Source organism: Cibotium barometz, chromosome 2 (assembly GCF_041138505.1).
Source record: "Cibotium barometz isolate CiBa-2024 chromosome 2, ASM4113850v1, whole genome shotgun sequence".
NCBI classification, from domain to species: domain Eukaryota; kingdom Viridiplantae; phylum Streptophyta; class Polypodiopsida; order Cyatheales; family Cibotiaceae; genus Cibotium; species Cibotium barometz.
The window spans coordinates 47184306-47320236 of record NC_141047.1 but is presented as its reverse complement, the minus strand read 5'-3'; the positions used below and the strand labels follow the sequence as shown (position 1 = coordinate 47320236).

At 44.3% G+C, this 135931-nt stretch overlaps 2 protein-coding genes across 2 annotated transcripts; both read right to left on the bottom strand.

Annotated features, from left to right (window-relative positions):
• Nucleotides 1-20071: 20071 nt before the first annotated feature.
• On the bottom strand, nucleotides 20072-116622 carry MSRB1 (methionine sulfoxide reductase B 1). Its single transcript, XM_086818794.1, has 5 exons — nucleotides 116366-116622; nucleotides 73078-73165; nucleotides 72919-72984; nucleotides 64263-64460; nucleotides 20072-20271 (listed from the first exon to the last, which is right to left on the bottom strand). Exons 1-5 carry the CDS (start codon nucleotides 116523-116525, stop codon nucleotides 20244-20246), a joined length of 540 nt encoding a protein of 179 aa, XP_086674920.1. The 5' UTR covers nucleotides 116526-116622; the 3' UTR covers nucleotides 20072-20243.
• Nucleotides 36083-38120, bottom strand: LOC147641161 (uncharacterized). Its single transcript, XM_086809887.1, has one exon. It carries the CDS (start codon nucleotides 37704-37706, stop codon nucleotides 36108-36110), a length of 1599 nt encoding a protein of 532 aa, XP_086666013.1. The 5' UTR covers nucleotides 37707-38120; the 3' UTR covers nucleotides 36083-36107.
• Nucleotides 116623-135931: the final 19309 nt, after the last annotated feature.

The following is a 135931-nucleotide window of genomic DNA, read 5'->3' as shown; positions in this document are numbered from 1 at the left end:
AGATAAAAGCTTACAAAAAAACTCATTTGGTGGATCAATATTTAAGGCGAACGGCGTTTGAATAGGTTTGTGTGAATAGCAAATCGAAAAATTCTGTATTGTCCGGTGCCATGCACCAAAAATCTAACTTATCAGGCTTTTTATAATCCACAAACATTAAACATACATGAAGCTGATCTGCAACCTTCCACAATCATAGATTGTAAATTCCTAAGAGCCCAAAGCTCTCGTCGTAACTGTCTCGACCATACAAACCCAACAATAATCTGGGTTCTAAAAAGTGAAGATATTTCCTGTTGCAAATGAACGTTTCAATAAAAATATAAATTAATCAAACAAAACACAAAAGCTACATAAAAAGAAAGTTTGTATATATACCGTAAAACACTAGTGCTCTCTAACAATTCGATAATTAGAGAAGCTGTTGCTTGGCCTTCCCAAAATGGAGGGTCTACAATTCAGCCATGAATATTAAATAAATCTTGGAAAATAATAATACCTAAATTATAGCAAACGTTTAAAACATTTACCTTCAATATCTTGTCCATCACCATAAACGAACGAAAATGATCTCCTTGCCACATCCATCCTAAGCAATATATCCCTGATCTATCAAATATAACTCTCTCTCTCTCTCTCTCTCTCTCTCTCTCTCTCTCTCTCTCTCTCTCTATATATATATATATATATATATATATATATATATATATATATATATATATATATATATATATATATAGATACTTGTCAAACTTCATCGCAGAAGTTGCAATTGAGATGCTGTGTCACTTCTTAGATCCTTATAAACACCTTGTGACTATAATATAAAAACCTATAGTAAAACAATTATTAATGATCTTGAATATAAAAAAACAAGTGAAAATACCACAAAAGTTTATTAATGCTTTAGCATAAAAAATATTTGTTGAAGTCTAATGACCTCTCGTCCAATGAAATCTCAAGAGTGTTTATCCCTTACAAAGAAGGAAATCAATAGTGATATCCACCTTGCATGCTCTACCCTTCAACACAACATTTGTAAGAGTAGATATAACAAGTGTGTATCTCCCCTTTAAAGAATGCCATGGGTGCAAATTCATGTCCTTTAAAAGGTCCAACATCCTGTTCTACCCTTCAACACAACATTTGTAAGAGTAGATAACAAGTGTTTATCCCTTTTAAAGAATGCCATGGGTGCAAATTCATGCTCTTTATTAAAAGGTCCAACATCCCAACCTTATGTGCTCTCTACCCTTTAACACAACATTTACGTAATCTAATTTTACTTTTGTGTATGTTTGGCATTTCAATTCTGTGTTTTTCCATATAGAGAAGATATACTCCTATAGTACCCATAGTTTTTAAAATACTTTTTAAAAATAAAGATCTAATCAATAAAAAAGTTATAAGTCTTGAATAATAATAAATAATAAGTAAGATATTGGATAGTTTAAAAATAATAAAAATTTGATTTTATTTCATATATACTAAGATACTTCTAAAAACAAAGATTAGAAAACAAATTTAATATGTATATATATGTATGTATAATCAAATTATTATCATCGTTGGCTATGGGAAAGAGAGAGAGAGAGAGAGAGAGAGAGAGAGAGTTTGCACGACTCAATGATAATGATATTGATTGGTGTGAAATACTTCACCAAGTAATAGGTTTTGGAACCTTATCGTTTGACCCAAAAAAACACAACCACATAACAGATAGTTGCCACATGGCATACTTATCTTATCCACCCATAAGAGGTGGTTCACACACAAACACACAAGTGAGTGTTCAAACCTTGTAGGGGTTGTTCACACACACACACACACACACACATGGATAAGACACACATAGATAGGGGATGCTCACACACACACACACACACACACACACGAGGATACATTCGATCTATGGCCACACACATGGATAAGAGAAAGACCTTGGGATTGCCTCACTCTGCACAAGGATAAACCTTAGGCTTGTGGCCTAGTTTCTGATGTTGATAGTGGGGTCCCATGGGTATAGATACAATAAGGGTCAAGTCATACATAAGACTGAGGGCAAGGTACTTACTTCCAACAACACCCCTCTCAAGGGCTCTCCTCCATACCGGTTAAGGATTAATATGAGCCCATAGCTCACATTCTCATGCCTAGTAGGGGTGGGGTGTCTTTGGGTAGGGACAACCATCAAGTTGGATCTCAATTAGATACCCTTGATAACTCCCAATCTTATGCAAAGCTTTTTTGATGAAGATAAAATAGGAAACTAAGGTATCAACAAAGCTTATAATTGACTATAGTCACCATGCAAAAGTGGGTTCGGTAGCATTCAAAACCCTAGTGTATAAAAAGTACCCCAAGGTTTGCCAATTTGTTTTTCTTTTTCAACTAACCTCAAACAAAGCAAAAAGAGACGAGTAATAGATAGTTGGAGAATGTAGTTAAGAAGGGGAAAAGTCCTTAATGTAGTTGAACAGGAGAAAAGTCCTTAATGTCAAGGATAGGAGGGAAGGTAATGTCAAAGAAAGTAAATATGTATTGGAGACAAAATTAAATAAAGTAGCATAAAAAAGAAAAGAAATTTAAGAATTAGAGAATTGTGAAGGGGGGAGAACAACCAAGAAAGAGGAGAGACAATTAACATAGAAACATTGCCCTTTTTCACTATTTACCTTATTTTTTTAACCGTCACTCAAAAGTGGCGACCAAGGGTAGATAATATGTTCAACCCCAAAAAAAAAAGGGTGAAATAGAATTATTGACGAAGAAAACTAGTGGACAACTCGTGCTTCCCAAGGTCTTTAAGGTCTCCAAATTCAAACCTCTTCCTCCCTTTTTCAAACCTCTAAATTATTGCCACGTTGAATGAAGGTGCCGCGTTGAAAGACCGCTTCATACTGCCTTGACCACTCTCCCCCAATGATGATAAATTGTGAAGCTTCCCGTGATGAAGCTGCTGCTGCCTTGTAGTTTTCACAAAACAGCTCTTCTTGGTGTCAAGCGTGTTGAGATCTCATAGCAACATGTTGACAAGAAGCAGGATTGATTCAACTGTAATGCTCCTTCTTTTCTTTACACTCATTATATCCAACCCCAATCCCAATCCGCCCATGGCCGGCGCTGCTGCCGCTGCTCGTCCCCAGCTTGGCATACTCAACCCTCAGCTCATTCACGACATTAATGTTGATCCAATGCAGGCTCACAACTACGTTAGAAATACTGCTGCAGGCGCAGCTTGTAGGTCGGTACGTGGATGTGGTGATTGGGGTACTGTAGTTTCAAGCAATCAGGGCGCGGCCTCCTCCTCCTCCTCCTCCGCGGAATACAGCAAGAAGGTTCTGCACGCAGGGAAAAGCGATCTCAGGTCAGTTGATCCGATCAAGGCTCCACCCCGACATCACGACCAGCTAGATGGCTCGATGCAGGCGACGCCCAATACTGATTTTAAAAGTGATCAGGCAGCGAGTGAAGTAGTACTTCACGATGAGCTGTGGTGCCAGAGTTGCCGGAGGATGATCACGGGCGAAATTTTGCGACGCACAACGCCGCCTCCTGGTAGGCGTGCGCCCATATACCACGCCCCCACGCCCATATACCACACCCCCACAACCAAGTTCAAACCCCCACCTCGTGCTCCTCCTCCTCCTCCTCCTCCTCCAGCATGAACTCTTCGCTTTCATCTTCCTAGTTCCTATGGAATAAATTGTACACGTGTGACCATATCATAAATGTTTAGAAGATCTCAAGCTCCAAAGACAAAGCATTTGCTTTTATGATATGTTTGGTATTTTTCATTTTCTTTTTTTGAAAAACGCGCTTCTAAGGTCTCCTTTTATCTTCTTCATTAATTAGCAAGACCTTTTATATTCTTCTTTGTGATGCTAATCCTTTTGATATTTTCCCATGTGCAGAATATCTAGTCATATATTTCCCATAGTTTTTGAAATACCTTTTAAAAATAAAGATTTAATCAATAAAAAGTTATGTCTTGAATAATAATAAATAATAAGTAAGACATTGGATAGTTTAAAAAATAATAATTTTTTTATTTTATTTCATATATAATAAGATACTTGTAACAACAAATATAAGAAAATAAATTTAATATGTATATATATGTAATATGTATAATCATCGTTGGCTATGGCATGTGTACAAAGAGAGAGAGAGACAGAGACAGAGAGAGACAGAGAGAGAGAGAATGCTAGAGTTTGCACGACTCAATGATAATTATATTATTGATTGATGTAAAATGCTTCACCAAGTACAATGCTTTTATAGGTTTTGGAACCTAAGTTATCTTTTGACCCAAATAATCGCAACCACATAATTAGTTGCCACATGGCATACTTATCTTATGCACTCATAGAAGGTGGTTCACACACAAGTACACATGCAAACACATAAGTGAGTGTTCAAACCCTTTAGAGCTTGTTCACACACACATATGGATAAGACGCACATAGATAGGGGGATGTTCACACACACAAAAGGATACATTTTGCCTATGGCCACACACATGGATAAGAGAAAGACCTTGATTCCCAATAAATCCTCCCTCAAGGGATTGCCTCACTCTGTACAAGGATAAACCTTAGCTTGTGGCCTAGTTTCTCATGTTGGCAGTGGGGTCCCATGGGTAGAGGCACAACAAGGATCAAGTCATACAGAAGGTTGCGGGCAAGGCCCTAGCTTCCAGTAACACCCCCCTCAAGGGCTCTCCTCCATACCGAGCAACCATACCGAGCAAGGATTAATCTAAGCCCATATCTTAGTTTCTCATGCCTAGTAGGGGTGTCTTTGGGTTGGAAGAAGTAGGACCACAGATAAACATTTTGGTTTTAGAGATACACCTTCCTAAATACGCATAGAAAAACTGACACACATAACATTTATTACAAATCTTTTAAGGGGGATAACCTAGGTAGAGGACCACCACTGACACAACACACATAAATATTTTCTGAGATTTCTAAGGAGTAGACACTCTCTGTCAGTGATGATGCCATATTTTTTTGGCATCCTTTCTATGCTCTGAGACAGGTCTCGTGCAACCATAATGACGAGAGGACTATTGCCTTTTATAGCACAAGACGTATTACAAAGTGAGTTTAGCATGTGAACACCTTCTTGTTTAAAGTTATTTACACCAACCCAAAGCAATAAGGCTTGGAGGCTTAGGGTTTTAAACACTATCCACACAAAAAATAAGATCTCTTATCTTTACACTCATGCTCTAGGGCAGGCTATGTCGGAGGAAGCCGCTGTCATCTGTATGCTGCCATAGAGGCTCTCTTCTCTTAGCCTGCTCACATGTCTCCGACTGGTGGGCTCCGTCCGGCAAAAGAGTGGCCGATCGGACCTCACCGGACGGAGTGGTATCTCGCACATGAGTTGTGCAGTGCCGCTGTACTTTGAAAATTGGCTGCCTTGACAATCCGCCAATGGGCAAGTTTCCTTCTTCATACAACCCCTTTGTCGATGCTACATTGCAAAGAAGTACCACTTGATACACTTGTTGTTTTAATAGCCAAGAGTTATTTTAGGCTACTATTTTGACAGCACCCGTTCAAGAGCTCTTACATCTCTGTTAGCCACTCTCCCCTGTTAAGAGCAAGGAGTCAAGGTAGAGACTCTAAAGCTTTAATCTACTCCCTCATCTTCCTTACAAGATAGATTTCACAACAAGAAGGGGAGGATTGCACATAGTTAAAACAAATGAAGAAGATAACCTTTCTCTAGGCTTGAACTGGAACATGGTTATGCATGTGTGCACACACAGAGTGAGAGAGAGAAGATAATGCGAGAGAGAGAGAGTATTACTTTGAAGATTAAATTTCTTTGAAGTTAACAATTTCTCAAAATTGATTTTCCAAGTAGAATGTTTTTATAGGTTTTGGAACCTTATCTTTTTACCCAAACAAATATAACCACACAATTGATAGTTGCCACATGACATACTTATTTTATCCACCCATAAGAGATGGTTCACACACAAGTACACACACAAACACATCAGTGAGTGTTCACACCCTTTAGGGGTTATTCACACACACACACACACACACACACACACACACACACACACACACACACATGAGACACACATAGATAGGACACACACATGAGACATACATAGATAGGGCACACACATGAGGGTACATTTGGCCTCATACATGGACAAGAGCAAGACCTTGATTTCCAATAGAGAAAGGGCATGATCACATATGATATGCTAGGGTCACTAATTGGTTTCTCAACCAAGGTTTTCACATGGATCATCTACCACCCTTTCAATATATTTTATGCCCCATCCCTTTGCTTCACCCATTAGAATACTAACTCGACCATCCAATCAAAACCTCCTTGCCTACATGTGTCTTTCCCCCTTAATCATTTCACATAAATTCAATTCTTTAGAGTTCACTTCTTGAGGATGACAGACAGATTTATCTAGAGACCAAGATACCTGCATAGGCACATGTCACATGCCATGCACATTATTGTGATTAGAATATTTTTGGGTCTCATCCCACCACCTTAGAGGGGAGATAGGGAGACCAAAGGGCATTGCAAAAAATAATAGGATGTGTTCTCTTCTCCACAAATGTCAAGATGGAGGAGTACTACATTGCAGACGCTCAGTATTCAATGAGATATGGGGGAGATTTGATTACCTTTTTTGAGATGTGTTCGGTCCACTATCCAAGATAATGAGTGTTAATCTTTACTTGATATAGCTCACGAGGTGATTCTCTACATTGTGTGAGGAGTCTTTTCATAATAAAGAATCCTCATAGTGGACCATCACTAGCTTCTTTCAGATACATGATGATAGCACAAGCTAATGATTTATAGAAGTAATCATGCCCAAATCCACCCTATAGTACTAGTTGTCCATATATCTCACCTCAACCTCTCACCTTGGACTATGCCCACCATCTACATCACACTCAACTTGTCCATAGGCCTTAGGTCCATGATAGCTCTAGCTCTAGATCAAAGAGATTCTCTACCAATATAGAGAGACCCCCAAGCTAAGGATGGACTTGGCAAGTATCTCTACATAGTCATAGGCTCACCTATGCTAGATATTTTGGATTGATGAGGATGACGATATCACACACACATGAGCCTTCTTTTATTGTAATAACTTGAAGATATATCTTTCACATGTATGCATATGCTCACCATAATGTACTTTTGTTAGTCTTTTCTCCATGGTTGAGTGCCTCATGGAACCCTTGTATCACTTTTGGTCTCATAGGCCCATTGGGTTGAAGATATCTAATACACCACTCTCTCTCTCTCTCTCTCTCTCTCTCTCTCTCTCTCTCTCTCTCTCTCTCTCTCTCTCTCTCTCTCTCCTCTCTCCATGAGCACCAAAGAAATTAGTTATCTTTCCAATTAAAAATTTTAAGGCTCCTACTTTAACTTATGTTTATGGTTAGTCATCCCCATTATAAAACTAGATATGATATTAAATTCTTGATGGTATTTCTCATTTTTTGATGATGTTTATTTGTTTTGTTAGATGGATATGAGTTTATTTTAGAACTTAAATCATAGCCAAATCATCAATATTGTAAACAATTACACACATGATAAAAAATCAACAGGCAATAATAAAAGAATGTATAATCCTCTATCTTGAAAAGTGGGTGCTCTCATGTAACATCTAATGCCATCCTTGCTTGCTCATGTCTATGTTAAGCACATCAGGTATACAAAATGGATAGTCTATAGGTAGTTCTTCTCTAGCTTATAGACTCCTAATAGGAGTAGCAACTACTACATACCTATAAGCATGTCGAGACGTGTAATCCTTAGAACCTCTATGCTCCTTAAAAAGATAGTTTGAGGCATGTCACCCTTAGAACCTCTACATTTGATTCTAGTCTTGGTTCTCCCCTAGAACTAGTTTTCAACTATACCATGTTTTTATGGATGTAATGTCAACCATGTATGTAAGTACAATCACTATGTGTACTAGTATAACATGTCAAATCATTTTTTTGAAGTCACATTACAATTTAGCACATGCTATATCTAATGTTATGATACATGGCCAAACCCTCCTAGATTACTTTGAACCATAGAAGCTCATAAGAGTGACTGCCAAGGTGGTGGTCACTATGTGTGAATACCGTATAAAGCATGTGAATTTAGGAGGTAATTGAAAAATTCCCTATCTATAGATATTTTATGATTTATAATAACACCCCTTTTGTAAATTTTCAGATGATAAAAATATCCCTTCTATATGTAACTTTTCACTTTTTGGATTTAAACCCCCTTATGTATGTATATTTTGTGCAACTCCACAACAAAATAAAACCCCTTATGTTAAATGCATATGCTATCCTACATAATTATCAATGACCCCCTCCTAGGGGAGTGACCTTGAACCATCAAGAAATGTGAATGTCTTGAGTAAGGTAAAAGCCCATAAGTTATATTTCTTATGATAAAAGGGGTTATAATATAAAAATTGATAGGGGCTATAATATAGAAAATTTACCAATCTTCGAACTCCTTTGAATCAATCCAAGCATATGCCCTCAATCATAAGATTTCACAAATGAAATCGTATGCTCTCAATCAATCAATCATTTTCCTCAATATCATAAGATTACACAAATGAAATCGAGCAAGATGGTGTCATCTCTAGCCCTCTTAGCTGTCTTCTCGATTGTAAAGTGACTTATTGAATAGTGGGATAAAAAATTACTAGGTACTACAAGTGGGTCTTATGGGCTCCATTACCTTTATATAAAAGGATTTATATGGTCAACAAAAAAACTCAAGATAAGTGGAATAAGAAAATAACAGTGAAAAGTAACAAAAGTATGTAATAGCATTTAAGTGTGCCGTCTTGTAAGAGCAATGGGCCTATGTAGTTCTCTTATTTAACATAAATATAGGGCAAGTGCCAAACATATTCTCTCCACAAATATCAACACTAGCACCTCTTATTTTTCCAAAATCTAAACCACTCATCCCTAATTTTAAGGATGTTGTAGGTGATAATGGTAATCCATAATAGGTTCTAGAAGATCATGATGCCATGAAAAAAGATGGTTTTTCATGATAAGGTGTAGAAAGATGATAGTGTATGGAAAAACTTGGGGACAAACTAGGTAGAGGCGATGTGTTCACAAATGCTATGAAACATAATCATATTTAACCAATAATTGAACTCTCTCTCTCTCTCTCTCTCTCTCTCTCTCTCTCTCACACACACACACACACACACACACACACACCCCTTTTTTGTGTGGTAAAAACCATTATTTCTAATAGGTCAAATCTACATAAAGAGACCCCCTCAAAGCAATAGAGGTCTCACAGACGTGGAAAACTTAAAACAGTGGAAAAATAAATTGCGTATGACAGTAATCTCATTATCGCAAACGATTTTGATGAAAATATTGATACATGTCAATTGAGGTCGAGTACAAGTAATATAAACTGTTTAGAGAGCCCAAAATCACATCCATTGGAAAAATGGAGCCATATGTGCAAATCTCTGCTCATATCTGTCAAATATCCAAAAATGTTGAGAGAAACGTGCGCTTGGAAATTTGGCATCACTCAAGCATCTAGATAAATGATATAATAAATCATGTGTGTTAAGGCAGTGCCACAACAAGTGATGAATGGTCTCATTCAAGCAAGAACATCTTAGAAAATGAGAAGAAGTAATCTTTATTTTTTCCAAAATGCTACCAAAAATACTCCTACAATGCATCGTCAAAAGAAGACTACCTGCTTCAGAGGTAACTTGCTTTTCCATAGCCTTTACAAAGTTTTTTTCCACCATATTATTGTCTCATTCATATTCTATAGCATATTTCTATGCTCCAAAAAAACCATGGTGGTGGTTTAATCAATCAATAGATCTTTGTTGATGTGATATGTGAGAAGGGAAATTTCATGCCAAAGAGGTGATAGTCCAAGTGGTAAAGTGTTTGCCTAGGACCGAAAGGTCTTGGGTTCAAACCCTGCTTGGACCCCTCGGCGGCACCTCTCATCCACGCTCTCCATAAGCTTCCCTTTCAGCGTCGATCGTGTTCTGGCCGCCTTTCCCAGGAGGACTCCAGTGTAGCCCCTCCGCTCTCTGTGGTCGAGTGTGCTCGTCACCCTCTTCAGAGGGCCGCGTAGATGATCTTGTAGCTCACGACACCATCGTGTCTGGGACGTTGAGCGAGTTGTAATGTTAACTATTAGTAGGATCTCTCTCCTGGAAAAAAAAAAAGGAAAATTTCATAGAAACAAAAGTCTCCTCTCTATGGAATATCCAATCTTCCAGTCTATCCTGGCGAAGACCAAATATGACATTCTGGAAGTGTTATAATTGTGTGGATTTTTTGCCATGTAGGCCTGTAATGCATACCCAAATCCCATCTTCATTGAGCTTGCAGGAAAGATAAAACACGTCCCTTGGGGGATATATCTTGCATATTATGCCTTTGATAGACAGAAAGTATGCTAATCTAGGAGCTATAATTGCCAATGGAGTAAAAAAGCATGACTCCAATGCATGTTTTCCTGCATGAATGAATTTTTTGTCTGAGGATGTCTTCCATACCAATGAACATATTACAATACCACTTTCCAATTAGTAATCAGTCGGCTTATGTAGTATGGACAGCTAAGAATCTTGCCTTGGACATATCCAAATGGTATATCCCAGTAGTGTAGCTTCCATTTACCAAAGGATAAAATTTGATAGGTTGTCAACATTATGGAAATGATGAGAGTCCAAGGCTGTTGTTAAGCCAAAAAAGTTTGTAACAGGGCTACTTTGCATGCTAACATATGATAATGAATATCTAGAACATGGAGACCACCATACAGCTTGAATGAGCAGAATCTTTCAAATCTTAAAAGGCACAATTCTTTTTGATAATATTTTGTTCACCATGAAACCTCCATGAACTTTAACATAAAGCTAGAAATCTGTTGTTTTGACCATATTAAAAGCGACAAAAAAAATTGAATGTAAGCCATAAGAATTGACTGCACAATTTTTAGTTGCACATGAAGAGGCTAAGTAGATAAGTGCCACCAATCTAATTTGGCTTCTTACAGTCTCTGCGGCGTGACTTAGTCAATAGAAATTTGATGAGACATATTCTAACCTAGTGGATATCCCAAGTGTCGATAATGTTAGTGGGTTGAATAATGTGTCCCAACCATAAAATGATATGCTAATCCATCTCCTTCAACGGCAATAATTTTGATTTTTTAAAATTTATGAACAAGCATGCCGCCTCTCTCCAAAGAGCTCAAGATGTTGCATAACTACTTTAAGATCATTTGGTGTATTCTTAGGGGCGAAAAAAGAGTCATCGGTATAAGCTTGAGCAAAAAAGCACACCCATTTGGTAATTGCAATGCATGTAACTGCCCAGTATAAGAGTTTATCCATGTATAGGAGTAAAGGATGAGTGTCGATTGCATATATTAAGGGGCATCCTTGCCATACTATCTTCATAAAGCTAATAAATAACATTCGACAGTTTTTGCCCAAACCCAAGATTTGTCATGAGACTGCAGCAATGTAATCTCGTTGAACAGTGTCAAATAATATGTTTGCTACTTTAACTTGTAGTAATACAAGATCAGATCATGCTCAGAGTCCGTATATTTTACATATCCCATCCCCACATAGGCATTACAGATGTTGTCCGAACTCAAGTATTTCTCAAAATTGGAGAAAAAAAAATCAATAGTCAAATTGTCCCATTCAACTTGTAGTAATAAGAGATCATGCTCTATATATTTTACATATTCTATTGCCACATAGGAGCTCAAGATGAGCACAAAAAATGCTAACTATCAAATGGAGTAGGTGAAGTGATAGAATGCAAAAAATAAGCAATGCATTCTTGTTCTAATTGCATATGCATAAGATTTTGCATTCATTCACCAATTTGCATGTGAACTCATGAAATGCATTACTTTTGCGTTGTGAATGTAAACTTTTAAAGAAAGGGGGGGGTTGGGGGAACATTGGTTCTAATTGCATAAGATTTTGCATTCATTCACCAGTTTGCATTTGAAGTCATGATATGCATTACTTTTTTCGTGTGAATGCAAAATTTTGAAGAAAGATTAGGAGGAATAGCCCTTGTCCACAACAGGGGGTTTGACGTGATCGAATTTGCCATTTTTACAGGTTTCGTTGATCATTTTTATCTAGTTCACATCAAGCATAATTCATCTACATTTCTTCATGGGACGATAATAAACGAATATGGCTAAGCTCTTCAAGAACTTGCAGTTGATTTTTCAGCCGAATGATCCGTTAGGTTTCTTCCCCTAAGTACCATTTTACATAATCTGTTATTAGCCCTTGTATTTGAATTGCAAAATGATGCCAAGCAATGTCTATGTCCTCATACATTTCAGCTTTTAGGACATCCACAATAGCACACACCATTTCTTTTGAAACAGGGATTAATTTCGTAATTGATATTTACCATACAAAGTCGTTTTGTGGAAAATTTTATATCATCAATGGGAGCATCCAAATAAAGACCCATCTATAAGGAAGCATGATCAGAGAGTCCATGGGAATAGTCAACCCCCCCACACATACAACATGCATGAGGATCGACATCATCAGCATTTAAAATATACGAACGATCTAAATGAGCACCATAATCAGGAAGAACATTGTGCTGGAATGACAATGCTTTTACATCCGCGCAAGTTTCTTTCCACATTTCTGTTGCATTTAGACGACATAATATGCATTTATCCCATGAGATCCTCTTAGCAATCATGTAAGAGTGACCACTAGTATTATCCTCTCGTGATGGTGGTGAATTATTAAAATCACCACATAGAAAAGCATTAATCATCCCCCATAGTTACTACATAAGTTTTTGCCAAATTATGGTGTAAGCAGATACCAAAGGAGCATAAAGCGATGCAAATTCATAAGTCTACCCATTTAAAATGCACTATCCAACGATCAGTCTACCATCTGGATCATTATGAGCCACTACTATGTGTGAAGCATGTCGCATAAGTACATAAACACCAAAAAATGTAGTCAAAGTGCATAATATATATCATAGTAATGGAAGAAACGAGTTTGTCCGCGAGTATGTTGATTATGTTCATGTAGACACTAGATCAAGTTTCATCCTATATACATAGTTCCAAAGTAATATCCAAGTTTACGGGTTATTTAACCCATGTACATTATATGTTAGGCATTTTATTGCTGCATGCATGTTCATCAGATGAAAGCCATGTCAATATTAGCCTACATGCTGTGTAATGTTTGCATTCCACCCTTAAGTACATCAGCCCACAACATTCCAGCATTAACATGGGAAGAAGTGGATGCCTTACTCCAAGATGTAGTGGCCTCTGTCCAAGTGTGCGATTACAATGGTCAAGGTTTCACATTGATCATTTTTCTTGGATGTGGAGTTTACCAACCCTCTACATTTGGCATGCTTTTCTCTATTGCAATAGCAAGTTTCTAAGGTGTCTCCAGAATGCATTTGTGCCTGCGATCCAACTCTATTTCCAGGCTAGACACCTATATTAACCACATAGGAGGTGAATTATCTATCTTATGGTGGGAAGGGGGTTTGCTGGTTTGAGGAATTGAATCATCAAAATTGATCGGAGTAGGAGGGAGTTAATAAGCTCTGAAGGATGTAATATCAATGTGGGGAATTCAGAGTCCAGATGCCCAAACTTGTGAGAAGTAAAGCAAGCCCTTGTAAAAATTCCCCATTTGAGTCCAAAGCATTTTTTCCCCAACTATACATCCTCAATTTCCACAATAAAAAATGGAGGGGTGGGTTTGTCAATGTCCCAAAATGTACAAAAAAACGATTACAATTTCCCATCACACGTGGGGGCACAGATAACAATGCCTAGCTATTGAGCCACGCTAGGCCGTGCTTCACTAAAATTTACTAGAAAATTGGCTACCTCAACCCACACAGGGAAATGATGCTTGACAATCCTTAGTTGGCAATGATGCTTGATAATCCTTAGTTAGCATCAAAAAGCACCCATGATTTTTCTAGAAATTATTGTTTATATGCGGCATCTATAAGCACCTCTTCAAAAAATCTTCATGTAGCATAATACACCCCATCTACATAACATCCTCCGAGCATATTTTTCAACCACTACACAATGTCAATGGCTGAAGGCATTTTTCTAGGAAAAAATAAATAATTATACTCTTAGAAAACTTCTTAACCTTGGGTAAAATTGTATGTACATACATTTTGTATTTTGATATGGGTTTAGGCTTGTCCCATGTAGCCTAACTCTCCTAGAAACCATGATGCAGATCATCAAATAAATATTGTGCATTAGGGCTTTCATTGTGAAGCATTCGAGGGGATGATTATTTCAACTGTTTAAGGTGTTCATTGTTGCAAGTCACACATCCTTGAGAGTAGACCTTTTCTTAAAATATTATCTAATCAGAATCCATGGAAACGAACAAAACAAACACACACAAACACTCTTACATACATACACACACTCTTACATACACACAAACATACGAGCCTCAGAGATAGTGAAAAAGTAAAGGTAGCAAAAAAGACTACGAATAGGCAGGAGAGCAACATCTACAGAAGAAGAAGTAGGAGAAGGAAGATGGCAAGATGGCTAGCACCAGTAGATAGGGACAAACGACATGAAGAGGCGATGTCAACAAGAGCACCCATTTGGCCCTTAATGTCAAGACAAGTTGTCCCCAAGAGTAAAGTCTACCTACTCCATGAGTGGACCATGGAGCCTATCTAGTAATGTGCCAAATCTAATCTCAGTCATCTCTATACCATGTGGCCTTCTAGGCCACCATCTTGAATGAATACAAGGATGAGCTACTCAACCATGGCTAGTCATCTTCATGGGGGCCATACAAACATAAGTGAGAAAGTACCTTGAATGAATACAAGGATGAGCTACTCAACCATGGCTAGTCATCTTCATGGGGGCCGTACATAAGTGAGAAAGTACCCAAATGATACAATATGAGGGTGGGAGCATTGATATCCAATATATTCCAGTGCTAGCTATAATCACCATTTAGTAGTGTGCCAAATCTAATCTCAATCATCTCTAAACCATCTGGCCTCCTAGGTAACCATCTTGTGTGAATACAAGGATGAGCTACTCAACCATGGCTAGGCATCCGGGGAGCCGTACAAAGATGAGTGAGCTTGTATCCAAATGATAAAATATGAGGGTGGAGCATTGATAAACTGTTTGGGCATTCTACCACTCAATGAGGCCGTCCACATGCAACACAATCCATAGCCCTCATATAAGTCCAAAGCACATATTTCCCATAAATTGCATCCCTCATGTAGTATTTCAAGGTAATCATATGGATATGCATCTTCATTCACATCTAGTGGAGGTATTGGCTTGTTTTAACTTTTAATATATATTATGAAACTTTATATCAACATTGATGATTTTTTATTTTTCCATTGGATGCATTCTTACTCATTATTAGAGAAGATATAACCTACATTATTGTATTTTGTCTCCTCAAAGTAATGGACATTCTTGAACAAAATTGCTCAATTAGAGAGAGAGAGAGAGAGAGAGAGAGAGAGAGAGAGAGAGAGAGAGATTTACTATGTTCTATGAAGTTATTAGGTAAAATTTAGACTAAAAAAGGAAACTCTAAGAAATGCCATGTTAGCTTTTTCTTTAAAAAATGGGATTATGGTTAAATTTTTGCAAATCAAATCAAAACAATGATATATAGCATGATGGGAAATTATGAATAGTCAAGAAGTTCCCAAATTGGTGATAACATGGCATGTTGATGGGCAATTTTGCATATTCAAGAAGTTTTGATGGGCAATTTTGCATATTCAAGAAGTTCCAAGATTGAAACTTCTTGAATATGCAAAATTGCCCATCAACATGCCATGTCATCACCAATTTGGGAACTTCTTAAATATGCACAATTTCCATCATACCATATATCATTAGAAAGATCTCGAAGAGTAGATTTCCAATCTACAATCTCCAATAAATTTTTATGTAATATGCCATGTCACCACCAATTTGGGAACTTCTTGAATATGTAAAATCACCCATCATGCTATATATCATTGGAAATATCTCGAAGAGAAGATTCGCAATCTACAATCTACGATAATTTTTGGTTTGATTTGCAAAAATTTAACCATCAGCCCTTTTTTAAAAGAAAAAGCTAACATAGCATTTCTTAGAGGGTCCTTTTTGAGTCCAAATTTTGCCTAATGTAAGAAAAACTTCAATTTAGTAACTACCAATCATTTTAACTTTTTTTATTGATCATCAAGTACTTTTCTTCAAATTTATTCCTCAGATTTAGTCATTATTAATTTTGCCAAATAGCCAAAAATACCAAGCCTAGTAGGGGTACAAAAATAGAGGGTAGATAGGACGTTGTGAACGATGAAGCAAAAAAAGCTATTTATACAATTCTGTAGATAGAACGTTGTGATGATGAAGCAAAAAAACTATTTATACAATTCTATATCTTGCTTTGAGCTCTCTATTAAATACCTAATGATACTTCCAATTCACAGAATACTTGTACTCTACCAATCAATTTGGTATAGTGGGAGTATGTTCTTCATTTCATAGACTTTCTATTATATACACAACTAATATGTATATGTATCAATCGAAGGACCCTTATAGATTAATAGATGGATCATGTTCCATTTCACATTTAGGGAGTCCAGTAGCAGAGGGGGCAGACGTAGCCAAGTGGATTAAGGCAATGGATTGTGGATCCCTCATAGATTCAATCCCCGTCATTCACCCATCCAATTAGATAACTCGTTCTTATTTCTTGGAATAGAAAAAGTTGTGAAAACATGTGGATAGGGTATGTACAAGTCTGCATTGATCTTGCTTAAAATTGGTGTAACTAATCTCAATCTCCATGCATGGTGTTTGGGGCCTTCGAATGCATGACATCATTGGAGAGAGCAAGGGAGTGTGTGTGTGTGTGTGTGTGTGTGTGTGTGTGTGTGTGTGAGAGAGAGAGAGAGAGAGAGAGAGAGAGAGAGAGAGAGAGAGAGAGAGAAGAAGAAGAAGAAGAAGAAGAAAAAAATTATATTAACATCTATGGATGGCTTATGAGACCAAATACACAATATGACGACACCATGAAGGTCTTAAGACAATTATTTGGGACACCAAACAAATACACAATATGAAGGCACCATGAAGGTCTTAAGACGATTATTTGGGCCACCAAAAGAAAATTTCAAAAGTCATACTAATTATAATCTAATAAAGCTACAATGCTACTCATTAAAGCTACAATGCTAGTCATTAAGACAATTATTTGGGCCACCAAAAGAAAAATCCAAAAGTTATACTAATTATCAACGAATAAAACTACAATGCTAGTCATTAAATACATTGAACTCGACTCAAAGTCGAGCCTAGTTAGACGTCAACCAATTTAGTTTTGGCTTTGAAATTTTATTGGGTTACTACAACATACATCAAAAATATGGACTCTTCAATTATAGATTTGGTTTTGGCTTTGAAAATTTATTGGGTTTCTATAGCATCATCAGAATCATGGATGACTCCTCAATTATAGATTGCTTATTATCTAGGAAATCAAAGAAGATGCTATTTAATGGAAATGTAGTTACCATCATATTCTTGCCTAGGATAGATGGGTTGAGTGTGGCAGCACTAGTAGCTCAATTATTGGTCAATTTTTCTCACAAGTCTTTAGCTTGTCTTATAGCTTCTCAAAACTAGACCATCTAGGTCCAAGCTAGAAGTAGCCCCCTTAGGATTTTGGGATGCTGATGCAAATTTTTTACTTAGAGGTTACATGATCCTATTTCTATCTAAGAGCTCCTCATAAATATACATTGCTTCTTCATGTGTTCACATCAACGAAAATTTATTTAGCCTTGAAAACTTTCTTGATGCCTTGTCTCAATCTTTTTGTGGAGCTATATGTATATATTAAGTGGGTATCATTGGCTTAATGGACATCATTGTTCTTAGTCTTCATAATAGAATTATTCCTTTTCAAGCAATTTTCACTTTTTTAACTAGGAACTCCTTTCTATTTGTAACTTTTTGAAATTAAAACCCTTTTGTTAAACTCACATGCTATTTTACATGAACAATAAAATCGTTTTATTAAATTCATTTCCTATTTTACATATTTCTTGTGTAACCTCTTGGGCCCCCTAACTTCATCTTTGAGGTTATAGGATATTTCTCAATTCTTTCTTCCAGCTTGTGTTCCTTAATTGGACATTCTTTTACATAAAGCTCAATAATGTAACAAGATTCTATCATCCTTTCTTTGTAATAAATATTGTCTTACATCGTTGTGACCCATTCAAGGGCATCACTTTGCATGATGTCTTAAGCTATAGTAGAAGGTGCTAAAAGGCTCCCTTTGAATTTGTACATCGTGATAAAACTAGAAAATGAAAAAACAAAACAAATCTTCTGGCGTCTAAAGATTGATGTAGATAATTTCTTCCTCTTTGACTATAGGGTTTCAAACAAATTCCGATAGTAATTCGGGAAAAAAAAGTAAGTATATAAAAATATCTTAAAATAATTATTGGTTGTTATTTGAATATTTTTTGCACAAAAGTTCTACTTTTTGAGTTTTGCTTTGGAACCACCTCAAATAAACTCTTTAGTATGTTATAAACATGGTACAAAAAATCTTCTATGTAAAACATTGCCACATACCTTACCACTTCAAGACATAAATGTTTTCATACTAATTCTCAAAGTCAATGGTATCATAACACTTTTAAGCTACATTCAATAGTTTGCAAAATCATAAATTTTCCAAGTACATGTTCCCAAAAGTTATGCAATGTGTGGACACAAGGTAACTCGATTGCTCTTTTTCAATTTATTTGCTTTCCCATTTCTTAACATTACCCAAAACGTCCCCAAAGTGACCAATGATTTGTTAACGTCGTCTACAAGAGGCCAAAGTGGCTTAATGAAATAGTTAGGTGCGCTTATGTCTCCTCATTATCTAACTCTTTGGTGTTACACTGTTCTCAAAACACTTTCTACGGCGCATTAGCTCCTTAACATATTTTCTATAACTTATTTTAAAGGACCTTTTGTTGTGTTCGTACCCTTTGTATGTATGTGACAAGCTAAAATGAGGCATCTGTGTAGTGGTTGGGCTACAAAAAATGTTGTAATGTAGGATGCTTAATGCTAGGTGCATGGATGAAGACAAGGCCAACCATGGGAGATATTGTCTACCTTTTGTTGTGTGCCCCTAAGATGTGGTACCCTATATATGTACTTGACAAGCTAAATGAGACTAGAGTGGATCATGACTTGCATCCTCTCTGTCAATCTCCAAAACAAAGAGAAGTGAGATCAACCACCACCCAAAACAATGTTCCATACCTAGAGATATCAAAGAAGAGACATGCCGATGGAACTAAGCCTAGAAATATTGCCTCTAGTAGTGCCAAAGACATATGACCCTTAGCCATTCTTATCTCTTGATGTTGGTTTCATATGGAGTTTTGGAATACTACCCCTAAGTATGTACACTCTTCCATTATCCCCACTAGTTGGCTCTCAAATTATTAATGTCTTTTTGCAACTCCCCATGTGGAAGATTGATCCTCAAGTCTAATTAATTCTCTCCATAAGGAGTGTAATGCGTCTATATAAAATAGAATGGAAACTACTAAAATGGGTCCTTTTGCCCAAATATATATCCCTTTACCATCCAAAGGCAATGGTACCTTCAAATACTATAGCAACAACGACACAGAATTTATTTATTTAATGAAGTCAATTCCTTTTTTGATCACTCAACAAAATCCTTCATACATGCTAATGCTCTAAATTGATGAGGTTTGGATCAGTCAACTTGGTTCACACACGTTTGACACTTTCAAACTAGAAGTAAAATTTAAATACAGTTTAATCATTCAACTATTTACACAAATAATCTCACATATTGAATGAAACATGGACGAAAATCAAGAGAGTCTGTAAGAACTAAATCTATGTTCTCAGTGTATGCATGTAATCATCACGAAGGAATGCATTCCAGTGAGGTATAGAAAACATTCTCTTTTTGTACACCAATTGTAATTATAGGTTCTCATCAGTGTCAACTTTTACAACATTTACTGAGCAAGAGGCAAACTGTTCACCCCTCCATTGAAGGCCTTGCACCCTTTTGTTTCGCTTCACTTAGGCTTCAAATTGAGTGACGCACTAAATTTTTTTTTTTTTAAAAAAAAGCACAAACAAACATATCAAAAAACCATCCGGATATGTATAGTATGTAATAAACCAGCCCTGAATCCTAAGGTCACTTTGCCTTAGCCCACAACATTAAGCAAACTTTCAATCACTTTTAGCCCTAAATGCAAACTTTCAATCACTTTTAGCCCTAAATGTTCCTGTCCACGACCATTGTTACCCAATAGCCTAGTCTCATCACAATACCATCATGTCCATCAAGTATTTCAATTCATCTCTCTCATAAACCCTCTGGGCCTTTTGAAGACGTTAATCAATCTCTCTCTCTCTCTCTCTCTCTCTCTCTCTCTCTCTATATATATATATATATATATATATATATATATAGATCTCTCTCTCTATATATATCTTTATACATATATATATATATGTGTGTGTGTGTGTGTGTGTGTGTGTGTGTTTGGGGGGGACCGGGGGTGTTAATGCATTCATATCAGAAGCTATGGATTTATTATGGTCTAATCATAAGCATAAGAAAGGATTGAGACTGCTAGCAGCAGATAAAATTTGTTCTCCAAAGATGCACGCGGGATTGAATATTCTCAATATTCATAAGCATGTGTTGGCACGCAAATCAACATTATTGGAGGTGTTTTTTCGAGCAGCAGCAACCCTGGACGCTAATGCTTGCAGATTTATGCACAGGCAGTACTATGCGCACTGATGCTTATGGGCAATGGATCGTAGATCATTATGAAGAAGTCCTTGTCAATAGATTTTGCATCCTTTGGAATATAGATAAACCTTGGATGTTGAGCTGCCAAGAGTTCAGACACACGGAGCTTCCTTCAAGCTCAAATGGGGGAATTTTGTTGCCTCCCATTTCTCATGCAAAAAGTTTTGGCACATGACATCAGAATGCCCATTGGTACTTTTGCAGCCGCCAGTAGCGGCAATGCCACCTCCAAAGGTTGTTCCTGTTGTACCCGTGCAGCCATAGAAGGGGAAAAATGTGGCGCAGACCCCAAATGTCACCCTAGATAAAGGAAAACTAAAATTGGCACAGCAAGCCCTCCTGTTATAAAAGAGAAAGAAAAGAGAAAACAAGAGCCAAATGCATGGCAGACACCTAACAAAATTGTCCCTCTTAGATGGAGACATGTAGTGTCTCATAATTGGACAAAAGTTAACCTCTACAGTGGGGCAAACTTCTGGGGAGACTAATATCTCGAGTAATGTTACAAGCGTGGGTAGAATGTGGGCTACAGTTGTGAGGGGTAACCCCTTGTTTGCACACACTGCGACAAATCCTGATGTATCTACTGGCACTGACACTCTTTTATATTCGAGCAATGTTCATGATGATATTCCACATTGTACATTGCATAGTGATACAGGGAGCCAGGAAGCCAAGCTTAGCCTGTTTTGTTTACACTTGTTGTAAATAGATATATGCTAATCAAATGCTTTGCATATAATGTGTAGGGCCTCTGTGATGCAAATAAATGGAGGCTCCTTTGGTCTTATGTAAATACCATCCATCCACATATACTTTGTTTGCAAGAGCAGAACCAACATGCTTTTGCTGGTAGACATGGGATTTTCTCTAGTTATCACATCTTCTATGTGGGAAAGCAAGCCTTTTCTAGTACTCTGATCATGGTTAGACATGAACTTTAACCTCAGTTGGCAACAATGATCCCAATGGCAAATGGATTGTTCTGCAATGTATGATTGATGATGAGCTGTATGAATTTGCGAGTGTTTATGCCTCACAAACTTCAACAACCAAGGCTGCAATGTGGCAGTCTTTTCAAACATATCCATGGCTATCAAATGCTTTTATTACAGGGGATTTTAACAATTCACCTGCTTATGCTGACAAGTTGTCTCATCGTTCTCATATAATGTGCATTGAGAAACAAATGTGGGATCAAACCTTGACTCTTGGATACATGGGATTTCTGGACACATCTCACGCCTCAGTAACTGGGCTTTACTTTTCATCATAATGCACTTATAGACTACTGGGCATGTTTGGACAAATGGTATCTTCTGTATGCTGCCCAATATGATGCATATACTTGGAAAATGTGGATTGATCATACATTGAGGCTTTCGGATCATGCGCCTATATGGCTTGGATTATATTTTGGTATGTTGATTCATGAGCATGCTTTGCATGACCAAAGATTGTTGATGCTAAATAACATTTATTTATCACATGCTCACTTTATTCAGATGGTATATGCCGTTGTCCACCCTCTTATACTTCACATGATAGAGGATTTGGATGTGGCTTGGTATGGTTTTGTGATGCGCATACAGGCTGTTATTCAGGATTATGGTAGATGATATATGGAGAAAACTAGGATGCACGTGGCTCATGCAAAATCAGCCCTGCAAGCCAATTGCGACCTTTGCCAGTTGATGAGCATCAAAATATGGCACAGGCCAAACATTGTCTTGTTGACCAAAATGATGCTCGCAAGTTGAACAAGTGGCAAACTCAAGCTCAACAAAAGCCGCTTCTTGACAAAGGCTATTCTTCCAAATCCTTTTTTAAAAATTTGCACACAACCAGACAAAAGCACTCTATTGCAAGAGCGAAACTATCGGATGGAACTTGGACATGTAACAAAGCATAACTTGCTAATGTTTGTCATCACTATTTTGCAAACATGTTTGCTGCCCCTCAGCCCCCTTCTGAGGAAGTATTCCATGCACGCCATGAACTCTTGCAGTATGTTCAGCCTACAGTCACTCCGCATGAGGCAGCTACTATGGATGCATCTTTTACTAAGGAAGAATTGGATGCTGCTCTCAAAAATTTGGGTAAATGGAAGTCCCCAAGATGGGATGGGCTTACGGTGGAGTTTTTTCACGCATTTTGGGATGTTCTAAAACAGCCCCATCCTCTTAATGGTCAATTACTGCTTACTTAAATTGCTGCCCAAAAAACAGCTTTGTGAAGGTTTAACGGATTGGTGTCCCATGTCTATGATGCCTGTGGTGTACAAGCTTGTCACTACGATGCATCAAAGGTATACTGCATGTTGGCCTTCATCTAAATCAGTATGGTTTTGTCCCAAGAAGGCAAATTATGGACAATATAGCCAATGCTTATATAGGCATTGAATATGCCAAATACACACACCAGGACGTCCTCATTATGCAAGTGGACATAGCTAAAGCCTTTGGTACTGTTCCATGGGATTTCATAGCACAGGTAATGGATAGAATGGGATTTGGGTACAAAATGGAAAATGATGTTTTCTGGCTGTATCAAGAACGTACAACAAAATGCATTTTGGGAGGTGAACTTTCAGCCTTCTGGAAGTTCGAGAAATCTGTCAGATAGGGATGTCCTCTCAATGCTCTGCTATATGCTATCGCTACACATCCGATGCTCTTGTATATGGATAAATTGTCACAGGATGGCCTACTACATGGAATTTCCATCTGGAATGGAAACAATTTTGTGGCTCAAGCCTATGCTGATGATTCTTTCTTTTTTCCTCGGAACACAGAGCTTGATGTGAGGATAATCATGCAAGCTTTGTCACTTTATGGGTTGGCTACTGGGCTGAACGTCACCTTTGCAAAATCAAAGCTGTTACCGCTAAAAAATTATGATTGGCATAGATTACTCTGGCCAAGACAAATTGTGCCACCTGATCAGATAGTCAAACATCTTGGATACCCCATTGGATGGGAGATCTCCCTCAAAGAAGAGACTAAGTAGGCAATGCAAAAGCTACATCACAAAATTGAAAATTGGAAGCTACGAATAGTGCAATCTATAATCATGGCGTATGTGCAATTCTATCTCCCTTTGCTGCCTTGGTCTCGCAAACAAATTGACATTTTCATGTCTAAAGCCCTGGAATGCTTGTGGAAAAAAAAGCGAACAGAAAAGCCCTTCGTTTTATGAAGAAAGATTTGGTTTGCTCGCCTAAGATGCATGGTGGTCTTAATATTCTCAATATCCATTATCATGTCCTCGCGAGGAAGGCGATGCTTCTACCTGGTTTTGTGGCACAATCAAAGCCATATGCTTGAATGTTGGGCAGTACGTGTATCTCTATGCATACAGAAGCATATGGACTTTGCATCACCCGTTATGACGATATAGTTTTTGGACATTTTAATGGCAAAATCACGGGTTCTCCCTATGCTACTGCTCTCATTCAAGACTGGAAAGCTTTGTTACACCACTTACATTGGTCAGGCCGGCCCCCAAACCACAAAATTTCTTTGACTATGGAGAACATTCATTGGAGTAGGGTGTTCGAAGTGTCTCTTGTGCAGTCAAACATTGTCACTTGGGATTTTGCATCATGGGTCAATTTGGAGGGTCATTATGGAAATGATTCAACCATTAAAGCTAGTGCCTACACATCAAGAACAAGACAGACTTACAGACTAGCTTTTTGACAGGCAACTTCTTGTATTTACACCTCTTCCTTTTCACCAACTCTCAGTTTCTAGAGCATACAAGTTCCTTTCTCTCCCCCACCCCCGATTCATGAGCATGCGAATCATCTATGGAGGATGTCTAAATTCATGCCTTGGTGGAAAGCAGCATTGGGACGGATATGGATGAGAAAATTGCCCCTGAAGCAACGATTGTTTCTATGGAGATGTATTATGGGTTTTTTCCGGTGGGGATTCTTTTGGCACATAGACACATTGCTTCAGCCTCATATAGGCGATGCTCTCACCCATATGAGACGGTGCCCCATCTTCTGTGGTACTGATCCCACTCTCAAGCCCTCCTGGATAGATTGTCAGGGGACCTACGGGCATGATTTCCAGGTAGACTTTTTGAGAGGCAATTTTGGCTTTTTGGTCGACTCTCTCCACCATTGCCAGCTTATGCAGTCTTCTTGGATTGGACGAGATTCTGGGCATTATGGACTATCTACCATGTCCGGAATCAGCTGTTATTTTATGTTGTTCATGGGGACCCTTTTTCCTTCTTTTGTAGATCACTTTATCAGTCTCTCACAGATTCTTATGATCTTGGAGACACAGCTCCAGGTGTTTTTTCCACTATTTCTGATCTGAGTCCTGGTTGTCCCACTCTGGGACAGCTATGAATGTGCATTACTTTTATTAATGAAGCAATGGTTTCACTATAAAAAAAAGTGTCCACGAGGATAAGTGTGCCATGTGTCATTAGTGTGTGTGTGCATACTTTGAATATGCTAAATACACAAATCAGAATGTACTCATAATGCAAATAGATATTGAAAAGTCGTTTGACATAGTTCAATGGCAATTTATAGCTCAAGTGATGGACAAAATGGGTTGTGGTCCAAAAATGAGGAATATCATATATTGGCTGTATCAGGAAGGGACAGCCCAATGTATTATTGGAAATGAACTCTCTACTCCATGGAAGCTTGGACGATCCATGAGACACGGATGTCCATTGAGTGCCTTGCTTTTACATGATAGCTACTCACCCAATGCTCTTGTACATGGACAATTTGATTGTAAAAGGAAGGCTACATGGTATTGACATTACAGGAGCCAGTCAATTTGTTAGTCAAGCGTATGAAACCTCCAAATCAGCCCCCTTACACAGGGTGAGTGCAAGCCGACAAGAAGAAATCATGACACAAGTCAATGATCTTCTTAAGAAGGGTTTGGTACAACCTAGCTCATCACCTTATTGCTCACCCGTTTTGTTGGTACAAAAGAAAGGTGGTTCATATAGAATGTGCATTGACTACAAGGCCTTGAATAAGATAACCATCAAGAATCGGTTTCCAATACCGAGAATTGATGATATCTTGGATAAACTCCAAGGGGCATCTGTTTTCAGCCGCATTGATTTGAAAAGTGGTTACCACCAAATAAGAGTAGCTCCTCAAGATATACATAAGACAACCTTCAAGACTACATTTGGATTATATGAGTATTTAGTGATGCCTTTTGGTCTTACTAATGCTTCTCCTACTTTTAATCGCATGATGGATCGTATTTTCAGAAATCACAGAATGTTTACAGGAGTTTTCTTTGATGATGTGCTAGTTTTCTCCAAATCCGAGAAGAAACACAAGCACCATTTGGCTATTGTTTTTGAAGAGCTCCGCAAGCATAAACTTTATATCAATCCCAAAAAGAGTAAAATTTTCTTGGCTGAAATTCATTATCTTGGCCATATTATTTCTAAGGACGGTGTACACATGGGCCCTGCCAAGATTCAAGCTATTGTTGATTGGTTTGACTTGACTACTGTGCATGAAGTCAAAAACTTTATTGGTTTATGTTCATATTATCGCAGGTTCATTAAGCATTTTGCTCTTTTGGCTGGTCCATTGCATGATCTTAAAAAGAAGAAGATTGCTTTTGTTTGGGGTATTAGACAAAAGATAGCTTTTCAGAAGCTAAAAGATGCCATTAGTCAACGGCCAGTTCTTATTGTGCCAGATTTGCATATGCCGTTTGTTGTGGAATGTGATGCAAGTGGTGACTGCATAGGAGCAGTGTTAAATCAAGAAGGCCATGCTATGGCTTTTGAAAGTCGAAGATTGCAAGATGCAGAGACGCATAGTACCATCTATGAGAAAGAATTAATGGCTATGATTCATGCTTTAACCATATGGAAGCACTATCTCTTAGGTGCTGAATTTATGGTCAAAACACATCATCAGAGTCTCCAGCACTTTCTCACACAGAGAAAACTCTCAGAGAAGCACATGCGGTGGGCTAATTTTCTTTCCATGTTTCATTTTCAGATTCTTCACACTTTTGGAAAGAATAGAAAAATATGTTCGTGATTGTGTGGTATGCCAGAAAGTTAAGTATGACAGGTGTGAGGTGAAAAAAGAAAGAAAACCCTGCCTCTACAGCTCTTCCACCTCCCAAACTTGGAAAAACTACCACGAACGGGGCACCACCAGCCACCGGCTGGAACACTCTCTCACCATTCGCCACCCACCCACACCATAAGACAGCTCAAAACCACGAAGGACAGATGATCATTCAGCAAAAAACATATACAGCATCAACCATGTACAACTCAGCAAATACACCAAAGACCAAGACTCTGGCCAGGATTTACTGCCAAGGGAATACACCCTTGCGTCTGACGACCAAGCCTCTGTTTCCCAGTCCCTGTAATCTCCAGAGGGCGCCCACACCAGCAACCCTTCTTCACTTCCTCTGTAGCTCTGCTACTCTCTGTCCCCAGCTACTACCTGCCAATTGTCGTAGGCGAGCCCCACTGTCTCCAGCCCACACATCAGCACCTCTACTGCATCCAATCCACACAAAAACCCAAGGCTCCCTCTCTGGTCAGCATCCGTGCACTGCCTGCAATCATCGCCCACACAAGACCAGCTACTCTCACCAGAAGGTGCCCACACCAGCTAACCTTCACTCAGCAGCTTCCACTCTCTGTATGTCGTGACCAGCAGCTTCACCAACCACCAGAGCCTTGCACAATCTCTTCAGCACCAACCACTACTCAACGCAGCTTTTTCATCTGCATCCAGCCAAAGCCACATCACACGTACACTGTTCTCAGTCTCGCCACCACGGCTCCCTTCTCACGCGGTTACCTGCAGCCCTTCTCAGTTTCCAGAGGCGGCTCCATGCATCATTTAGTCTCTCAGCCTCCCCAGTCGCCAACTCTTGTACCCTTGGCAACCACCACTCTCTTCAGACTCTCTGCAGAATTGGCTGCACTGCATAATCTCCAGAGGGCGCCCAACCTACTAGGCGGCTCCACACCTCCGCTCTCTGCACTTCGACCAGCACCTCCAGCTCACCTACAGTCGACTGCCTTCGCCAGCTACCTTATGCCCAGCAGCCCCTTTTTGTTTTTCCTTATCCGCTCCTCTTCTACTCGGCCACTATTCCTTTGAGGCGGCCATCCACGCACACGTCTGCCTTCGACTTCAGTGCCCGACACGCGTGCGCTCCACGCTTGCCTTAGCTCAACGAGACCCCACTACGCATCCAGCTGCGAGTCACCTCAAGGCCGGCCTCTGCTCTCCACTGTGGCCAGCTAGCCTTGCTCACACCAAGGGGCCTTCTCTCTCGGCTGTTTCCAGTCCGCTCTGCAGGCGGTTTCCTCTTCTCTTTGTGGCGATCCTGCCACCACCGGTCTATCAGCAACAGCACCAAGGCTGCCCCCAGCCAGTCGCCAGTCGTCAACCCTCTCTCTTGTTGTGCTAAAATGCTCCCCGACCCAGCCACTGTAGCAGCCACCCTTGCTCGCTCAGCTTTATTCCCTTCTTTCCGTCGCTCCAGCCACCTTAGACAACCAAACAAAAAAAAGCAACACTACTTTCCTCCTGCAATGAGACGGCAGCCTCCATACAGTACCAGCCCCTCTCTGTCCGCTCGCAGCCCGTCAGCCAATTCGAACAGCTGCGCTCCACTACTCTTGCGCTTATGTGTTGTAGACCAGTCGGCTTCCAGCCGAACCACCTGTCTCTCTGCTCTCCACTAGGGAGGCCTACCACCTCTGCGGCCTCCTCTTCTCTCCAACCGACCTGCCTCCTCTCTGGCCCCCTCTGTAACGCGGCGACCTTCTTCTTTTTTTTTGTTTACAGCACGCCCACTCGCACTCCTTCGCCAACCTTCCAAAGCATTGGCTGGCAGCTACGTTGGCAATAGCACAAGCCTCCACGTGCCTATTTTTAGCTGGCCACGTTAATCATTGTTGCATTTATTTTACTTATTTGGAAATTGGCCACCATAACATTTCTTTTCACACTATGTCTAAGACAATCTTGGCCTTTTCACCTTTTTTCTGCCCATGCCCTTGTCGCCATACCTCTTCAAGATGCAGCATACGAGTGCCCGCTCATTTCTTTGACGTGCACACACATATCAAGCGGCCGAACAGTTGAAATCAATCCCAGCGAGCCCTATTTTGAACAGGCCTGCAACAAGCCCAAACCAAATCCGTCCACCCTGTACACCTGGCAACGCCTTCAAAACCAAAACCTTCACACACGCCACGCATCCATATATACACTGACCAAAAAGACCAGTCAGAAAAACGCCTGACATACTTTGCCACCCCCCCATCTGCTAGAGCATTCATGCTCAGCAGCAAAAAGCATCTACACTCATCGCAATATGTACAACCTTATGTACAAAACTCCAAATCGCTGTCAAAAAACTCAGCCACCTGGATCGAAAGGAAACTGCTTCAATCCATCATCCACTTTCATAACATTCTTCCAAAAAAGTGGCATCAAAGCACACCACACGTCAACCACATGTGCTCCAAAATCACTTTCATCCATCTCTTCATAAGCGTCCATAGTCTCTCTCCATACATCCTCATCCATAGGCGCCTGCTCTTGAGACAGACCTTGATATAGCATTTCTCCTACAATATACATTCTAGTTCTCAACACTTGCGGCATCACAACAGCTAACATCCAATTCAACAACATTTGAGAGGCCCAAGTCTCAACCTTTACATTTTCACACACAAGCATATCATCATTCTCCACCACAGGAGCATCCAAAGGTGCCTCAGTGCTCTCCAAGACAGGCATCATAACATCATCCTCCAATTCAATCTTTTCAGCATCTTTTTTAACCATGACCTTTGTCTTCAACATCTCAGCCACATGCATAGAAGCCTTTGATACGCTCACAACCATGTCTGCATCCATACAGGGAATTCCAAGCTCGCAAGCTAATTGCTCCACAGTTTCATTAACCTTCAAACTCCCAGAACACCCACTCACTTGCTTAGCTTCCAATTCCCCCAAGCATACCAGGTCTTGGAGTACACCATCTAGGACAGCATCGAGCTTCGCATCATTATCGATCGAACTCTCATCTTCACGCTCTTCTAGCTGATAGCCTTCTACGGCATTGCCAACCCCCCAGGTGTCACTGCTGTCCAAAGACTCCTCTTCACATGAAGCATCCCACGACAAAACATCCACCTTTTCCATCACAGGTACTGGATCATCATCCAATTGCCCAAAAAAATCGATGATAACAAGGTCGTCCTCCCTGTTTTGAACATCCACATCACCAACATTCTCAACAACAATCTCACTAGCAATCTCTACCCCATCCTCCTCCTTGCTAGAGTTATTTTCAGGACTTTTTGTGTCCGGCTCATCTTCCCACTCATCATCTGCAAATTCCAAAGTATCATCCAGGTCTTCACTTTCATGTACCTGTATACTATCACTCTCGACACTTGAAGGATCGTCAACCAAGCTTTCCACAGCGCTACCTTTCGTAGCCATGACATCCATTACCAAAGGAGAGTCCCTTAATAACTCTTCACCTGCAAAAGACTCAGCCTGTGATCCTAAATCTTCATTCGGCTTGCCAACATGCATATCTTCCAGATCACTGTCATGTACAGCCACGACGTTCCCATCCAAAGAAGAATCCACAGGTAACTCCTCATCTGCACAAGTCTCCTTCACCCGCTTCTCATCCACCTGCACATGCTTTTCAAACTTTGGAAAAAAATCAGAAGGCACATAAAAGATCCCCCTTTGTACCTGTATCGGCCTTTGAGGCTCCTGTCTAATCAAGCCTTGCATAGGACTCTTATCCACCTCAACCAAATTTACCTGCTTATCCCTTACAGACACAACAACACCTTCATACGGATAAATACCCATCTCCATCTGCTTCAAAACCTTGCCTTCCTTTTCCCTAGCAACCCTAACTGCATCATCAAATGACCTGGGATTCTTCAACTCAACCCTGACCTTTAAATGGGGTAGCAAACCATCAATAAACAAACTTTTCTTCAAAAACATTGGAGGAACTTCCTGCTTCAATGTCATGCACCACTTATCCCACAAACATATAAATACCTTCACAAAATCGTCCAGTGATTGCCCATGTACCTGCTTCAAGATGCTCAACTCCTGCCAAAGCACACTAGGATCCTCCGCTTGCTGAAAACGCTCCAAAAGCCCTTCTTTCAACCTGTCCAAGGTCAAGACACCAGCATCCTGTGCTTCAAAACCCTTCAGCCAGCTTCGGGCATCTCCCTTCAAGAAAATCCTTATCAGCTTCAGAACCTGCTCTTCATCCGTGACATGGTTGCTAATGCATGCCAACTCCATCTGCTCCAAAAAGTCAACCACATCTTCTCCCTTCCGGCCATGAAACTCAGGATAAGACCACATTATGACAACCTGTACCAATCCCTGAGCTCTCCTCAGTGGAACACACGCCAAAGCACAACGCCAGTGCTATTCCTTAGTCACACAATGCCAGAGCTATCCTCAGTGGGGGCACCAGAAGGATGTGAGGTGAAAAAAAGAAAGAAAACCCTGCCTCTACAGCTCTTCCACCTCCCAAACTTGGAAAAACTACCACGAGCGGGGCACCACCAGCCACCGGCTGGAACACTCTCTCACCATTCGCCACCCACCCACACCATAAGACAGCTCAAAACCACGAAGGACAGATGATCATTCAGCAAAAAACATATACAGCATCAACCATGTACAACTCAGCAAATACACCAAAGACCAGGACTCTGGCCAGGATTTACTGCCAAGGGAATACACCCTTGCGTCTGACGACCAAGCCTCTGTTTCCCAGTCCCTGTAATCTCCAAAGGGCGCCCACACCAGCAACCCTTCTTCACTTCCTCTGTAGCTCTGCTACTCTCTGTCCCCGGCTGCTACCTGCCAATTGTCGTAGGCGAGCCCCACTGTCTCCAGCCCACACATCAGCACCTCTACTGCATCCAATCCACACAAAAACCCAAGGCTCCCTCTCTGGTCAGCATCCGTGCACTGCCTGCAATCATCGCCCACACAAGACCAGCTACTCTCACCAGAAGGTGCCCACACCAGCTAACCTTCACTCAGCCGCTTCCACTCTCTGTATGTCGTGACCAGCAGCTTCACCAACCACCAGAGCCTTGCACAATCTCTTCAGCACCAACCACTACTCAACGCAGCTTTTTCATCTGCATCCAGCCAAAGCCACATCACACGTACACTGTTCTCAGTCTCGCCACCACGGCTCCCTTCTCACGCGGTTACCTGCAACCCTTCTCAGTTTCCAGAGGCGGCTCCATGCATCATTTAGTCTCTCAGCCTCCCCAGTCGCCAACTCTTGTACCCTTGGCAACCACCACTCTCTTCAGACTCTCTGCAGAATTGGCTGCACTGCATAATCTCCAGAGGGCGCCCAACCTACTAGGCGGCTCCACACCTCCGCTCTCTGCACTTCGACCAGCACCTCCAGCTCACCTACAGTCGACTGCCTTCGCCAGCTACCTTATGCCCAGCAGCCCCTTTTTGTTTTTCCTTATCCACTCCTCTTCTACTCGGCCACTATTCCTTTGAGGCGGCCATCCACGCACACGTCTGCCTTCGACTTCAGTGCCCGACACGCGTGCGCTCCACGCTTGCCTTAGCTCAACGAGACCCCCCTACGCATCCAGCTGCGAGTCACCTCAAGGCCGGCCTCTGCTCTCCACTGTCGCCAGCTAGCCTTGCTCACACCAAGGGGCCTTCTCTCTCGGCTGTTTCCAGTCCGCTCTGCAGGCGGTTTCCTCTTCTCTTTGTGGCGATCCTGCCACCACCGGTCTATCAGCAACAGCACCAAGGCTGCCCCCAGCCAGTCGCCAGTCGTCAACCCTCTCTCTTGTTGTGCTAAAATGCTCCCCGACCCAGCCACTGTAGCAGCCACCCTTGCTCGCTCAGCTTTATTCCCTTCTTTCCGTCGCTCCAGCCACCTTGGACAACCAAACAAAAAAAAGCAACACTACTTTCCTCCTGCAATGAGACGGCAGCATCCAAAGGCGGCAGCCTCCATACAGTACCAGCCCCTCTCTCTGTCCGCTCGCAGCCCGTCAGCCAATTCGAACAGCTGCGCTCCACTACTCTTGCACTTATGTGTTGTAGACCAGTCGGCTTCCAGCCGAACCACCTGTCTCTCTGCTCTCCACTAGGGAGGCCTACCACCTCTGCGGCCTCCTCTTCTCTCCAACCGACCTGCCTCCTCTCTGGCCCCCTCTGTAACGCGGCGACCTTCTTCTTTTTTTTGTTTACAGCGCGCCCACTCGCACTTCTTCGCCAACCTTCCAAAGCATTGGCTGGCAGCTACGTTGGCAATAGCACAAGCCTCCACGTGCCTATTTTTAGCTGGCCACGTTAATCATTGTTGCATTTATTTTACTTATTTGGAAATTGGCCACCATAACATTTCTTTTCACACTATGTCTAAGACAATCTTGGCCTTTTCACCTTTTTTCTGCCCATGCCCTTGTCGCCATACCTCTTCAAGATGCAGCATACGAGTGCCCGCTCATTTCTTTGACGTGCACACACATATCAAGCGGCCGAACAGTTGAAATCAATCCCAGCGAGCCCTATTTCGGACAGGCTTGCAACAAGCCCAAACCAAATCCGTCCACCCTGTACACCTGTCAACGCCTTCAAAACCAAAACCTTCACACACGCCACGCATCCATATATACACTGACCAAAAAGACCAGTCAGAAAAACGCCTGACAACAGGCATAAGTTGACTGGTTCACTTCAGCCTCTGCCTATTCCTCAAGCACCTTGGGATAGCATAGCAATGGATTTTATCACAGATCTTCCTTGATCTGCTTATGGTAATAATGCTATTTGGACTATTATTTATCGCTTTAGTCAGCAAGCTCATTTTATTTCCGTAAGAAAGACTATTAAGCCCAATCATATGGCTTGACTCTTTCTTTTTCATGTTTTTAAACATCATGGAATGCCTAAGTCCATTGTGGGAGACAGAGATCCAAGGACTACAAGCTTATTTTGGAGAGCTCTTTTTGACAATATGGGTACTAAGCTCAATTTCTCTTCTGCCTGTCATCCCCAAACAGATGGACAAAGTGAAATAGCAAATCTAGTGGTCCTCGATCTACTCAAATGCTATGTTTCTAATCAAAAGACAACATGGGAGAAGTATTTACCCTTGGTTGAGTTTGCATACAACAATACAAGCCATTCCTCCACTCTGGCAAAGCTCCATTTGAGGTAATTTATGGCAAGATAATACTTCCACCCATCTTTCGTACTAAGGATGAGATTTTTGTTGCTGATGAATATGTTAGAGATCTGGATACTGCCTATGCACAAGTTCGGGCAGCCATACAACGCTCTCAAGCAAAGCACAAGAAAGCTGCCCATCGGCATCGGCGTCATATGGACATCAAAGTGCAGGATTGGGTTCTTCTCAAGTTTGAAAAGGCGCGTCTCCGCAAGAGGCCAGGACAAGAAGGTAAGACTCTCAAACTTGCCAACAGGTATTATGGTCCATTTCAAGTTATCAAAAGATTAATGATGTGGCTTTTCGGTTGACTTTGCCCACTCATTGGAAGATACATAATGCTTTCCACATCAACCTGTTGAAACCATATATTGGAACTCCACCTTCTCAACCACTTACAAAAGATCCACCAGAAGTGGATGATGTAGAGGACGTACTACAACCCAAACAGATTGTCTTCCATCAGTGCGTAAGCTTAAGGGAGGCAAGGTCATACGCAAGTATTGGTTAAATTCAACAACTATTCCCCTATGGATTCAAGGTCGATGCAAGAACAAGATCTTAAAGAATATCCCGATCTCCTCAACAACTACTTGGAAGCTTTTCAGTTGAGAACAACTGTTTAGAAGCCAGGGGGAATGTAACTATTCCCTAATTTCTTGGGATTTATATTGTAAATTCTCTATTATCCATGGACATGGGTGTTGGACACTACATGTAGCCATGGAATGGTTATGGTTAAGCTTCCCATGTATGTGTATGCTAGCTGTATCTACGAGATCCTGGCTGCATAGAAGCATGTTAAGCATTTGATGGATCTTGGAGAACCAAATGCAGTACATAATGCCATGGATATTTGATGGATCTTGGAGAGCCAAATACTATAGCCCTTGTAAATATCAAGTACATATAAATAGATGGAGTTTCTTCCAAAATATGAGTTTAAATGCATACATTTGTGTGCATGGCTTATTTTTATTTACATGTATCGTTTTGTTTGCTTGAACAATGCTTGTATTTTATTGCATGAGAAGCTCATGGATTTGGGGACGCCTGGATTGCACCCATGGATTAGTATTTGGATCTTGGACAGCCAAATACTATAGCCCTTGTAAATATCAAGTACATATAAATAGATGGAGTTTCTTTCAAAATATGAGTTTAAATGCATACATTTGTGTGCATGACTTATTTTTATTTACATGTATTGTTTTGTTTGCCTGAACTATGCTTGTATTTTATTGCATGAGAAGCTCATGGATCTGGGGACGCCTAGATTGCACCCATGGGTTAGTATGTTGCATAACCTGTCTTCAATTAACTTGTATTGATGGATTTGTACAGGAATGATTGACATTTTGAAGGCAACCCACTCTTATGTGGGTTTTCTATCTCTATGCATGTATACATGCGTGCATGAATGACAATCTAGCTAAGTATTGTTAATAAACTTCTTCTCCATGATGAGAAACCTCCATGCATGCGACATGCATAGCATAGTTACCAGGGGACGGGGACGGGGACGGGGGACGGGAACGGGAACGGGGACGGGGGACGGCTAAAGGTAGGGAACGGGGACGGGGGGTGGGGACGGCACTCAAAATTGTTAATTTTAGAGGAGTAAAGAATCAAGATTAATCAATCAATAACAACAAGCTTTCTAACTCCAAAAGTTATGAATCATGATACACATTACATTTAAAATTAAAATACGCTACGAGGTGCAAGAGTCAAGAGTCAAGACTTGCAAAGTCGGAAAAGAAAGACTTTAAAGTTGATAACATTAAATAGATATACTCAAAAGATGTTGGGACCTAGGCGATACAAAATATAAGTCACTCGCTCTCATACTCTGCGCTCCCAATAAGAGAGGTGCTAGCCTCATGATCATGAGTGCGTGAAGTGTGGATGGGAGTTGTGTCATCCGATGAAGGCTCATGATGAGAACCATCTTTCCCACCCTCCTGTGCAATAGTTGTAGCTGCCTCCTCTTGTTTCATCTCCCACTGTGTAAAAGTATCGGCATTGCATCTTGCACTCTTGCCAAGCATGCGCAAGTTTGCGCTAATGAAGACAAGATCATTAGCTCTTTCCACCCCAAGCCGATTTCTTTTCTTTGATGAAATGTGACTGTAGGAGGACCATAATTGCTCTAGGCAAGAAGAGCTAACGGACTGGCTCAAGATCCGGATCGCCAACTGTTGTAGCTCTGGTCCATCTGATCCGAAGTCCTCCCACCATAATGCTGCACCAACCTTGAATCTGTCCTGCTGCGCATCTGCACATCCATATGAGCCTTGAAATGCCCTGTAATTAGAGAGCTGGTCTCTAATTGTGCGCCTGATTTCTGCATCCGGCATGAGGCGATCCAAGATGAGTCTCCAACCATTGCTCACCTCTTTATCACCCTCCTGCCCTTTTCCTTGAAATTCTGGGTCCACCATAAAAGCAGCTGCATGTAAAGGAGAGGAATATGAGCTCCATCTCGCCACACAAAGCGAGTGGATCTCCTCATATCCATCTACGTCTGGCTCAAGCTTCTCAAGACTCTCTATCATCTCGTCCATGGCTTCATATACTTTGCCGATGCATGGCTGCATAGCATCAACAATCCTGAGCAAGTGGACAATGGGATACACCATGGCGTCAGTGCGCTTGAGGTCCTCCCAAAAATCAGCATCGTCGACCTTTTTCTTGCATGAAATCCCTACCTGTGTACGTGCAAAAGATGAGGAGCAAAACTCATCACTGATGAATAGTTGCCGCACGGCACCCTGACAATCCTTCAAGCGATGCAACATAAGAAAGTTGTATGCAAAGCGAGTGTCCGAGTACCTGAGAAGGACCATTGTGGACCTCTTCCCAAACTCGGATCGAAGGTATGTGTGATTGTTGATGAAGGTCACAATTGCACATGCATCATCAATCACCAATTCAATCCATGACAATTTCCCAATATCTTTCAAAAGATTATTGAGACAATGTGCCATGCAAAAAGAGACAGTGATTTGAGGATACATACTCTCAAGAATAGCTCCCGCTGCCCTATTTGTCGCCTCACCATCCGTGACGAAACCGATCACACATTCGGGGCCGATAATCTCGACAGCACTACTCCACTCAGCAGCAAGTACATCCGCACTCTTTCCCGTCCCTGAAGCATCATGTGAGGAGACAAAGTACATCTCCCCCCGTGAGTATGCCACAAGGCCATGGATAGACCTTTTCCGCGTGTCACTCCATCCGTCTGCAATCAAAGAGACTCCATTGCGAGCCCATTGTCTCTTTGTGTTTGCCGCCGCTTGCTCAACAAGGCGTTTCTCCTTGTCAAGCATAGTGGTCCGCAAGGTTTCGGAGGATGGAGGTGTGTAGTGAGGACCGTACTCGCCAATCTTCTTCACCATCGTTTTGAAGTAGTCGGACCTATTTATCATTTGGCCCCACCCACACGCTTATATGGGCAAAGCTTGCATGTCCATGGACGTGCACCCCCCGCATGAGTAGGAGGCTCGAAGTTGACCTCATCCCACCATGACCACCCATCCGTTCTACTCCTACCGCCCGCACGAGAAGAGGATGCCATGAATAGTTAGTAACTTAGTAGTAGTCTAGTAGAAGAGGGTGGAGAGAGCTTAGAGGGTAGAGTAGGAGAAGAGGTAGAGGGAAGATTGAAGTAGTCTAGTAGAAGAGGGTGGAGAGAGCTTAGAGGGTAGAGTAGGAGAAGAGGTAGAGGGAAGATTGAAGTAGTCTAGTAGGAGAGGGTGGAGAGGAAGGTGGTGGAGTAGGAGAGGGTGGAGAGGAAGGTGGTGGAGTAGGAGAGGGAGATAGTGGAGAGGAAAGCTTGAGTAGGAGAGAGAGATGGTGGAGAGGTACTCAAGTCTTGGAAGTTGGGAGGCTTAAGTAGAAGAGGAGTAGCAGGAAGCCCATTATATAGCATATGGCAGCTCTCTCTCTCTCTCTCTCTCTCTCTCTCTCTCTCAAACTCTCAAACGGCCAGCCGCCAACGGCTAGTAGCCGTTACCTGAAAAAAAAACGGCTCGAATTTGTAGCCGTTGCAGACGTCCCCCCGTCCCCGGCTGACAACGTCCCCCCGTCCCCCCGGGCGGGGACGCCCGTCCCCTGGCCACGTCCCGGCCGTCCCGTCCCCCAGGTCGTCCCGCCGCCGTTACGCACTGCCGTTAGTCGGGATGGCGTTCCCACGTCCCACGTGGGCGTCCCGCCGTCCCCCTGTCACTATGATGCATAGTCAGAAATCCTCATGCATGTGACATGCATAGTTAGAAACCCCCATACATGCGACATGCATGGCCATAAATCCTCATGCATGCGACATGCATGGCCAAAAACCCCCCATGCATGCAACATGCAAGCTTTTTCAGCTACATACATGCACCATACAATGCTTTATCTTTTCATGCACCTAAAAGTGTGCCATGCAAGCTTACTTTACTTGAAAGTAAATCATGCAAGCTCACTTTTCTCCAAAAAAGTCATGCAAGCTAGTTAACTCAAAAGAAAAAGATAAAAAGTAAACTTTTCCTCCTCTTTTAGCTACAGAGTTGCTACTTTACTAATAGCCATTCTTTGATCCAAAAGTCTTGCACAAACCTCTCCCTACCACATCTTTTCATAAGCAATAACCTCCACTCCTTCTCTTCTTGTAGGCGCCTCCTTCTAGGCTGAATAGAACTCTATAAATTCAGATTTCCAGCCTCATTCAAGAGTACTTCTTGGCCTTTGTTTATTGCTCTATCTAATGCACTTATTCTAGAGTGTTTTTCCAGCCATACCATAGTGTTTTTATTTCCCCAAAACACTTAGAAGCTGGCTGAATTCTGATTTTCAGAATTGAAAGTCTCCATTCAAGCTAGAAGAAGAAGAAGAAGACTATTCCCAAGATTGAAGCTGTGGAAGAATCATCTTGGTATGCGGGAGAACCATTGGGAAGTGCTGGGCATTCTCCTAAGGCTAATTTTCAGCCATTAGGTGGTTGATTTGATTGAAGTTAAGTTACATTTGAAGAAACCGGGATTGCTGGGCAATCTTGGTGAAGGGTGTTGGTCACCATATTGCTAACTTGTAGCTGGGCTACTTGTAAGCAAGTATAGTGTTTGTAAGTTGTTTTCATATTCAATCATTTTGGAAGAAATGGTGGTGTATGGCTGGGCCAATCCACCGGTTTTATGTACTTGTAAAATTCTTACTCCCTTAAGGCAATACATATCCTTCAAGGGGGGGGACCAGCCCATCTTCTGGTCCCTAGTGCAATATCATTTCTTTTCAGTACTAATCAATTGTTATGGCTATGTATGTGGGATATGGCAATGATCAAAGGATGATAAATCTTGTGATTTCAGTTTTAAATTCTGTATAACCACGCACCTGATTGTAACAAGCTGCATATTGTCCAATCCATCATCATGGCCTATGTTCAATTCCACTTGCCTCTTGTGCCTTGGTAAAATAAGGATATTGGCAGTTTCATGTCCAAAGCTTTGGAATGTTTATGGCGGACAAAAACAAATAGAAAGTCCATCAGATTGTTCAAAAAAGAAATTGTATGCACTCGCAAAATGCATGGAGGTCTCAATATACTCAGTATTCGCTACCATGTCATTGCAAGAAAGGCAACTCTACTTCTTGAATTCCTTCATCAAAACCTTTGATGTTGGCACAACAATGAAAACAAAAGCTTTTGGGGATTGGATAGTTTCCCACCAAGACATCATATTTGGAAGATTTGAAGGCCGGATTGTGAGCTGCCCTTATTCCACCATGCTTATACATGACTAGCAAATGCTTCTTTGTCATCTTTCTTGGTCAAGCAAACCTCCAGATAGAGGCAACTCTTTGCGAAAACAAAGTATTCATTGGAGCAGGGCTTTTCAGCACTCACTGGCTACACTACAACCCAAAGAGGCATATTTCCTCTCCAACTTTGGCGTACGCTTAGTTGATGATGTTGTTGATGATCAAGGCAATATATTTTCCTTTCCACAGGCTGTCAAAAGATACAATCTGGATATGCATCACAAGCATGTATGGCATGAAGTAATTTCTATGTTGCAAGATTTTCAGTCAGTGCCTCCACTTGAGGAGGAAAGATTGAGAGACTGGAAATTTGATAGGCAGCTTCCAAGTTACTCTCCTTTCTCTTTCCATCCCCTCACGGCAACTAGAGCTTATAAAATTTTGCTCCCTCCACCTTGGATACAGACACATGCAAATCACTTGTGGCATGTAAACAGACCTCTCGAGTCTTCGCTAGTGGAAGGCCTCTTTGACCACAGTTTGGAAGAGCAAATTGCCTCTCAAACAACGACTTTTCTTGTGGAGATGCATTGTGGGTGCACTCTTGGTTGGCACCTTCTTAGCTAAGAGAAAGATTGCACCTGCCTCTTGTAAGAGGTGCTCTCATCACCAAGAGACAGTTATTCATTTGTTATGGAGATGCCCCTCTTCTTGTGCTCTCCTAGACAGACTGTCAGGGCACTTGAGAGTGTGATTTCCCGACGACAACTTCGGGAAATTCTTCTAGATGTTTAGACGCCTTTCTTCGCCTTTGCCAGATTACACAGTTTTCCTTTCTTGGACTTGGATAATCCACCATGCACCAAATCAGCTGATTTTTTGCTATGCAGAAATCATATGCTTCGCTTTTTTTAGGAAGTCTCTTTACCTTTCACTCCGAGATTCTTTTGACCTTGAGATCTTTCCTTTCAATAGTTGGAGGTGTTTTCCCACTGTTTTTGATATCTGAGTAATAGTTGTCCCACCTTGGGGCAGCTATTGATGTACCATACACTCGTTAATGAAGCATTGGTTTTACAAAATATGTGACATGTATCTAACTATATGTCAAAAGATAAGGCTACTTCCTAGCCTACAAAAGCATTGTACTTAGTGAGTATTAATCACTTCAATCAATTGAACCATCATTGAGTCGTGCACATCTGCTTCTCTTTGAGCTTGTTATACCGCTCTCTCTTTCTCTCTTCTAGTCCACCATTGTGGTATCATGTATCTCTGATCATCAACATGGTATCAAAGCTGGAGTAAGCTACAAAAGCCATACAGCTCAGGGTGTGATCCTCTGTGCGCTGCAACTAACTTGGCGAAGATGTGTGCAACATGCCCCTGTGCTACTTAGCCCAACCGGGTGGCCTAGTGCCCGTCTTTTGCCGGCCTAGCTAGCGATGTGACGATCAGCACCATCCATCCGCTCGCTTAGTGGATCTTCTGCTGCCACCAAGCAGACCATCCCACCTATTGTCCCCTCGTGCTCCAGCTTGCTTTCGTCCAGCCCGTCACTATTGGCCCAACTTCTCTTGCCTGCTATCGCCCAGCTCCCCTCTATGCTATAGACAGTCTCCACCTTAGCGCCATCTATGCAGCCTATGCACTGCCCTTCAGCAACGATAGTACCACTGGACACATCAAGTCAAAGGCATGTCTCCTACTAGCATAAGTCATATAAGATATTTGTAGACATCTTAAGTATAGGGCTTTTAAGTTAATATACCATGTATTGTATATTTTACGTGTGTGCTCGTTGCTTGTCTATTAAAGGTGTAGCACGAGATTTTAGATAGAGAGTACTATTTGTGGATTAGGTGTTTACACAAGCTAGAGTGGCCGAATGAGCCCTAGGACCTAATTTTTAACTTTGGTCGCCCAAGAGTGTAAACCCTCGCAGCCACACATAAGAGGTAAAATGTAACTCTCACTACTCATTCTTTTATGCTAATTCAATAGAGTGCTCTTCTTCTCTATCTACTATCTTATGCTATTGCTTGCTTGCTTATTTGAGATCTTATGTGATAGAGTGAGTGTGAAAGATTAAGTCAAGAGAGTCGATCTTTCTTTGGAGTGCGGTGGCAGTGGTGGCAGCGAAGTGGAGCTTTCGAGAGCAACTACGTGGCAACATCGTCTCCTATGAGAATCCCAGGCAACAAGCTTTCACAAGGTGAGTGACAAAACCCGACTGTGCATTTGTGTGCTAGGCCATGGTAATTTGGTTTCTTTATGCTCCCGAGTGTGGTTAGGTAAAGCTCCACGATATTGGATTGTTCCCTGCGTTCTTTCTAAGACAAAAGGACTTCCCATAAGTAGCATCGTTGTCGGGGAATAGCCCCACTGCATAGTATCAATGCATTTTGAGAGCTAGTGAATGGTTAAATTGATAAAATTTCTGGTTTTTGCAAGAAAAGAGTTGATAGGAAATCTCAAAAGAACTTTGATTTTGTTGCATATTCTTGTTCTCATTGCATTCTTTTGTTATCTTAGGAATTCTATGTTCAGTTTTTAATGTTGCCCTAAAACTGTGTACCCTTTGATTTTTACAATTCAAGTTTTTTGTTCGATTTCTACATTTCCTATTTTTTGCAATTTTCAATTTCACACATAAAAAACAGTAAATTGGGCTTTAAATTTAAAGAATTAAGTAAAATAAACCTTAAAATTGGTTTCGGGACATAGGGTTTATCCCAATTTGGACTCCTTACACATGGAGAAATTTGGTTAGAAACAACGATTTGGAATAGGATTTGCAAAGCAGATTAATTTGTGTGTGTGTAATTTTTATGCGTTTTTGTATTAGCACAAATTACATAGATTAAACTAACTTAATCCACCTATAATTTGGGCCACAAGTTGTAAGTCTTTTGACTGGCCGCATTTAATGCATGCAAGCTTTAGGTCCCAAGTCGAAAAGAGAATCTTAGAAAACTCCAAAAACCCTGACTACCCCTTTTCGAATAATTGTGGTGAAACTAAAAACCGGAAACCACAAACCGAAAACCATAAAGCACAGACCGAAAACCGGAAACCACAGACCGTGAACCGTAAACCACGAAAGTAAAAAGTTTAAAAGTTTAAAGTTCAAAAAAATTATTTTAAAGGAGTATAGAAATGTTTTGAAAAGTACACACATAAGTTTGCCTATTATATGTTTTAGACCGTTGCGATTAGTTTGGCGCACTTGATACAAGATTCAAAAAATTGCAATTTTTCATAGTTAAGGGACTCACCTTAACTATAGGAAACCATCTCTCGTCGGCCCAAAAAAAAGTGCATGCACAACCCTTCCCAAAGTATTTAGAACTTTCTGAAACCCATTTTGGACAAGTTTCTCTAACACCAAAAAATCTATATATACATACATAAATATATATATATATATATATATATATGTACATATGTATATGTACATATGTATATATACATATGTACATATATACATATATATATTATATATATAAAAGAAAACTGTCTGAAACATTCTCCAAGCCCTAAAACAACTTGCAATGATATACGATTGCAATCTGGGTGTGTTTTAGAGAGATTTTGAGGAAACCGCATCGACCCAAGTAGGTTTCTTATCAACCCACCTTTATTTCTAGACCCTCTTCAGGAACGAGATTTAGTGTGGTACAGGGCCTGAGACTCTCAACAAGCAGCGATACATCCTCCGATCTGGAATCGATGGAAGAATTACCAGACCATGGGAGAGAAATATCCACTCAAACATTAAACACTAGACCCGCCACTAGCTTCATAGGCCGCATGACTAATTACTTCAAGGCTTCAGCTTTGACTGCAACGTCTGCACCAACCAAGCGGCATATCAATTTAGGGATGAGGGAGTGGAGGTTAGCTCCAAGGCCACACCTAGTGTTCCCATATATACGAGCCCTATGCATGTGGAAATGCCTGTCCACATGAAACCAATCCAAACTAGCAATCCGATGCATGTAGACCAAAACCTTGTCCAAACCTTACTGCCAAATGATAGGACACAAGAGGAGATGCAAGAAGTAGAAGCCTTAATCCAACCTACTAGGGCGAAAGTGAAAGAGACCTTACGCCGAGCCCAACAATGATTAATGGCCCAAGCCGCACCAATTGGGCAAGCCACCCAAGCCTCACCTATTGCCCAGGTGACTGACAACCTGGAGAGCGCCATATCCAAGGTGGATCTAGGTATCAGATTCTTGAACACATCACTGTAAACCTAGGAAACCTGAATAGACCTTGCTATGGGCCTCATTTATATTGTTAGCCGGAAGGAAATCAAGCAAGTCGTTTCTACTTCCACGGACGAGAAAGAGCGACTTCGAATGGTCGTGGAATGTATTCAAGCTATTGTAGATTGGGAGAGGCTTAGACAGGGGGATCACCATGCCCATGTGACTTCCTGTGGCACAGGTTGGAACAAGCAATGCGTGCGGCCCTACCTTGAGTGAGATGGAGACACCATCAATAAGCCCTACTGATCCCACATGTGTGATGACGCATGGCTACACGATGGACCAAGCCCCAACTGTCGCTATTGTTCCTCAAGATTACACAGGACTTCAAGAGTCTACTAGCACGGGCTTCACATTTTGAGACCGTAGTAGAGAGGTACCCACTCAAGATGCTGTCAGCACAATTCCAAACTCTGTGGTATTGGGTACCACACCACTCATAACAACACCACCTGTGACCAACCACATAGCATTGCCCATTAGTTTCATGCCTTCGATCATAGCTATGGCAACCACGGTTGCAACAATCCCTATAACAATGCCTCCAGGCCTAGTTAACACATCCATATCATCTGCTAGGGACACAAACGGAGGAACCTTCACCCAAGATCCTCGATTCCTTGCGTCTTCCTCCAGTCATGAGAGAGAATGAACGAAATAGCTCCGGAAAGGTTACACAAATTGCTAAGCTCACATACAAGCTCAATGGAGAGGGCGATCCTAGAAGACATCTCGAGGTTTTCGATCAAGTTTGTGAGGCCTTAGGTGAGAGGAATGCGCTTGCAAAGACCAATGCCTTTAGCCTTACACTAAATGGCAAGGCCGGTGATTGGTATCGAATCCTGAGAGTTGAAGAGCATCTAAACTTTACCAAGCTTTGACGGTTATTCCTAAAGCATTTGGTGCGCGAGGGAGCTTTGTGGAGTGTGGCTTCGCAGTCACACAAGGCTGAGAGAGAAGAAGATGAGTCAGTGAGAGATTTTATTAGTTGTCTCGAGCATTTGAACTCTCGATGTGCTCTACATAAGCGCTTCTCCAACAATCAACTGCTTGACCGATTTGTCCTCGGCCTTACACATGAAGATATCCATAATGGTTTGGTCATTAGAGGTATCACCACCTGGAAGGACATCACGGCTAATGCTATCCAACTTGAGGATAACCTGATGATAAGAGGAGTCAGAGCTTCAGATTCTAAGTCTGTTATGTCAGCAGCACAGTTAACGGTCGTAGCACCACCATTGTGAAACCTGTAGCTAAAGGTAATACCTTAGTGGAAATGACTTGGACTGACTTCTCAAAAGCTCTCCAAGAGGAAATGAAGGCTAGCAAAGCTTCGAATAATGTGCACATGTACCAAAGGAGAGAGCTTTATTGGTATTCCATGTGCCGTTAACAACATACCACCAACAAATGTCCAATTTTAAGAGCTCGTTACAATAGTAATTGCAGCTTTTGTGGGCGCTATGGCCATGAAGCCCGAGACCACTATTATGTAGTGGATGGGAGAGGGGGAGTCAAACCAGTTTACCAACTTGCCGCGATGGGAAGGGGCCGGGACATTAATGCAACGGGAAGGAAAATGCCTCTTCAATGTTACCACTGTCAAGGTCCCCATTAAGTTTCGGAATGCCCTATAAAGTTTCCTCAACTTAACCAAGTTGTGCCCTCAAACATGCCATGGATTAAGGACCGTCCCAATAAGATTGTGAAGACAAGTCCACAGACGGGACCCATCATCACACCCCTAAACATGATTGGGTGGTGAGTAATGAAACTCACAAACAGATCCTACAAAATCTAGATCACACACCTAGGGAAATACTCCCCAAAACCAAGGGCACGGGGAAGGAGACCCCACGGAAACCTGTAATTCATGAAACTACATCACACATGACAAAACTTGGTTCTTATCCTAACCCTCAGAAGGAGATTGAGCAAGTCCAAGAGTTTAGTGATTTAGTTACGAAAACACAAGAGAAGCTTGAACCAAAGCCCAAGCAAATGAGAGTCTCGGATACTATACACCCTAGTACCTTAACGTTGAAAGATCTGGTGCCTAGAAGGGTGCTCCATACATCAATGCCAGGGTGACGGGTGTCAAAAAGCCAACACTTCATCCTCGGCTCGTGGAAATGGGCCTCAAAACATTGTCTCTCCATGAAGACTAGGGTTGTGTATCCTTTGGTTAATCTAGCCTCTGTTGTGTGCTGCATGGTGATTGTGGGCCAGAAAAGGTGACTCCAAGGCATACATAGGATCAGACAATCTGCACCGGACTGCCCATGTAGGTGAACCTCATCCTAGATGCAACGGGTTAGGATGTATTAAAGACCCTACCCTTTGTTTTTCCAAGGTTAACTGAGAGGTCTCGTTGCATATGAAAGTCGTGTAGGGTATCCAAGTGCCTCTGGAGAGTCTTTGGAGAATCTACACTAAGAACAATATCATCTACATATAGTAAAATGGAGACTAGTACGCTGACTAGTAATGCTCCTCTTCCTAGCATTCCTCATCAGATGGCACATAGGTTGGGTCGTTGGTGTTGGACCTAGGTGAGGGGGTGGAGAAGGAAGAGCCTTCAGAGGTGGTGGTGGAAGAAGAGGATAAATCAATGTTATCCACTGGAACTTTATCATCCGTGGCAATGGCAATGAAGTTGTTTGCCGCGTGGAGTGGAAGAGGTAGACATGTTCCGGCTCTGGGTGAGGCTGCAGTGGACGGCGTTGGGTTGGCCCAGTCCGAAGTGGAGACGAGCAAGGTGAGGAGACTGAAGTGAAGATTTCGGGCCAGAGCTGCAAGGTGTCCACCTTAGAAACTGGTGTAGTAGAGGGTGAACGAAGAGGTTGTGTGGTAGTGGTAAAGGCTGGACTGGCAGGTGAGCCCGCGCCAGCAAGAGGTGTTCCAAAGTGTGAGCTTGTACCTGCAAGGGTTGCCCCGAAGAATGAAGTTTCTTGTGCCGCACACGCAAGAAATGGGCTTGGTCCCCCAAATATGAAGCTTTGGTTGGCAGAAAAGAACTGGTGCCCCATAGATGGAGGTCAGACCAGCAAACAATCGCAGACAGGCAGGAGTACCGAAGATGTAGCTCGGGCTTGCAAAAAATCCAGTATGTGGATTGAAGCTTGGTCCTGCAAATGGAAGTGTGCCAAACTGCAGATTGGCAGGAGTCGGTGAACCAAAGTGGCCGACAAAAAGAGGTGGGCCAAAGTTCGGACCGCCAATAGGTGCACCCACTCACGCATAAGGAGTCATTGGGTTGGATGTATGGGTGTTGGACACCAGTGGAGGACTGGTGGTGAGGATGGAGACGGGAAGGCCCCTTGAGATTGACAAGGGTGGGGAAGTGGAGGAGTTGTGTGGGGTAGTGGTGACGGATGTTGAGGTTGGTGGAGGGAAGGCCATGGGACTGTTGATGGTCTATAGAGAAAGGGGAAGACGGTGTGGGTGAGACGGTGTGCCAAAAGGGCTAGGAGAGGGATAGGTGAGTTATGCTTTCGTAGCTCATCAAAAACAATGGCCAAATGAGCTCGATGTTCTTCCTCATTCTTGGAGAACACTAAGTAGTGGAGGCACTCCTCCATACAGTCACTTATATCCACCACATCCAGGACATGCATCCCTCACAACTTCCGAGGCTTGCTTTACAGTCGTTCCACAGCAGCTAGCAGCCCAGAGACGACCTTCGTGGTATGCTATTGTATGTGCATGGTTTAAGGCACATAGACTCCAAGTGGGTCAGCTCCCACCACTTCACTACAGTCTAGAAGCCCCCTTTCTCAGGCTCACACACGAGGACAGGAACCAGTTTGTCCTTGGATGCCAACCAAGGATTATCAAAATCTTATCAGGCACAAATGCCCAGTTTGGGAGGTGTTGGACTTGCCTTCGTATTGCAGACCTGCATTACTGATCTTAGCCGAAGCGCTGGGGAAAGTTGTATGTCCACCTCGTTCGGATGGCAATGTCAATCGTTTTTGTGTGCTGTAGGACACAGATAATCCCACTCCTCCCCATGTGTTTCAGATTGATATGCCTGGTATGCCCTCTCAGGAGATCTTTTTTAAACTCAAATGGGGAAATTTTGCAGGCTCCTGCTTTGAGTGTGGAAAGTTTGGTCACATGCAATCTGATTGTCCCCAAGTTTTGTTAAAGCCTCCACCCCCGCTGCCGTCCACCCAATAGACCCTCCTCTCTCCGGGCCTTCTCCTGCACCTAAGTCTCGTCCCTCGGGTGCCTTGCCACCCACAACAACTGAGAAAGGGAAAGCTAAAGTGTCTACCCCGCCAGTCAAGACTTGGGACAAGCGGAATGGTGCGGTTAAGGCTGCTGCCTCGTCGGATTGGCAACTGCCAAAGAAACCACTTAAAGCCAGGCTAGTGGTCAACAAGAATTGGACCGAAACTCCTACTTCCTCGGACTCTATGCCTGATGATGGATTTGGGGTGGGGTGACTTTGGTCAGTTTTGGTTCGAGGAGCTGATTCATTGTATCCATTATCCAGTACTCATGTTCTTGCTCATGCCCCTACTTTTGACCTTCCGGAGCTTGCTAATGTTGATGAGCAGTCAGTCATGGCCCAGCCTGGTGCAGCCATGCAGGTTGAGAGTTGAGTGGTGGGATTTTCTTGCAATTTGTACATATGTATATACCGCTCAAATGCATTACGTACAATGTTCAGGGCCTCCGCCATGTAAATAAATGGAGGCTAGTGTGGGACTACATTAATAGCAGTAAGCCGCATATAGTGCAGGAGCACAATCAACACTCCTTGGTGGGCCGTGAAAGATATTTTGCTGGGTTTTGGATTTTCTATGCTGGTTCTTCTGCTTTCTCACGTGTTGCTATGCTTGTACATCATGAGTTGCAGCCACATGTTGTGTACAATGATCCACACGGCCGTTTCCTTGTCGTTCAATGTATGCTTAATGGGGAGATTTATGAGTTTGTCTCGGTTTTTGCCTCGCAAACTTCTGCTACGCAAGCTGAAATGTGGCACCGTTTGACAGCCTACCCTTGGACGGGACATGCTTTTCTTTTCGGGGATTTTAATAATGCACTTGATCTGGGGGACAATAGTACGCATCGGTCTCATATGCTCTTAAGGGAACGTCACACTTGGGGTCGTATGCTTGATTCCTTGTACGCTTGTGATTTATGGCTGCATCTTATGCCGGGTTGCACTGGCTATACTTTCTATCACAATGCTCTCACTAGCTATTGGGCTCAATTGGACCAATGGTACATGTTGCATGCAGTGCAGTTTGATGCTTTTACCTACGCAATGAGCTTGGATTTCTCGATGCGCTTGTTGGATCACTTCCCGGTCTGTATGACATTGCGTTTTGGTCTCCCACCGCAGGATGTGCCACTGCCTTGCAAGAGGCTCTTGTTGGTTAATAATAGTTATCTCAAGCATCAGTGCTTCCGGTTCATGATACATGGACTCATTGATCGCCTTGTTTTGCATGTTTTAGTCGATGCAGACTGGGCATGGGATCGTTTTTCCATGGGCATGCAGAATGTTATCCAAGACTATGGCAAATGCTACATGGGAGACTAACGAACTTGAGTGGCCAATGCTAAGTCTCAACTACAACAGTTTACAGATCTTAGTCAGCAACATGCCCTTTCTACTGCTGAGCAATCCTGCCTTCAATCCGCACATCATTGCTTGGCTGACAATGATAAACGTAAACTCCACAAATGGCAAGTCCGTTCTCGTCATAAAGCATTGCAGGATAAGGGCTGGTCCTCTAAGGCTTTTTTCATCGAATGAGTACGGGTACGGAATGCAACTATGACACTACCCGAAGTATGCATTCCCTTCATAGGGTGCAACGGCATAATGGGATTTGGACTAACAATAAGCAGCAGCTTGATGGTGTTGTTCAACACTATTTTTCTGATTTGTTTGCTGCTCCTAGACCCTCCACCTCATATGAAATTGCACTACGTGATGTGTTCTTACACCGAGTGCATCCTATTCTCTCCGCGGATGAGGCAAATTTGTCAGAGATGCCACTTATTGATGAGGAGTTGACAGCTACCTTGGCCCGATTGGTCGCTTGAAATCCCCAGGATGGGATGGGCTTAAACTTCCCCTCAAGCAGCGGGTCTTTCTGTGGCAATGTCTGGTCGGGGCCCTTCCAGTGGGTGTCCTTCCAGCTGCCCAACGTATTGTCTCCTTGGTTTGCCCTACTTGTTCGCATCCGCGCGAGACCGTCCTGCATCTTCTCTGGGCTTGCCCTACGACTCGAGATTTCTTGGCTCGTTTGACAACTCTTCTCCGTGCCCAGTTTCCCAACCTTTCCTTTGGCAGGCACTTTTGGCTTTTTGGTAGATATCCCTCTACCCCCAATTATGCTCTCTTTTTTTCGTGGTGCCATTATTGGGCCTTATGGAGTTTATACCATGCCCGCAACACTCAATTGTCTAGGCACACTTTAGTGGATGTCTTCGCCTTTTTCAGATTCTCCTTGCTCCGGTCTCTCCAAGATGCCCACTTTCTTGGAGACCTTTCCATAGCCCAATTGGAAGTGTTTTATCATTGTTTCTAGTTTTCCGTAGTAGTTGCTCCATGTTGGGGCAGCTATGAATGTACATTGCATTTATAATGAAACATTGGTTTTCACAAAAAAAAAAGGTGTGTGTGTCTATGTGTATGTGTGTGTATGTGTTATATACATGTGTGTGTGTGTGTGTGTGTGTGTGTGTGTGTGTGTGTGTGTGTGTGTGATCGAGAGACTATCTGAAGTCTAACATGTAACGGCCATGTGGGAATTTTCCAATATTCCAACTTGTCATGAAGCTTCCGGAAAATCCATTCCATTTGTTGTTTCCTTGTGATATTCCAGCCAATTGGATACCCTGTCACGAGGGTGATCTTCATGTCTCTTGCATAGAACTTTTTTACTACTGTTTTTAAGTTCTAGGGTTTAGACATCCTCTTTATGTCAAACCCCTTTGTACATTTATGATATAATGCAATTTCAACTGGTTTCACGTAAAAAAAAAAAGGTGTGTGATCGAGAGACCTCTGCCTGCTAGGGCTCCTGTCTGTGATGCGCCTCCCCCTTGGGTCCTCCATCTCCATTGTGCGCTCCCCCGGCCCCTCCTGCTCGTGGTCGCGACCCCTGCTTTTGGGGTTTTTGCTGCTTTCAGCCCCATAGCTGTGCGCTTTTGACTAGGCTCCGCTCTTCCTCCCTCCCCGTGTGTGTGTGTGTGTGTGTGTGTGTGTGTATTGCTTCTGGTCTCTTTCGTGATCTTCAGTTTCCTTGTGCATCGATCGGTGTCCTGTTGGGTTATCTGCTGTCGCCATGCTTTTTCAGGGCAAAGGCCTCTCGTATGCAGATTTTTGGGACCCCCTCAAGCAGTTCTCTGTTCCCTCAACTGCAAATTAGGGTTTCCTTCCTGCGAGTGCATCTTCAGCTCCGGTCCTGGACATGTGTGCCAAAGTGGGTTAAATCTGTGCTGTATATATACATGAGACTACAATATGACTCCCTGATAGGCTTTTGGGAGCAGCTCAAGTTGATCGCTTGCCACCACAGACAAGCACTGTGTATACACAGTAGTGACTGTGTGTACGGAGGAGTAGTTTCTCAACAACAAAAAAACAAAAAACAGTGTGTGCGTAGGAGCAGCTACATTTTTTCCCTTTTCATAATGGCTTCTAGTTCTTTGCAGCCTATTGCAGTGTACAGCCGAGATAGTGAGCGTCGTGCCTGCTCAACTAGTGTGGAGCCTAAACGCCGACAGGTTATGCAGCAGGACAATCGCCCTGACACTATTGATGCTCAGATAGTCTATGATGCAATGCATGAGGGTTTTGCTGACATTCACAGAGCATGGGATAAGCCACTTCCTAAGCACACTGTGTCGATTGCATTGCCAAATATTGTATCCCCTGTTAAGCGCTTTGCAGAGAATGCAGTCATTTTGTTTTTTCCAGGAAAAATGCCCAATGCAAACGATGTTGCTCAATGGTTGAACTCAGAGTTGGGTGTATGTGGTGTTGATGGTATTTACTTTGCAGCACGAGGCTTTTATGAGGTTTTGTGTTCTGAGCCTCGTTTGAAGCAAATGCTGTTGGAAAAATCGCCATTGTATTTTGGGGCACAAATGACTCATGTATTGTCGTCGTCACCTACAAAGGATTATCAAAGTTTGATACGTCATAAATGCCCGGTGTGGGTGGGGGTTGTGGATTTCCCCAAATGCTTGGGGGCAACTTTACCACAGATTGCTACCAGTTTGGGAAAAGTTATTTGTCCTCCGAGGCCTAATGGCAATGGGAATAGGTTTTGCATTCTCTGGGACATGGATGTACCCACTCCTCCCTCGATTATGCTCCAGATTGATGACCTTACCATGGGTCTTGCGTTTTTTGAGTTGAAATGGGGCACATTTGCAGGTGCTTGTTTTACATGCAAAAAATTTGGACACATGCTTCGGAATGCCCTCAGACCCTTCTGCAACCTCCAGTTGCAACCATGCATCCTTCAAAAGTGGCTGAATTAACTCAAATGCAGCAGCAACAAAAGGGCAAACCAGTTGCTTCTGAGGATCTAATTCGCGATAAAGGAAAAGGCAAGATGCCTGCAGTCCCACAGTTTATTTCTACTCAGGCTAAAAGTGCAGAGAAAGATGATGCATCAGCATGGCAACGGCCTAAAAAGCCAATCCATGCAAAACCCCATGTGGTCCCCACTCGTAACTGGACCGCTTCAATACCTTCTAATGGTCAATCTAGTCACTTTGCTGAAATTAGTGGTGTGGGAAAGCTATGGGCTACGGTCGTTAAAGAGGATCCGTTCTTTGCCAATAACATTTATGAGATGGGTAATGTTTCAATGGGCTTTGAGGTTCCTGTCCCCTCACATGGTGATGCAGGGATTCAAGCACGTACGCAAATGGTTCATGAGCTTCTTCATCCTTCATCATTTCCATATGTATATACCATTAAAGTGCATTAGCTTTAACATACAAGGCCTTTGCAACCCCAATAAATGGAGGCTCTTTTGGGGATATGTAAACAGTATGCAACCGCATGTAGTGTGTGTGCAAGAACACAATCGACACCTGTTTGCTGGTAGAAATGGTGCTTTCTCGAGGTATCAGATTTTTTATGCTGGCAAAGGCAACTTTTCGAGTACTTTCATCATGGTTAAACACGATTTGCAGCCATGTGTCGCATACAATGACTCACATGGACGGTGGATGGTGGTGCAGTGTCTCATTGCTGGTGAGGTTTACGAGTTTGCTAGTATATATGCTTCACAAACATCGCTTCGTAGAGCGGAACTTTGGCGCTCCATCCTACCCATGCGTTACAAATGCGTTTCTCACATGGGATTTCAATAACATTGAACTTAGTCATACAAGACCACTGACAGTCCAGGAAAATGTCACACCCATGGATGCTAAATCTTGTATCAAGGACAATGATAAACGAAAGATTGCAAAGTGGCAAGTGCGTGCCCGGCAAAAATCAATGATTGATAAGGGATGTTCTTCCAAGTATTTTTTCAAATGTCTCCATGCATCGAGACAAAAACAAGGCATAGCACGTCTTATGTTGTCTAATGGCATGTGGACCCCTACTAAGCAACAGCTTATAGAGATGTGTCACTCTCATTTTAGGGATTTGTTTGCTTGTCCTATGCCACTTACACAGGATGCATTGGCTGCTTGCACTATGCTATGGATGAGGTTACACCGATCCTATCACTTGATGAGGCACAAGGCTTGGAAGAGTCCTTTACAGAGGAAGAACTACAAGCTGCACTTAAAGGTTTGGGCAAATGGAAATCTCCCAGGTCGGATGGTTTGACAGTTGAATTCTTTCACACATTTTGGCTGGAATTGAAGCTTCCATTGGTATGCATGATTAATCAATGTTGGCGTAACGACATGTTGCCTCATTCTTGGAAGGAAGGCTTGCTAAAATTGCTCCCAAAAAATTAACTCTCTGAGAATTCAGGTGACTGGAGGCCCATCTCTCTTATGCCAGTTGTTTATAAATTGGTCACCAAAATGATAGTTAATCGCATTAAGGGCTACTTGCACCCGGCACAATACGGCTTTGTTCCCAGGCGGAAAATTATGGACAACATAGCAAATGCCTATATGGGTATTGAGTATGCCAAGTACACTGACCAGGATGTCCTGATCATGCAAGTAGATATTGCTAAGGCATTTGACACTATCCACTGGGACTTCATAGCTGGGGTGATGTTCGGATGGGCTTTGGACCTAAAATGCAAAATGTGATTTATTGGCTATACCAGGGAGGTACTGCTCAATGCATTTTTGGTCGGGAACTTTCAGCTGCTTGGACCTTGGGTAAATCAGTACGTCAGGGCTGCCCACTTAGTGCGCTGCTTTATGCCATTGCCACAAACCCCTTGCTGTTATATATTGACAAGCTTACTCAGCAGGGTAGCTTGCATGTATTGCGATGCCGGATGGTTCTCACTTTGTGGCACAGGCCTATGCTGATGACTCCTTCTTCCCTAGAAATACCCCAACGGATTTGCAACGGATTATGGATGCCCTTTTGCTTTATGGGCTGGCAGTTGGGTTGCATGTCAATTTTCGAAAGTCGAAGCTGTTATCAGTCTGCCAGTATGTTTGGCATTCTAATCTTTGGCCAGGTCAGATTGTTTCACCTGGTCAGTTGGTCAGGCATTTGGGATACCCAATTGGCTGGGATGTTTCTTTGAAAGATGAGATGGTATGGGTATTGACTCGATTGGAGTGCAAAATTGATTACTGGAAGCTATCCACTTGGCCTTTGTATGTCCGCTTGCGAATTGTCTAGTCGATCATCGTGGCATACATTCAGTTTCACCTTCCTTTGTTACCCTGGACTAGTAAGCAGATTGATACATTTATGTCTCGTGCCATTGCCTGCCTCTGGCAAACACAATCGGATCGCAAAGGGCTTCATCTGCTCAAACGTGCTTGTGTGTGCTCGCCAAAAATGCATGGGGGCCTAAACATTCTCGACATTCACTATCACATGCTGGCACGTAAGGCCACATTGCTTATTGACTTTGTCCGTCAAACGCAGCCCTGGACAAAGATGTTGGCAGCCATGTGTGCACACATGAAAGCCGATGCTTATGGTCACTAGGTTTTGGATCACTCGGATGTCATTTTTGGTCATCTTGCTGGGCACATACTAGGTTGCCCTTATGCCACTTCTTTGATTACAGCTTGGCAGCAAATCTTATGTTTCATCCATTGGTCAGGTAGAACTCCACATACAGAGTATCAGACTGTTGCTCGCTGAAGCTTTCGCCCCCCCACCCCCCCCCCTCTCGAGCTGCCGCCTGCTCGCACCCCACGCCCCTGTGCTTCTCGCACCCCCCGCCCTCCCTTTCGCGCCCGTCGCCCCTTGCCCGCCTGCCCCGTCTCCTTCGCGCCCCCTACTCCCCCCCTTCCTCCGCGTCCCGCCCCCCTGCCTGCCCCCGCCCTCCCCCCCCTTCGTGTTTTCCCCGCCCCCCCCTTTCATTCCCCGCTGCCCCTTCCGCCCCTCCCCCTCTATTATTTCCGCCCCCTCTGTCTTCCGCCCCTTCCCCTCTGTCTTCCACCCCTCCCCCTTTGTCTTCCGCCCTTCCCCCACTTCCCCTCCCCGCTCTGCCTTTTTTGTGTAGCTTGGTTCTTGCAGGACCCTCCGTTTTTCGTTTTGCCCTCGACTCAGCTTCAAACTCTGATGGAGGTTCCTCCCGCCCCACCTCAGAGGGACTCTTGCGCAGCCCCCTCGCCCGTCCCTGAGGATACCCCCATCAGGCTTTCTCTTTCGCCAGAAGAGGAAGCGAGCCTCGCCGCAGAGGTGGAATGCCTCCAGGCACATTCCACCATCTGCCGTATAGTTGGCACTCGCCCCAGGCAGAGGGGAGATCCGAGATCTTCTCCAGGCCCGCCTTCTTGCAGATGTGGGCAAGATCCTGGACATTCAGTAATTGGACCGCGGCCACTACCAGATTGAGTTCGAGACAGCCCAGAGCGTGGCCCAGGTCCTAGCCATGAGTCCCCTTGACATCAGGGGCGCTCGGGCCTTCTTCATACCTTGGCAGCATGGTTTCGACCCAGCAGCGGCCGAGCAGGGAGAGCGCCTATCACATGTCACAGTTTGCTTTCCTGGACTCCGCCGCGAGTACCTTCCGCTCCTTTCTAGGATAGGATCATTGGTGGGCTCGGTGCTTGAGACTGACCCCACAGCAGCTTCAGTGGTGGCTAGAGCAGCTGGCGTGCCTTCGGTCAGAGTTTTGGTTCCTGACATCTCCTCCCTTCTGAAGGTCATTCAGTTACCTAGGATAGGGGGGGGATGGATCGATCAGAGAGTGGAGTTTTCGGGGCTCCCGAACCAGTGTTTTATATGCAAGCAGGTCGGCCACCTGGCCAAGGCCTGCCCTCGCAGGAGATCCCGACCTTCACCGCAGCAGCAGACCCCCGATGGCCCGCCCACACAGATGCAGCTCGGCAGGCAGCCTCCGGGACACCTGCTCAGTCCACAGAGACCTCGGATTGGCAGCCTGGACAGGGGCGCCGTAGAGGGAGACAGCCACAGCAACATGCCCAGAGACCGACGCAGCAGCAGTCACAGCCTCAGCATCACTGGGTTCCAGTGAGGAACAGCTTTGCTCCCCTCCAGGAGGAGACCCCTCCCCCGTCCCCCCCTCCCGCCTCGCTTCCACCTTCACCTCCTCCCGTTCCCGCTCCCGCTTTTTCAGCCGCTCCTTCCCCACCCCCTTCTCCCCCCCCCTCCTCCCCCTTCGCTCGCCTCAGCTCCTCGGGAGGCACTGGGAGTACCCTGGCGCTCATCTGCAGTCCGGCGGGCACTGAGCACCGACCTTGCTCGAGCACCGCAGAGGAGACCTACCATGCCGATTCGTGCTTCACGGATATCCTCTATCCGTAGTCGGCTGAGTAGTCTGGACACTAGACAGCGCTCGGAGGCTTTCGACTACTCCTTCACACGCCTTTTTGGAGCGGAGGGCCCCCATGAGCCAACACCCATCAGAGTTCATGTGGTGATACCTCCGGCCCGAGGGGAGGAGGCATTTGATTCAGCGGTGGCCTTCTCCTTCCCTCTCTGCGGCACTAGCGACCAGGAGTGGACTCTGGATCTCGCTCTTAGTATTTTGAAGACTCAGGCAGTTGAGTTTTCTCACCATGTGAGTGATCTGGAGATGACAGACGTGATAGGCCGACTCTGGGAGTTGGCACATTTCTTTGATACCGGGAGTGCGGATGCCTCCAGGATTTGACATTTGGTGGTTCGCATAGTGGCAGACCTAGCACGAGACCCTGGCTATGTATGCATACATGAGGTTTCTCTCTATGAGCGGGAGGCAGTCGCTATGGGACACAGCCACTGGCGCCTGGTCCGAGACTCTTGTAGCACACCGGGTGGGCAGATTCGTGGCCGCTCGGATGGGGATTACTCTCCATCCAAGCCGCTTGCGAAGGCCCGCCGTATGGCTGAGATAGCCTCCACCTCAACAGGTCATCCATGAGGATCATCTCATGGAATGTACAGGGCCTTGGCGGCACACACTATGTACGTTATCGTGGTTGCTTGAGGCAAGAGCTTCAGAGATGCCTGGTTGGGGGCAGTATTGATATTCTGATGATGCAAGAGCACCATTTGAGTGAGAGCAGGATTCGGAGATATGGTTCGGTGATTCCTGGTAGATGGGACACATTTTGGTCTGCAGGTTTTGGCCCCTTGGGTGGGCAGGGGGGAGTATGTATGGTCATTGCGGATGTATGGCGGCAGGCCATTGTGGATCGCGGGGTCATTGTGCTTGGTAGAGCACAGTATGTTATTCTGAGGATGCACGATGAGCACTTTGGTGTGCTCAATGTCTATGCGCCCAACCATGCTAGTGCCAGAGCAGAGTTCTAGACCCTTGTTACAGATGCATTGCCCAAGGCCGCACATTGGTGTGTCAGGGGAGACTTCAACATGCTTGAGGACCCGGCCGATAGGGTGGGAGGAAGTCATGTTACAGTGCACGGCACGGAGCTTGCAGCTTGGGAGCGATTTTGTATGACACTACGGATCACTGATGCATGGCAGCATGAGGTTTTCTCCCGTTCTCACGACAGTCTTAGTTTTTCTCGGTCGGATCGCCGGCAAGGAGGGACTAATCTATCACGGATTGATCGCTTCTATGTGGGCGACAGTTCAGGGAGCGTGGTGGCTCCGTGGGCATCCTCGCTGGCACCTCTTTTTCAGACCATGCGCCAGTTATTTTGACACTTGAGGAGAGGACACGGGAGACCTGCTTGCAGTTGAGGATCCCAAAGAGGATACTTACAGATCCCAATCTTTCTGAGGACATTGAGAGGATATGGCATGATAGCCAGAGCTTTGACCTGGATGCAGCAGGCCAGTGTGCCCAGGGACTCATCGAGCTCAACTCTTTTTTGCACGCTACAGCCTTGACACGGTTGGGAGAGACACGAGAGCCGGAGCGTCGCTTGAGACATAGCCTTGCTTCGCTCCAGCATCTTCAGGAGCAGCTGCCTACATGTGAGTGGGTGGCGTGCCAACTGAGCCAGGCACACCAAGAGGTTAGAGAGGCAGAGGAGCAGAGACATGAGTTCTACTATCATCACCAGGCCTCTCAATGGACGCAGCTTGGTGATAGAGTGACTGGGGAGTTTTTTGAGATCACCGGACCCCGCCATGCTCGAGCAGGAGTACGCCAGCTCAGGAGACAGGACGGATCGTTAGCCACTGAGCCCAGGGAGATTAGAGCCATTGCCACTGAGTTCTATAGAGACCTGCTTTCAGCGGAGCCAGCCACGGAGGCACGTGATGCTTGCAGACAGACTGTGTGGGCCCATGTGCAGAGGAGGGTCACAGATCGTATGCGCACAGTTTTGGGTGAGCCCCTTTCAGAGGATGAGCTTGTTGAGGCTTTGAGGGTCCTTCCGCGTCATAGTTGCCTTGGGGAGGACGGATTGACGCCTGCCTTTTTTATGCGCTATTGGGACCTTTTGGGGCCAGGCCTCTGCAAGGGCTTTCAGTATGTTTTGGACACTGGGGTGATGCCACAGAGCTTTTCAGAGGGCTTGATCTTTCTTATCCCCAAGGGGGAGGGAGTGTCAAATGATATTCGGCATTGGAGGCCTATTACGATCCTCAATACTGTCTACAAGGTCCTAGCAAAGGCCTTGAGTTTGAGGATCCAGCCCTTCCTTGGGGAGTTGATTCATGCTACCCAGACAGGATTCGTCAAGGAGCGCAGTATCCTTGACAACATTTTCACCTTCTGGGAGGCAACGGCCCGAGCTAGATTTCTCGGTGAGGACTTGGTCGTGATGCTTCTCGATTTTGAGAAGGCATACGATAGAGTCGATTGGGGTTTCCTAGAGGGCACTATGCTTCGCCTGGGTTTTGAGCCAGAGTGGATTCGAGGAGTGGCGGCTCTATATTCCACAGCTCGTAGCCAGGTGTTGATGGCAAGAGGACGGGGGCCGAGTTTTGAGTTGACCAGATCAGTCCGTCAGGGATGCCCTTTTGCCCCGTTCCTCTCTCTCTTCTTTGCAGAGGCTATGAGCATGTATCTGACAGCAGAGGAGGTTGGTTTGAGAGGACTCCAGTCCCAGTCCGGGGTGAGGACCTGCTCGATTCTGAGTTTGCTGATGACACGGGATTGTTTCTGCATGGCCAGGAGGCCAATCTACAGAGGGCAGAGCAGTCGCTTCAGGTTTTTGGTGTGGCTTCGGGAGCATTGATCAATTGGCGCAAGACAGTGGCTTTTTGGATCAGTAGCACTCCCGCTCCGGCATGGAGCCGAGACCGAGGTTTTAGATGGATTCCTCCTGGCACAGCAGTGCGGTATCTCGGATGCCAGATTGGACTTGATTTGTCACCTGAGTAGCAGATCGCCCCGCTTCTTCTGTGCATTCGGAAGAAGCTTTTATATTGGAGTACAGCTCGGCTATCCTTGGCTGGGAGGGTGGTGGTGGCAAATCAGGTGCTTTTAGCGACTATGTGGTACATCACGTCTTGCTGGATCTTCTCGAGCTCTTGCATCAGCCACGTACACAGGCTGATCAGGAACTTTCTTTGGTCTGGGCGGGATGGTCAGCCGGCCCAGGCTAAGGTTGCTTGGGCAGTTATTACTCTTCCACTGGCCCAGGGGGGCTTGGGCATTATAGATCCAGCTGATCAGAGTAGAGCCTTGTTGGGGAAGCTTATTGTTCGGGGGCTGCTTCCAGGTGTTGAGCCTTGGAAGGAGCTTCTTTTTCAGTGGCTGCAAGCTAGAGCTCCCCCAGCAGGGGGCACTTGGGCACCAGAGATACGGTGGATCTTCATAGAGATGAGGAGGACAGGCCTCAGTAGAGGATGGGAGGACAGATTTGCCTTGACCATCCTGCGAGCTTGGGAGCTGCTGAGACCGGGGCTTTCTCAGAGACCTCCCACTTGTGATGAGGAGCAGGCCAGACAGCCGCTCATCTGGAGCCCCGTGGTACGCACAGAGCAAGGTCATATGCTAGGTTCTCGGCCTCGTCTAGCCTGGGGACCATTGGCGGCAGGCCGAGCACGCAGTTTTGGAGATTGGCAGGCCTTTTGCAGTCTCTTGCAGGAGATCCAGGCGGAGAGGCTGAGTCACTTCAGAGGGGGGCTGATTATGAGGGATGACATTCAGGAGGGCACTCACTGAGGAGTGGTTCACGCCTTTCGAGCCAGCGGCCCCACGGTGGATGGGAGCCTTTACACATTTGGAGATCCTGATTGCTGTCAGAGCTTGCACTGAGGATGGTAGATGCCTCTACTATGAGATACAGGATGAGGGCACACTTCAGAGAGTGGAGGCGGAGTCGCCTTTGGTTGCAGAGTGCATCTTTCAAAGGATACGGGTAGTGGCCGCCGCTTCTCGAAAGTGGCATATTGATCCAGACCCTGCAGATGTGGACTCTGATTGGCGCATATGGGCATATGTTGCGCGCCCCTTGGCCCGGCTCCAGTGGGACCCTGGCGAGTACGAGTGGCATGATCCTTATGCGTCCCCCGAGGCCACAGAGATCACCTTTTTCCAGTACACTGTTCGGTTGGGGAGGCATATTTTGACTACGAGGAGGATGGTCTTTCCAGCTGCATCGGAGCATTGGCGGCTACAAGGACTCTCACAGGAGTTCCTGGAGGATTTTTGGACCAGGCTCTGGGCTAGCCGACAGGCACGCAGGATCTCGACTTTCCAGTGGCTGGTTGCCCACAGGGGCTCTGCAGTTGGCACCTGGCTTGTCTACAGTGGCCTTCCGTCGGCCTGTGTCCGATGCGGCCACCCATTGGAGACACAGAGACATTGCCTATGGGACTGTCCACAAGCGCAACAGATTTGGTTGAGGATGCTGCGCATTTTGGCCCCCCTCTCTCCAGAGGGAATGTATACGTGGGGAGCCGCTGCTTGGTCGACTTCGTCAGGGCCTGCTCTAGGATACGAGACGGAGCAGGACAGCCAGGCCATCAGATTCATTAGGGGCCAGCCTCGCCTTGTTCCTTCACCGGATTTCTCGTCCACCGGCTGGACCTACGAGAGGGATCTACGATGGGAGCTCCTCAGCAGCCTTACCATATGGTTCACCTGGAGAGCCCGTTGTTTCAGGGCCTTTGAGGGGAGACTGGAGCCACCAGCAGAGACTGTTCGGCGAGGGATCTGGCAGGAGTTGATTCACACCCTGCGAGGACAGTATGACCACATCCGGGGCGACTCGGATCGAGCGATCTTGCGGCGCCGGGCCTTCCACTCCACTTGGCGCAGCGGCCCCTTCTATACTCTACACGCGGGTACCCCCCACTGGCAGTACAGGCCACCTGTTTGGATTTTCCCCCCTCCTATTGTATGATATAGCCTCTCAGTTATTTGTACTGTTATTTGTACTTTTTTTGCACCTAGGGAGAGTCTCCCTAGCTGCCTTGATTGGCTCTCTGCTCTGCCTTCTTATGAGCAGGAGAGGGGTTTTGTAGCCCAGTGGGCGTTTTTTTTATAACTAATGAAAGGATCTTTTCTCGGAAGAAAAAAAAAACTCCACATACAGGGAACTCACTCCGATCTCAGAGTATTCATTGGAGTCAAGCCTTTTCTCAACCTTTAGCGCTAGATCACCCAAGAAAGGCTTATCATCTATCGACTTTGGGAATACGTATGGTACAAGATGTAGTTGATGAGCATGGTATGGTTCTTTCTTTCCCCAAGGCCACCACGCAGTGGCATCTGGGCATGCATCATAGGCCGATATGGCGTGCCATAGCTGAACTTTTGGCTCCATTTCAGCTGGTACCCCCTCTTGAGGAGGAGGATTCATTAGAGAATTGGCATTTTGATTGTCAGCAGCCGGGTTATGCCTCATTCCCATTCCATCTCTTCACTGCTTCCAAGGCCTACCGTTTGCTTATTCCTCAGCCTTGGATAGTGGAATGGAAGCAGGCTATGGCACTTGGATAAGCCTTTGCCCTGGTGGAAATTGACTTTAAAAAAGGTGTGGAAGTCAAAGTTGCCACTTAAGCAACGGGTCTTTTTTTGGCGATGCATTACGGGCGCGCTACCAATTGGCACTCCACTGGCTCACAAGGTGTACTGCTTCAGCTTTATGTCGATGTTGCTGCCTTGTGCTCGAGACCGTACCTCACTTATTGTGGAGTTGCTTGCATTCCCGAGATTTTCTTCAACACTTGACAGCACTGCTACAGTATAGATTCCCTCGACAGCGCTTTGGGCGACTTTTTTGGATTTTTGGCAAATTGTCCCCGGCCTTACCGGGGTATGATGATTTCTTCGCATGGGTGCGCTTCTGGGCTCTTTGGACCATCTATTCCACCAGAAATCATATGCACTTTTCTGGTGATGTTGTTCATCCCTTCCCCTATTTTCATGCTGCCCTACTCCGGTCTCTTCGAGATTGCTATGATCTTGGCAAGCTTTCTCCAACAGTTTGAAGAATTTTCCTAGTTTTTTTAGTTCGTTCTCATAGTTCCACCTGCTTCGGGTGACTATGACTGTACAGTTTACTATTTAATAAAAACAGTGGTTTCACATTTTTTTTTTTAAGTGTGCGCGCTACCACTAGATGATTTTGATAAAGTACAACGGTAACAGGCCTTTCAGGTTCTTTACCAGCATTATTTTCATCTTCTGCATATACCTGCATGCGTGTGCGTGCACACACATAAATGCTAATGCAACCATAAATGACCTCTAGCCAAGAGGATGCTAGAAAAGCTATGTGATTTGCTGGCGTGTTCTGGACAAATGCTTCCCTGCCAAGGCTGCAAGCCCTCTATGTACCAAAGGAATTAGGTTACAAAGGAGGCCATAAAGAAACTCATCTTTTGATGGCCTAGAAGGTGGACCCTCTCCATCTGTCCACGACACATACCCGTGTCCCCCCACGATCCTGATCTGCCCGCACGCACGCAGAGATTTATTTACATTTGTGGGAAGCTAAAATGGCCTATGAGACCAAGAAGGTACAAAGCATATACAGTCTATAATAGGAAATGCAAAGAGCATCTTTAGAAGCTTTAACAACAAAGAAATAGAAGGTGAAATGATTAGGTCAGTGTAATAAAGCATATGCATAACTAGTAGGCTACAATTGCAGAGCGACCAGCCAAAACAGGCACCGATCACCAATATGGCATGTGCATGGTTCACTAGCCCTTTGGACGTTAATGAATTCCGCAAGTGTGCTTACAGCCATAGCGCACAGAAGCACCTAGCCAAAGGTGACAATAAATTGGACTCTTTGATATGTGCTTAACTATGTTTAATTTATTTTACATCTTTACCTCTTTGTTTTTCAAGAGGATGCTTTAAGAAAAGGTACTACAAGGCTTTACAGTGTCCTATTTTAAGCTTAGAGACCAACATCATAAAATTTTACAATTGACTCCCAAAAACACAATTGCCCAAATGGTCAAAGAAAGATAACCTGTTGATGCAATAGCGCTTGCCGGTTGGAGGAGGCCCATCATTGAACACATGACCCAAGTGAGCATTGCACTTTGCACAGAGCACCTCCGTTCGTGGCATGAAAGGAATAGACCAATCCATTTCTGATTTCACATTATCTGCAATCGGTTCATAGTATGAGGGCCAACCTGTGCCGCTGTCAAATTTGGTTGTTGAGCTGCAACAAATGAAGTAGACAATCACCACCCATACATTAGGAGTCAGGACCTCCAAAAAAATTATATATGACTACATCTAGAAAAACCTTGTCAGAGCATTCAATAACAGTCGGAATCACACGTCAAAACAAGTAGCACCAATGTGCAATTGCACACTCAATACATGACACAACATTAGTTCTGCTGTAGGTTCACTTGAAAACACGTTTTAACTCCCCCCTCCCCATCTTCTTCTCAATACACATGAGCACTTTCATGTACGCATGCGCACGCGCACACACACACACTCTTTTTTTTTGTAAAAAGCTATGTTGTATTACTTCATTGTACAAAGAAAGAACCCCTCAAAAGTGAGGCAAACTTCTTGAAGACCAGAAATATTGAGCAAACAAGTCTAACTGCAGCTGGTCCATCTCTTGGAATCTATGACAATCATATAAAGGCAAAGACTGGCAAAAGTACGAGACTTGAGTACTTGTCAATTTGTGTAGAGTAAAAAATCAGATGATTGCGACTAATCCAGGGTGTCCAAAGTGCCCAAAAGCATGTCCAAGCAAAGAAACTTGCATAATCAGCATGTCTTTGGTGATATCTGCCAAAGATCCTCCTGTAACTCGCGGCGGGTGCCCGGGGGACTAGGGCCTTTTACACACTTGTTGATACCATCAATGCATGTTAAAACACTTAAACATGGCCACAGCCTTAACACATATCCATCATCACTTTGCATAAAACATAAAGCTGGACAAAACATCCACAAATGCTGAAAATGGAGCTTGCACATGTGACACCGCATAGAGGCGGGAATGAACCGACCCCCCCCTTGGAGTATTTTATTACCCAAGGAGAATAATATCATGTACAAGCTTTGAGGGCCTTACTCTCCCCACGGGAGATGCCGGATTATCCCTATACAAATGCCATAACACAGCCCAACACAAGGCTACCAAGCCGGAACATAGGCTGTAGAAATGCCGAGCCAGCAATATAATCCATATACCTCCGTGTGGGTACTGATTCTTCCCCAAAAACCACGGGTCTTCATGCAATAGAGCTGGTACAGCAAGTACAACTCTCCATTCAGTCGGTACAACAAGTACAATGGCTGGTACAAGAAGTACAGTGGCTGGTATAGCTGGTAGGTACAGCAAGTAGAAATGTTGGTACAGCAGGTAAAATGACTAGTACAGTAGGTATAGTGGCTGGTACAGTCCGTACGGTGGCTGGTACAGCAGGTACAGTGGTTGGTATAGTCGGCACGATGGCTGGTATAGCAGGTACAACAAGTACAAATGCTGGTGCAACAAGTACAATGGCTAGAAATCATAATAAATGATTAAATACCCTTGCCTTCAGTATTTCTTCGCGATGGAAGCCTCCAAAACAGTCCTCAACAGCCGGTATTCTTCATGGGCAGCCTTCAAGAGAGAGAGAAAGAGAGTAGCCTTCATTAGGGCAGCCTGTAACGGTGGTAGAGGCTAGTGTGCAACAAGAGAGCCTTCATTAATGAAGAGAGAGGGCTCCAATTTATAGATTTGGGCCTCCCATGAGCTAAAATGGCAAGAGAAGGCTACAATGACAAGTGGAGAGCCACACAATAGCTGAAGTGACAAGTGTGAGGCCACTTGTCTCACTTTGATCCACTTTCTAACAAGTGTCAAGCCACTTGTCTCACTTTGGTCCACTTTCTTGCCACATGTCCCAATCTAAGAGATGGGTCCTTGACTCCTTCCATATACTTTATCTATAAAAATATCCCAACTGGTAGACATTCTGTCATAGGCACTTTGCCAACTCTTAGTATCTGCTCAATTCCAGATGTAATGACGCGAACAGAATTTCCATCGGAGTCGAGCCAAAAATAGCAACTCTCCTAAATTTTAGGAGTGTGGTCCTTTGTATTCTAGGATAATCTCCCATTCCCAAAGCTTGTACTTTCCAAATATTTAAACATCCTGGAGTCCACCAGACCCCTTTCAGACTGGGAAATGTCCAGGCTGGTGACATCCTCCCCAACTTCTTAAAAGTTGTCCGCAACTTTAAGCTTCAAGCCATATATGCACGATATAATCATGTGCCATCGATTGGGCGAGACGAGACAGTCTCAAAAATCCAATATAACTGAAGAATCCATGCCCCAAAGAAATGGGCGAGACTAAATAAGTCTCCATAATACCAATATCAAAATCATGTCCCAAGATAAATGGGCGAGACAAAAACAGTCCCATAAGTCCAGATATCATAATCATGTCCCAAGTAAATGGGCGAGACAAATCAGCCCCATAAGTCCAGATATCATAATCCATGTCCCGCGAGACAAAATAAGTTTCCTGCCAACAAGACATCGGTCCACATGACCCTTGGCATAGACATAAGTCCCGTCATGTCCACTTTACCACTTACACTCCGTGTTGGTACTCTGACCACACACCTTGGATGAGAGGTGGGCTCAAGTAACAAGATAAAACAATCACTCGTAGGCATAGATAACCTGGTGTTCCATAAGCATTTCTGCTACACATAGTTTATGGGCATTTCGGCCACCAACTCACACTACCCTCTCAAGTGCCCATGTTCCCTTCCATCTTCTCTCTATTGTTCCACCCACACATGGTAGAAACAATCTTCAAGAGAGCACGTAGGACAAGAGAACACTACACAGGGTATGTTGTGGTTGTCACTACCCTTTGAAGTGCCCATGTTCCCTTCCATCTGCTCTCTATTGTTCCACCCTCACATGGTAGAAACAATCTTCAAGAGAGCACGTAGGACAAGAGAACACTACACAGGGTATGTGAATCATGAGTTTCATAAGTCCAATGCATCCCAAATAAAGGGAGCCAAAAGGAATAATCCATCCCAGTAAAAGGGAGTCATAAACATAATCCATAAACCTGAGGATGGATCCAAATTCCTAGAAAAGAAGTCGAAGAATCCATAGACCTGTATACCATAACTCTTACCACATACTCTGTGCTAACCACACACCTTGGAGTAGAGGTGGACTTTTATCCATAAAAGCATCATATCCATGAGATATCCAAATATTTCTTCTCTATAAACTGGGACAGATTCGTCCATAGAAATTGCTTGTTAAGCCCAATATCTATATAAATCTCATCCAAGAATCTCCATAGATATAATCCATTCCAATAAAGGGAGCCATAAACAATGTTTCCCTAAAACCATCTCAAGGCAAACAACACCACCTTTCTCCTTGCATGGCTATACAAGGGTTAGTGAACATCAAAAACACTTCATAGCAAAAGCACTAACTTTGCAAACTCAAAGTATACTTAGCTTTTCTTTGCCAGGTTGGTCATGAAGTCAAAAGAAATATCTCATCACCATATCCTTAAGATATCCTGAGATATATCTCCATATAGCTTGCCTGTAAGCTTGATAATATAATCCGCAATATCCATATGGAAAGAGTGCTGAACGTGTGGACATAAAGCCAACTCCATACTTCCAAGATAAATTTTGTGAATTCATAAATCCTTAGATCAACAAGCTGTCTACTGCTCATGCTCTTGCTTCATAAGCTATGAAGCAGCTGGCGATGCTTAATAGCAATGATGGTAAGTGTGGTCCCCACTTGAGATCTTTTCTCTTCCTTATTGATAGAAGGAAGCCTCCGCTTCCAAGAAAGCCTATGCTCTGATACCAATGTAACTCGCGGCGGGTGCCCGGGGGACTAGGGCCTTTTACACACTTGTTGATACCATCAATGCATGTTAAAACACTTAAACATGGCCACAGCCTTAACACATATCCATCATCACTTTGCATAAAACATAAAGCTGGACAAAACATCCACAAATGCTGAAAATGGAGCTTGCACGTGTGACACCGCATAGAGGCTGGAATGAACCGACCCCCCCCTTGGAGTATTTTATTACCCAAGGAGAATAATATCATGTACAAGCTTTGAGGGCCTTACTCTCCCCACGGGAGATGCCGGATTATCCCTATACAAATGCCATAAGACAGCCCAACACAAGGCTACCAAGCCGGAACATAGGCTGTAGAAATGCCGAGCCAACAACATAATCCATATACCTCCGTGTGGGTACTGATTCGTCCCCAAAAACCACGGGTCTTCATGCAATAGAGCTGGTACAGCAAGTACAACTCTCCATTCAGCCGGTACAGCAGGTACACTGGCTGGTACAGCAAGTACAGTGGCTGGTACAGCCGGTACAGTGGCTGGTACAGCAGGTATAGCAAGTATAAATGCTGGTACAGCAGGTACAATGACTAGTACAGCAAGTATAGTGGCTGGTACAGTTGGTACGGTGGCTGGTACAGCTGGTACGATGGCTGGTACGGCAGGTACGGCAAGTACAAATGCTGGTGCAACAAGTACAATGGCTAGAAATCATAATAAATGATTAAATACCCTTGCCTTCAGTATTTCTTCGTGAACAGAATTTCCATCGGAGTCGAGCCAAAAATAGCAACTCTCCTAAATTTTAGGAGTGTGGTCCTTTGTATTCTAGGATAATCCCCCATTCCCAAAGCTTGTACTTTCCAAATATTTAAACATCCTGGAGTCCACCAGACCCCTTTCAGACTGGGAAATGTCCAGGCTGGTGACGGATCCAGAAATGCTTGGAGAAACAACATCCTAGAAATCTGGCAGCCAAAGAAATAGATAATCTGAGCAAGAAATCTTTGGTATCCAAGCACTCCCGTAGTATAGGAGAGACAATCTCATTGTGATTTGAACATCTAACACAAGAGGCAGAAGCTATCCTTATTTTGGCTAGAGTTTCACCAGCAAGTAGCACTCCAACCAAGCACCACCAAAGAAAAACTCTATGCTTTATTAATGGCAATTTATTAGTCTTTTAGAGATCTTGTTTCCACCATTTGGCTGTCTTATCCATATTCCAAAGCCTATTCGAACAAGGAGTAATCCACACCTCAGGAATTATCAATCTGTATAAGCGAGCAGCAATAAGCTGTAACATGGTACTTTGGGAAAACCAGGCTCCTCTCTTTGCACCATCCAATCTAACAATCTGTTCTCTTGAGTGTTACATGCACTAAGGTTGATCGTGGTAATGCACAACAGGGCCTTCTTTATACCTTTATCTGGTGAGATCTTTAGCATCCAATTCACAGAGTGGATAGAGAGAGAGGAGAATAGAAGAGAAGTGGACGACACAGTATTGGGTCCCAATTACCCGCCAGCACGAGTATTTGCTTATATTAATTCTTTGGAGAACTGTTGTACAATGCTTGAGAACAAGCGATATGACTGTCCAAGCAAGGACAAAGAAGACCGTACGTCGGCTGAGTATCCACCAAACCAAGGCACTACAGAAGACTCTTCGGGCCACTTATGCAAGTCCAAATAGCTGTAGGACTGCATTGTCTAGTCAAAAGAGATGAGAACTAGCGACCAAATGTTGCCTCATACGGTGTCCGGCCAATACTCGATGAATGAGTATCATTTAGGATTGACTGAATTCCCATTTCGACTGCTGGTCATGGCAATATGATTTTGAGAACGTCAAAGGCCAATTGATTATATATCTATTTGTGGATGGAATGCACTAGACAGCTGTAACTTAGTCCCAAAATTGTCAAAACAATGCTCTCCAAAAATGGGACATGAATTTAGGATCTCTGTCTCATGTGATTGTCCATGACAAACCACGAATGCAATACCAAAACCGAATGAACAAGCGAGCTATGTCCTCGGTTGGCTATCTCCTTGCGTGGAATGAGCATGGCATGGAATGAGTATGTTATTCCAGAGGGACCTTTTCCCGACATCGGTATGGACTTTGTAGGCCCTCTTCCTACTCTAGAAACACAGAGTGTATGACAATTGCGGACAGATTCAGTAAGTTTTGACAAAGGCTGAAATAACCTTGCATGTTTTGTACGTGGAACTTTCACCTTTTGACATATCTGCCATGCTTGGACGTGTTGGTAGACATCATGTCGCATTTTGGACCAATAGAATGACTTCTCTAACTTCTCCAAGGTACTTTTGATGCCCTTATGACCTCTGACAAGAGAATCATGGGCATCATGGAGAAGGACTTGGCACTTACGAGGTGCCTTCATGATTATTTTATTGAGCGGTGCAAGCCATATCAGCATCTGCTTGCATATTTTGTTGCTTTTTATATAGAGTTTGCATTCCACCTTGAACTACTGCAACCCAAAGCTTTCTTGTATCAACTTCTCCTGACGAGCAAGCTTTACTCTAAGAGGAAGATGATTCCATCCACATTTTGGACTATATAGTATAACAGTCCAGGTTTGACAGAAATAACCTTTCTAGGGTTTCGGGTCTACCAACCCGAATCTATGACATTCTTATCCTTGTTTGGAGCATATTTTACAATCTGTTCAGTTCTAGCAGGCATATGCGCTGGTTGCCCTGCTCTTGTTCTTATTTGCACTCATGTGTTAGCAACTGGCACTGTATTCGTTGTTTTAGCTAGAGTAGGCTTTGCCTGGCCTATTGATGTTTCCACAATTGGAGTCGGAGGAATAGAATCAACTAGATGTCTCAACATAAGTAGGACAATCAGAAGCCAAGTGTCCAAACTTATGACAAGTGTAGCATGCTCTTGCAAATACTCCCCATTTCAGTTCATAATATTTTTCGCCCATATAGACATCATCAACCTCCACTGCAATGGATGGTGGGGTGGGTTTATCTGTATCCCACACAATACAAAATCTATTTCTGCTGCCCAATAGATGTGGGGGACAAATGATGGTGCCCAACATCCGAGCCAATCTTGGCAATGCATCAAAGAAGTCAACCGGGAAGTTAACCACCTCAACCCATACTGGGCATTGATGCTTTAAGAGAGCCTGATAGTCCATTGACGAAGTCCATGGAAGTACATGCACCATCTGACGGCCATAAAACACAGGCGATTGTTCTAACATTTTCTGGCTGTATATTGGTTCCAAGAGAACCACTTCACAAAAGCCACGAGCAGCCCCATCAACATAGCATCCACAAGCAAGTTCTTAACCCACCGTCGAGCAACATCATTCGCAGCAGGCATTTTGCCAGGAAAAAACAAAATGACTGCGCATTCCGAGAATTTAACTGTTGGCTATATAGTCTGGACAAATTTTGTATTTCAAAGTTGGTTTAGGCTTGTCCCAGGCAATTAGATTTTCTTGAAAATCTTTATGCAATACATCAAACAGATACTGCGCATCAGGCTTATCATGATTCACGGTTACCGATTCTTTGAGTCTCTTGGGACCCATTTTCTCCGGAATCTTAACTCTACGACGGGAGTAGACAGCTTGAGGCTGCGAATTCATGTCAAAGACAGAGCAGAAGAAAAACACACACACACACATACCCTCTCACTGAGACACACACACACACACAAGCAAAGAGGCAGGCAGCAGCTATGAAACAAGAAGAGGATAAAGCCAGCAAGCAGGAAGGGAAACAACAGTAGAATCAGACGAGACAGATATAGACAGAAAGAAGAGGCAAAAGCGAGGCAGCACAGCAGGATGACAACGATTGTCACAGCATAACAAAGACAGAGGACGGCCAATACTCCCAGCCAGTCAGGCGACGAACTTCAGGTGAAGAGCAGGTTCACGGGCACAGATGGAGCAGAAGGATACGCACGGTGAACAGAAAAATAGGTGACCCCCCGCTTCCCCAACCCCCCCCCCCCCCCCCCCCCACACACACACACACACACGTGGATTAATATATAGAGATAAGTAAATAGATAGAGACCCATGCACACCCATATTTGTGTATATCCCTGTATAAGATGATAAAAGATACAGATATAGATAAATAAATAGACACAAGTGTGCACGCATGCAGAAGATGCACAGCCCACCAACTTGTGGGTATGCATGTATATGATGATAAAGATGGATTGGTATACAGATACAGATAAATAGATACCTATGGTATGCCATATTTAGCATGCAACGGATATGAAAAAGGCTCTTTGTTCACATTTGATTTCTGTAAATAACCGCTCATGTATGACACTACTATCAACTCAGCCTTCCCTCACATTCTTGATGACAGGCACACTTTCCTTTTGCAGAAGGGGGATATTCTCCCTTGCTCCAGCAATAAGCACTGTGTGGACAAGACACCTAGCTAAATACTAATTTTTTCAATCTTCACAATGGACATGTAATCTGCTGGTTGAGTTTGTAAATTATATCCATCTTGGAAAGACAAAATATAATCATCATTTAATGCATACAAACATGTGTGCGTGCATGTGTGTCTGTAAGATATTTGCAAGAATACGCCCATGCATACCACCACATGTACGGAGCAAAAACACATATACCTTCTCTGTACACCCTTTATTTGAAATTTGAAGACCTCTATATTGGCAATGCGATAAGAGACGCATCAACACATAATCATTAGATGTTGAGAGTGCAAAAAGTGAATGCTAAGGTTCAAAAACTTACTCAAACAAGGACGCAGCACAGCATCTACATTCATAAATTCCATGAGTCTTTGTATTCCAGTATTCACTATGAAAACCAAGTATATTGCATCAGTGAATGAGCATGACTTTTAAAAAAACAAAGGAAAAAGAGATGGAAGCGCACACATTGAGCAGATACCCGGTAAATGCTCTCTCAGTTCCCTTCTTTCTTGTAATCATGTATTGCTCCTGAGTTAGACGGCTCTTCCATTCCTCATCGGTCAGAGCTGAAACATGTATTTTTGTGGGGAGTTCACCCTTGACATCAGTACAATAGATTTATTACTAGACAAAGCATGGAATACTTTATCCAACGTCATTAAAAATGCATTCAAGAATTGAGAGAAGACATAGAATGAGCAGAGTCATGCACTTAAACACCCCTTTTCTGCCAATCGTCATTCCTCAAGACGTGGACTCACATTCATCTGCCTAGCCATGAACCCAACCTGCAAGCCTGACAAGACAAGGGCCATCAGCCACATAGTACCCCCTAGGCCCTGGGCCTAGGGCACTGCTTGAAAATCCAACCCAGTGTGAGTCCAAACAGAAAATGGAATGTCACACCTATGGCTCCGAGAAGACATTGTAAGCCTCAAGTTGGAAAGGTCATACAAGATTTCCTCACACAGAGTTTGATAACAACGAATTGAGCGATAAAGCCAAAGAGTGCAGATAACCAAGTCTGGCTCCCGAGTCCCCCTACGCCCTTCCATCATGCTCAGAGTTCACTAAGACTCAGCACACAGAAGTGACGAGAGCAACATTGTGGATCACCACCTTGGGTCCCTCACCTTGATTTTCAGTATGACTGATTTCCATGTCCTCTGGCTCATGCCAAGTGCTTACCACTGCCACCTTGCTTTCAACCTGAAAAGCTCTCACAACTCACTACAAACTGCCAATAGCCCCGTCTCTTTTTATTTGGCTAAATTTAAGGGGGGGGAAAGGCAATCAAAAAAATTTAGATGGGTTTTCTTGGGCACTCTTATTACATATGGTGATCACCTAAAAAGTGATCAATAAGGGGGGCCTAGGGGGGTGGATGGTTGCCAAAAATATGGATTTTCTACAGGAATATACATATATCCAATATAAAAAATGGGAAATGAACCTTATAAAAGAGGAGTGAGGTGCCGCAAGGACACGGAAAACTGCAAAACATACCTATGGGAAAGGGCCTATGTATGCATATAGATCATATGGGTGGTGTCACGTGCATCCCGCACTTGGATGCCACGTGGACATATTTGAACAAAAGGTGCAGGACTTGGAGTGGAAATTTGTCCCATGTGAGCCCATATTAGACGAGTCAGCTAGGGGTTTCACTCTAAACGTCCAAGGTCAAGTGTGCATTGTCCTGCACATGAAGCAGTGCCACTTCATACTGTGAGTCTCCCTCTGGAATGATGTCAAATGTTCTAAGTGTTGGGTTTGCAACCAGACACCAAGCATATGTAGGAAAGCATGTAGGTTGCATGTAGAAGGGGTCCAGCCCTTAGGGCTGACCTGAAAGAGAGATTCTATCTCTTGACTTGGGCATTGAGCAGGCTTTAGGCCACCCAAGAAGCCCATGGCCTTGCCCACCAGCCAAAGATGGGCTGGGCAGGCTGTCGGCCAACCCAAGTGGCTTGGCCAAGCAGCCGACAGGCCCTAGGGGCCTTTCCCAGCCAGGCGGTCAGGCATAGAGGCTGTCCAACAGCCATGCGCAGGCTTGGACAGCAGCCTGGACAGTCAGCCAAGCATCCAGTGTGAAAACAATGACAAGAAGGCATTTATTTGCTAAAGACCTGGTCATGGAGATTTCAGAACAGGCCGACCCCTGTTTGGGCCAGCCAACCAGCTCTGTCAAGACCTATAAATAGGTAGAGAATAGATCCAATCTAGCATCTCATAATTCACAAAGGGCTTGCTGAATTCCAAGGGCCAAGACAACCAAGCCAATGTTGGGGTAAAGGCATAATGCCCACCCTTATAGTGTGTACAAGCCCATAAGTTATAGTACATAGTACACTTAGTACTTTTAATGTACTAAGTGCACTATGTGTACTAGTGCAATATACATGTGTGATAGGGGAGTCACACACTCATGCCTCATGAGTTGACTTATCCCCACAACTCTCTCTCTCTCTCTCCCTTGCTTCTCTGTGTATGTCTCCCATGAATAAACTCTAAACCCTAATTCAGTTTTCTCCCCTTCAACTGGTATCAGAGCCTTTCAGTACAAGCAGAGTCTCCAGTCAAGCCAGAAACGACCAACAGGTTGGGCGCAGCCTGTGTGTGAAGAGGCACAGCACCAGTCGATGATGCAGCTTACGTAGGCTTGCAGCAAGGGGCCTGGACACAAAGCGTCGACTTCAGGCGTGTAGAAGGCGCCAGCGCTAAGCGAAGCGAATACCAAGTCGAGCGTAGCTGGAGGAGTTGGGCAGCCATTTCTGCCCTTTTTCACATGCAGGCGTGTCAGCGCTGGACAGTCTAGGCGGAAGTTGAGCGAAGGCAGCATAGCGAAGGTGACGTGTCGGCTGGCTACCCCATTCAATGCTGATCGCTGCCCAAGCGCCGGGCGTAGATGCGCTAGGCGAAGGCTACTAAGGCGAACTGGTGGCGTTGGGCGTTCAACTGGCGGACTGGAACAGCTACGCGACTGCCTGCACGCAGGAGGCTCCCGTGTCCTCCCAACTCAGCTTGGATCTCGAAGCCGCCATGCCGAATCAATTGCGCCTCTCCTCAAGTCGGCCAACAGCACCTACTCGTCTGGAAACATAATAGAAGGCACTCTTTCTGCACCAACAATCAGCAGCAGCATCATCATCCCACACAACTGTGTGGGAGAAGCCTTAACCTGCAACCTGCAAAACCTACACAGAACAGCAGGAGCATCAGCACCAAATTCATCAACCCGCCTGCAAATCAGAGAAAAATCAGAAATTACAAGGTATTTGCCTCATTTTTTTTTTGGGATTTGCAATTGAGCAAGTACAATCAACAATTGAGCAGGTACAGGTGCCGAATTGCTCAATTTTTTTGAGCATAATTGGCAAAATTGGGTGACATTGGTCACAATCAGGATCAATTTGCAGGAAATTGGTCACAATCAGGTTCAATTTGCAGGAAATTGGATGTCGAAATTTGGGGCTTTTGATGTAATTGTGCAATTAAGCACTCATACATGCTGTATGATGTGAAAAATCGCACATTTGGGCAAAATTGCAGCAAATTGCAGTGCAAATCAAGGGGCTTTTGTGCCGATTTGGTTGATTTGCATGCAGGCAATCGCATTTGATGCTGTGGATAATGTGTTGATGCCTTACAAGCACTCAATGTGCCTGTAAATCAAGGGGCTTTCATGTATTTGATGTATATGTGGCCAGGGGGAAGCATCGTGAACACTCTGGATGCCTTCATGTGCGTCAATGTACCATGTATGATCAGAAATCGATCTCAAATCAAGGGGCTTTTCAAGTTTGTATGCTTGTTGAGCTTGGCAAAGCAGCAGGCAAGACATTTATGCCTTAAATCCTCAAAAATCAGCTTGCAGTCAAGGGGCTTTTGCCCAATTTCTGTTCGGGACTGTTGCATGCAGTGTACAGGACTGTAAAAGTCTGATTTTTACTCGTTTGGACAGCCAGGAGAGCATTTATTGCTACTGTACCTGCTGGTACAGATTTGGCACAGCTTTGTGCATGTTTTGGCATGGCTGTACACTATTTTGAGTGACCAAAAGGTTCAATTTCAGCTGCTGAAATTGCCGGTACAGGTTTGGTACATCACAGGTGAGCACTTAGTACTGCTGTACAGTACTTTGGAAGGGCAAAAGAGCACATTTAAGGTGCTGTCCAAAATCTGCAGCAACCAGATTTTGGTGTTTTCATCACATAAAGTGGGAGAAAAGTTGCATTCTTGCTTCCGCAGTGGGAGATAAAGCTTGGGAGAACATTTGTGAGCACTTTGTGTGCTTTGGGTGCAGTGTTTGCACATCTTGGGTGCAGTGTTTGCACATTTGCAGGGAGTCAGGCATTAAAGGTTGCATATTGCTATGGCAACCACAGGTGAGAGCTCTTCATTGCTTCACATCAAGAAGCTTGAAGGCTCGCAGAATTATGATATTTGGCAAACCCAGTGCTACAATGTGTTGCTCCAGAAAAAGCAGCACAAGCCTATCAAAGAAAGGGGTGTAATGCCCGCTTCTCTTACAGCTGAAGAGTGGGAAGATATGGATGAGCTGGCAAGATCTACTATCATGTTGTCTGTGTCAGACTCATTACTTTTCAGCATTCGTGAAGAGAAGACAGCTTGGGGAATGTGGCAGAGATTGCAGGACTTGTATGCCCAACAAAGTGCCTCAAGCAAAGTGTATTGGTTGAAGAAACTCATAGGCCTTCAGATGAAGGAAGGGGCTTCTATGACAGCCCATCTAAATGAGTTTAATGGTATTGTCAGCCAGGTTATCAATCAAAAGTTGGCAATGGACGATGAGTTCAAAGCCACTTTTTTGTTATGCACTTTGCCAGAGAGTTGGGACACATTCAGGACAGCCACTAGCAATTCGAATGCTATGCTGTCATATGCAGATGTTGAGGGTGCTCTTCTTCAAGAAGAGATGAACAGGAAAAACAACTCTGTTGGAAAGTCCAATGCAATGAATGCACGTGGGAGATCCCAGCAAAGGGGGAAAAGCCAAGAAAGAGGAAGGAGCAAGTCTCGCTCCAAAAAGGATTTGGAATGCCATTATTGTGGCAAAAAGGGACACATTAAAAAGCAATGCTACAAATGGAAAAATGATCAAAAGGAAAAGGGAAAAGGCAAAGACAAAGAGAAGGATGAAGCCAAAGATGTAAAGCCAAAGGGCAAAAGTGGTGTCAAGATTGAAGAAATCAATGTGTCACATGCAGGTGGCAGTGAGGATGAGGTCCTATTTACTTCTTCACTTGATGCCCATTCACTTCTTACAGGTGGTCATGGTATGCACTCATGGATCATTGATTCAGGTGCCTCCTTTCATGTCACAGGTTGCAGAGACTTGTTTGTCAGGTATACTGCTGGCAATGAAGGAGTGGTTTATTTGGGTGATAACCATGCATGCAAAATTCTTGGCAGAGGTGATGTGAGGCTTGTATTTTCAGATGGCTCACAGCTTATGCTCCATGATGTCAGGCATGTGCCTGAGATCAAAAAGAATCTGCTTTCTACTGGACAGCTTGATGATGCTGATTATGTTACCACATTTGGTAGTGGAAAGTGGAAAATTAGTAAGGGCTCACTGGTTGTTGCCAGAGGCTCTAAGGTGGACACTCTTTATTTCATGCATGCAGGTGTTTGTCACCATGCTAATGTAAATGCAACCGAGCTGCCGGAAATTTCTATGTGGCATAGCCGGTTGGGACACATGAGTGTCAAGGGAATGGAGCAATTGTCTCGTTTGGGTTACTTGCCTTCTCTAAAGTTTTCAAGTTTTCAGTTTTGTGAGCATTGTATATATGGTAGGCAACTACAGTGCCCCCACAAGAAAGCTCTTGGACAGAAAGATGCTCAGTTAGAGCTTGTGCATACAGATGTATGTGAGATGCCTCAACTTTCTTTGGGAGGGGCAAAATACTTTGTGTCTTTTATTGATGATGCCACACGCAAGGTGTGGGTTTATCCTCTTCGTTTGAAGAGTGATACATTCTCAGTGTTTCAGAAGTTTGTTGCTCTTGTTGAGAATCAAACTGGCAAAACACTGAAGGCTTTGCGTTCCGACAATGGTGGAGAGTATATGTCCAAACAGTTTCAGGACTTTTGTGATGCTAAAGGCATCAAGAGGGAGCTCTCTACTCCTTATGATCCTCCACAAAACGGGACAACAGAGAGGATGAACAGGACCATTCAGGAGAAGGTCCGTTCTATGTTGTCACATGCTGCATTACCTCATGGTTTTTGGGCTGAAGCTGTTATGACAGCCGTTCACCTTATAAACAGGTCACCTAACACGAGGCTTGGTGGGAAAGTGCCAGACGAAGTATGGACAGGGAAGCCTCCGTCATACAAGCACTTGAGAGTGTTTGGTTGCGTTGCGTACGTGCACATACGCAGGGAAATGCGCACCAAACTTGATCCTAAGTCTCACAAATGCATATTCCTAGGATATGGTGACAGAGGTGAAATGGGGTATAGACTTTGGGATCCCATGAATAGAAAAATTATACGCAGCAATGATGTCATTTTTGATGAAACATGCATGTATAAGGAGCCTGCAAGGCAACAGGAGCCTGGCAGAGTCATCTTTGATGATGATGGACATCATGGACAACAACAAAGGGCTGTAAATCAGCCATTACAGCAGGAAAACCAGCCCTTAAATGGTGCTGAAAATGGTCCAAATGGACAGCCAGATATGGCAGAAGATATCCCTATGGATATACCACAGTTAGAGGAGATACCGGGCATGATATTTCAGCCTTATGGCATGGAACAGGAGCCACCAATGGGTGATATGCAGGCTGGACAGCAACCTGCAAATGATGGTCATTGGGTACGGAGGTCCACAAGACCCTCCAGAGCCCCTGACAGGTTTGTTCCAGGGGTTGACTATTTGATGCTTACTGACTGTGGGGAGCCCTCGTGTTATAAAGAGGCTTTACAGAGGGCAGACAAGGCTCTATGGGAGCGTGCCATGAAGTCAGAGATGGATTCTCTGCATAAAAATGGAACTTGGAAGTTAGTGCCTTTGCCTGCAGGCAAGAAGGTTTTGCCATGCAAGTGGGTATACAGGCTCAAAGTTGCATCAGATGCTAAGCCAAGATACAAAGCCAGGTTAGTGGCTAAGGGCTTCAAGCAGGAATATGGTGTGGACTTTGAGGAGATCTTCTCTCCAGTGGTCAAAATGACCACACTTAGAGCTGTGTTAGCTTTGGTTGCGCATGATGATCTGGACTTGATTCAGATGGATGTGAAGACTGCTTTTCTTCACGGTGATCTCCATGAGGAGATATATATGCAGCAGCCAGAGGGTTATGCAGTAAGTGGAAAGGAGAAACCTTGTATGCAAGCTGAAAAAGAGTCTTTATGGGCTCAAACAGGCACCAAGAGAATGGTATCATAAATTTGATACATTCATGAAATCACAGAAATTCAGGAGAAGTGACATAGATCACTGCTTGTACACCAAAAAAGCTTTGGATGGCAGTCTATTGATTCTCATTTTGTATGTTGATGATATGTTGATTGCCGGGAAATCTCGTAAAGAGATGGATGCCTTGAAGAAGAGGCTGCATGAAACCTTTGATATGAAGGATTTGGGTGATGCAAATCACATTTTGGGTATGCGGATACTTCGGGACAGAAATCAGCATGTGTTGTATTTGTCTCAGAAGGAATACATTGGCAAAATCTTGCAGAGGTTCAATATGGACGGAGGGAAGAAAGCTAGTACTCCTTTGCCTCCATATGTGAAACTCAGTGCTATGGACAGCCCACAGTCGGATAGTGACAGGGCTGATATGGCCAAGATTCCGTATGCTTCAGCTTGTGGCAGTCTCATGTATGCCATGGTTGCTACTAGGCCGGACATTGCATTTGCAGTGGGAGTGGTTTCTAGATACATGGCCAACCCTGGCAAGAAGCATTGGGAAGCAGTGAAAGGTGTCATGAGATACCTGAAGGGCACACAGGATTTGTGCATTTGCTTTGGCAAACAGGATGCATTAGTGCATGGTTACACGGATTCGGATTATGCCGGTCATCCAGATAACCGGAAGTCTACTACCGGTTATGTGTTTACATTCACAGGAGGTGCTGTGTCATGGATATCCAGGATGCAGAAGTGCACAGCCTTATCTCCTACAGAGACCGAGTATATTGCAGCCACAGAGGCTTGCAAGGAGGCATTATGGCTATCTCGGTTAGTGGTTGATTTGGGCTATACAGGGGATATTCCATTGTTGCATTGTGATAGTCAGAGTGCCATCCAATTGGCAAAGAACCCTGTCTTTCATGCAAAGACGAAGCATGTGGATGTGAAGTATCACTTCATCAGAGAGGTGATAGAGAACAAGCAAATTCAGCTTGTTAAGATTCATACGGATGACAACCCGGCTGATCTGTTGACGAAGAGTTTGCCTCCGGAGCGGTTTGCTCATTGCAGACACTTGATGGGCATTGGATGAGGCCATTTTCAGCCTTGATATGGCCTTGTATATTATCATGTACATGCTGATTTTTTCTTTTCCTTTACTTAAGGGCACTTTGCCTTTAAGTGGGAGGTTGTTGGGGTAAAGGCATAATGCCCACCCTTATAGTGTGTACAAGCCCATAAGTTATAGTACATAGTACACTTAGTACTTTTAATGTACTAAGTGCACTATGTGTACTAGTGCAATATACATGTGTGATAGGGGAGTCACACACTCATGCCTCATGAGTTGACTTATCCCCACAACTCTCTCTCTCTCTATCCCTTGCTTCTCTGTGTATGTCTCCCATGAATAAACTCTAAACCCTAATTCAGTTTTCTCCCCTTCAGCCAAGGTGCAGAGGGCCCTACAGAAGGTATTTGGGACCCAATACTGAGCCGACTCTCTCTCTCTCTCTCTTCACCAAAGCATGGAGAGCCGGGAAAGACTCAATGCGCAAGCGAGCCCTCATCCTACAGTTTGCAAGAGAGACGGAGAGGGTCACCTTTATGAGGAAGAGGGTCATACTACGAGGCTTAGAGGGAGCTCCTATTTTCTTGGATGATGATCTCACGAGGATGCAGCTAGAGCATAGGAGAGCTTGCATGCCACGAGTCTTACACGCGCGAGGAGAGAAGGCAAGAAGGCCTTCTATCGAGATGGTCGGGTCATCATTGATGGCCGGCCCATGGATTAGCGGTTTGGGGCCGATGGGACACAGACTAGGCCACTGACAGAGATACACATGGCAGTATGGAACTATAATGGTTCACTATGGGTGCAGCCTGGACGACTGGAGCATGTTATGGTGGGGAGAGACATCATACTTCTGACAGAGACACATCAGAGCCCAGAGAGAGGGCTGCCTCGAGTAGAGGGATTCCAGTGGGAGTCAACATACAGGAGGACCACACGCCAGGGTACCTCGAGAGGGTCAGGGGGAGTAGCAGTTCTATACAGGGGACTGAGAGTGGTAGCACAGGATCCAGAGGCCAGATACATGTGGATCAGCTTACAGCTCTCACAGGACAGGGTTATATACATAGCCCTATGTTACTTTCCTCCATCAGGATCCTCCTATGTCATTACAGAGGACATGCCACAGGAGGAGGAGACGAGAGCTTCGCCATACACTTGTCTGTCAGAGGAGATTATGCATTATTCTACACTAGGGGAAGTATTTCTTACAGGTGACTTCAATGCCCACACACAGTGCAGACAGTGTGAGGTGTATGACTATGATGACATGGAGATCCTCCACCCTGTGGATCCAGAGGAGATAGGGGCTAGTCGGGCATCAGAGGACACTCGACCAGACAGAGGACATTATGGGGACCACTTACTAGAGTTGGGAGCCAAGCATCGTCTCGTTATTTATAACGGGATGCTACAGTGGCCGGGATCAGGAGGGCTGACATGCTTCCCACATGGGGGTCATAGACGGACCGGAGGCACGGTGGTGGACTACATTATGGGATCTTTGGAGGCATCACAGCTTGTCACCTCATTCTCCATCCCACCTCGTCCTATTGGGGCAGATCATACATACTTGGCATTTTCACTAGCCGGATCACCAGTATCACCAGCCCCCCACATATCCATGCCACACACTACCATCTACTTCACACATGACATGGCAGACATATACACTGGCAGAGTAGAGGATGGGCTCCTACTCATGGATCCCCTGGCACCTATGGATACCATTACAGCCCAGCTGGCATCACTCCTACACACGGCTGCATTACAGAGCTTCCCACATGGTGTCCACTCACGAGAGCCTGCGAGATCTAGGACTATGCCCCATAACAGATGGTATGATGACGAGTGCAGAGCCCTATACTCACGGCTCCGCATACAGAGAGCCTTGGGAGCCATCACAGAGCAGGAGTTGAGGAGAGAGATGAGGAGACTTACTCGCCGCAAAAGGCGGGCCTTCGCAGAGATATAGGAGCTAGAGATCTTTCATTTCTTCATGAGTAGAGATAGCCCTATCTCATGGCGGCACTTCAGAGAGCCCCGGACACCGACACCCATTGTGCAGACCCACAGACATGGCACACATATGCAGAGGGCCTATACCACGCCCCACAGCAGCCACCTATACCTCAGCCACAGGAGCCTCGACCTACCACAGCTAGCTTCTTTACCCACTCGATGGTAAAGGAGGCTATCCGCCGCCTACAGCATGGACGGGCCGCCGACCATATGGGCCTACAGGGTGAGCATCTCATATATGCAGTAGATTCTTTGGCTCCTTTTCTTGCACACCTGTTTAACAGGGCACTAGCAGAGGGTTTGCCTGCGGAGTGGACGATGCACACCATTGTGACGATCCACAAAACAGGGGATATGCTCGATCCGAGCAACTACAGGACGATTATGGTTGGCCACGTGTAGAGGTGCCTTTTGATGAGGCAATTATTGAGGATGTAGTGGATGAGGAGAAAGCAGCCATAGAAGAATCTAGGCGTATGCCAAAATGGCTTGTGCAGACATTGAGAGATAGCAAGTTGACAGCTCCTTTACCTAGCAGAACTCGTACAGGTTCTCATCATGCAGATTATTCTCGTGTGGATCATGTTCTCATTTCTACTTTATGTAATGAGGAGGAACCTGTTTCCTTTGAGGAAGCACAGGATGATGATCATTGGATGCATGCTATGCAGGATGAGTATAACTCTATACTCAAGAATGACACCTGGTATTTAATAGATCTACCTCATAGCAAGAAGGCCATTGGTACTAAGTGGGTTTACAAGTTAAAACGCAAAGTAGATGGTAGCATTGATCGCTACTAGGCCAGACTTGTTGCAAAGGGGTATGCTCAGCAAAAGGGCATTGATTATGATGAGACCTTTGCACCCACATCTCGTATGACTACCATTAGGTGTCTCATTGCTTTGGCAGCACATCACAGGTGGAATGTACATCAATTGGACATTAAGACTGCATTCTTGAATGGTGATTTACATGAGGAGGTGTATGTATCGCAACCTCCTAGTTTTGTTGTGAAAGAAGAAGAGTCTAACGTATGCAGGTTGAAAAAGGCTCTTTATGGCCTTAAGCAAGCTCCTAGAGCATGGTAAGAGAAGATTCATACATACTTGGTTGCAAATGATTTTTGCAACAGTCCAACAGAGAGTACCCTCTATGTGAAGAGGAGTAAGGACACATTTATCATGGTTCTATACGTTGATGATATGCTGCTCACCGGACCCAACATAGATCAGATTTCAGCATTTAAGGCTGATTTGCAGTCATTGTTTGAGATGTCCGATTTGGGACCGTTGCATTACTATTTGGGGATTCAGTTTATGCAACGCAATGATGGCATTGTTATGCTGCAGTCTAAATATATACAGAAGCTATTGAAGAGGTTTAATCTTGAAGACTGTAAACCTGTAGCTACACCTATGGAGACAGGTACTTGACTTAGTCTTCAAGATGCAGGAGACTCTTTTGATGCTAGTTTGTATCAGCAAGCTATTAGATCCCTTCTTTATGTATGCAACACGAGGCCATATATACAGTATGCGGTCTCACAGTTGAGCAGATTTATGCATAACCCAGGTACAAAGCATTGGCAAGCTGTTAAGCGGGTTTTCCTCTATTTACAGGACACTCAGTATTTTGGATTGTTTTATCCAAAATGGAGTGAGTCACAGCCGCATGCTTTTAGTAATTCAGATTGAGCTGGATGTTATGGCACAGGAGTGTCCACTAGTGGGTTTTACTTTTGCCCCGGTGATTTATGTATATCATGGCTCAGCAAGAAGCAGCCTACAGTGGCCACTTCCAGCTATGAAGCTGAGTACATGTGGCAGCTTTTACAACTACAGTTGAGTGTATGTGGCTCAGACGTCTTATGGCTGATTTGGGTGTTGGACAGTCGTCTAGCACTACGATTTTCACTGACAGCTAGAGCGCATTAGCAGTTGCGAGGAACCCAGTGTTTCATGCTCGCACTAAGCACATTGAGGTGCATTACCACTATGTCGGGGAAAGACTCTGCAGCAGAGATCAGGTTGGTCTATGTGACTACACATGAAAACACGGCAAATTTATTCACAAAGGCTCTTCCTCATGAAAAGTTCGAAGCTTTTCGTAAAGCTTTGGGCTTACTGCCTTTTCAGGATTGATCAGCCATACCCTGTACATGTTCACATCATCACTCCAGGGGGGGATTTGTGGCATTATATGATATAGTGATGTGTGTGAACACACTTAGGACCGCCAAGGCACTTTTTCCCTCACTAGGAGGTTTTTTTCCCCGTGAGTATGTACACCCTCTTATCTACTCATTTTGGGATGTGTACTTATCTTTTGTATCTGGTACACATTTGTTCATTCTAATCTAGTGAGTTTGGTGCTCTCAAGCTTCTCTATCTTGTGTGTGTGCATTGTTGCAACCCTAACCCTAATTCCAACAAGAGTCCTCGTTTTGTTTGATAGCGGCAATACGAAGGATGTGATTTTACAGAACAGGCCACTTGGCGGACCCATTTTATAAGCAAACTCAACTAGATGTAAGTAGCTTAACCACTTCCTGGGTTCTCTGCCACAGCATGACCGAAGGATATCTTCTATTACTTGGTTCCCATTGACTTTGGTAGACAAGCAGGTTGAGGGATTTAGCACAGGTATGACCACGAGTATATAGTTTAAGGCTCGTAGTGCTAAGTCAGTCATCCAGGGCAAAGAGTTTGTGCAAGATTTCATGGTTGCCCCTCTTGTAAGAGCAAACATAATCCTAGGGATTCGTTGGTTTCATAAGTTCCATCCAAACATTGACTGCAAGTGGCACACTTTTCAAATTCTCTCGAATGTATCCAAGGCTCCTGTCATCATATATTGTGAGCGAGGGATACCTAACTTTCCTCTCATAAGCCACATGTAGGCTAAATGAGAAATGTAGAGAGGCGTTGTCACGTGCATCCCGCACTTGGATGCTACATAGACATATTTGAACAAGGAGGTGCAAGACCTGGAGTGGAAAACTAGTCCCATGTGAGCCCAGTCCGGGACGAGTCAGCCAGGGTTCCACTCTATGCGTCCGAGGTCAAGTGTGCATTGTCCTGCACATGAAGCAATGCCAATCCGTACTATGAATCTCCCTCTAGAATGATGTCAGGTGATCTGTGTACCTGGTCTACAACTAGGTGCCGGACATCTGTAGATGCATGTAGGTTTGCATGTAGAGAAGGGGCCATCCCATAAGGCTACCCCAGAACAGAGCCCAAGGCTCATGTAGTGGGCATGGGGAGGTTTAGAACCACCCCAAGGGGCCAGGAGGGTCCCATGCTGAGCCCGCCAGCCCTAGTGTGGGCTGGGCAGGATGTCGGCCAGCCCTGGCCATACAGCCGACAGGCCTTTGGGCCCTGCCCAGTCAGGCAGCCAGGCTATAGTGGCTGTCCCAAAGCCAAGCGCAGGCTGGGACAGCAGCCTGGACACCAGCCAGCATAAGCGCAGGCTGGACAGCAGTGGACAGTGTGAAACAACCATAAAATAAGGGCAATAAATCACTTATGACCAGGTCGTGAGACTATTCATCAGCAGGCCGACCCCTATTGGGGTGGACAACCAGCATCCTGAAGGGGTATAAAAACCCAGCCATGAATTCAGTTCTGGCATCTCATAATTCACAAGGGATTTCTACCTTCCAAGGGCCAGCACAGCCAAGGGGAAATCTTCAATCAAGGTGAAAAGTGCAGGTCAAGATTCTCTCTTTATTTTCTGATTTACATCATTCTGATAAAGCAAATACACCATTGTGGTGGGGGCCCAACAGAGGGTATTTGGGACCCAATACTGTGTCCTCTTCTCCCTCTCTCTCTCTCTCTCTCTCTCTCTCTCTCTCTCTATTTTCTGCACATCTACTTCAGTTTTGTGCGTTATATTCGTCGTGAAAGATTGCTGAATTCTGAGCATTGAAGTTACTGATTTGACCACGAAGCTTTCACATGTTACATTGGTATCAGAGCATTCTTCAAGTGTGAAGATTCAGCTGAAAAACCCCCAAAAAAAAAAAGGGAGACAATTTTTTTCGCTTGTGTGGTTGGTTTCTAGACTCCGGTGGACCACCCCCTTTTGATGTGACTCCTGTCCCTCGAAGGACAGTTGGTTTTCAGCATCTGGAAGTCTCCCACACGCATAGTGGATGGTCAGATTGCGCTCTGGAAAGGAAGTGCATTTTCCTGCTATGGCAAGCCATGACGACGACGAGAGAGAACGACAACCTTGGGACCAAAGTGCACCAAGCAGTCCTTCTAGGGCGGCAAGCATGAGTGTACAAGAGATGGTCCAGCAAATGATGCGGGCAATCGCACAACAAGGTACCAAATTGGAAGAGTAGAAGGCGCAGATCTTGGCCCTAGAAGAGCGCACCCGTTCTCCAGCACCTCTTTTTTCCATCTCCTCCTCCCTCTCCTTCCATTTCCCAGATTCCAAATCCTCTACTACATGACCCTTTTAAAGGGGTACGACCGTAGCCGAGTTCGATGCTCGAGTTGCAGATGCAAGCAATGGAGATTCGACACATGGAAGACCGTGCGGCAGTAGCCCGTGCTGCTGCACAAGACGACGCCAAGCGACGCGTGGAACACGAAAGATACTTGCGGCTTTGGAAGCAAGAATGATATCGGCGGCTGCGGTTGTCCCTGGTTCTTCGGATCCCATTGCTTCAGTTGGTGCAATCGTTAGCCGGGAGCTCGAAGATGAGCAAAAGGGCACCCATGACCAGGAGTATGAGCGCAACGAATTGCTCAAGACATTTGGCTACAGAGGTGGCCAGAGAGTCGTTGTCTTGTTTGACACTGGCAACACAGAGCATGTACACACCGCTCGGCAAGCCCCTTTCGTCTTGACTTCGGTGAACAAGAAAGTAGAGGGATTTAGCACAAGCATGATGACGAGCATCAAGTTTGAAGCTCACAGTGCTAAGTTAGTCATTCAAGCAATAGAGTTTGTGTGTGACTTTATGGTTGCCCCTCTTGTAGGAGTTGACATAATTTTGAGAATTCAGTGGTTTCACAATTTCCAGCCAGATATCGATAGGGACAGACACACTTTTGAGATTAGTCGGAATGTGTCCAAGGCCTCAATGACCATTAAGTGTGAGCCAGGTATCCCGAACTTTCCTCTCATAAGCCATTTATAGGCTAAACGAGAAATCAGGAAAGGCGCACAATGTGTGATGATTTACTTCCAGACTGCCCAGGCGGTGGCCAGGGCTTCAGAGAAGTACCAGGTTCTCCATCGCAAGTTCCAGAGCATTTTTCTTCGAGACAATCTCCCTCCCCAGCTCCCCCCGTCTAGGCCGGAGGACCACAGAATAGACCTTCCAGGCTCGGATCCCCCAAGCAAGTTTCCGTACCACCTTTCCAAGGCAATGGAATCAGAGTTGGACTGCCAACTCCAAGAACTGTTGCACTCTGGCTTCATACGTCCCAATGTGTCGCCATTTGCAGCTCCGATCCTGTGTGTCGATTATCGTGCACTCAATAAGCTTACTATCAAGAGTAAGTTCCTGATGCCTCGAATAGATTATATTCTCGAGAGGATGAATGGGGCCAAGGTGTTCTCGAAACTAGACTTAAAGAGTGGGTACTACCAAGTGAGGATTATTTAGGGAAACTTCCCCAAGACAGCCTTCCGCATGGAACGGGCCCACTACGAATTTGTGGTCATGCCTTTTGGCTTGGCGAATGCCCCAGCCACATTTAACCGCAAGATGATGTGTGTGTTCAAGGACTTAATAGGAAAGTGTGTGTTGATATTTCTGGACGACGTACTAGTATTTTCAGCTATCATTGAGCAACATGGCATTGATGTGGAGAAAGTCCTGACGTTACTGGAAAGCAACCGGCTCTACGTCAATGAGAAGAATTTTATTTGTTCGAGATTCGCTACCTTGGATACATTATCAGTGCCGAGGGCATCTAACTTGATCAGGCCAAGGTGGCCGAGATTGTCAATTGGGAAGTACCACAAACGGCTTTTGACATCCGATCCTTTGTGGGTATATGCCACGCATACTCCACCTACATAGACAAGTTTTCTGACCTCTCGACGAACCTCATCCATCTGCTAAAGGGTGTCAAGACTAGGAGGCAACGGATTCAAATGGCTACATGGACGTTAGAGACATTCAGGAACCTCAAGGTGGCTTTGTCAGAAGCACCTTGTTTAGTGCTTGCCTCGTGAGACGAGCCGTTACAAGTGATCACCGATGTGAGTAACATCGCAATTGGAGGTGTATTACAACAAAATGGCCATCCAATAGCTTACATGTCTCGTAAGTTACTGCCCACAGAAAAGAATTACTCGGTCTATGATGGGAAACTCCTAGCAGTCATTCAGGCCTTGAAACATTGGAAACGTTTCCTTTATGGCCAGGAATTTGAGGTTTGCATTGACCATCAAGCATTACGCTGGATTCAGACAATGCCAAGTGCACAGTGAAGAGACCGACGACAGCACCGCTGTAGCCAGATCTTCCAGAAATTTGGTGGTATGATCGAGTACCATCCAAGAAAGGCCAACCCAATGGCCGATGCTTTGAGCAGGAAGGGACAAGTGACTTTGATTCGAACTACTAGACTCGACCTTGCTGGTATGGGACTAGATGACATGAAGCACATGTACGCGAATTTCGAGGAATTCAATACACAATGGGAACAGACATTGGATGCCATAGGACCATGCCACTTTTTGATACGCGATGGTTGTCTTTTCTACAAAGGCCGACTTTGTGTCATGAAGTCATTCAGGACAGCTCTTCTCCATGATGCCCATGACGCTATTAGTAGTGGTCATCGGGGCATGAATTCGATTTTGGAGAAGTTAGAAAGGCAATATTATTGGCCAAGAATGAGGCGAGATGTGTTTGCACATGTGCAACAATATGACCTTTGTCAAAAAGTGAAAGCTCCTCGTGGAAAGAAGATAGGGTTGTTATAGCCTTTATCAATTTCCGAGGGACCTTTCCAAGATATCTTGATGGATTTTGTCACGAATCTGCCTCCCAGTCCAAGTAAGCGTAATACTCAGTGCTTGACTATTGTTGATAGATTTAGCAAAGTTCCAACTTGTAACTGACAACTGAATTTTTCTTAAGAATCTTGAAAGGCCCATAGAAGCGAGGTCGCAACTTTGGAAAAACTGACTTCACTGTTTTGTAGCGATGAGGTGCCACATATAACAAGACCAAATCTCCTTCTTGGAAATCTGCATGTCGACGATGCTTGTTGGCCTGTTTTTGATATTCTTGTTGCACATGGACCAATTTATCTCGAACTTGCACAAGCACATCTTGCATCTCTTGAACCAACTGATCTGCCAATGCCACTTTGTGTTGTAAAACAAAGTTTGTAGGCACAAGAGGAGTATGCCCATATGCTGCTTGAAATGGAGTTAATCCAAGTGCTGAATGATGGGAATTATTATAAGCAAATTCCACGAGTGGCAAATAATCTTCCCATGATGCCAAACGGAATTGAATGTAATGTCGAATCATTTCTTCCAAAATTTGATTGACTCTTTCAGTCTGTCCATCTGTTTCAGGATGATAGGCTGAACTGAACAACAAATTCGTGCCAAGAGATTTGAACAAAGACGTCCAAAAATGTCCAGTGAACTTTGGATCTCTGTCAGAGATGATGGTTTTCGGCAAACCATGCAATTTGAAGACATGTTGCACGAACAATGATGCCACATCTGGGGCTGAAGCAGCTTTCTTGCATGGAATGAAATGCGCCATTTTGGAAAATCGATCAACCACCACAAGAATCTGACCAAGGTGGTGATAAAATCCATACTGATACTTTCCCATCTCTCATTGGGAACTGGAAATGGTTGAAGTAACCCTTGAGGAAGTTGTCGAGAGGCTTACATGAATGACAAGCTTTGACAAATTTGATAACATCTTGCTACATCTGAGGCCAGAAGTCTGTAGCAAACAAAAGTCGATATGTCTTGTTGATACCAGGGTGAGCAGCATAAGGAACTTCATGATGCTCTTGAATAAGAATCTTCCGCAATGAAGTATTGTGAGGCACACAAATGCGATCAGAAAAGAACAGCAACTCATCCATGATAATGTAGGCTGCAAACATGTTCATTTCTGCAGGACTGGGATTAGAAGATTTGAGAGCACGGAACGCATCTCCAAAATCTCTATCAGTCAAATACTCATTTTTGAAACAAGCAGGGATTTCGTCGGAAGATCATTCGGAAACAAATCCTGAAAAGGCCTGAAGAAGGGTTGCTCCAAGTAAGCAGTTGTTGATGACGAGGCTTGAGACTGCTCACTAGTTTCTGCTTCAATCTCCCGTAACATGACCAGGAATGTTGTACAGTCACGTTTGCGGACGAGGCGTTTGACTTGCAGGGCAGAAACAACAGTGATGGGTTTGGCACTGAAAAGGCCATGAAGTTCCAGCTCTCGACCATCATGATATAACTAGATTGAATGAGAACGAAAGCTGATCACCGGATCATATCGATACAGCCAAGATTGTCCCAGTATCATGTCATAATGTGACAACGGCATTACTGAAAAATTAAGGTGATCGTGGTAATCTTGAATCTGGAACTGAAGTTGTTGCACCTTTTTGTTACAATTAAGAAAGGAACCATCAGCAAGCTCGACTTGAAAAGCATCCACAAAATGTCGGGTCTGTAGGCGAAGCTTGTGAACCAAAGAAGTGCCCACAAAATTAGTGGAACAGCCACTGTCCACCAGCACATTGATGGGATGGTCGCCAATGAAACCCAGAAGACTAAGGACCTGCTTGGAAAGATTCACCGGAACAGGGTTGGTACTTTGGCCATTACGCATCAGGGTACTGACAAACTCAGAAACACGAACAGAACAAGCTATCTGTTTGTTCTTGTCTTTCACAGGAGGCGGGTCATGATCAGCATGGTGGCAACTGTCCACCTGAGAATTGCGCCAAGTATTGGAGGGTTTAGGGCGCTGAGGACATTCATATACCACCGGTGATCGCCAGAACAAATTGTACAGAGGCCTGGGCGACTAGCTTGGGATGAAGTGGCAGTTGATGAAGAGGTTTGCTGTCCTGAAGAGGTTTCTCGCTTGAAGTTGCGCCGATCATTGCTGCGACGGTCCTGTCGAGACCGATCTCAGTTTCTGCTGCCAGAGGATTCGGTCTGAGAGGATCCTGCATTTGACGCGGGAGCTTGCCCGGAAAAGCGCGACCGGAAGGACTGTTGTCCAGAATATGGTCGCCGAGAGTTGGGTTGTCCAGAATTGGGACGCTGGGGTTGGCTAGTCCCATTGGGTCGATTCCGCTGGTAGGAACGGGCGCCGAAGGAAATGTTCCTGGGAGGACGCCGGTAATCACTAATGCGCTCGACATACGAGATTGCTTCATCCAGGGTGGCAGGATTGTACTTATGGACTCGTCTTGGATCGTGGGTTCAAGCCCGTCAATGAAGCTGTGAAAGCTGGTCAGAGGGGCTGAGTGTCTCTATCTCGAGAGTCAGTTTTTGAAACTCTGAGATGTACGCGGCCACGGAGCCAGTTTGACTCAGGTGGCGGAGAGAAGACCTGGCATGAAAGTTTGCATTTGCAGGCTCAAAGCCTTGCGAAGAGCACGCCGAAATTTATCCCACGTTGGAGTAGACTTGCCATCTGAAATCCTACGTCGCCACCAAAGGAAGGCGGTATCTTTCAAGAGGGTACTGGCCAATGCCACTTTTTTGTTGTCGGGCAATTCGGTATTTGAGAAATAAACCTCCATCTTGTAGAGCCAGTGATCGATTAACCGCTTATCGCGGCGGCCATTGTAGGGCTCAGGTAACTTGATATCCATCTTTCGTGTTTGTGCTGTGGTCATTAATTTATACAAAAGTTTAAGTTCAACATTGTCTACCTCGGCGGTCGGATCGGGAGGAGTTGAAGGACCGTCCTGCTGGCCCACCGAGGATGATGATGATGATGTTGGAGAACGCGAACGACACGCTCGCTGTGACTTCCTAGATCCCTCGCGCTGATGTTGGTGCCGTTGTTGCATGTCCTCCATTTGTGATCTCATTGATGCCATAACGTCGAAAAGGGCCTTTTGCAAGTCCTCCATCTGTTGTTGAAGAGTGGTCATCTGCAAGGCCTCCATCTGAGGATCGGCGGGTGGCACGTTGTCGTGCGAAGTCGACATCTGGAGAACTCAGAGAGAGTACTGAGGTGAAGCAGGAAAGGTCCACCCGAAATGTAGGATGGAAGAAACACCTGCTGGAGAGGCAGTAAAGGATCCTCGTACTCGAAGTCGGGGTCTTCCACTTCCTCGGGATCGTCCTCGGAGGTTACTGCGTCTGCTTCTACTTCTTCGTTTGGTTCCGCCAAAGAACTGGGCACCGGAGATAATGGAGTATAATCGGGGACGAAGATCTCGCAGTAGAATGTCACAGGAGGGCGCGTGGAGGAGATATTGCGGAGGCCATCCACACTGCACTCTGGAAGAAAGTGTGCCAACTGAGGGTACCATGACAGAAAGTACTCGAAATGAGTAAGATGCAGTGGCTCGCAGGTGAGGAAAATAGTCCAAATCGCCCAAGTGTCGGGTTCAGTTACGTGCGGGCTGCTAACATGTATGCGGTACACCTGAGAGGCCGAGGTTACTGGGGTAGGAGAGGCCGAGAGACTTGGAATCCACCCAGCATCGGCGGGGAGTGGCACTGGTTCCAGAGTGGGGGCACGAGGAGGGCTGTGTTCGAGAAGAAAAGCCTCGGGAATCTCGTCGATGTAACTCAGGTAAGAGATGTGCATGTCGGGTTCCTCCGGAAAGTTGTCCATGAAGCATGCACGTAGAGGGCGAGAGCACACAGATTATGTGGTGTGGGCAAAGCCAGGAGAACCCACGAACAGCCAGGAGGGTGGTCGCCAAATCCCCCAGGGTTCGAGCGATAGCCACAGATTTTTACAGGGATCTTCTCTCTGCTGAGCCAGCAGATGACAGGGTGAGAGAGGCTCGGGAGGCAGTCTGGAGCTTCACGAGACCGGTTGTGCCGGCCCATTTGCAGCACTCCCTTCTCTCCCCCTTCTCGGATACGGAACTGGAGGAGGCTCTTCAGGCATTACCTCGGGGCAAATGCCCAGGAGAGGACGGTCTCTCAATGGCTTTCTTCCAGAGGTATTGGGGCCTATTACATAGGGGCTTCAGATTGGCATTCCAGGAGATTATGGAGTCGGGAGTCATGCCGGACAGCATGGCAGAGGGGTTGATTCACTTGATCCCCAAAGAGGGAGGAGACAGATCACCTTGCTAGGCACGGCCTACAAGGTCCTAGCTAAGGCGATCAGCAGGCGGCTTCAGCCTCACCTTCCGGACATCATCCACTCCACGCAGACAGGCTTCATCCAGGATAGAAGCATTCTGGATAACATTTTCTCTTTCTGGGAGGCTACGGCTTTGGCTAGATTTCGGCAGGAGGATCTGGCAGTGCTCCTTCTCGACTTCGAGAAGGCATATGATCGGGTGGACTGGGCCTTCTTGGAAGGCACTATGGAGAGGATGGGCTTCCCCCCTCAGTGGATCCGTGGGGTCTCTGCACTCTACACATCGGCTCATAGCCAGGTGCTGATACAGGGCGTGCGCGGAGAGAGGTTCCAGCTCTCGCGCTCGGTGCGGCAGGGGTGCCCCTTGGCGCCCTTTCTTTTTCTTTTTGTGGCGGAGGCCATGAGCACTTTTTTGACGGCACAGGATACAGGTTTGCGGGGCCTCCAGCTTCCCATCCGCACCTCGGAGGAGCTCCTAGACTCGGAGTTTGCGGATGACACTGCTGTCTATCTTCAGGGAGGTGAGGAGAACCTCCGCCGCTTCGCCTCAGCCATGGACAGGTTTTGCAGAGCTTCGGGTGCTTTGATCAACTGGCACAAGTCGTGTGGGTTGTGGGTCAGTTCTATGCCCCCCCCCCCCCCGACTTGGAGGCCAGTTGATGGTTTTCAGTGGCTGCCCCCCGGCACTACAGTGCGTTATTTGGGATGCTACGTGGGCATTGACATATCTCCGGAGCAGCAGATAGCCCCCCTTCTTCTGAGCATTCGGAAGAAGCTTCTGTATTGGAGTACCGCTCGTTTATCTCTGGCTGGCCGAGTAGTTGTGGCCAACCAAGTTCTGCTTGCTACCATGTGGTACATCACTTCTTGCTGGGCCTTCTCGCGGGCGTGCATTGGCCAGGTGCAGAGGCTCATCAGGAACTTTCTTTGGTCCGGTGGCGACGGGCGGCCCGCCAGGGCCAAGGTGGCATGGGCTGTGATCACTCAGCCGAGGGAGAGAGGCGGCCTGGGCATTGTTGATCCTATTTGCCAAAGCCGAGCTTTGCTTGGCAAGTTGGTAGTTCGTGGCCTCCTGCCAGGCGCTGAGCCGTGGAAGGAGTTTCTTGTTTCCAGGATGCTCAGCCGCACTCCTTCTCTTAGCGGCCCCTGGACCCCCAGCATCAGGTGGATCTTTACAGAGCAGCGATCCAGAGGAGTAGGCCTTGGCTTTGAGGAGCGTTTTGCAGCTAGCCTTCTGAGGGCCTAGGCGCATCTGAGACCGTCACTCTTCCAGACTCCATCGGGCACCGATGAGGAGCGCATGAGGCAGCCATTGATCTGGAACCCCTTGATTCGACTTCCCAGCAGCCATATGGTTGGATCGCGGCCTCATGTGTCGTGGGGCCCGTTGAGCTCCGGCCCAGCCCAGTCCCTAGACGACTGGATATGTTTTCAGCAGCTGCCTCTAGAGGCTCAGGAGAGGAGACTCAGTGGGATGAGGGGCAGAGAGTCAATGAGACAGGACATTGAGGCGGCCATCCCCCGGGAGTGGCGGACCCCAGTACAGGACCCTCCACCTCCACAGTGGATGGGTGTCTTTACTCGGCATGAGATCCTTCTAGCGGTCTGCGGCACAGCAGAGAGAGTCGCCCCACTCACTTTCGAGGTGGGAGAGGGTGGCCAGCTTCAGAGGACATGACTGGATTTGGATGGGCTCCAGGGTTGTATTCTTCAGAGGGTGCGGGTGGTCGGCTTTCATCAGAGACAGTGGCATGTAGACCCCTCACCGGCCTCGATAGGGGAGGACTGTTCTTGGAGATTATGGGCTTGGGACAGCAGGCCTCTTATTCGCCTTCAGTGGGATCCACGTGAGTGGTTTTGGCGAGATCCCTACTCGGCCCCCACCAGCCCAGGCATCCCCTTTTTTCAGTACACAGCGAGGCTGGGGCGGCGGATTCAGAGGCACAGGATAGCGAGCACCCCGGCGGCGGCCGAGCATTGGCGGCGACAGGGGCTCTCCCTTGCCTTTCTTAGGGACTTCTGGCAGCGCCTTTGGGCCAGCTTCCGGCCCCGGAAGGTGACGCTTTTTCTCTAGCTCACAGCGCATAGAGGACTGGCTGTGGGGGGCTTGGCTAGCTTTTGGCAGACACCCAGCGTCCTGCCCTCGGTGCCGCCATGCACAAGAGTCGCAGCGGCACTGCTTATGGGATTGCCCACAGGCACAGCAGGTCTGGCAGCGCGCTCTCAGGATGTTTTTTGCAGGCTCACCAGGTGAGATGCTGGTGACGTGGGGTGCGGTGGCTTGGGCCACGGACAGCGGCCCGGCCCTTGGATATGAGGACGTCCCTGGCAGTGCGACCATCCAGGTCTCTGACAGGGCGATGGCGGTGGTTCCGACGCCAGACTTCTCTTCGGCAGCCCCTCAGGAGGGGGTCGGGCACAGATGGGAGATGATCAGCAGCATGACGGCTTGGCACATATGGAGAGCCCGATGCAGGGAGGCCATTGACCGCCAGGCGACTCCACCGGCGGAGGTCACTCGGACCGCATGAGAGGGCGCCGCAAGGCTTTCCTCCGCACGTGGCAGCCTGGCCCTTTCCTCACCGCGAGGGGCGAGGATGTCACTTGGCACTATAGGCCTCCAGTTTGGCTTTTCTCACCTCCCACATGTACTACTAGGTAGCCCCCCCCAAAGAGCGGCCAGCCACGGGGGTGGAGCTCAGGTGTTCACTGTGTTTTTATCCCTCCTTGCGAGGTGAGCTTTGTAGCCTTATGGCGTTTTCTCATTAACTAATAGAAGGATCGTTTTTCCGGGGAAAAAAAAAAAAAAAAGAAAGCGACATCCTGACAGAAGGGGGGGGGAGGGGGGGGGTGGTTGCCGAATTGCCAAGGGGTGGCGGTTCACACCAGCGCACGCCCGTTGGTTTTGTTTGTTTTTTTTATTTTTTTTAAGAGAGACCCACGTGGCAATGCACGTATTAAATTTTTTTGTATTGTTTTTGAAGGTGCAAAGGTGACGCGTCGCCGACTAGAAGGGGTGCGCCACTTCGAAGGCCTGAATCGCGTCGCCAACGGGAGGGTGCGCCGCTTCGAAGGGTGCTTTTCAGCGGCGAGGGCTCAAGACCGGCAGCTGCGCCCAGCAAGCAAGGGCTCACGCTGGCAGCGAACGAGGCAAAGAGGGGGGGGAATTCCATATTCGGCAGCAAGAGGGGAAGTTCCCGCCATGTTGCGAACGCCTAACACCACCGGCCAGCAGGGAGGGAGGGTAGTCCGGATATTCAGCAAGGGTTCCCTCTCTGCAATACACACGATGCGTGTGTATGGGTGTGAAACCTTTTTGTTTTTGTTTACATCACTATGAGCAAGGATTTACGCCAAGTCCACCATCACTCCGCTTCTTCCATACAACACCGAGAAGAGGGGTGGATGAGGGAGTGCCGCGGAGAGGGTGAGGGCTTCACAACCCACGGGTAGGAAAAAAAATTTGCTCTGATACCACTGTGAGAATTATGTTGTTAATCCTCCATATTGTGTACTAATTACTACTTAAATACTTATACTTAACTTAGAACAAGAACCTTCAAGAGAACACTTGAGAGAAGATTGAATTGACTTGTTGTATTAAACTGAGTACAATAGGTCTCTTATATAGGAGATGAAGAGACACATTTGAAGAGGCATGTCCTTTGATGAAAGGACATGACCTTAGACGAAAGGATACAATTTTAGGCTAAGGGATGTGTCTATTCGATGTAGAGGCACAACCATTCATCAAGGGATACAACCATTCGTCGAAGGGATGTGGCTATTCGATGAAGAGGTACATCCTTTGGCGAAGAGTCGCAACCAGTCGAGGGTAGGGGTTCCCTTGGCTGGTTACTCTTTGCATCTGCAACAGGAATCAGCAATGAAGAGAGTATCTGATACATATATACGTCACAATCGTGACATGTTCCATCTGAAAGAAGAGAGAGATGTAATCGGGGGTTGCTCGAGGCAGAGGAGGACGTGCTGCTGCTGCCTCCAAGAGCTGGAGACGCTTCATGAGCAACTGGTTCTGAGCTCTAAGAAGAGCTATGGTGTCTGCTGTAGTCGGAAGAGCAAGGTCTCCTTCGGGGGAGACGTCTTCTAGCTGATGGGTACTCTCCTTGACATGATGCTAAAGTCGGTGGTCATGCCGGAACGCAATCTGACCATCCAAGGATGCACTCACGCTAGGATACGGTGTGTGTGGACAAGCTGAATCTGATACCAATGTAACATGCAACGGACGTATTCGTATTGGAGGATCCTGTCACACAAATGCTCACACCGTCTTCTGTATCCTGAGTTTCGCGAGTTTAGCAATCCACTTTAATGACTTCAAACTTTCAAGAGATTTGAGAGAGAGAGAGATGAGAACTGTACACCGTATGGGGTCCGGAATTACCCACTGAAGGGCCCCCTATCCCGTTACCGAGATAGTATTTGCTTTATTATCTTTAAAGAGACTAACGGTGTGATTGACGATAAGCCAAATGCAAGACCTCTGAAGACCAAGTGTTGGGCTGAACTGTGCACTGCTGTAAAAGCACCAAAGATGTCCAATCTCGAGCCTATGCACTCTTCCCAAATGGAATGAGAAGGGATGCAAAGCTGAGGCTGAGAGAGGGCTGTTTGGGACTGTTCTAGACTGAGTATGAATGTTGTAAATGAATATGAATGCTGCGTTTTACCTTCACCAAGTGGCTGGAGCAAAACAATGAATGGATGAATGCTGAAAACTGTATGAATGCAGAAAACGCAAGGTGGACTGAAGGCTGAATGCTGAACTGATGCGTTTTGCTGATGCAAGATGGCTGAATGCTCATGCGTTGAGGCGCCTACTGCTGTAGGAGGAAAATGCTGAAAGGAGGAGGCTGAAAACTGCAATCGCTTTGCACCTTGTGCTGAAGATGCTAAGCGCCTAAATGCTCCTTGGCTGAATATGATTGAATGAATGAATGATTATGCAAGGACTCTATTTATATGGACTCATGGAGCTAGTCGGCTGGCTACTGAGCTGGCCGACTGCTCATGTCCAATCATAAATGCATAAATGTGTATAAAATGCTGAAAATGATGGGAAAATTACCAGAAAAATCCTAGTAAATATCCTGATAAATACTCGATGATATCTGGGGTTCTTGCAATGGTCTAGATGCTATGAATGAATGATGTGCAATGTGCAGCATGCTTTCTGATGCAAACCCTAAGGTTTCTACTGACTGTATATGCATGAATGCGTCTCTTTAAGTGGGTTAAGGGACTTAGACTGACTGACTGACTTGCTATGGCTGAGAATGACCTACGTAGCTCATGCCTGACTTATCCTGGACTGAGGATTACAATGGGGTCACGGAGTACGACAAATATCATCCTGAATGGAACTAATACTGTTACAATGTTGCACTGATGATGATGAGCCAGTTTGTCACCATGCCCTACAGTGCAGAGTGCATGTGACAAGGTTCAAGCCCCTTTGATAATTTCTCCACGTGATATGGGGGTTCAAGCCCCTTGAATATGATTGCATCTTAAATGGGGTTCAAGCCCCTTGCATATGATCTCAACTGATATGGGGGTTCAAGCCCCTTGCATACAATCTCACATCCTTGTGCGCAGCTTCATTGTCTTTCATATTCATCTGATACCTTCTGCAAATATATATATATGTATGATCTCTGAAATGAATGTGGTGGCTCCATGGCCGCCACAAGGCTCATCATGGCCTTGGCGGACACCTTGCCGCTTAGCGGATTCAATCCCGCTTGATATATATATATATATGGATGTACATATTCCCAAATGATTCGGCTTGGCAGCTTTGCATTCATTGCTTTGCTATGTTATATGATATATATGAGAGTACCATGCCGACACAATGGTCCCATACCCGCTGTATCAATCTTCAAAAGATCAGCTTCCAGCCCCATAACCGGTCGCTTTAATGCATACATGGCCCCATAACCGGTCGCTTTAATGCATACATGGCCCCTTTGTTGCTTTATTGATATCTATATGCATATGCTTCATGATTCCACCTTTGATTGACCTTGTAGGTTCCATTCACATGCCGTTTCTTCCAGGAGGAGTACCTTCCATGCCCCTCACGCTACAGTATGCTCGTGTCAACAGTCACATGCAAACTTCATCCATGCGTCTGCACAAGAACGAGCCTTCTCCTCCCAAGGTTCTTCGTACTTGCCTCATGCTAGTCTCCAGCTTCACAACTACAAGCCTTCTCCTCCAAGGGTACTTTGGTCTTGCATCATGTCACTTTCTTTTTTTTCTTTTTCTTTTTCCATAAAGAAGACTTCTATTAAGTATGAAAAAATTTTACAAAATGGAGATTTCACACCAAGAAAGGTGGAGATCTCAACCAATCAGGAGCCCTGCGCTACCAACAGGGTCCCGAATGAGAGGACGTGGAAAAATACCAATGTCCCACTCTCTCATAAACTGGCCGCGCTTCCTCTCCGCAGTCCTCGAAGATCCCTGGATTCTGGCCCAGGTAGCCATGATGGTGTGAATAATATCACTCCAAATCCTGCAAAGACACTGAGAAACAAGAACAGGAGTACCCTCAATAGCCTCGGTGCATCTAGCCTTCCAGATATTCTAGGCTGAGATGCTAGCAATAATCTTCCAAGAACTGTCTAACCTCTGTGCCGGAGGGACAAAATGTGAAAGTGGCAAATCCTGAAGACAACACTGCCGAGCAACTCCTTGCCTAACCATAATGGCCAAGCTCCTGTCAGTCCCCTCGAATCTCAGCTGTGGCCCAGACTGTTTCAACCAAATGATAGAACCAAAAGAAATGATAGCATCCCTCTTAATCCTACCAAAGAGGGGTGCAATCGTAGACCAAACCCTCTGTGCTTCCCTGCATTCCCATAAACAATGGTAAACTGACTTCGAAACTCCTGCACATCTAGGGCATGCTGGGCAAGCACCAGTAACAGACCTCCACGGATTGGTGGCCAGACCACCATGAAGAGAAACCCAGATAAAGGAGGAAATCTGTGGCTTCCTATAAGAATGCCACAATCTCCACCAAAAAACCCTCTGAATGTCAGTCGAAATGCCGTAAGATTCCCAATGGGGCCTAAGAGTAGGGACACTCTGAATGTGTCCCAAGATAAGATGTCTGGCATTCCGCACCGAACCCAATACATCTCCATCCTTGTAGCTTCAGAGCTATTCATTTCGGCCAATGACCTGATTTAAGTTGATCCGGCTTCCCACACACCATTTCTTCTTGGCACCTGTATTGCCGTCTATTCCACATGCTGATTTTGCTCAATTCCCATATGTTCATGCATTCAAAATTCCACATACCCATTTGCTCATATCAATATGTATATTCAAAAGATGTGCCACTTGGATCATACCGTTCGTCTAACTCCACATGATTGTCTTGATTCCCCAAACAAATGATCTTGTTGTGGCATTTCCAGCCCACAACCACAAAGTCGGGTGCTGTTGGTCCGTAATGTGCCACTATATCTGGATTGCTGCCTTTGCCGTTTACTTCAAAGCTTCACCTTCCATGGTTGTTATATTCGAAGTGCTGTCAGTCCCACCAGGACCGAGTTTCATGTATCTCTGATTCTCCACATATGAATGATATGGGACTCTATTAGAAATTGGCCCTCGCCAACAACTCAGTTGGACTTGCACCCTAATACCTTCCCTTGTATCCAAACCAATCATTCCACATGCCTAATAGCTCACTAGTCAACTTCGGATTTTCACAAAGTAGATTGCATATCTGCAATCTACTCGAAAAACTGATCACTTTTCATATATAACATGTCTTCAAATTCCATCGTTTGGGCCTCCGTCCGGAGCTGCCTTGTTATTCAAGCTTCCGTATCTGCAGCCCGTGTCCTCGACGGTCCTGACCAAGCATGCCATCTTGTACCTTATGTCCACACGCTCGTGATAGGTATGTGTAATCATGGGCAAATTCCATCATCTTGATGCTCAAGAATGCATTTTTCTATTGTCGGCTACTTTTGTGCCGTCGGCTCTGTGGCCGTCACATAGTCCTGCTCAAATTGCCGTTTTTGTCGTTTTTATGATTTTCCCAGATTTCTTGCCGTCCTGGCATCACACGCCCTCATGTGGGCTTCCCAATGATCTCTGCTATGATACCAAGTGTCACGGGCCCCAGGATCGGGGTCCCGGACATCGGGCCGCAATGCGTCCCATCATGCCAATATATGATATAACTCGGCTCCATCGGCCGTTGAGTGCGTCATAGCGCACTATAACCTTGTCGGGTCACACCCTTCTCATGTATCCCCGGCCCGGCTCCATGGCCTTGTGGTCTCGGGTCATTCCATCCATCTCGAATCCATGATCCAACCGGCCCAGCCTCATCGGCCGGTCGGCTCGACACGGCTCGCCGTCCCGGCAGCTTCGCCGTTTCCACCATTTTTCTTTCCGTCGGTTCCATTTCCGCTTCGGCACGATCGCCGTCAAGGTGGGGAGGGCATCCCCCAAGGCACGCGGCACCCAGTAACCCCCTCAGCAACCCGGGAGGCCTAATGTGCCTACCCGGTGCATGAGTGCGTTCTAGTGTGCCTAGATATGGGTCCATGTTTCGCCGCTCCTTACACTTCCTCCCCATATAGGTCATGATCTTCGGCGCGGTCAAGCATACCCCCAAGCCCCATGGGTCTCGGGTTGGTTTCCCGACCTCACAGAGGGTAAGAACTCCCCGTCCTCCAACTCCGACTGTGGAACACCAACAATAATGAAATCAGCCAAGTCATAAGACTCCAATATAGACTCCATCATTACCATCCATATGCCGTAGTTGTTCTCGTCCAATTGTCGGTCCACAGAGAACGTGGGGAGAGTAGGGATCTTCACGTGCTTCTCAGCCATCTCAAGCAAGTCTGCCATCCGGGGGGGGGGGGCAAACTTTGGTCTTGTGAAGGGAGGGTGGGTGGAAAAAAAGATAAAGAAGAGACTGCAACTAACATGCAAGGTGGCTGTCCAACGGTGATGGCCACCTTCTACCCAATCTCCAAGTCTCGAACAGCCCAAGAGATCTCCAATCAGCACCAAAAAACTTGCAGTCCCGCAAGCTCTTCAAATCTCCCGTTAGCTCCAAGGTCTTCAAGAAACAGTCCTGCAAGCTCTCCAATGTCTCCAACCTTCAAGCCACCTAGGGCTCTGATATCATGTCGGAATATGCAGCGGATATGAGACAAACTGCTGAGAGCACAACGTAGCAAGACACCAACATGAAGATGAGCAAACGCAAGAGAACCACCAACACGAAAAACGTTGAACTGTGTGTGGAAGAGAAAACGCAGAAGAGAAAGAGTGAAGCTTTGTGAACTCTGCACTATACACAAGATCCGGTACAATACCCAATGGAAAGTGTGGGGGGCAAGGGGCCATTTTATATGGCCCCAAGCTGCTGGTCAGCCAATCCAAAACAGGCCGACAACAGCCCATATGCTCACGACCAGCAGCAATGGCCCACGACCAGCACAAAATAAGTCAGCCAGGTATACATCAGTCACCCAGTGCTACATAGGACAAGTCGGGTAGCATCAACCAGACGGCCAGCAAAAGGAGACAGCCGACAGCCCTCCCACACCCCAAAAAAATGGGGAAAAATACATGGAGAGTGAAGAAAAAATGGGGAAACACCAAAACTGGGCGGACACACCCACAACAGAGGCCTTGGTGTAATGTACAAACAGGAGATGACTGCTAACAGATGCCACGTAGACATATCTGAACAAGAAGGTGCAGGACCTAGAGTGGAAAACTGGTCCCATGTGAGCCCAGTCCGGGATGAATCAGCCAAGGTTCCACTCTATGCGTCCGAGGTCAGGGTCCTGCACATGAAGCAATGCCAATCCGTACAGTGAGTCTACCTCTGGAATGATGTCAAATGATCTGTGTATCTGGTCTGCGACCGAGTGCCGGACATCTGTAGATGCATGTAGGTTTGCATGTAGCGAAGGGGCCAGCCCATAAGGCTACCCCAGAACCAAAAGTGATGAAGTATCTTCATTTTCTTGGATGACATACTAGTATTTTCAGGTGCAATTGAACAACACTACATTGACGTCAAAAAGTGATGAAGTTACAGGAAAGCAACAAGCTTTATGTCAATGAAAAGAAATTACCTTGGATATATTATTAGTGCCGAGAGCATCTGATTAGATCCTGCCAAAGTGACAGGAATCCTAACTTGGGAGATTCCAAAAATAGCATTCGACGTACGATCGTTTGTGGGAATTCACCAGTCATATTCCACCCACATCAACAAGTTCTCCGACCTCTCGGCAGCTCTCACACATCTACTCAAGGGTATCAAGACCCGTAGGCAGCACATCCACATGACTTTGCATGGACTACAGGCTTTCAAGGACCTCAAGGTTGCTTAGAAGAGGCCCCTTGTTTAGCACTTGCCTCATGAGATGATCCATTCCATATAATCATCAATGCAAGTAACATCGCCATTAGAGTTGTGTTACAGCAGAATGGTCATCCACTTGGTCACATGTCTAGTAAGCTAATCCCTACAGAGAAGAATTACTTGATCTATGATCGAGAACTCCCTTGTTGTGATCCAAGCCTTGAAACATTGGAAAGATTTCCTATATGGGCCCAACTTTGAGGTTCGCACTGATCATTAGGCATTGCGTTGGCTTCAGATAATGCCAAGTGCGCAATGAAGTGACCAGCAGCAACGCTAAAGCCAGATCTTCCAGCAATTCGGTGGCATGATTGAGTACCTTCTAGGCAAGGCCAATCTAGTGGCCGACGCATTGAGCACGAAATTGTTGGTACAGAACTAGACGAGATGAAGCACAAGCATGCAAATTCTGATGAATTCGGTACTTAGTGGGAATAGGCATTGGACGCCACATGACTATGCCATTTTCTGATACGAAATGGTTCTCTTTTCTACAAAAGTCGACTCTATGTCTTAAAGCAGTTTAGAGCAACTATTCTCCATGACGCCTACAACGCTATCACTGGAGGTCATAGGGGCATGAACACAACGTAGGAGAAGATAGAGAGGCAATCTATTGACCCAGAATGAGACGAGACGTGTTCACTTATGTGCAACATTGTCCAATTTGTCAAAAGGTGGAAGTGTCGCATGGGAAGAAAGCAGGTTTGTTACAACCATTGTCGATTCTCAACGGCCCTTTCCAAGATATCTCTATGGATTTTGTGACAAATTTGTCTCCTGGTCCAAGTAAGCATAACACGCAGTGTTTGATGATTGTTGACGATTGTTGATCGTTTTAGCAAGTTTGTTATGCTTATTCATTGCAAGGCTAATGTTACTCTTGAAGATGTTGCAAGATGTTTATCCGGCATCGGTACCCAATTGGTGGCGTACCTAGGACCATTGTATCACATCGCAATGCCAAGTTTACCAATCATTTTTGGAGGGCATTGTTTAATAATTTTAGTACTAAGTTGAATTTTCCAATCCATTATAGCCACAAACAAATAGCCAGACAGAGATTTACAATCAATTGGCGTTTAACGTGCTAAAGTGTTGTCCATGATCAACAAGGTAAGTGGAAACAATATTTATCTTTGGTTCAAGCTATTCAAAATGGCTCTTTTTCCTCAGCGATTGGCAAGACTCCTCATGAGGCAGCGTTTGAAAGACCGTTTCAGTCATTGTTGACCAGGACATCGTCTGAAGTGCCCAGCGGTAACCAACTAGCGGAGTCTTACCACGAGATCTTAGAGACTATCCGTCATTAAGACAGACTATTTGGAGGCTATACAGCTTCCGTCAAGTTAAGCACAAGGGGATGCCACATGCATCCCGCACTTGGATGCCATGTGGACATATCAGTACAGCAAGTATAAGACTTAGAGTGGTAACTGGCCCTTTGTGAGCCCTTGTCTGGGACGAGTCAGTCATGGATCCCCTGTAGAGCGTTATGGTTAGGTGTACAAGTCTTGTACATGGTCATGGTCACGTGTACAAGTCTCATACATGGTCATGGTCAGGTGTGCACGTCCCGTACATAAAGTCAGTGCATGTCACGCACGCCTATGTAACCCTCTGGATGTAGAGGTGTACTGGGCATTTATTAGGCCGATGCATGGGCAATAGTCTAGTGTCGGGAGACATAAGCTTGGAAGAGCCAACCAAGGGCCACCATGGTCTACCTCAAAAGGGGAAAGATCTTGAATATGGGCATGGGGGCTAGCCATAGGCCAGCCCACTGCCCACAATTGGCCAGCATAGGAGGCTGTCGGTCAGCAACAACTACAGCCCAGCTTCACACGTGTGAAAAGCACAGCCTTGTATGGTATTTTCAGCATGTTGTGAGCATATGAATTAGGCCGACATTCTGTGAACCAACTGGAGCATATGGAGGATATATATACAACCCTTCAGTTCCTTGCGTAAATCATCTCATATTTTCTGCAAGTGCAAAGGTTCAAGGGCCTAGACAGCCAAAAGGAGCCAAGGGCAAGGTGGAAGGTGAAGATCAAGGGTCATCTTCAAGCTGAGAGTCACCTTAGCCAAGTGAAGATCTCCAAGGTCAGTTCAGTCCTGGTTATTTACAGCCAGTAGCCTGTCAATCTACTCATTCAATAAAGCAAATACACCATACATGGTGGGGGCCCTCAAAGTATATTTGGGACCCAACATTGTGTATTGTCTCTCCTCTCTCTCTCTCTCTCTCTCTGCACTCTTATTTTCATTACATTGTGCTCTACATCATCAAGAACAAAGGGCTGAAAGATATTTATCAAAGTATAATCCTCGTATGTAAGCTTCTGCATGTTACAAGCCGTTACTCTAATGTCCTAGGACAATCCTTTGTGATGTCCTTTGGTTCTCAAGAAGCCTCCTCCGCCTGTTGCTCTACTGTCCTCAGACAATCCTTCGTGACTGTTGCATGTGCGTGCACACATGCATCTCCTTCACTCTCATTCTTTGGTTCTATAGAAGCCTCCTCCGACTGTTGCTCTAATGTCCTAAGATATTCCTTCGCAATGTGCTCGATGGAGTTACAACTAAAGCTCTACCCATCAGCCATCTTGGTGCGACGCTCTTCACAGGTGAGGCAGGACACCGAGGCTCCTCCACTTGCCTTGTCCTTACCATCCTTGGCCACCTTTGTTTTTGCCTTTCTGCTACCTTTGCTGCTGAGTCCAAGACTTGGAACTCTCTTGCGTCTCAAGGGTAGTAGCTTGTGTCTCCACAGTATTAGCCATACAATAATGGAGTCTCCACACATCTGCATGTAAGAACGGTTTTAAACAATCCACAAAGCACTCAACCTACTCTGACCACCAAATGGTGCCTCCAGAGCATGAGCAAAAGCTTCCAAATACAGGCTAGGTAGTCGGTTATCTCTATTCACCTTGCTTCTAGGCAAAGCACTTACATTGCCACTTTAACTCCTCACAGTGATAGTCCACACTGCACAGGAACAAGCTGCTCCAACGGCAATCATTGCCTGTCACAGTAGACGAGGAAAAGGATAGCGAGGAATGTGCACCTCTTCTCGAGCCGGAAGACTCTGAGAATTTTCCCGCGGCCAATTGTAAGAATTCTCCGAGTGACGGCTGCCAAACCAGGATCAATGCTCATCTAGCTGCTCAACGAGCGGTACAATGGGAGTTGGGTGCTCCATGTCAGGCTCAAAGTCCTTGCCCTATTGCAAATGATGAACTTGAACCGCACCACATCTGCAACAGCAGATGACCAGCATGCCATGTCCACCTGGTTGAGGTGCTTGGATAAGGCTGCAAGCTACTCTACCATGCCGGCCATCATATCTGCGAGTTGGTCTCTATCCCTGATGATAGCTAGGGACCACGGATCAATAAGAGAACCCAAATAAAAACTTTCTTTAAACCCAACCTGTGCACTCCTAAAATCTCTCTCTCTCTCTCTCTCTCTCTCTCTCTCTCTCTAGCCGACCTCAGCTTTTGTCGATTATCCTCACCACCACCACCACCCACCATGATAGGGACTTGACTTACTCCAACCATCTCTACCGACATCTAACACATGTAGACCCCAATCTCCCACTAGCCGACCTCACCTCTAAGCTCTACTATGAGGATAATAATTGGCCAGCTACGTGCCTCTTCCCACTGCCTCAGAGTGGAGACTGGTAAACATGAGGGCATACCTAGGGAGAGCCGGATGTGCAGACTTTGCCTCACTGGAGTTGAGATTGAGGAGCACCATATCTGCCATTGTCCGGTTTATTATGAGATACGAGGGAGAATCCATTGCCTCTTCAGAGAGGGATTCAGCCCACTACCCTACCCAAACAAGCAGCGTGCACTGGTGCTAAAAAAGAAAAAATCTGCAGGTTCCCTAATCTTCTGTGCTAAACTGGCAGTGGTTCCCAATTGTAGAGTGTCCACAGAGCATGCCAATGAGCTCGCCGCTTACAATTACCCTGTTTGCACTCCAGAACCAACCTTGCCAAATCTAGCTGAAGCAAGGTTAGGCTCTAATACCAAATGCGGTAGACTTGTGTCTAACGTGCAAGTGAATAACAAAGAGAATAGAACAGTGGAATGGAGAGACACATGCACAACAACCATTGTATATTCAATGTACAAGAAAATGTGGTACAACAGTCCTCTCCACGTACAAAGGATACTGAAAATGTCGATCCCTGATCTCAGCCCAGACACTGTTGTAGATCAAACCTGATCAGCCCTAGACCAAAAGACGCTCTGCAAAAGGCTCAACCGCTTGGAAGAAATGAGATGAAATGACAGAATATCCAACGCAGATACATATAGGGGTCCGCATGCCCAGTCGTCCAATCCTACAATTGTTGGCTTGTAGAGGACAGGACTTCCATAAATGCAGTCGTTTTCACATGTCTGGCTGCCCAGGTGGCTGCCTGACCTGGCCGACACCTGGGTGCTGCTTTGCAGACCTACCCGACTGCTCCATATGCTGCCCCACTGGCTGTGGGCTGCCATGCATGCCCAAAATACAAAAAGGTATGTCACACAGCTTACACAGAAGAGACATACTACATGTTGGTATTCTGGCATCACCAATTGGTTTTGACTCACATGGTCTTCATATGGATCACCTTCCCCTGTTTGAGTATAGATGTAGATATCTCTCTCTCTTGAGTCTCTTGGCAGAAGATCCACCGCATCATCTGTGTCGACCTGACTCGCGTTCACACAAGCCAGACATCACAGGGGATTCCCACGAAGCTATGGTTTTACAAAGTGCACTTCCTAAGACTCACAAAGGATGGTTTCATTGAGAAACCTGGATACTTGTACATACATGGGTCCCATTGGTGTCCTCTCACCGCCCTCGGATAGAGATTGGGAGAGCGGAGGGCATACAGCCAAAGATGAGGATCTGCAGACTATCATGACCAGGGAGGTAAAGACTTGGAGCACTACCTATTTAGATGTCCAGTATAAGGGGGAGATTTCATTCTCTTCAAGGAGTGATTTGAACCTCTCACGCAAGTGATGCACTACTAGGAACAGAATTGTTTGGCTCTACTTACTAGAGCCGCATCATTACCGAGAGGCCCTATTGAGGCTAAAGACGGAGATAGGATCAGCACGATACCACTCAGACATCAATCACAGACTTCTTTGGACCCCACGTGTCTCTGACGGATGCTCAGCCAACGCGACATCCCAATAGAGAGAAACCTTGGACGGAACAACCGAACTTGCAAGCAAGAGCCCTTGGACTGGAGACTCAATAGCTCATCGCACACGTAGAGTTATAAAGGATGCCACATAATCCCCTTAGAGAGCTAGACACCCCTTCCCCTCAAGATCGAGGCCATCCTTTCGTCCATTCCAGATCTGAGATATACTTCAGCACCATGGAGCGGCACCACCCCCGGCAGTGGACATTGCCTCCTTGCATGCTCTCGTAGAGCAGGATGCCACATTGCCATCACTGGCCTTACTACGCATTCTATATATAGGACCCATATAGTAGCTGGCCTATTTTCTTAGGCTTTTTACGTTATGTTTCCATGTTTATATTTATGATCTTCAAGTTATTCATGGAACATATGTAACACTTTTGATCTAGACCGATTGGGTCTATAATAGACATTAAAATCCTCACTCACTGTTCACATGTCCCATGCCATGTGGATTGCGATTGGCCAAATACGGGTTTCATCCCACCGCCTTAGAGTGGAGACAGGTAGAGCTAAGCGCGTCTTCAGAGCCGGGAAGCTCATACAGAGACCCAAGGAGGAGAGGATCTGTCAATTATGCCACACAAAGATTGAGAAAGAGGGGCATTACATATGTCACTGCCCAATATACTATGAGATCCGCGGGAGGTTTCACGGTCTGTTTCGTGAGGGATTTGGTCCACTCTCCAGGATCATTGACTTCCTGGACCAGCATTGCCTAGGGCTCTTCCTCCTTGAGTTCCGCAGACACGGGACACTTCTTTGAGAGAGCTTCACCAGAAGAAGCAAGGGCAAGAACGGTCCGAATCGTGGACATCCGAAAATGATAAAACACCTATACAGGGCGGCCACACCCACAACAGAGGCCCTGGTGTATAAAGATAGACAGGAGATGACTTCTAACAATACTCGGAAGTGGATTCTAGATAGTGGTGCTTCCAGGCACATGACTCCTTCCCGAGAGTTATTACAGGATCTTCGACGACAGACAGGTCACATCTTTATTGGTGACAAATCCACTATCCCGATTCACAGTGAGGGCAGGTTGGAGATTATTCTCGATGACGGCTTATTTTGGCAAGAAACCAGATGTCTCCCATTTCCGTGTTTTTGGGAGTGATGCCTATGTTCACATTCCAAAGAAGCAAAGGGGAAAGCTTGACTCGAAGTCCCAGAAGCTTGTATTTGTGGCATATAACTCTCTTTGCAAAGGCTACAGGTTATATGACCCAGAGCGGAACGAGATTGTTGCCAGCAGAGATGCTGGTTTGGTGAGCATGTTCCAGCTTTCACTGTTGAGGAGCCACCACTACTTGGAGAACCAGATGAGTATGAGGATGATTCCCAAGCTATTGTTCCAGCTACCCAACCTCAGTCAGTTGTTGTGGAAGTTGAGCCCGAGGTTGGAGATGAGCCCCAATAGCAGCAAGAGGCTCTGCGTTCTGTTCGAGTATCAAAGTGGTTGTTGGACACCAGTCGGGAGTCGGGTGTTATGAAGTATCCCTCCGAGTGGACCTCAGAGGATGGACCTCGAAGATCGCACAGAGTTCGTAATAAAAGTCAATCAAAGGAGCTGTTACAGGTGAGCTATGCTTTGATGTCTCGTATCATTCGGGACAAAGAGCCCACTTCCCTTGAGGAAGCTCTTTCCCAGGAGACTTGGAGGAAAGCCATGCAAGTGGAACTTGAAGCCATAGAGAAGAGTAACACTTGGGAGTTGGTTCCAAGGCCGTCAAAACGGTCAATCATTGGTGTCAAGTGGGTCTACAAGACCAAGTATACATCTGATGGGTCGGTGGACAAGCACAAGGCCACACTTGTGGCTAAGGGCTATGCTCAACGGCCTGGCATCGACTATGAGGACACTTTTGCACCGACAGCTAGGATGACCACGATTCGGACAGTTCTTGCCCTTGCCTCTTCTCAACAGTGGCCGGTGTATCAGATGGATGTAAAATCTGCATTCCTGAATGGTGACTTGCAGGAGGAGGTGTATGTTGAGCAGCCTCCAGGCTTTGAGGTTCCGGGATCAAAGGATATGGTTTACAGGTTGCGGAAGGCCTTGTATGGTCTTAAACAAGCTCCCACGGCTTGGAATCAAAAGATTGATTCTTTCTTTCTTAGAAAGGGTTTCCAGAGATCGGTTGTAGATCCGAACTTGTATCTCTTTCGGGAACGCAGTAGTCACCTTGATTATCCTCTATGTGGATGATCTTATTCTTGTTAGCACATTCATCCCAGATTCTGCTCTTTTATGGTGCCCATTTGGTCCCCTTTTGCATAGCCCTTGCTTGTGGGCTGGCCACCCCTTTTTTACTATTTTTCTCGGATTTTTCCCAACCTTTCTGGCATTTACCAGTCAGCCATGTCCATTAGCTCCAGTCGGCCTGTTTATCAGCTCTAGTCGGCCAGCATTCCCTCACTATAAATAGTGGGTGCTGGCCTCTCTTTTCTCATTCAATCTTGTACATATTTTGCTCCCTCACTTATGAGACTTGTAGTGTCTCTTGATTCCCGTGCTATGCTTGAGCATTCTTTATTACCTCGACGTTTCTCGGTCGAGGCGGCTTCCACTGCTGTCTACATTCAGAATAGGTCTCTTACTACTGCTCTTCCCGACAAAACTCCATATGAGGCTTTCCATGGTGAGAAGCCCTCCGTTGTTCATTCCCGGATATTTTGTTGTTCATTCCCGGATATTTGGGTGTACGGAGTATGTTCATGTGCCTAAGGAGCACCGCTCCAAGTTGGACTCGAAGTCTCAGCGCATGACTTTTCTCGGATACAGCACTCTGTCCAAGGCATATCGTCTTTATGATCCTCAGGCCAGTAAAGTTGTTGTGAGCCGTGATGTGGTGTTCGACGAGACTCCAACATCTTCAGAGGGGGGTGGTGAGCTTCTGCTTCCTTCACCTCCGTCTCCACCTCCTCCTCCTCCTGCTCCCGCTGTTACTGTTACACCTCCAGCTGAGGATAGTATCCTCAGATGATGATGACCCTGCTCCTCCTCCGGCGAGTTCGAGCAGATCTGTACCTGGTTGGTATTATCAGACAGTTCGTGACTCTAGGTTACGTGAGCTTCCTTCTGCTCCTCCACCTGGTTCTCTTCGGCGTTCTTCCAGAGTTACAGGGAAACAAATTCATGAGGGCAACATGTTTGTTAATTATGCTCTTATGTTTACAATTATTAATGGTCCTTCTGATGCCACTTTTGTAGACGAGGCTCTTTCACATGAGCCTTGGCGTCATGCTATGCAGGCGGAGCTGGATGCTATCGAACGGAATGGCACTTGGATTTTGGTGCCTCGGCCTCTGCAGCGTAAGGTGATTGGTGTGCGTTGGATTTTCAAATCAAAGTTCCGAGCTGATGGCAGCTTGGACAAGCACAAGGCGAGGTTGGTTGCCAAGGGTTATGCTCAGCGCCCTGGTGTCGACTTCGATGAGACCTTCGCTCCGACGGCCCGGATGACTACTATTCGTACCGTTCTTGCACTTGCAAGACATCATACATGGCCCGTTTTCAAGATGGAAGTCAGCTTTCCTGAATGGAGAGCTTACACAGGAGGTTTATATTGATCAGCCGCCAGGATTTGTTGGTGTACCGGTTGAAGAAGGCTTTATATGGTCTAAAGCAGGCTCCGCGGGCCTGGTACCAGTGGATTGATGAGTTCTTTCAGAAGCTCGGCCTGCGCCGTTCTCATGCAGATTCGAGCCTTTATATCCTCCTTGAGAGGGGGTTGATTGTTATCATTGTGGTCTATGTTGATGACCTTATCTTTACAGGTTCTTATTCTGTGCGGATCCGTTCTGTTATGGATGCTTTGGAGACAGAGTTTGAGATGACGGATCTTGGCCTCTCGCATTATTTTCTTGGCTTTGAGATTTGGCAGACCTCGAAGGGCATTTTCTTCTCTCAGCAGAAGTACACTCGGGAGATTCTCGACAGATTTCAGATGACTGGGTGCAAACCAGTATCTTCTCCTATGGATATTGGTGAGAAGCTTTCTTCACTTGATGCTTCTCCAAGGACTGATCAAGGACAATATCGGGTTCTCGTCAGTTGTTTGGTATGGTTGACCTACTCCCGATTGGACATATGCTTCGCAATCAGTTTATTGAGTTCCTTCTCATCCAAACCCCGTCAACAGCATTGGCGGTGTGCTCTCATAGTTCTTCGGTACTTGCGTGGCACTCTGGATTTTGGCATCTTTTATGGCCAAGGACACACTCTTGTTGGATGGTCTGACTCTGGACTGGAGATCCAGATACACGGCGTTCGACCACTAGTTGTGTTTTTTCACTTGGGTCAGGAGCCATTTCTTGGAGCAGTAAAAAGCAGCCTACTGTGGCGCTTTCCTCTACCGAGGCGGAGTACCGTGCAGTTTGTTATGCTGCATGTGAGCCAATATGGTTGCGGAGATTATTGGAGGAGCTCGGCTGTCCTCCTACCGGATCTACTCTTCTTTGGTGTGACAATCAGAGTTGCATCGCCATCGCCAAGAACCCTGTGTTTCATGCTCGTACGAAACACATTGAGATTCAGTATCACTATGTTCGTGAACGGGTTCTTGCTAGAGATTTACGTTTGGAGTATTGACCTTCCGCGGAGAATGCTGCAGATTTGTTCACCAAGCCGGTTTCTCAGGCTTCCTTGGCTCCTCATCTTCGGATTCTCGGAGTTTGTTCAGCATCTGGTGCGCTGAGAGGGGGTGTTAGCACATTCATCCCCAGATTCTGCTCTTTTATGGTGCCCATTTGGTCCCCTTTTGCATGGCCCTTGCTTGTGGGTTGGCCAACCCTTTTTCACTATTTTTCTGGGATTTTTCCCAACCTTTATGGCATTTACCAGTCGGCCATGTCCATTAGCTCCAGTCGGCCTGTTTATCAACTCCAGTCGGCCTGTTTATCAACTCTAGTTGGCCAGCATTCCCTCACTATAAATAGTGGGTGCTGGCCTCTCTTTTCTCATTCAGTCTTGTACATATTTTGCTCCCTCACTTATGAGACTTGTAGTGTCTCTTGCTTGGGACTGTTTTGCTTTAGTATATTCAGCATAGTTCTCTCCATATCTCTCTCTCTCTTACACTCTCTGTTCAGCACATTCTAGTGCCACTCTGCTTCCGCTCTGTGCACTCTTTCAATTCTCATTGGCGGACATGTGGAGCACATAGCTGTGATGAAGGCTGCCTTGTCAAAGGAGTTTGAGATAACGGACTTAGGCTTACTCCATTTCTTTTGGGGATTGGAGATTTGGCAGACCCAAAGGAGATTCTTTGTTTCTCAGCAACGGTATGTTCATGAGTTGCTGGAGGCCTTTGGGATGGATAACTGCAAGCCTATTTCATCTCCGATGGACCCGAATACCAAACTGATAGTACGTGATCCTTGTGAGCAGGTTGCCGCCTCCTTGTATCGGAAGCTTGTTGGTTCATTGATTTGGTTGCTGAACACCCAATTGGACTTGAGTTCTCCGGTGGGGCTATTGAGCTCATTTATGCACACCTTTGAAGATACCTGGCATTGTAGGATCTAGATTTTTCATCTTGTATAATCTCAAAGTGTGAGATCTTAGCTTTCAATTTTCAATTTTAGTTTCCTGTTGCTTTTTCTTATTTCATCCATGACGAGATTTCATGGACACTATGTACACATCATTTTGGTCTCATAGACCCTTTGGGTCTTATGAAAACATTAATATAACTAACTCTCTCTCTCTCTCTCTCTCTCTCTCTCTCTCTCTCTCTCAGACACATGATCAACTACATAAAGCCATGATCAGTGATCGATTGGGAGGCAATATTTACCAAAGTTTCATGACAAGCTAATCATGCAATAATCACTTACCAAACCTATTTCAATAAGATTTGGTTCTAAAACACTCAAACAAACTTAAAGGCACAAAGATATGGATTGCAAAGGACCTAACCCTAATGCAACTCAAGCAAAGAAGGATGCAAAATTATTGAGAATTTTTGCAAGTCTCACCAAACTCAAATGAATTTTGGTGAAAGATTGTACTTAATGGTTGGCATCACAAATCTACTAGTTGATTAGTAGTACGTTTTCTTTGAAGTTCTCTTTTGCTAAACCAAAGATTTAGCTCAAGACCTGCTGTATTTGGTCTCATAGATCATTTTGGCCTTCTTCAGACATTAATGTAATTTTCTTCTTTCTTTCTTTCTCTCAAGTTTAGTCACACAGATGCCCTCTCTGTCTCTCACTCTTTCTCTCTCTCTCAAGTTTAGTCTTTCAGATGTCCCCTGCCCTCCCCTACCCTCCCTCTCTCTCTCTCACCTCGGAAGGAGTTAGGATCGGACTGAGAGGATCCACTCGTAGTAGTAGCTGATGCTGAGAATTTGGCACCCATGACAGCCGGAAAACGAAGGAAACTGCGAGAGCGCGAAACTGCGGAACCTAACTCGAAGGCAGATACTGAACATGCCGGGGCATTCATGGCTTCAATAGGTGTGAAGACCACAAGAGCCAAATCCCACTTCGCCACGTGGTAGCTCTCGCTCAAAGTTTTGACACCCCTCTTTTTATCCCAGAAATTCCTTATCTATTACATATTAACCATGGACATAACCAAGGCACAAGGAGAGGAGAGGAGAGAAAAAAAAATCTTGGATTTTTAAAAAATAAGAGAAAAAAATCCCTTCGATTTGACCTTTTGTATTTCAGTTTTCATTTTTGCGTTTTGTTTCTTAATGTTTTTTACATACCATAGCAACGCGCGGGTTGAGTGCTAGTTTTATTTAACACAAAACTGCAAAGACCATCTCCACTATGTTTTTTTCTTTGAACCCAAAAATAGTATGCATTATGGTTGCATTCCTTTAAGCAATGTTTCTTCAAATAGTATGCATTATGGCTACATTACTTTGAGCAGAAGCAACAGTACGACAATCTCAGTAGCACATCAAGCTTGTGCACCAAAGCAATTTCGTGCAAGAGTAGACGTTAATCTCTCTCTCTCTCTCTCTCTCTCTCTCTCTCTCTCTCTCTCTCTCTCTCTCTCTCTCGGCCATACTTATTAGCCCCATGCTTGATATTTTGGAGAGTGGTATACCATCTACTAGGGCTAATGCTGCTCTCATGTTTCTATGTTCCTAGCATTCCATGATGAGCTTCCATGGACAGTCTTGTATCACCCAAGTGAGATAGATATGTTTATGTTTTGTTTCTGTTTTATTTTCCATTCCATGATGAGATATGCCATGGACATTATTGTATCACTTTGGTCTCATAGGCCCATTGGGTCTTTAGTAGACGCTTAATATATATATATATATATATATATATATATATATATATATATATATATATATATATATATATATATATATATATATATCAATCAACAATTCAAATAGCAATGGAATCCGACACTTCAAAGGTCCAACAGCGCAACCAGGTAAGCTCGAAGGTCGTCCAACTGTCAAATTGTCCACCAAGGCCTGCACAAATGCCGTATAGAGAAACTTAAATATGGGGTTTTTATGAGTTTCATGCACATAGGTGACATCCTCTTTCTATAGAAAGTGAATTCCCAGGCATTAATTGTCTTAATGCACACTTCTTCAATGGCAACAAACAACTCTATTTCTACAGCATGACTAGATTCTTCCTTGGGCTTTAGCCGCTTGCGTTTCTCTTTACTATAACTAGCCCATATCACAGCCGCCCACATGTGCTATGGTTCTAGCCCTATTATCAGCGTTTCTCTTTACTATGACTAGTCCATATCACAGCCACCCATATGTGATGTGGTTCCAGCCCTATTATCATCGTTGTTCTTCCATGAAGTGTCCCATGTAACCAGCGTACAGTCAGTGTTTTTCATTATGAGGGACCACTATCATGCTACACAAAAATGGCATGACCCTACAGCATAGCTAGGTCTTCTACAACAAGAGATCTGAAGCCTAGAGGCGTTTTTGAACTTGCAACATAGCCGGGTCTTCTACAAGAGATATGACGCCTAGATGCATACAAGAAAAAGATACCAATGAAGAGGAGGTGCAAATCAACAAACAGCTTCATCTACTTCATTAACATGTGCAATACCTTTCAGGTGGTTCTCTGGTAAGAGATTCAATGGATCAATCTTTCTTTTAGTGTTTTTCTTCCTTCAAGGAGGAAGCAAGGGATGCACCAATAGGGGGTGCTTCAATCTATGATGGTGAGACCACCAAAAGGTCTATATCCTATGCTTCTTCCATGGAGTTATGGAATCTTTCAGCATTGATGCTTGTCTCAAGGCATATGTGTTATGCATCGACATTCACATCTTCATTGAACACATCTACATCCGGGTGCTCTGCCATGGCCCATGAGCCTAAAAGGATGACCTAAGGATCCATTGCTTGGAAACGATGTCGCAAAAAAATCTTCGCCAACATCGAGGGGGGATTCTTCCTGAATTTATTGTCATCATTTATGTTTGAGTCAAGGGTTCTCTACCCAAGTTGTCCTCCCCAAAATCTGAATCTTTTGGATGTCTTTTTGGAATTTTTGTAAAGCCTTGATACTATAAAAGGAAAAAATGTATTTTTATCCCAGTTAGGAGTAGAGAGGGGTGACTAAGTAATAATCTCAGCTTTGGTCATAAGCCGATGAGGAAATAGACATGGCACATGAGGTGTGCATAGCTAAGTCACCTCTTTGCAGTGATGTGATGGAGTTGGAGGTTGGTTGCTTCTTTTGCGTGGGGGTCTCACCACCTTTGATCCGAGGGGGGCTGTTGGAATTATTGAAGTCTGTGTAGTATAAATGGGTTATTGAGTCTTTTGGTATGAACACCCTAGGTGTGAACCACCTCTTAGTAAGGGTTAGAAGATAAGTCCTTAGTACCTATAAATACATTGTACATGGTGTGAATATTATCATTCATAATACAATCATTGTGTTCATGTGCAATCTCTCTCCCACTTGAGTTCTATTGCATCTCCTTCATATCTATATCTATGCTTCCACACACCATGCCTTAATCTCTCCACCTCTCGTTCCACTCTCACTCACTCCATCCTAGACGTGGCCATGTTTCCAACTCTTTCAACACACCATGCCTTAATCTCTCCACCTCTCGTTCCACTCTCACTCACTCCATCCTAGATGTGGCCATGTTTCCAACTCTTTCAACACTATAAGTGTTTTTCTAAATGGGGGAAGTGCAAGTTCCCCTTTGTTTATAAATTAAAGGAGAGATTTATGCCACCATCTCTCCGCCATAACCTTCGTATTGTATTTTTTTCCACACATGTCGGAATAACAAACACCTTCTTTTCATGCAACTGAAGCATTTTTTGGTAGCAATCTTTGTTATTGTGTATGATCAGAGTTTATGACCTCTTTTTGGTGTGGACACATCACTTCCCAAGTACCCACTTTTATTGCATTTTGATATACATTTTCTAACCAATAATGATTTCTTCAACTTAATTCTTTGAAATGTAGCTAGCAGAAGAATGCATACGCATTTACACTATAGTGTTATAGATCTTTCTTGATCATACAACTAGTACCTCATAGAACTCATTGTTTGTTTCAAATCATTTTTAACATTAAAAAAGAATATCTATTTTTGTGAGTTTAAGGTAATGCATCCTCTCTTCAAGAACCGATGGGGGTGGGCATGGTTTTGGAGTGAGCTTTTTGGACAACTAATATCTCTCTATACCCTCTATTACCCCTATGTTCTCTCTCTTCTCCCCTCCTCCTCCCTCCTCCTAGCTTAGCCTAACCGAGCCTTTCCTGACCTAGTCTCCCCCCCCCTCCTCCTCTTTCCCATCCCATTGCACCTCCTCCCTCTCTCTCTCTCTGTCTCTCTCTCTCTCTCTCTCTCTCTCTCTCTCTCTCTCCCATGTTTCCCATTTTCCCATGTTACTCTTGATCTATAAATCTTTAGATCTTTTCTCACTTTTTTATGTTACACACCACTGACATTTGTACTTCATCGAACCAAATTATTGTAACTTTTGGTCTCATAGGTCATTTTGGCCTTTCGAAGACGTTAATACAAATTTCATTTCATTTCATCTCTCTCTCTCTCTCTCTCTCATTTATTTATCCTCCTCCTCTTCTTCTTCTTCTTCTTCTTCTTCTTCTTCTTCTTCTTCTTCTTCTTCTCTCTCTCTCTCTCTCTCTCATTCCTTTCTCCTCGTCCTCCTCCTCTTCTTCTTCTTCTTCTTTGTCTTCTTCTTCTTCTTCTTATTTTTCTTCTTCTTCGTCTTCTCTCTCTCTCTCTCTCTCTCTCTCTCTCTCTCTCTCACACACACACACACACACACACACACACACACTCTTCTCTCTCTTTCTCTTTCGTCCCCTCTCTTATATTCATCTATCCCATTCTCTCTCTCTCTCTCTCTCTCTCTCTCTCTCTCTCTCTCTCTCTCTCTCTCTCTCTCTCTCTCTCTCTCTCTCTCACACACACACACACACACATTGATGGTATTAAACGAACATTTTTCTCTCCTACTTTGACACACACATTATTTACCTCCCTCCAACAAACATTCTCTCTCTCTCAGGTTGGCACTTGTGGCATCACGGACTGTTCCGATACTGAGATGGGTATCATAGGAGGAGATAAATCAGAAGTAGGTGAGGTTAGGGGCCCTAAGTGGGAAGAGCAGCAAGGCCTCCAAGTTCGTCGAGCTTGGTAAGGTGCTCCATAACCTTTGGGGTCCTTGTTGGCGACCTCGTAGCACTCCTGGTGGGTATGGTACGTGAGCTTGTGCTGCTCGACCTTTCTTTCTGATTGGATCTTATTGTGGATCATGTGGCCGCCGACTTCTCAAAGCAGCTCCTCTCTCTCTCTCCCTCCCTCTTGTGCACACATGCACACAGACACACTTTGATTCACAAAGTAGCAACCTCTTATTAGTATATATGTGAAACTCACTCATCATCATTAATACACATATGGAGTTGCACAAATCTCATTACATCTATAGTGATTTAAAAACTGTCTAGTAATGAGTCTGATTTACTTTAATTTCAACGTTAACGAGGCTTGTTCATTTTGATTTTAATTGTATAATAGTACAGTTAGCACTATGAGTTTCTTCCACCCCTTTTTGAAGCTCCTATCGAAGGAGGACAATTTCTTCATTGTCAGTTATGTAGCCATATGCATGCCAAGTCCCTATTATAGTACTCAATTTTAGATTCCACTAATAAACATCTCCTTCTTCGAACGTCCTTTCTCCATTGATTTTGTCCCACAATGACTATGCTTTTATAGTCTCCTTCATGCAATCCAAGATTTTTTGATCATTTTGTTTCTTGTATTTCATCTCCACCTTCATCTTAAATAAACCTGTGGAGATGGCCTATTTTAGGGGTGGCATGTTGTTGGAGCTAGATATGATGGTTAGGGGTTTGAGAGAAGGGTTGGGGTGAGAGCCAGAGTGAGATGGCAGTCAGATATGGAAGGAGGCATGGAGTACAGGAGATGATGAGAAAGTGAGACAAAGAAGAGTGAAATAAAATTAGAGGGGGACATGGAAGGAGGCATAGATAAGAAGAGACAATCACACACACACGCACACACACACACACACACGCAGAGGGTCCAGTCTTTATTCCAAAGGATATATCATTGTAGAGATGCATGTAACGCGAGCTCTCTTTATTTCCAAGGTTGTATTATTCTACAAAACATGCATGAAAAAGTGACATTAGAAGTGTAAAACATATAAAAATAATTATTGTCATTTTTTCTACCCTTAAGAGATTAGTCAATTCATTCCTTTATACGAATAATTCTTTTAAGTTTTCTTATCAATTATGCCACCCTTGACATTCCTTCTCCCACACTTCCCAAAATAAAAGTGAAAATGTTGCATGTTCATAGAAAAGCTCTCTCTCTCTCTCTCTCTCTCTCTCTCTCTCTCTCTCTCTCTCTCCTCTCTCTCTCTCTCTCTCTCTCTCTCTCTCTCTCTCTAGATCCAAATAATTTTATGTAAATGGGTATTATTAAAATTTTATTGCAATTTAAACATGCCAATAAAATATAAGCATTGATAGAGTCGTGCTTTTAAGAAAAACCTCAACTCCGAGTGCCTCTCAAGTATATCTTTGAATGGGGGGCACTAGCAAGAGGATGAAAGGGAAGCCATTCTCTACTTGGCCTAATATACGACCCACCACATGAGAACTCCCATACTCTATTCTTTCTCAAATCGTATAATTAGTACCATAGAATTATAAAGCATCCTACTTTATCTTCTGATGTCACGAAAGGTGAACGGCATGGATTTTGACTTCAGAGCTTTTTGCCCTAAGCAAATTATGGAAGTGTATATGTTTATGTCTTATAGTGTGAAGTGGAGATGCACCCTTTTCTCACTTTGTTAGCCTCCCTTCACCCTTTGAGCCATGTAGGAAAATTACAAGGTTTGGTACAACCTCTGACACCCCCTATAACTTTAATGTTTACAGTTGTCCAACGTCTTGCTCCTCTGAATTGTCTTCCATTTTTAATATGAATCTTGACCTCTCTAGTGCGAACACCTATTTCTTTGTTAGATTTGTTCCCTTTTGAACTAGCCACACAAACAATGTCCTCATTGGAGCATTTGTGACATTGTGCATGTGTGGGTCCATGCTAGTGTTGTAGAACCACATAAACTACCTTTGTTGTCCACAACTCTATTCTTGCAAGCTGTAGACGCTCGGTACTAGAACTCCTTTGCTTGACTGCTTGATGGGTTACTTACCAGCTTAATCATCTAACTATGCTCTACATGATGCAACCCTACTATTAGTACATGTGCGGTGGATTGTCCATATGGTATCATGAATCTCGACCTGCCTAACCCTTTAGATGCCTTTGTTCAAGTCAATAAATGAATTTTCGTCGTCTAAATCCTAACCCTTGAACTGCTGATATCGAGGTTGATTCTCTTCATGTACTATAGTCAATGGGAGCTATTATCATCTTCACTGGGTGGCGTTTTCACGTACTCTAGCCTCATCAGAGCATTTGTGATGGTGTGTAGATTCTCCATGTGTGGTTCATGTTAGTATTACAAAACCACATGAGGTGCCTTCATTGTCCCACCACTCCGTTCCCATAAGTTGTAGAAGCTCAGTGCTAGAACTCCTTTGCTTATATGTTTCTTGCACTTACTCCCTTTACTGCCTAACCATGCTTGGCATGTGTAATGAAGCAAAACTAAGGTCCAAAACATGTAAATAATGGGCCATGGGCAAGGCTACTATAAATAGGGCCTTGGGTTCATTGTAGGGATCTTTTGGTCATTCATTGTAGGGATCTTTTGGTCATTCATATCTTTGAAACTTACATGTACTCTTGGCTCCTTTCATGGAGATGGCCTTTCATGGTCTAGGACTCATGGTAAGCTTGATAGCCGTCCTCATGGTGAGAGGTTAAATTACTTAGGCCTTATGCACATACCTTCTTTTCTACATGTGCATGTGGATTTCTTCTCTTTTCATCACAATCACATGGATTTCTTATATGTGTTTGATGCCCATCAAATGGATGCTATATTTGGACTTTATGTGTTGATCTCTTGATCTTTGGTCGAGATCCAGTTCAATTGGTATTAGAGCTTTGATTTTGATCCACTTTCTTGAATTTACTTGAAAATTTTGGAGTTTTCTTGATTTTCTTCATCAAGAAGATGGGAATGGGAAATTTGGATGGTTGAATTTCTTCATCTTTGTTTGTTTCTAAGCTTTTGGGGCCATGGGGTTGATTGGGACCGAATTTTGGGGGAACCGCACTAAAAATTTGAATGCATGGACCAAAATTGGGAGAAATTAAATTAGTATCCCTAATCCAAATGTTTTCCCTCTTTCTGCTTAATTTTGAGAGTGTAAGGTGCTTCAATCCCTTGCTAAACCCTAGCCATAGCTTAGAGCTTCCATTTGGCTTACCATTAGCTTCATAAAGACCCTTCTGATGGATTTCGTGACCAATTTCTGCCTGTGAGGATAGCTGTGCACGTTTTCCTCATCTTTTGGAGCAAAATCCCTACCATTGGAGCTTGATATGCCTTAGTGAGGACTTTTAGCATTGAAATGCTGGCTTAATGCTGGGAAACATTGATGAATTAGCGATCCATAGTCCGTGACCTACTATGCATAGTGCCGCCTCTTGAAGGCCTTCTTGGAAGCCATTAACCATGGTACATGAGGTTGGAAGCTCCCATAACAAGTTTCAACAAGCATAATGTTCACCTAAACTTCTTGCCCCAAATACAAGCGATTTTTTCTCGTGAGAACGCCATGGAAGCTATTGCCGTGTTCCTACAAATCATGGAGTTTTGAGAGCTTAAATGGTGATTAAATGGCAAGCAAGATGGAGCTATTAATTATAATTTAGGTGGTTGATTGTTGCACAATGCTATGTGGTAAAGTTTGAGGGTGTGGCAAGCAAGCAAGAGCTTCATTTCAAGCTTGGTGATGGTGATCTTCTTGATGAGTTGGATTGGAGATTCCATAGTCTTCCATTAGTTTCAAGCATTCAACTCATGAGAGGTAAGATTTCTCATTGGCTATGCTAATTATGCTTTCAATTGTGCTTGTTGAGAATGACTTGTACACTTGCAATTAGAGTTCTTTTTGGCTCCAAGAAAAATGATCCATTACATTAGGGTTTCATAAACCTAATTAGTGGTGATTTGGATCCATTAGGATCATTGGCTTGCCTATTAGCCAAAGTCACATGCTATTCTGGTTGAATGGTGGTGGCCACTCTTATGTTCCAAGGATTGCCATCATTAGCTATTATATGCTATGCATTGAGACATTGAGCTTCACAAATTCCCATTGAGTGCTCAACTTTTTCCCATGGAAGCTTGCTCTAGCAAGGAGTGGATGGCTTTATTAGATTGGCTTGATTGAATGCATTATGAAAAAGGGGATTGCATTGAGTTATGGATGCATTATGATGGGTTTGGCTCATGCTTATGCTCAATGTGGATGCCTTTCTTTGTACTCTTGAGCCCATGGTGAGGGGCTTTGTATCATAATCATTTGGGAAGAGAAAAATGGTATTGGATCTATGAGTTGTAATGATTGGCATGTTCTATAAATGCCATTGGTATGTGTCTCATGCTCTTATCCATTTCTATGCTTTCCATTGATTCTTACACTATTATAAAGCTAGTTATGTGGTGAGGGTACCTTGGTGATTGGTGGAGAGGCCAAGGGGAGAATGTCTTGAATCCGGTATGCCATGATCGCCTTGGAAAAGTGGTACATTAGAGGATTAGGCACATGGAGTGAAGACATGGAGGGGAGGCGTTAATGGAGCATGGCAACATGGATGCAATGGAGGGGAGCATGGCAACATGGATGCAATGGAGGAGTTGGAAGAGAAATTGATTGTGATAAGCACTCACAAAAACACTTCTCCATCAATGGGGCAAGCTTCAAAGGAAATTGAAGAGGAGGCAAATATGGGAGGCACTCATAAGTACACATCTCAAGGTGCACAAGCCATTTCAAATGATGGTCCCTCTTGCAATTACTTATAGAAAGACTTGATTTCAAGCCACTCATGGAGAGATTGGATGTCATCAACTATGAATATGAGGTTTCAATTCATGTGACGACCAAGATTGGGGATATTGAAGACCAATTGGAGCAACACCATCATTGTGGTAGAATTTGTGGTATGCATGGGAGCAAGCAACCAATGCACGAGGCTTCTCATGGTGGTCATCATAAGGAAGGCAAGCAAGCTATGCAAGAGGCTTGTCATGGTGGTCATCATAAGGAAGGCAAGCAAGCTATGCAAGAGGCTTGTCATGGTGGTCATAAGGAAGGCAAGCAAGCTATGTAAGAGGCTTTTACAAAGGCTACCCATGAGAATCCTACAAAGAATGTCACAAAGTGGATTCATGGCGGAGTCTAGAAGACCTCTTATGAGGGAAATGAGGCCTACATCTTTCCAAGCCGGTCCTTCTCAACTACAAGCAAGCTATGCAAGAGGCTTGTATCATGGTAGTCATAAGGGAGGCATGCAAGCTATGCAAGAGGCTTTTACAAGGGCTACTTATGAGAATCCTACAAAGAATGCCACAAGTGGATTCATGGCGGAGTCTAGAAGACCTCTCGTGAGGGAAATGAGGCCTACATCTTTCCAAACCGGTTCTTCTCAACTACATGGAAAGCAACATACATCTTGGTCTAAACAATTGGAACCAAACCTTGGAGAACCCAAAAGAGTATCTTCACATTCCAAGGAAAATTAGTCTTCTACATTTGAAGAAGAGTTGTATGTTGATGATGATGTGGTTGAACATGATTGGAAGCACATATCATTCACGGAAAGGTAGGTCATGACATATGGATGGAAATGCCTAATTTCATTAAGAAAGAGTACAAAGACTTTGCTCAATTTGTCAATTCTTACATGCAATTCTTAATTGATGAAGAGGATGTTGATGCAATGCAAGAAATGAGCTATGCATTGTCAATCCCTAATGGTGGAGGAGAAATGAGCACTTGGATGTCCTCTAGGCAAGATTTCTTTGATACAAGGAGACAAAGGTCTCAAGCTATGATAATAAAACTGTAAGCTTATGGATCTCTTGTTAACACTTCATAGGTAAATAAAGTACATAGCCTTCAAGCTAATTTGTAACAAGGTGATCGGAGTTGTGGTTCTCTTTTTAGAAAGAAGAATTCACTTCCACCATTGATGCACCAATAGGGGACAAGTGCATTGAGGATTCCTATGCGACAAGGTGGGACAAATGAGTTTGATATACCCATGTATCAAGTTGATGTACATGAGGAGACACATAGTCAAACATTATTTTCTTCAAAGGGAGCGATTGGAAGAAGACAATGTCTAATGATTGATGTTAAAACCTCTACAAGTGAAGCCAAGATAAACAAGGGTAGTACATGTGAATTGTTGGTATCTACACTTGGAATTCCTCTTACTTTGAGTGGGGATAGAAGATCTACTATGCACTCAATGCTGCAATATTTTGGCTTGAGAAAATGTAAAAGAGGACTTCCATTCAATATCATATTTGGTCATTGCGTAGAGTATGACTATGTGGGTCTTTATGCACACATTGTGGGTGTTGAAGTGGATGAAACACTTGCTGTAATTTATGGTGGACAGCACGAAGATGAAGATATTTTGTTGTCGAATCTTTCTCGACAAGTCACCAATGTATCCGTGGTTAAAGGGGATACGCAAGCTGAAAATGGGTGTGATTGGATAGCTTTCATAAGTGCTTTGATTGAGGAAATTTCAGCTCATGATATGACATCACGAGATTGTGAGGACATGGTCATTGATGACATTTTGGATGAGTACTCATTTGTTGATGAAAAATGGGATGATGACTCATTTGTTGGGGTGATACATGTGATGACCATGCTTTGGATGATCATGCATTAGGTGACACATTAAGTGATTCGTGGAAGATTCATGAGAATGCATTGTATTGTCATGAGAATATATTTTAAGTCCTCTTTAAGAATATTATTTTCCCCTCTTGAGTAATTTGGGGATGCCTAGGTTACTCTTGCGTCATGCCGGCTAGGTTAATATCGTGGGTGACACCACTATAAATATTAATACGTGCGGTATATGACGTATGCTTGGGGCCCTCTATGATTATTTCAGTTAGGTTTATATGGCAGGGTGATTCCTGGGGTACTTACACCTGGTAGTCATGAGTTGGTGATGGTTTGTGCCTGTTTAATATTTGTGGGATTAATTTAATTATTAATTGGGCTTATATTTTCAGGTGATGAAGATTACGAGGATTGATGAATAATGTCGAGGAGAATGTTTCTTATGCGCATCATATTTATTTTTACAAGCGTAGCTTGTAACCTTAGTAGTTGATTTTTCCATTTTGATACATTGGGAAAAATACATTTATAATGTTAAATTTATTAAAGCCTAAATTCTTTACCCTAGCCCCAATTATTGGGACACTCTATTTTTGTTGTGGAAGAGTGTCGTGCTCTCTAAAAGCACACTTTGTATATTTTTGTGGGCTATGGCCTATTTTTGGTGGAAAAGCTAATAAAAATACTCTTGTGTGGGGGAAGGCCACGCACAAGGGGGGGAAGATTGCACCCAGCATGTTTGTCTTGGAGCTAAGTATTATGTTTGCTATGCTTTTGTTCAATTTATTTGATTTTGTTGAAACCTGCAAAGCATGTGTTTTCATGGTTGAATTTATGTGTTGAATTTCTCAAGCGTTCCACAAGCTATTCTAGAGAACGATTCCGTTTTCAATGGTATCAGAGCTTGGGCTAGGAGATTTTTGGAAAGGTGGAAAAGATCTTCATCAACACAACTCTCAAGAAAGTTGCAGGCTTTTAACCGGTGGGCGAAAGAAGGGTTTGTGGTCTTTAACCAAAAATTCAAATTCTCAAACTAGCTCTACTTCAAATTCTCAAACTAGCTCTACTTCTCAAACCCAGTTACCTCTTCCCAAAAACCATTCTTCTTCATCAAAAAGTGGTTTTGCTCAAAGCTTCATGAATTTCAGATCTGACCGTACAGATGGATTCCCCATGGCCAAAAACCTCACGTGCCTTGCTCAGAATTAGAAGAGGTTCAAGCTGCAAAAATCCTATAATTGACAGTCTGCATGTTTTGTGAGCAACTAGCTTTGTAAATTAATAAAAAAGAAGCCAAAGCGATGCGCCGATTTGCAGCCTCACGGGCAAAAAAACGTGAGAAGAAGAACTACAAAAATCAATAAATTACTTAATCTCAATTAAGCCAAATCCTCAACTGAACCCAATTCTACTTTTCCCAAGCCCAATGCATGTCACATCAACTTTTGGAGCTTTCACACTTCCTATTTTCCTATTTCAAGGAAAATTTCAAAGAATTATAATTTTTAGATTTTTGGGTGCAGAAATTTGATTTTTCAGGGCTCAAAGAGGCTTAAAAAAGCTAAATAAATGCCAAAAAATTCCAAAATAATTTCTTAAAAATTCTCAAAAATTATTACAGAGGTTTGGCCAAGTTTTCAGAATTGTTTGAGTAGTGTTCAAGGTACAGAAAATTATTTCTTCAGCATTTCGACTAGCCCAAGTCTCCTAAATCACTCGGAATTGCTCGAGACTTGTGCGAAACGAAGGGAATTCGACCCAACCATTGAACCAAAGTCTTTGTTCAGTTTCAACACAAATCAAATTGTGGGAGAATTGAAATAAGTACAATCATTTGCTTTATTTACATACATCAAATAATATCAATTTTACTTATTTACATTGTTTGCATGAGCACTATGGCAAATTTTCCTATTTTACCTTCAATTCAAGAGCAACTCCAATCTCTACAACAACAAATTGTAGAAGAGAGAGAGATGCGAATTGAATTGGAGCGATAGCTCACAAGTCGAAGGCATAAGCGTGACTCTTTGCCATCTTATGATGACGAAGACGACATCATCCAAAGAGCTGTCAATACTACACTTCAAGCACAAAATTCATGGAAAGATTCTAAAATCAGTCGTAAAGCTTTTTCATTTCAGAATTATGATGGCAAGAAAGATGCTCGAGTCCTTTTGGCATGGCTTAGTCAATTGGATGATTACTTTTCGGGGGAGAAATTTTTCGAGAAGGACAAGATCAAATGTGTGGCTAATCACATGGTGGATAGCGCAGCTTTATGGTGGAGCGTCATCAAGCAAGGACGTAACAAACCGGATTCATGAAAAAGATTTCAAAGGCTAGTGAAAAAGCATTTCTTACCTTCACAATTTAAATCTAAAGCTAGGCATCAATGGGATACATTGAATCAACTTGAAAAAGAAATCATGTCTCAGTATGTGGAGAAGTTTTGGAATACATTACTACAGGTACAGGTTTACAGGTTGTGGAGAAAGTCAATGAGAAGGACCAAAAGAGGAAATTCATTTCGGGCCTTAAGTCTACAATTAGGGCCGATGTGAATATGTTTAGACCTCATTCACTTTCTACAGCTATATCTTTGGCAACAAATTCCGAACGCAAAAATGGTTTTCCTAGAGAGGCCAAGTCATTTGAGAGTAACCACTCTAAACCTTTTTCTAAACCTTTTCATGCTTCAAGAAATTTTCATAAGCCAGGGTTTGACAAAGGCAAGGAGATGGTCAAAGGCGAATCAAATTCAAAGAAAGTCAACGGCGGTGGCAAGCCCAAAGGTCCTCCAATCAAATGTTTTCGATGTCATAAAGAAGGACATATAGCACCAAATTGCCCAGAACGTGCAAAGAATCCGACACCTACCGCACGAGTAAATATGCTTGAAGGGGACGACAATGAAGATGAATCGCTCAAGCAAGAGGGTAACTCTGACCCCGACTATTCAGAAGTAGAAGGTAAGCCTCAACCTCATTCGCTACTCAAAATAAAAGGAAAAATTAATGAGCATGAAGTTATTGTTTTGCATGACGATGGTAGCACTCATGGCTTTATTTCTGAAAAGGCAATTAGAGCTTTAAACATTCAACCTTCACCTACACATTATAGAGTTAAGGTTGCATTTACTGGAACCAAGTATAATTGCATGCAAGAGGTGAAAGGTTTAACTTTAAGCATCAATTCCTTAATAGAAAAAGGGGATTTCTTAGTTGCACCTTTACAAGGCGTAGATGTAATATTGGGTATGCCTTGGAGACATATGTACAACCCTATTATAGACTATGATACACATAGCATTTGTGTAAGGAAGGACAATGAAAATATTTTCCTCCAATGTCTAGTCAAAGGAGAGACAAGCCCTTTATTAAGTCATACTCAAGCAAAGCGAGCTCTTAGGAAAAGGGAGAAGACTTATATGGTTTGGGTTAACCAGCTTAGAGCTGAGTTTAACACATCCAAAAGTCCAAAACTTGATCCTTATATCTCCAAATTCAGGGATTGTTTTATGGAAGATTTACCTCCAGGATTACCTAAGTCTAGGCGTGAAGACCATACTATTGACTTATTGCCAGGCAACTCTCCACCTTGTAAAGCTCCTTATAGAGTCAACAATTTAGAGCAAAAAGAAATCCAAAAACAAATCGAGGATTTGTTAGAAAGAGGCCTTATTAGACCTAGTAGTTCACCCTTTGGAGCTCCAGTCCTTCTTGTTAAGAAGAAGAATGGAACTTTCCGAATGTGTGTTGACTACCGAGCATTGAACAAAATCACTGTCAAGAACAGATACCCTATCCCTAGGATAGATGACTTACTTGATAAGCTTAGAGGTTCAAAGGTCTTTAGCAAGATTGACTTAAAGTCTGGTTATCATCAAGTACGCATGACTGAGTCAGACATATTTAAGACTGCATTTAGAACCTAGACTGGCCATTATGAGTTTTTGGTTATGCCATTTGGTTTGACCAATGCTCCAGCTACATTCAGTCATATGATGAATCGCATTTTCCTAAAGTTTCAAAGCTTTGTTGTGGTGTTCTTTGATGATATTCTTGTTTTCAGCGAGAATCGTCAAGAGCATGAGCAACACTTGGAGCAAGTGTTTAACCTTTTGAGAGAAAATGAATTGTATGTCAATCCTGAAAAGAGTTCTTTCTTTCAAAAAGAGATTGAATACTTAGGCCATATAGTGTTAGCTGAAGGAATCTGTGTGGATCCTAAGAAGATTGAGTGTATAGCCTCTTGCCCTACACCTCGAGATATTCATGACCTTAGATCTTTTCTAGGTCTATGTAGTTACTATAGGAAGTTTGTCAAGAATTTCGTTTATATTGCACATCCTTTGACGGAACTTCTCAAGAAAACTACATTTTTCCATTGGACCGAAAGTCAAGATAAATCTTTTCTAGTACTCAAGGATGCATTAACTCATGCACCAGTTCTTACACTACCTGACTTTCAAAGACCATTCTTTGTGGTAGTAACTAATGCTAGTGGCAAAGGTTTTGGTGCTGTGCTTATGCAAGACAACCATCCTATTGCCTATGAAAGTCGAAAGCTAAAACCTACTGAAACAAATTATAGTACATATAACAAGGAATTAGTAGCAGTTGTGCATGCCTTGAAGATTTGGAAGAATTACCTAATGGGTTCAGAATTTCTTATCAAGACTGATCAACAAAGCATTAGGCATTTGCTTTCGCAACCCCTTATTTCAGATAGGCACATCAAATGGGCATCTTTCATACAAAGTTTCCAACCCATGATTCAATACCAACCTCGAAAGGAAAATGTTGTTGCCGATGCTTTTTAAGTAGAAGACCACATATCAACAACATTTCCGCTATTGAAAGTGAACCATTTGTACTTATGAAAGAAACTTATGAAGTAGATCCAGATTTTTCTAAGATATGGATCAAATTGCGTGAAAAAAATTGGACACCTCAAGGAAATTATTCTCATAATGATGGCTATCTTTTCTTTGAGAAAATATTATGTGTCACTCAACCCTATAGACAACTTGTCTTGGAAGAGATGCACCAACCACCATTCATGGGACATAGAGGAGTTTCCGCAACACTTCAAGTAGTTTCTCGAGAATTCTTTTGGCCTCATTTGAAAAATGATGTAGCAAAATTTGTAGCTAAGTGTAACATTTGTCAAGCAATTAAAAGCTACAAAGGCAAAGCTTTGGGATTGCTTACACATGATTTGGACAATAGTGGACAGGTTTAGTAAGCAAGCCTATTTCATTCCATGTAAAAAGACACTGACTTCTCAGCAAGCTGTGACCATATTTGTCAAGCAAATCTTTGTTCATCATGGTCTACCCAAAGTGATAGTTTCTAATAGAGATTCCAAATTTTGTAGTCACTTTTGGATTGCTCTTTTCTCAAACTTAGACACTAAGTTAGATTTTTCTACGGCTTTTCATCCTGAATCAAATGGATAGACCGAAGTCACGAATAACACTATCTTGGATATGCTTAGAGCTTATGTTTCCCAGCAACCTAGTTCATGGGATAAGTACATACATCTACTCCAATTTGCTTATAATAATACTCCTCATTCTACTACTGGTTGAGCACCATTTGAGATTATCTATGGTAGAGCTTTGCCTATTCCGGCTACTAGACTCTCCCATAAGATTGAAGCTGTTGACCAATATACTCGAGACTTTGATCGCATTTTATCTGAAGTGCGTGATTGTATTGCAAGAGCTCAAGAGAAGTATACATTTCAAGCAAATAGGAAGCGTAAAGATTTTTCATTCCAAGAAGGTGATTATGTACTTTTGAGAATTAAGAAGAGACGATTGAAGAGTGTGGAAAAATTCCCTGCAATTAAACTTGCACCTAGATACTATGGACCATTTAAAATTATTGAAAAGATTAACGATGTGGCCTATAGACTAGAGTTGCCATCTAATTGGAATATCCACAACTCTTTCCATATTCATCTCTTGAAACCCTTTCGAGGAACACTTCCTTCTCACCCAATTTATGAGGAACCACCTCTTGTTGAAGGAGAGGAAGAAGTCTTAGTTCTTGATGCTATTATTGATCAAGAGACGACAACAACAAGAACTGGGAACCAATACATCAAATATCTTTTGACATTCAAAAACCATCCTCAAGAAGATGCAAAATGGATGCTCGAGAAATTTTTTTGAGCTTATCCTGAGATCCTTCGTTATTTTCTAGCAAACCTACAATTGAGGGCAATTGCAAACTCAAGCAAGAGGGATGTCATGAGAATATATTTTAAGTCCTCTTTAAGAATATTATTTTTCCCTCTTGAGTAATTTGGGGACGTCTAGGTTACTCTTGCGTCATGCCGCGGCTAGGTTAATATCGTGGGTGACACCACTATAAATATTAATACGTGCGGTATATGACGTATGCTTGGGGCCCTCTATGATTATTTCAGTTAGGTTTGTATGGCAGGGTGATTCCTGGGGTACTTACACCTGGTAGTCATGAGTTGGTATGGTTTGTGCCTGTTTAATATTTGTGGGATTAATTTAATTATTAATTGGGCTTATATTTTCAGGTGATGAAGATTACGAGGATTGATGAATAATGTCGAGGAGAATGTTTCTTATGCGCATCATATTTATTTTTACAAGCGCAGCTTGTAACCTTAGTAGTTGATTTTTCCATTTTGATACATTGGAAAAAATACATTTATAATGTTAAATTTATTAAAGCCTAAATTCTTTACCCTAGCCCCAATTATTGGGACACTCTATTTTTGTTGTGGAAGAGTGTCGTGCTCTCTAAAAGCACACTTTGTATATTTTTGGGGGCTATGGCCTATTTTTGGTGGAAAAGCTAATAAAAATACTTTTGTGTGGGGGAAGGCCACGCACAAGGGGGGGGAAGATTGCACCCAGCACGTTTGTCTTGGAGCTAAGTATTATGTTTGCTATGCTTTTGTTCAATTTATTTGATTTTGTTGAAACCTGCAAAGCATGTGTTTTCATGGTTGAATTTATGTGTTGAATTTCTCAAGCGTTCCACAAGCTATTCTAGAGAACGATTCCGTTTTCAGTGGTATCAGAGCTTGGGCTAGGAGATTTGTGGAAAGGTGGGAAAGGTCTTCATCAACACAACTCTCAAGAAAGTTATAGGCTTTTAACCGGTGGGCAAAAGAAGGGTTTGTGGTCTTTAACCAAAAATTCAAATTCTCAAACTAGCTCTACTTCTCAAACCCACTTACCTCTTCCCAAAAACCACTCTTCTTCATCAAAAAGTGGTTTTGCTCAAAGCTTCATGAATTTCAGATCTGACCGTACAGATGGATTCCCCATGGCCAAAAACCTCACCTGCCTTGCTCAGAATTAGAAGAGGTGTGTTGAGTGTTGAGTAGAGAAGAAGAAGTTTTCAGCCTCTCATCTTATGTGTACTCTTATCTTGTATATGGTGTGTTGAGTGTTGAGTGTTGAGTAGAGAAGAAGAAGTTTTCAGCCTCTCACCTTGTGTGTTCTCTATTAGGGTTTTGTGAGTGTGTGTGTGCTTGCAAGAGCTCAAGCTCTCTTCCCCCCTGCATCTTTTCTCAGGGTATCAGAGCATGGTTCATGCTAAGGGCTGAGCTGCAAGCAAGAGAACCACACAGGAAGCGGTACGAGGGTAAGAGCTTCAACTACTCTTCCCTATTTGTGTTGGTGACTACACCCTTGTCGGGAGCTCTACGGGAGGCACCGGAAACGATCTCTGATTGAGGAGCTTTCTTCGCGGGAGTAAAGCTATAGGGCAACTATATTGTCCTATCGGACGCAATTTTCTGGGCCAAAAACGCGTTTCGGGCGCGTCTGGACCTCCGTTTTTCAGAAAGCAGGCAATTTCGAGCACTGCAGGTAAGTCATCGATTCTCTGCAGAACTCTGTTTTAAGAACTGCAGGAAGACAGATTGACTGTGCAGACACTGTGGGTGCTACAAAGAGGTCTACAGTTGCCATTGGGTGTATGTATGCACATTGAGGTCACTGGTTGTGACATTTGAGAGTACTACAGTATCGCTGTAGGAAATACAGCAGTTTGTGCAGGACAAACCAGAGTACTGTTTCTGGTTAAATTGTGTGTTTGGCAAGATGTCAAATGATGGGATAACCCAGATTGTGGCTGAGAAGCTAGATAAGAATAACTTCCATGCTTGGAGGTTTAGGTTGACGAATTTCCTGATGGGAAAGGGCTATTGGGACTACATAGAAGGTGAACATGAAGAGGCACCGGAGATACCGGACATAAATCCTACTGTTGCAGATGTGAAAGAGTTTAAAGACTGGAACCAAGGAGCCAGGAAAGTCATGTATTGGCTCTCCATTAGTATACAGGATACCATGATTGGGCACATTTAGGATGCCAAGTCTCCCAAGGAGGCGTGGGACACCTTGGTAGTAAAGCTTTATGAAACAAATACCAAGGCACGTAAGATACAGTTGAAGAATGAACTTCATACTACGGAGAAAAAGAGCATGTCTGTGAA

Excerpts from the sequence above, each read along its gene's own strand:
- MSRB1 (XM_086818794.1), bottom strand. The coding sequence starts at position 116,525 with ATGAATGCCCCGGCATGTTCAGTATCTGCCTTCGAGTTAGGTTCCGCA. Across the intron at positions 73,166-116,365 it reads CGATCCTAACTCCTTCCGAG|CTCTGACCGATGAGGAATGG; the intron begins GTGAGAGAGAGA and ends TACATGTTTCAG. Across the intron at positions 72,985-73,077 it reads ACTGAGAGAGCATTTACCGG|TGAATACTGGAATACAAAGA; the intron begins GTATCTGCTCAA and ends TGGTTTTCATAG.
- LOC147641161 (XM_086809887.1), bottom strand. The coding sequence starts at position 37,706 with ATGATAAATAGGTCCGACTACTTCAAAACGATGGTGAAGAAGATTGGC.